This window comes from Lytechinus variegatus, chromosome 17 (genome assembly GCF_018143015.1).
Source record: "Lytechinus variegatus isolate NC3 chromosome 17, Lvar_3.0, whole genome shotgun sequence".
NCBI classification, from domain to species: Eukaryota; Metazoa; Echinodermata; class Echinoidea; order Temnopleuroida; family Toxopneustidae; genus Lytechinus; species Lytechinus variegatus.
Window position 1 is genome coordinate 8444215 of NC_054756.1, and position 144179 is coordinate 8588393.

Sequence of the window (144179 nt, forward strand, 5' to 3'; positions counted from 1 at the left end):
ACGTCTGTGTGTAACACTAAATGATAGTAATCCAATTATCCAAAGTTCTAGTATATATAAATTAGGTTAATTTTCAACCCCTTTTTTGTGTGGGACCCATGGCCAATTCCTTGAAAAAAATGATCGACCTATTCAGAACATTTTATCTTTTAGAAATAATGTTTAATGATAGACCATGTTCTGAAAGATTTATACTTACATGTAGTTTACATTAAAAGATAAAAATATTTAGACCAAAATATGTTGAAAGCAACTTAAGTAATTACTAAACAGTCCCTATCACATCAATTTATCAGTTTTTGTCTCACCTGCGAAGCAAAGTGAGACTATAGGCGCCGCTTTTCCGACGGCGACGGCGGCGGCGGCGGCGTCAACATCAAATCTTAACCTGAGGTTAAGTTTTTGAAATGACATCATAACTTAGAAAGTATATGGACCTAGTTAATAAAACTTGGCCATAAGGTTAATCAAGTATTACTGAACATCCTATTAGAGTTTCATGTCACATGACCAAGGTCAAAGGTCATTTAGGGTCAATGAACTTAGACCATGTTGGAGGATTCAACATCGAAATCTTAACCTGAGGTTAAGTTTTTGAAATGTCTTCATAACTTAGAAAATATATGGACCTAGTTCATGAAACTTGGACATAAGGTTAATCAAGTATCACTGAACATCCTGCCTGAGTTTCACATCACATGACCAAGGTCAAAGGTCATTTAGGGTCAATGAACTTTGGCCGAATTGGGGATATCTGTTGAATTCCCATCATAACTTTGAAAGTTTATGGATCTGATTTATGAAACTTAGACATAATAGTAATCAAGCATCACTGAAAATTTTGTGCAAGTTTCAGGTCTCATGATTAAGGTCAAAGGTCAATAAGGGTCAATGAACTTTGCCCGAATCGGGGGTATCTGTTGAATTACCATCATAACTTTGAAAGTTTATTGGTATAGTTCGTTAAACTTGGACATTAGAGTAATCAAGCATCACTGAACATCCTGTGCGCGTTTCCGGTCACATGACCAAGGTCAAAGGTCAATGAACTTTGGCCGAATTGGGTGTATCTGTTGAATTACCATCATAACTTTGAAAGTTTATGGATCTGATTCATGAAACTTGTACATAAGAGTAATCAAGTATCACTGAACATCCTGTTTGAGTTTCAGGTCACATGATCAAGGTCAAAGGTCATTTAGGGTCAATGAACTTTGGCCGAATCGGGGGTATCTGTTGAATTACCATCATAACTTTGAAAGTTTATTGGTCTAGTTCGTTAAACTTGGACATTAGAGTAATCAAGTATCACTGAACATCCTGTGCGCATTTCAGGTCACATGACCAAGGTCAAAGGTCAATGAACTTTGGCCGAATTTGGTGTATCTGTTGAATAACCATCATATCTCTGTAAGTTTATTGGTCTAGTTCATAAAAAGTGGACATAAGAGTAACCATGTATCACTGAACATCTTGTGCGAGTTTGAGTAGTATTCAAAGTCAGCACTGCTGCTATATTGAACTGCGTGATGCAGGTGAGACGGCCAGAGGCATTCCACTTGTTAAGATATTCAAACATATTTCCTTCAATTTAAACAAGAAATCACAATAGTTAAGATTTACATGCATCAATATCTGTTATTAAATACAATTTATAATACCCTGAAATTCACTAGCATTGAATTGCGAGAACCCATGACAATGAACGGGTGCTTCAAAAGCCAACTAATTGTCATCGACAGTGGATGAATGCAAGGGTCAGTTAAAGTTATGACTATGCAAATGAGCATCCGCCCTTACCTGGATTACTGTGAGGATTATCAAAATTAATTTCGATGTTAAAGGGCTCACAAACCAGCCGTCTATTGATAACAGCCCCACCTCCAGTCTTCAACTATTCATATCTGGGTAGGTTTATAACCCACAATGCACCATTCTGAGCAATGTCGTCTGGTAATATAGGACCGGTGGAATGACACGGTACATGATTGTGTTTATACCAAGGAGGAAAATGGGTACTTTTCCTCTCAAAGCACTTTACTTTCTCCATCCTTAGGCAATTTTATTCTCTTTTAAAGTTTATACCATCTGAAAAGGTATAAGACTAGCTATATACATATAACACACAGTTAAAGGAGAAGTTCACCCTGGAGGAAAGTTTGTTGTAAAAATAGCAGAAAAAAATAATTAAAAATATTGGTGAAGGTTTGAGGAAAATCCAGGAAAGATTTAATAAAGAAGTTGTGAGAATTTTAAGTTTTGGATTTGTGACATCATAAATGAGCAGCTGCCCCATAGGTTATGTCATATAAAATGCATAACTTTCATTTTTTTAACGGTTTGTGATGCCTTATTTTTGTTTTCATTTTAGGAACGGGTGTACAGTGATTTGTCTATAGATATACTGAATGTACATTAAAATATATTTTTAAATTTCAGAGAAAATGATATTTCATTGATTTTATTACCTTTCAATGTTTAGGAAAGCTGCTCACATATATGATGTCACAAATCAAATAATTGAAATTCTATTCCTAATAACTTTTTTTATTCTTTGATGGATTTTTCTCAAACCCTCAGCAATATTTTTCATTATTTTTCTCATTGCTATTTTTACAATAAACTTATTTATAGTGTTGAACTCCCCCTTTAAAGGGATAATCCATTTGACTTCTAACTATGGCATGAAAACATTTTGAGCATTGAAATTCTTCTCTCATATAAAAAAAATGTGAATAGCAATCCAAATGCCTTCACAATCATGAATAGAAAAAATGCAAATTAAACTTTCAGGCAGTCAGCTCGTATGTGTCCTGTGCATTAATTTGTGTGTGTAGTGGATTCAACTCAGCAGAATTTTATATTAAGGTGATAATCATTTGGTTATATTACAATAAAATACATTACCTCAAATACATGAGATTACAAACACCCTGTTCCCAAAATTTTGAGACAGAATAGTTTGCATTTCATTCTCACAACCAAAAACAAGTATTTTTAAACCCTTCATATAAAACAAATGCCTGAATAGGTAATGAAAAACATATTTGTAGCAATTTATGAATTCTCTGCCGCTTCCAAGAAAATTAGAATGGTTGTGTTGCCATGGTAATAAATGGTCATATTTGGTATTGATTTTCCTATCATACATACCCCTGCCTCCCTCCTCTTTCTGTCTTCTTTATTTCTCGCTAGTACCTTTGCCTCCCGTTGTATTTCATATCTTTGGGTGTGTTCAGTGTTGGTTTCCAAATTTAATCAGCAACATGAATCATGATTGAAAACTTGATTACAAGATGCTGATATAATGAGAAACAAAGGGCGAGTTCAACATCTTCCATTCCCGGTCGTAGAGGTTAACAACGTCTTCCAAATCATGATTTAGAGGAAGATTCTTATGACCTTCAGCACCGTGAAAGCGACATTGCACATGATTGAGTTTTGAAACGTCTTTAAATTTGCTCTTGCAGTGGAGGCCTACACAAGCAGGTACCAGACTTGACCGTTTTTGTGACAGGTCAAACTGCACACTATTAAAATCTGCGCTATAACGAAAGTGGGAAATTTAAAGACGATCAACAGATAATCAACTTCATATTTTCGACACTGGAAAGTGCACCGCTGGTCGTATTTGTGTTCCGTGTTTTGTAATTGAGTTTTCAATCATGATTCATGTTGCTGTTTAAATTGAAAATCAACATTGAACACACCCTTTGTGTATCCTTCTCTTTCACTATTTTATGCTCAAATTCACTCCACCTTTTTTTCCCCTCTATCAATACATGGACCTGACTGTCATGTAATTCTGTTTTGGAATGATAAAGGACAAGTCCACCCCAGCAAAGAGTTGACTTGAATAAAAAGAGAAAAATCCAACAAGTATAACACTGAAAATTTCATCAAAACCGGTTGTAAAATAAGAAAATTATGACATTTTGAAATTTCATTTAATTTCACGAAACAGTTATATGCACATCCTGTTCGGTATCCAAATGAGGGGACTGATGACATCACTCACTCACTATTTCTTTTGAATTTCATTATATGAAACATGATTTATTCCCATTTTCTCCTCATTGTCCTTGAAACAAAGTTTCATTCCTCCCTGAACACGTGGAATTACCATCGCCATAACATTTTATGGTTGAATTAAGTTAGTCTTTATTGTCAAATCTGTAAACATTGAAATATTCTATATTTCAAACAATAAAAAACAAAAGAAATAGTGAGTGAGGGACATCATCGACTCTCTCATTTGCATGTCATTGAGCTGTGCATATAACTGTGAAAATAAGCAAAACTTTAAAATGTCATAACTTTCTTATTTTACATCCGATTTTGATAAAATTTTCAGCATTATGTTTGTTTGATTTTTCTTTATTGATTCAAATAAAAATGTTTATAGGGTGAACTTGACCTTTAAGATTACAAGCAATGGATACTCATACAAGTAGCAAAATTGGTTCTTTTGTGATTGAGAACGATCGTCTCAAAATGGATTTACACGAATTAAAGCATTTACTTTTTTCCTTGCACTTGTATACCATACACCATTTAAGCATGCATATATATGGCCATGCGTTTTAAGTTGGGCCCGCAAATAAGTGGTATTGTTACATTTGCACGACAAGCACAGATATAATTAATGGTATAAAACTTGAAATACATGTGCTATCATATTAAAGGGAATCTTTATACCAATTACTTAAAAGAAAAAGAAATACTTGAGATTACTTCGTTTACCAGTAATTAGCCGTCCTTGCACTTGTATACCATACACCATTTGATTTAAGCATGCATATATATGGAAGTACATGTATATGATTTTATGTTCAATCTAACTACTTTATATTAAAGTACATTCTGATGTAACAAAATTTAGGATATATGCAGTACAGTGAGGACAGTTACATGCATAATATACATGTACAGGTATGAACACTGTTTTTTGTCTTTCTTTTCAAAAGCCATTTCCAAACGGAACATTCTGCACATTAAAGGGGAATGAAACCTTTGGAACAAAGAGGCTTGTGTAGAAACAGAAAAATCAAAGAATAAGAATAAAGAAAGTTTGAGAAAAATCAGACAAATAATAAGAAAGTTATGAGCATTTGAATATTGCAATCACTAATGCTATGGAGATCCTCCCATTGGCAATGCGACAAGGATGTGTGATGTCACTGATGAACAACTTTCCCTTTGGTGGACTATAAAATACCCTCAAAATGTCTTTTTTTACTTTTTCTTATGATGATACAAACTCTTTATCCAAGATGTATTCTTAAAAAAATATGTATTACATGCCCTCATGTAGAAAGAATACATGATCTATGGATAGATGTGATAAAAGAAGCAAATTCAAGTGAAATATATACTAAAGTAATGGGGAGAGTTGTTCACAAGTGACATCACACATCTTTGTTGCATTGCCAATTTGCCATCTCCATAGCATTAGTGATCGCAATATTCAAATGCTCATAACTTTCTCATTATTTGTCCGATTTTTCTCAAACTTTTGTTGATCTGTTTCTTTGATTTTTCTGTTTTCACACAAGCTATCTTGTTCCAAGGGTTTCAATCTCCTTTAAGTGTAATTCAACTGGATAGATAATAATGCATCCACGCATCCAACATAATGATTATCTGCTAATATAGTGCACGTTTTGTAGTTTACAATGTTTCATCATTAGTATTGGTACCCGGGCCATGTTTCATGGAGCTTAATGATTGATTTTGAGGCTGATTTTAAGGATTGATCAGACAGAATAATCAGTGCGATCGTTCATAGAAACCAGCTCACGATTGATTGCCATGCTTCTATATTACAGGGTCTATTCAGGTTTCACATGATTGTGAATTGGAATGAAGCACCGTGCAAGGCTGTAAGAAAGGATTGTACAGTTATTTTACGTCAAAACCTTTAAAGCTCCCCTCCCTAACCAGCCTAATTTTCTGCTCCTGCGTAATAAAGTTGGCTGTAATAACATCGGGAGACAATGACGATCCCATATTATCCGACCCCTGTCTTCCCTGCGCTTCCTCTCTCCGTCATAGAGCTGTAAGCGGTACTAGCCTGGGCAAGGGCGGAACGTATCGTAAGCTAATTAATGCTGACGGCCGTTTTCAAACGAACCCAAATTGAGGGGCGACTAGGCACATGTGATCACACCATCATTTTCATGCCTCAGAGGTGTTTCACCCAATACATTTACACCAAATCGTAGTCTTTCTGCTTCTCAATGCTCCAGCCCTGCTCGTCTGAACGTGGTGCCCCCCCTCTAGCCCTGACATTTCCGCGCACCAAGGCGAGGGGCGAGGCGTGCGGCTAACATTATCAAGGTTTTAAGGTTATTTACATTAGTGGAAAATGTCATGATAATAAGATGATACAACACTCTTGGCGGCGGGGCTCAAAATTAGCTTCCGCGACCATGCTGACTCTACCGGCCTTGCACCTAAATCTCTGGTGGGTGTTTATGAAGCTGTATGTATTAAAATTATGAATGACCTTCCGTACAACTGGTGATCCTTTCTTTGGCGCAAGATCAACACCAATGAAAATTTGATGTATACCATTTACCACCAGAAAGTATCACCAGTTGTTTGTAAAATTGCTCTTAACTTTAATACGCACAGCGTTTTGAAACACCCACCTCAGCAGATTTAACCTATCTTCCACCAAAAATTGATGGTCCTTCTGTTGAGCAATTCCAGGATGGGGAATGTGGGTTTAGATTGGAATTAAAATGAAACATAGAGACTGTCCAAGGAAGACAATACGCCAGACGGTGGCCTGTACTTATAGAGAAGAAGAAGACAATGAATGTGGTCTTTGTGAACAGGTGGTCTTTATAAGCAGTTTTATTTAATACAATGAAACCTATACATGAAGACCAGCCGAGGGAGACAAGAAAAGTGGTATTTGTGAACAGGTTCATGAGATACAGCGACAACTGTACATGTACATGAAGACCAGATGCAGGATTAGGGTTGTAATAGCGTTATATGTTAGATCGCTAGAGCGAATGTCATTAATTACCTAATTCACATAGGCCTATATAGGCCCAAAGAGAATAGTCTTTTTTTTGCAGGCTACTTTTCACAACCTACTGGCTAAATCTACTGTTGGAGAAGCTTTAATATTGCAGCTTAAGGGGCGAAACTGCCCGAGCCGCCCCCCCCCCCTTACGATAAAAGTTAGACCGGTTTTCTTTGTGATGATAGCATATAAATAAAAAAGAGCTAATTGTTTATTTATAATGTTTTTCTTCAAATTTGCCCATTTATCATCGAAGAGTGGTTCCCTCAGTTCCTGAATACAAATGTAATACCATACACATTTATCTGTACATAAAGAAAAAGCATACATTAACATACCTCAGTTAAAAAGAGTAGATTCGCAATCTAAGCATGATGTGAAAACACTATCTGATGGTTGTATTCATTAATATAGGGTTGTTGTTTGTTGTTACATAATGAAAGTCAATATCCTTTCCTCTGTGTCTCCAGTGCTCTCTCTTTCACTCTTGTCCTCTGCCATCTCTCTCCCTCACTCCTCTCTTCTGATCTTATATCCTTAATTAATATTACCTTTCTTTCCCTCTCTCCCTCTTCCTCTCTCATCCCTCTTTTGTTTCCTTCTCTCTCTCCCCTGTTTTTCCATCTTTAATTTGTCTATTGAATAGCTCCCCCTGTCCACCCCTCGCAATAAAATGCATTAGATAGGAAGTATTATATCACAGCAGGCCAGTCCTCATATAATTACTATTCCACGATGAGTGAATACATAGCAACCCTACTCGGTGCATGAATTAAAGACAAGGCTTTAATGAAGAGGCCATTTACCTGTGTATGCACTGATTGCAGGCTATAGAAAAGTTCTTCTTTTGGTCTGTGTTTGAAGGATCTAATTTTATTTTGGCTATGAACTTTTTCCTTCAAAGGAAAGATTGATCTATGATTACAATCTTCCTAATCATTGTGTGATGTTTTGATTTGATCAACGTTAGCACAAAAGAAATAATGTAGTATTAAAAAGTTAAAGGAAGCCTGGGTGTGGTATAGTATTACAGCAGAATCAATGAATTATGTAACCTTTTGGCCTGTAGCAAAAAAGATACAATCAGTTGAACAGTCAAGTGGGACCGACTTCAAGAAAACATTTTATACAATTGTTGATATCATGCATGGTGTAGGGCCCTGTTTCATGAAATGATGCGATCAATATTTACTGTGGATTGCAATCAATATTTACTGTGGATTGCAATCAATATTTACTGTGGATTGCAATCAATATTTGCTGTGGATTGCAATCAATATTTACTGTGGATTGCAATCAATATTTACTGTGGATTGCAATCAATATTTACTGTGGATTGCAATCAATATTGACTGTGGATTGCAATCAATATTGACTGTAGATTGTAATAATATTTATTGTAGATTGCGATCAATCTTTACTGTAGATTGCAATCAATATTTACTGTGGATTGCAATCAATATTTACTGACGATTGCAATCAATACTGACTGTAGATTGTAATAATATTTATTGTAGATTGCTATCAATCTTTGCTGTCGATTGGAAGTTCCTATGGATCGTTTGCCATAAATTTTACGTTCAATTCCGTGAATGATGTCAAGGTGTTGATCATATTAACACACTGGCGGCCAGAATATCAAAACTGCCCAGTGTGACGTACATTTTGTGATAATAGATACATGCTGATAATGGTTCAATTGCATGGGAAGAGATGATTGCTATCTCCTCCTGATCAGAGGATACTGAATTACCATATCCCCTCTACCCCAAGCCTGCTCTGTGTACAGCTAGTCTTAATTGCATCCATTCAGATCATTTGAAGCGGTGTCTTGTCAACCCACCGTTCAGAATACTGTCATCGAATGGAGTGTTGCAAGAAACTTGCAATCGATTTCGAATCAATTTTATATCCTGAAATCAATAAGTCTTGCAATTAATTGCAAATTTACTATTGATCACTGGTCCACTGTCTGCTTCTCATATCAACAAGAATGAATTTATTTGCTTTATTTAAAACCGATCTATTGCTTGTAAATTTGCAAGTTACTATTTGCAATTGATTGCAAATATTTTTTTTTCGCTACACATCCCTCAGACAGTGAACAGGTAATATGAGGATTGCCAGATTTCATTGCACCATCTATCTGGAAATAATCTTTCCCAAGTGGCAATATTGGTAATAATAGTTCAAGTTGACTCAGATCTTGTTCTCATTATACTTTCCAAAGCTAGTTTAGTGGGAACCGATTCAGGAAACCGGTTTGGAAGATCGCTTTGCTAGCACTCCTACCTGGTCATCTGAAAGTGGTTTTCGAAACCACTTCACGTAGAGTGATCTTGTTGCTTCGGGAATGCTCTGACTGGGGCGACATGTTTTGCATGAAATTTGAAAATGCAGCGTAGACATTCTACACGCAGTGTGTGAAGTAGTGCGTTCAAAGTGTGCGAAGATCGCTTCCTGAAGAACGGTTGCGTTCTCATGCTAAAACCAGTTTAACTAGGCCAAGCGATCTTGAAAACTACATGGCAAGGAAGTTTTCCGAACCGGTTTCGAAGACCGCTTCAAGTGTTCTCATTACACATTAAATTAGTTTTAGGATGGTAATGAGGATGTGGTCTTTGACTTGGTGGTATTTGGCACATGCTATCTAAACCAGGAATGGAAAAGGTGCTATAAACCATCTTTATAAAAGGATCATGGGATTGGATTGGAATATGAGACTGTAAAGGCAAAATTTCCAACAAAAAGACTTGGCTTAGATTTCCTTTTGTGTTGATTGAATTTAGCCTTATCCATTTTGTTTACAAATGCACAGTACTTAAACATCTAAAGATAACTCATTGTAACATTAACAGCTTTCCCTTTAATTGTAATCAATCTGATTTAATGTCACCTCCATAAGACTGGGGCAAATTCAATTTTTACTTGGTACTTGAAAGTTATATAGTTTCATCGAATGTTACAAATAGCAAACCATTGAAGATAATAAAAGCAACTGGTTGTGGTGAGTACAGTGGAAAATTCAGAAAATGGAGGCTGAATAGCAAGACTAGCTAGTATCCACCATCACAAGCAAGCACCATCTCTTTCTCCTTCCATGCATTCATGGCGTATATGGCTGTGTGTGTGTGTGTATCTTGCATGCATGATGCAGATTTCCCGGGCCACGCATTAGCAAATGAGATGCGGTTACAAGCAAGTCGACACACCACCACCGTTGGCTCTTGGGTCATTTCAACCTCCCAACCCACTTTCAACGCCATCCTGTTCTTGCTCTTGTGCGCCGTCCCCGTGCAATTACCCGCAGCCAGCTCTCGCAGGTAATATTATGCGGCAGTCGCCACCGTCGTCCCGCACTCATTCCATTTGCGTTGTTCAGGGCGATAGATGGAGCGTGTATAGCTCAGCTGCGACGGGCCTCCTATGATTAATGTTTTGACGACGAGTCTGAGGAAAAATATTTTTGGAGTATTAGGTTTATTAGATTTGCAGTGAGCTTTGTCGGGAATATCTTAGCCTGGAATTGGTGAGTTGTTTCGAGATGGATTTGTAGAGTGGGCATTTGTTGGGATGAAGAAATGAATGAAAGTCTGACGGTTTCATGCAAAGGATGTTCTCTTCAGGGATCGTGCTGTGGATGTATTTTTGTGTACATGTAGGATTTTGTGATACAGTTCCATCATCGGATTGAATTCTGGATGTGCGCCAGTGCAGTGTATATATTGGCTGATCAGCTGCTGTCTTGGAAAGCAGATTGAGGTATCCACTGCAAGTGGTCGTATAGGCCTACTTGTTGTGTTATGATCTTTTGCAACATTGGGTAGGGGATAGAGAGATTTGAAATGACTGAGAGATATTTATAGAGAGCGATGGAGGGAAGGAAAGAGAGATGGAGAGAGATAGACAGCTCTAGGAAAGGGAGATGATTGACAGAAAGAAAGAAAAAGAGTGATATGGATAGACTATATAGGAGATGCACTGATGAAAAAAGGAGAGATTTTAATGTCTTCTCTTTCACAATTTGTTTATGAATTTTGTAGTCCTGCCTACATTTAATACCTGTTGAATTAATATTTTGCATATTAAAATTTTAGTGTATTACATTTGTAATTTCAAAGCATACTAATTATATTTTGAATTGATGTATGTTGCATCTAGATAATAGTAGATAGACAGTTAAGCAATATTAATTTACATATGGCTAAATCTATTGAAGTAGTCATGAAAACTTTCAAGTGGAAAATGATGACAATTGTTCTTTTATGTCTCTTGAAACACAGTATTGCACCATTTTTTGTTGCTGGTAATCATATTGAAACACTCCAGCCATTTGCTTTGATGTACATGTACAAGGGAATAAAGTATGATGATTGGATACCAGTGTTTACTTTTGTGTGCAAGGGGTTACGACAGTACATGTACACTGTGCGTATTATATGCGTCATGGAAAATTTGCAATTATTTATTGATTTACCAGTGAAATACAGTAATAACATGATATTCTCTGTTTAGATTACACTTTAAAGCAGATATGAACCAATAGCGCCATCTCTAGTTCTCAACTACTCATACCTGGCCAGTGTCCTGACCCTTAATGCTAGTGTAGTCTAATGATATAGATCCACTTGAATGATCCATGCTAATTAAAATACATTTATATTGCAATGATTATGTTATCAATTGGAAAAAAATATATATTTTCCACTCAAAACATTTTAGTTTCTCTATACAAATTACAATTATAGGTCAGTTTATTCTTTGTAGTAATAGTAGATATCTGAAAACATATTTTAAAGGTAAATGCTAGTTTTGGTAACGATATCAAAATGAGTTCGTACAGAATCCAATGAAATGACCACTAAAGTGTCTGTTTGTATAAATAAAACGCATGTGGCAAAGGATTCTGGAAGAAATTGTGTAATTGCTGAGAAATCAGCAAATAAGCACGGGATTCGGGTAGTGCGTCGGGCCCGACGCCCTAAGCAATAATTATACATTGTCCCACGTGCGCTTATCTGTGTTGGGGACTTTCGGTGTGGACATTTTTCAGCGTAGATTTCAAGATTTCACAAAGTCCAGTTAATGTAACTGTACCAGATCTAGATCCTCGGTGATATACTGGCAATTGAGCCTTGTTTTACAGACTTTCTCATGAAATCAGTGTTAACTGCAACTACTGGAATTTCTCTTTAAGACTATATGTATGTATTTATAACACACAGTCAATGAGAAACCACACACAGTTCACTCCCCCTTTGAATTACATGAATTTCAAATTGATTCAGGTCAGAGTTTCATAAAGTTCTTAATAATTTGAATATTTCTTCATTTGAACCAATTTTTTTCCTAATTATATGCTGACCGTGTGTATGAGTTTCAAAACACTCCCTTTCCTTCCAATTGAAACGCACTTGGTGAAAACCAAATCAGAAAATGATATTAATAGTGATTTAGAGGGCACTTTAATGAATTCCTTCTCATTCCACTTTTCGTGACAGTGCAGGCAATTAGCCTTACTGAAGCTTAAATGGACTCAGCCTTGAAATGTATTTATGCCCTTTTACCGCTCAAGGTTCGTAAACTCGAGACTCGCTTCTCAATTTTAGATTGAATGTCTATCAAAGTAGGTTCATGATCAAAGAGCTTGTTAGGATCATGGTCAGTAAGTAATTCAAGGGTCATTCACACAAGTGAACATTGTATACTTCAAATACAGGCACACCTGACTGTGATTGCGATTATAGTATGTAGGATTATGACACTGGATCATGGCAAGGATTCGCATTGGTTAGATAGATAGATAAATGGTTTATTAATAAAAATCATCGTGGCTAAGACCGAATTGCGATGTATTCACAAGGTAATAAAGACACAAAAAATATTCAAACAATAACAAAGGAAATTTCAAAATAAATAATATGGATAAGGTATGGTATTGTTGTGGAATTTTGGAAAGGTAAGAGAGAGGTGGGAAGGAGGAGAGGTAGATAGAGAGAGGGGGGGGGGGGGTTGGATAGAGATAGAGAGAGAGACAGGGGGAGTGAAGGGAAGGAGTGGAGCAGAAAGTCAGAAGAAAAGAAGGTACAAACATTATGAAAGAGGTAAAAACATGAAGTGTACGTAAGAATTAGGATTATGAAATGGGTATTGATTTGATGCAAAGATGGGATAAAGTGGTCGGCATGTTTTGAAGGCTTGTACATGTGTAATAATTATATCACTTGCTTATGTAGCACTTATCACTTACCAGAAGCCTATGAGTAATACTAAGCATGTGTCCTGTGGTGACTTCATCTCACTGTGAATAGCTGAAATAGGCCAATTTTATATGCAAATGCAGGGAATTTACATGTGGAATGTATATAGACACAACATCAAAAGTAAGTTTCCCCTAAAGAGCCCCATCAAATATGCTAGTGTAAGAAATTATTCAAGTTGAAACCAGGCATGGATATACATAGGGTTGTTAAGAATCAGATTCTTGAAAATAAAAGATATTTTTGCATTAACGGCTGAATAAGCACAACACAAAGAGAAAATGACATATTTAATATAAAAAATGGCAAAATCTGTGGTTTATTGACTTGTTCTTTGTCAGACAGTATACAGTTTAATAATGTGTGTAGCCACCATGTTTGTCAATGAATTATTCTCCTCATGGTGTTCACAAGTCTTGTGGCTCTTTGCTGTTGAATGGCATATTTTTTGTTTATTTTTGGTCAGTGTGGACCCAATAAAACATATAAATACAAATACCATATTTGTAACACCACATGAATGGAATCCTGACCTTGGCAATGCTCTGAATACTGCATTCCACTTCATGTTTCATCACATTGAAAATGAACTGAAATGAATTTAAATCAATCTTGCAAATTTGAAAATTACTCATATTATCTCTAATATTTGAAAAACCACTTACTAAAACTAGCTATATAGTATATCCCTTGCTTGGTTTCAACTTGAATCATTTGAATGACTTGTTATACTGGATGATTGGATAGGGTTCTCTAGGGGGGAACTTACATTTGATATTGTATTCCAGTTTAGCTTTCCACAGAGATGGCGTTCAGTTGTGATGCTTTCAAGGGACTTGTCCCTGGCTTTAGCGAAGCACCTGTTAGGTGCTTTTGCGATTCAAGAAGAAATTCCTGCCCAGTTCCCATTTACCTCACCTGGGTTGAGTGCAGCTAGATAAATTTCTTGTAGAAGAAAATAATTCTATGGATTGGATAAGAATCCACGGCCCTCTGATAGAAAGTCGAAAGTCAGATCCATAACACTCTCAAAGCCCTATGAAACACTTTCCCTTATTCCGATGATTGGGAAAAAAAATCCTTGCAAGATTAGCATTAATCTACATGTACAAACGTATTCAGCGAGTTTTTGCAGCGCTGTGCAGAACAAATTCAAGAAATCAGTTAATGTGTTGAAAATGCCTGTCAAACGGAGGTCTTTGTCAAAAATTGGTGAACCAGAACATCAGTTCATCTGAAGTTTCAGAGCTGATGAAAATTTTTGAATATTTTGTTTTTCTGAAGTCCAGGACGAAACAGCCGTTTTGATTCACCAATTTTCGACAATGACTCGGTTGCACATTGTCATGGATGGTATTTCACAATCCTTTTTCTATGTTCCTGAAAGTATTCTGCGTCATGGTGCAAAGACTCCATATTATCCTTCATACCAATTTTTGTAATTTTAGCTTGGTTTGAATCTATTGTCTTTGGAAGACGACTTCATCGGGCCATTTTTTTTAAACAGATTTTTCCGCTAATCTAAATCTTACTAAGTGTGACAGATTCCCTGAGATGCTCTGGGAAATGTCCTGGGGGGGGGAGGGGCAGTCAAATATATTGCTGTACACACGTGACCCAAAAAACATGTTTAAAGGAGTGTTTTTTCAGTTTTGGACACCGTCCGCGTGTGGACTCGTTAAAGGGTATAAAAAACAATGATTTTCAAGAAAAAGGGTGGTTTTGAAAGACTGGTCAATGGTCAATGGCAGAGTCAAACATATTAAGGGTATGTTTTTTCCCCAAAGCTTTTTTTTCTAAGGCTAGCTAAACGTGTTGAGGGTGTGTTTTTTTTTCCTTAAGCCTTTCCCAGAGGTCATTTTTTGGTGACAAGTTGTTTAGGGGCCAAAATGTGAAAATAAAAGCCCGCCGAAAAACTTATTTGGCACACAGAGAAAATCTTGTTTAGGGGGTGTTTGGAAATCTCTGGTCATGCGTGTGCACAGCAATATATTTTATATATATTTGTATATATTCCCCCCCCCATTGATTGCATTGATTAATGTGTATGATCCATCTCAGGCCGTGTTTATGCTTCCACTTTTCAGGCCAGAATCAGTGTTTCCAAACGTGAGTAGTCCAAAACACGGTTGCGTCCATGCTTACTTTCATTTAAACGCTGTTTCAAAACGCCGATCGTAAATTCACAAAAAGGTGCGTTTGTAAACGTTGTTTGACCAGAATCAGGCTTTCTGGGGAAGTATAAACAGAACCATGATCGTAAACGTGTTTAAATGACGTCATTTGGTACATGCTTCCAGGGAGATGAAAATCCACGGGCAAATACAGTCGTATTGCCCCATGTTATCTCCACGTAATAACAACAATCAGAAAAAAAAACTTTCGAAAAAAGGCGCGCCCAATTGGACCTCTCTTCAGCTGGAGATCATGATTTGCTCTGAAAAGTTAAGCATAAACAGCACTCCCAGAACCACGTTTACAATTGGCGTTTTGAATCGACGTTTGAAATCGCTGATTCTGTCCTCGCAATGGAAGCATAAACACACCCATAGATATCAGGCCTTTGATCAATCGCCTACCATAATGTAACAGGGTTGGAGTTCATATCAACTGTTGTCATTTATTTCTGAGTGAGATTTAATGTAAACATTGGAGTCCATTTGTGGGATTGATCTATCTCATTTCAGAGTTGAGAGATGTCTTTTTGGATTTAATCGCATCGTATTTGGTATGGATCACTGCATGCACTTTGCTTGATTATGTATGAATTACTTACACTGTGAATGCTATGGTGTAGAGTACAACACCAATTAGAGGACTGCATTTAGGTGTTGGAAACACACTATGTCCAGAGATTGAATGAAATGCCAAAGGGTGTTGATATGACTAGCACTTTGCTTGATTATGTGAATGATTTACACTGAAATAAACTATGGTGTAGAACACACAATACCAGTCAGTGTTGTGAGAGGACTTACCTTTAGGTTTTAAAGACACACGACACCTGGAGATAGAATGAAACACCAAATAGTGTTCATATTACTAGCACTTTGCTTGATATTTACATTACACTGTAATAAACTATGGCATTGAACACAACACCAATCACTGTTGTGAGAGGATGTATATCTCCACACCTTTGGATTTTGAATATAACACCAAAATGGCACACAGAATGTGTTATAATGACAAAATGGTTCTCCATGGTTTAACGTAATACACTATAATTTTATGGATGGTGTAATATGCTTGGTACGGACTTCTTTCAAAATATATAGTTCACGTAGCTTCATTTTACCATTGTTTTTTGCAGTGTACATGTAGGCTCTGTACTATGAGGTTTTTTTTTTCTGCTGCAATGACTCTCCACCCACAATGTAAAAACGCTGTTTAAAGGTCAAGTCCACCTCAGAAAAATGTTGATTTTAATCAATAGAGAAAAATCAGACAAGCACAATGCTGAAAATTTCATCAAAATTGGATACTAAGAAAGTTATGACATTTCAAAGTTTCGCTTATTTTCAACAAAATAGATATATGAACGAGCCAGTTACATCCAAATGAGAGAGTCGATGATGTCACTCACTATTTCTTTTTTTTTTATTGTTTGAATTATACAATATTTCAATTTTTACGAATTTGACGATTAGGACCTCCTTGCCAGAAGCACAAAATGTTAAAATAATGGAATTCCACGTGTTCAGGGAGGAATGAAACTTCATTTCACATGACAATGACGAGAAATAAAAATATTTCATATTTCATATAATAAAATACAAAAAAAATAGTGAGTGAGTGATGTCATCAACTCTCTCATTTGGATATAACTGGCTCGTTCATATAACTATTTTGTTGAAAATAAGCCAAACTTTAAAATGCCATAACTTTCTTATTTTACATCCGATTTTGATGAAATTTTCAGTGTTATGCTTGTTGAATTTTTCTCTTTTTATTCAAATCAAGTTTTTGTTGGGGTGGAATTGTCCTTTAAAATTTTAAGCATGTTGTAGCCCATCACTCTAACAACTAAGTATTGTTTAAACTTTTTAAACAACTGTTTAAAATTTTTAAACAAGTTGTTTTGATAAAAAGTACAAATAATTACGAAAAAAGTTGAAACAACTTGTTAGAGTGCTGTTTTTTCTGTGCATTGCCTCCCCCATACAGTAAAATGATGATTCATGCAAAAATTTTCTGTTTTTTATTTTTAGTTTAAGTGTTTAACCAATATTTCATAGGGTATATGTACATGCATGTACTTATGCTGGTTGATATTTTGATATTATCAAAATTTTGCGACATTGAAAAAATATTGAATATTTGATAATTGTTTTGTGATTGTGTGTATGTCAAGGTAAATACAATTTGACCAAAATAATGTCAGTTATGAAAAGGTAATTACTATTGACCAAAATGCTGGTCTGTATTGCTTTCAACCAACTCAAAACTCCATGGCCCGAATTCACAAAGATGGTTTATAAAACCCTCGGTTGAACCCCATGGTTCATGCAGATTTCCTGTATAAATTACGATTATTTACTGCGTGCTGATGCCTGCTTTTGTTGCAGTGTGCCAAATTGACACCTGTGTCATGGTTTAGTACGTTATTTTATTCTTGAGTTCACTGTTTTGAATTAATGAGTCCACTCTTCAACGATGGACTCATGAATAAAATAGCGTATCTAACCATGGTAACAGGTGTCAAGTTGGCGCACTGTGACAAAAGGGCACATCAGCATGGGACATTTTTTATACATGCGCCCGATACGCAGTAAATTAAGCATAATTTATACAGAAAATTTGCATAAACCATGGGTTTTCAAAACCACCTTTGTGAATTTGAGCCATTAAGCTGGTACCCAAAATGCCCGCTTTTTATGGACAAGCACCAATGAAAGCCTTACGTTCATTTCCGTCTTCTCACAGAATTACAGTTCGTAATAATGAATTTTCATGCTCTGTGATATGCTGCGTTATCGACGATATTTTGCTGGTGATAATCGACTAAACATTGAAATCAAATATGGACCAGCACAAGGACATACTATTGGACGTTGTTTTGACGTCATATGGCGCTTGACCTTTATTCTAAAAGCTTTTTTAGAAAGACTTTCATTTGTGCTGGTACCTATGCTGATTTTATAGCATTGTTGAGGGTATGAACGAAGGGGATTTGAGTAAATAAAGGGCCTTTTCACATGTTAATCTTGAATCATTGTAATGATGATTGCTATTGTAGTCGTGACTGTGATTAGGATTTGTGATTCTAATAATGTGCTAGTTTGGTTTCAAACTTTAAAGGGAAAGTTCACCCTGAAGGAAACTTTGTTGTAAAAATAGCAGAAAAATAGTAAAAAATATTAGTGAAGGTTTGAGGAAAATCCGTGAAAGAGTAAGAAAGTAATAGAGTTCAATGTTTTGGATTTGTGACGTCATAAACGAGCAGCTGCCCCATGAGTAATGTAATATGAAATGCATGAATTTCAAATTTTGTATGGTTCCTGATGACTTAATTCTGTTTTCTATTCATTTCTATTCTGTTGATATACCTGTACAAAAGGTACAGTGAAAACCATTTTCAATTTTCTGAGAAAATGACATTTCATTGATTTTTTACCATCCGATATGTAGGAATGCTGCTCGCATATGATGTCACAAATCAAATAATTGAAATTCTAATAACTTTTTGATTACTTGATGAATTTTCCTCACCCCTTCGCCAATATTTTTTATTATTTTTTCTGCTTTTTTTACAATAAACTTTTTGTCAGGGTGAACTCCCCCTTTAAACACGATGACCAGCTGAGGTATGAGCCAATTCATAAAATACTGACGATTTGGTCAACCCCTTTTGTCACATGATATCTTCAAAATAAAATCTAATTATAAACAATCTGTATTGTTTATTCAGATGACGATATGACAAATGCACACCACGAATGAATACAAAAGAAATAGAAGACGTCATGCTGAATCAATACTGCACACTGTATCCTGTCTTTGGCAGTAATCTGAATTTTTATGGATTTTATTTTAAGAATAGATCAATTTTATGAGATTGAATTTGTCACCTGGTCTAGCAAGTGTTTCACAGGTGTCATACAGCTGGCATTGTCCCTGAGCGCTTCCATGCTTTTGGCTCTGACAAATTCAATCGCAGAGGTGTCATCTACATTTTTCTTCAATGAAAGCTACTATAGCAACTTTTTGAAGTAATCGAGTGGATGTTTAGTAGTTTCCATAGTTATAATCAAGGAGTTTCTTGTTGTATATTATTATCCTGGGGAGGGGTAGGGGGATAAATAGATTCACCCCCCCATCCGGAAAGATAAAATAGCTTTTGTTTTAAGGTCAATTCCACCCCAGAAAAATGTTGATTTAAATAAATAGAGAAAAATCTAATTTGCCTAACGCTGAAAATTTCATCAAAATCTGATGTAAAAAAAGAGAATTTCAGAATGTTGGTGAGTTGATTTGATCTAAAGAGTTTTATTTGTCTAGTTCAAACATGCCAGCCTCAAATCAATCTGGTACTGTCTGCAAACTAAATTATCATTTTTTGATGATTTCATTTTATAGGTCAAGTCCACCTCAGAAAAATATTGATTTGAATCAATGGAGAAAAATCAGACAAGCACAGTGCTGAAAATTTCATCAAAATTGGATGTAAAATAAGAAAGTTATGACATTTCAAAGTTTCGCTTATTTTCAACTAAAGAGTTATACATGTATGAACAAGCCAGTTACATCCAGATGACGATGACGATGAGTCGATGACGTCACTTACTATTTCTCTTGTTTTTTATTGATTGAATTATACAATATTTCAATTTTTATGTGCCTGAAGCACAAAATGTTAAAATAATGGAATTCCACATGTTCAGGGAGGAATAACTTCATTTCACATGACAATGACAAGAAAATCAAATTATTTCATATTTCATATAATAAAATACAAAAGAAATAGTGAGTGAGTGATGTCATCAGTTCCCTATTTGCATACCGACTGAGATGTGCATATCACTGTTTTATGAAATGAAGCAAAACTTTAAAATGTCATAACTTTATTATTTTACATCCGATTTTGATGAAATTTTTAGTGTTATCACTTATGCTTGTTGAATTTCTCTCTTTTTATTCAAATCAAGTTTTTGTTGGGGTGGATTTGTCCTTTAAAGATACATACCTGTTGTGGTGATGATCTCAAAATAAGTTCAAACAGAATCTTATAAAAGTACCACCCATGTGTTTGTATGAATACATAACAAATATGTGCCAAATGGCTCTGGAAGAAAATGCGTAATTGCTGAGAAATTAGCAAAATAATACGGAATTCCATCAAGTGTGGAGTATTTTTCAAAGCAATATGAATACTCTGTTCCACATATGGTTTTCTGTGTTAGTGATCATCAGACTTATTGGTTTTGGGCTAAGAAAGCCTAAGATTTCATGATTTTACAAAGATAAGTTTACATTATGCACCAGATCTCGATGTATGATAATATTTTGAAAAGTAACCTTGACTAAAACTACTTTCTTATGAAATAATTGTTTGCTGCAACTACTACCTTTGAACTCTTTTACCATAATAATTCTAAGATGTATTGTATCCAACATTGTCCAATCACTTTCAAGCCCTTTCATCCCTCATGCAATCTCATTTTGTATTGCTTTATTGTATCATTACCTCAGAAGATTTGTGTGAACACAACTATTGATTGGGAAATTGGTTAATGCATGGATGAAAGTCTAGGGGATTGCGCACATGTTGAAATTGTCAGACTAGTTAGTATGGCAATAGGTTGCATTCAAGGGAAAATTCAATATGGTGTACTGATACTACTATAATTCAATAGTATCAATTTTGCAGATGTGTAATGTCAATCTATGTGAAAGACCATCTGTTCGATTAGAATGTGAAAAATACTTACTGACCTGTCATCAATCAAAATTATCTAGATGACCTATCAAATGTATAAAGATTCATGAACTGTGCAACAATTAAAGCAAAATGTGGAATATATATTTATAAATATATACATGTATATCAGAAGAATTGATTGAATTGGTTAAGTATGCAGCACAAGAAATGTGTAGTTGTTTCCTTTCAAGTAACTTTTTTATTTGTTTATTGATTTCTAAAGGGGATAAATGATAAATCTTGTATATATGTGGTAAACCTCAGATCAGTAATGCGGAAATTGATTTTTTTTAATTATAAAAATGACCACAGAGTACAGAGTTTATTGCATTTCTTTTTCCAAAGTGATTTTATCTTGCCTGCCATGACCAAAACAAGTATTTGGTCGTTCTACTGTGAGAATTTTGCGTGCCCAATTTGGACAGGTAGTTTTGGTCTTAACTTCAAAACACTTGCCAGACTCTAACTTTTACTTGCCCAGAGCAATCGGGCAAGTGCTTATGTAGCACCCTGATTCAAATGTGTCATGCTCTTCATAAAAGTAGAATATTATTATTTGAAAGGGATTCAATTTAAGGGGGGGTCGAACCCCTGTAACCATCCTATTGCGTACGCCACTGGACGTGTAAGCATACACTGTATATATATGCACAACATTTGTTATACCCATTTTCAGCCGATATCCTCTTAATAGATTTCTGTGATCCCATTGCTTTAGCTTTATAGGGAAAGTGATTATTTTCCCTCTATATACAGTGTTAACTAATATGCTTATAACCCTTTAAAGTACAGTCATTATTGTTGCAGCAGCTATTAAGCCACTGATAAGCTTAAAAATCTCAAGTGATTCGAGTCTGATTTTAAAGGTTTGCAATGGTGATTAGAGTATTAGCAGCTAGACAATATTTTTATAAATCCTGAATAAAGTTAGATAATCTGTATACATGTAAATAAAAGAATCTCTTGAAATAACTGATTTAGCTTTTAAGAATAAAGCACTACACTTTTATTTCTTTCTGATAACAATTTGAAATTTAATTTGGTTTGCCCTTCCAATGAAGTGTACTGTAAGTGCTACAATTGAGTGTCAAGGTGACTTTTGAGGTGACTTACATAAAGGTCTTGAAGATCTTGTCCTAGAAATCAAATGGCTTTGATATACTGGCATGAAGTTTATTAGGTCTATTAAGAGTTCAACAATCTAATGAAATTTGATTTAATTGGTATTGATTAGTTGATACATATTGGATTAGATAGGTTCTCAAATGCACTTTATCCATAACTGTACTTCAGGTAACGATTTTTCTTTTCAACCAACTTGCCATTTATCTAACTGCATTTAGATAAAAGTATGGCAATGCACTTAATAAGAATATTCATAAAGTTGGTGTACAGATAGGGGAGCTTGGGTGTCCATGGACCCCAAAATTTTTTATCAACTTAGAAAAAAGGAGAAAGAAAGAAAAGAAAAGGGTGAAATAAGATATTTTCAGAGTGCTATGTCAAAATCAGACAGGAAATTAGATTTTTGTATTAAGGTCAAAATATCTTTTTGAAAGATATATTTAAGAATGGTTTTATTTTGATATCATTTTATTGTTTATTATAATAAATCCAGTTTCATGACAACCACAAGTTGACCATTTGGCATTATGAAATTAGCAAAATGAATATTGATCTAAAAATGACTGAATTGTACCTGAAATTAATCTTATGTGTATAAAAGTTGTGTGTGACACTTGTCTGTATCATGATGACACCCTCTTTACTTTCTCATTTCCAGCATTCATTCACCATTAGTTTATTATTCGTAATACTGTAGCATAACAAGTTGTATAACTTAGTTAATCTTAGAGGGCGGTATTTTTGTTATGTGAAAAGTTTGAGAAATATGTCAGTTCGCTAGGAGCTGCAATGAGGTGCTGTTGTGAATAGTTAGCTTCGATCACAGTCACACTTTTACCATATTTATATAGCACCATCTATCTAGAAAGAATCTATTCTGAGGCGCTTTGTTATTATTACTCCAGATTTAGCTCGAGCTGCCTTTCAGCTCTCAGTGCATTACAAGGAATTAATCCTGCTGGGTACCCATTCACCTCACCTGGGTTGAGTGCAGCACAATGTGGGTAAATTTCTTGCTGAAGGAAAACATATGACTGGGATTCGAACCCACGTCCCTCTGATTGTAAGACATTTGTGGTAACCACTAGAACACGGCGCCCCCACCGTACAAAAGATCTCTCCATTTGTTAGTGCTATTGCATGATTGTATATTTTAGAGAGATATGAGAGGAATAGAGGTGTATCACGTAGAATAGACTTTTGCAAGAGAATCTGCCCAAAAAGAGGTACAGTACATATTAAAGTGAAGAGAAGCGTGGACTGGGTGCTGACGACTGCAAGATGAAAGAACGCTACTCCTGCATTAAGCCACAATAGTTTTGCCTTTTTCTTGCTATGGACTAGCTGAACTGAAGAAATTGAATTCATTTGTTTCTAAGTGTTGTCTAAACTAGACTTGGCATTTAACATGGAGTTACCATACAGTAGCTCCATGCATTTAAAAAGAAAGTGGACTTTGCAAGTTAAAAGAACGTTGACTCTAATATTTTTAGTGTTATTCGTTTGTTTTGTATTGTTGAGTAGGCCTATGTATAATTTTTATGAAAAAAAAATTAAAAAAATCCTGTTGCCATTTTCCAGAGTCTAGAAACTGCCCTTGCTTCTGAGTGTACAGAAAGATGATAACCAATAATAATACTGTTGCATTATTGTACTATACTCCATGGAAAAATTACACGTGAAAGGCTCAAAAGAGCCCTGGGTGATGTTTCACAAAGATTTAAAGGGGAATGAAACCTTTGGAACAAGTAGGCTTGTGTCGAAACAGAAAAATCAAAGAGTAAGAACAAAGAAAGTTTAAGAAAAATCGGACAAATAAGAGAAAGTTACGAGCATTTGAATATCGCAATCTCTAATGCTATGGAGATCCTCCCATTGGCAACGTGACAAGGATGTGTGATGTAACACATGAACAACTTTCCCTTTGATGGACTATGAAATACCCTGAAAATGTGTCTTCTTGCTTTTTCGTATGGTGATACAAACTCTTTATCCATGATGTATTCTTTAAAAATCTGTATTACATGCCCTCCTATAGAAAGAATACATGTTCTACTGATAGATGTAATAAAAGAGGCAATTGATGTGAAATATATACTAAAGTAATGGGGAGAGTTGTTCAAGAGTGACATCACACATCTTTGTAGCATTGCCAATGTGAGGATCTCCATAGCATTAGTGATTGCAATATTCAAAAGCTTATAACTTTCTCATTACTTGTCCGATTTTTCTCAAATTTTCGTTGATCTGTTTCTTTGATTTTTCTGTTTTCACACAATCTATCTTGGTCCAAAGGTTTCATTCTCCTTTAAGTATGACTTAAAGTCGCACTTAAATACCAAGTTGCGTACGGTATGAAAGGCTTGACCGCATTGGTCAGATTGTGTCATGAGGACGCGTATGAATGCGTATCTATCAATAAGATAATGCAGTGCATATCATGTACGTCTTAAGTTATACTTAAATCTTTGTGAAACACCCCCCTGGAAAATTAATAGATTGCTGGAAAATCCCCATTCATTGCAGTGTTAAAGGGGAAGTTCACCCTGACAAAAAGTTTATTGTAAAAATAGCAGAAAAAAATAATAAAAAATATTGCCGAAGGTTTGAAAAAAATTCATCAAATAATTAAAAAGTTATTAGAATTTCAATTATTTGATTTGTGACGTCATATGCGAGCAGCATTCCTACATAGCGAATGGTAAAAAATCAATGAAATGTCATTTTCTCAGAAAATTGAAAATGGTTTTCACTGTAACTTTTGTATATCAATAGACAAATCATTTCACACCCGATCATGAAAAGAAAGTAAAATTAAGTCATCAGGAACCGTACAAAATTTGAGATTCATACATTTTACATTACATAACACATGGGGCAGCTGCTTGTTTATGACGTCACAAATCCAAGATTTGGAACTCTTATAACTTCCTTACTCTTTAACGGATTTTCCTCAAACCTTCACCACTATTTTTTACTATTTTTTCTGCTATTTTTACAACAAAGTTTTCTTCAGGGTGAACTTCCCCTTTAAAGCTTATCCAACGCTGCAGGCTTACACATTAGATTGTAGAAAGTAGCCCCCAGAAATAAAAAAAGAAGATTTTTTGCCTGCTTATACACTCTACCTCTGCCATAATCCATGTATCACATCAATAAAACATCACTAGATATCAATTATTAAAAGTAGAGCAGATATCTATGATATTATTGCCATCAACGGGGTCGTTTCTCCTTGAAAGGATTCGCAGATGAAGTACCCTGTCACTCTTTGGTGTGATTTATGGACATGTAGTCAACAAGGCAAGAGCAATATAAACCCTCCTTGAAATATGAATGTGATGAAGGAGTTTAGTGGCTGACGTGACCCATTATGTGTGGGACTGACACCAGGGAATGAGTAGCTGACGCACATGCAAGTATGTGGGACTGACGCCTTCTGTGGCTGAAATTCTTACGATCAGGTGGATCCTGGGGGGGCACAAGGGATGTCCTCCTCCCCCATTTGAACGTAATCCTTCATATAAATTAAGCTATTTGTAAGAGAATCATCATCTGTGCCCCTTTATTTTTCTCAAAGTTGCATGTTCTTTATAAATACCCTCTCTCTTTCAAAGTCCTGAATCTGCCACAATCACTTTACAAAACAAAACATGTCAGATGCAGTCATTTGGATTTCAGTTGTGAAATTCTGAACCCTTATAGACAACTGCTGTTAATTAGGCTACATTGTATTTAATTTAATTCAAATCAGTTTAAAAAGTTGTGGTATTTTCCACCTTCTCTGATGTCAAGGAAGGGGAAAAGGGTAAATTTGGATATATATATATATATATATATATATATATATGTATGTATGTAAAAGCAAATGGCTTTAAAATGAAATAGTGTGGTTAATGAAATTGATTGATTGATCCTAAGTTCACTTTTGGTTAAATTGTATCAAGAAATGAGGGACAAAAAATGATACATATTCATCCATTGGGTAGGTTATCTACACCATATTGTCATAGATCTAGATCTGGTACATTGAAATGAACTCATCAAAGTTGTGAAATCATGAAATCTTAGCTGAAAACCGTTAATTCTGAAGATGACTAACACAAAAACACATATTTGGGACAGTTTATCTTTATCAATATTACTTGGAAAAATACTTGACATTTTATGGAATTCTGTGCTTATTTTGGTCATGTCTCAGCAATTTCACAATGCAAAACACTGAAAATTTCGTCAATATCGGATGTAAAAGAAGAAAGTGACATTTTAAAGTTATACTTAATTTCGCAAAACAGTTATGGGCACATCCTTGTCAGTATGCAAATGAGGAAACTGAAGACATAGTTCACTAACTATATCTTTTGTATTTTATGAAATGAAATATTCTCATTTTCTCTTCATTGCTAAGTGAAAAACAATTAATTCCTCCCTAAACATGTGGAATTAGCATTTATATAGTTCAGTCAAGTTGGTCCTTATTGTCAAATATGTTAGAAATGAAATATTGTATGATTCAAACAATAAGAAAACAAGAAAAAGTGAGTGAGGGACATCATCGACTGTCTCATTTGCATGTCACAGAGTTGTTCATATCACTGTTTTGTGAAAAATAAGTTACCTTTAAAATGTCATAACTTTCTTATTTTACATCTGATTTTAATATTTTCAGCAGTATGCTAGTTTGATTTTTCTCTATTTATTCAAATCAACACTTTTCTGGAGTGGACTTGACCTTTAAATGGTACAGTCCAACCAAGGAAAATGATAAAGCTAGATTACATTATTTTGAAAGGCATACCATCGGTTTGTTTGGAGTCAGTTTTTTGGTGTGACCTTAATAGGATTTGTTCCAAGCCAGTCAATCCTGCTAATTTCAGATCACTTTGTTTTGTCCACCAAGCGAGGGCAGCACATGGCCAGATAAGTGTGAAAAGCATGTACATTTTTACACTCTATAAAGGCCTTTCACCTCCGGGCATCCCTGTATGGTCACAGGTGCATCTTGGTGGGAGCAATCAAGGCTTGAAATCCCCAATCATAAATAACTTCCATTAATCATTTGCTAGTTCCGACAATGCATTCAATCAAGTTTCTTCTAGGGGAAGTTCACCTGAATGTAAAGTTGGTTTTAAGAAAAACAGAAGAAGAAATTGTGCCTCAGTGGAAACACCCCTGGACTTTGAACCACAGGGTCTGGGGTTCAGATCCCACTGCAGTCTGTGGCACTTTGTCATTTGGCTAGGCGTTTATTTAAATTTGCAAACATGTTTCCCATTTCAAGCACACCTACCAAGCATTTTGACCGAGATGTGTTCAATTTTTTTTCTCTCCATTTTTATGATTTCAGCTAGTATTGATTAACGTCATTCAAATATTGGAGAATCCTTTTTTACGTTTTTTCTCCTTGCAGGATTTTCTTGGAATAATATTTGCTTGGACTCAGAAGGAACTTTCAACAGTGGGTACGGTACTCCCTGCATCATCCATTTGGTGAGTTTACATTAAAACATGGCTTAAATTTAAAGGGCAAGTCTGGCCCAGCAAAAAGCTTATTTGAACAGAAAGTGAAAATCAAGCAAGTATATTGCTGAAAATTTAATTAAAATTCATAGTCTTTAGAATATTTATATGCACATCCTGGTCAATATGCAAATTAGAGAAGAGATGTTACACTGTATCCACTCACCTCCATTTGCTCAGGGCCATCTAACTTTATAATTCTTAAAGGGGAAGTTCACCCTGACAAAAAGTTTATTGTAAAAATAGCAGAAAAAAAAAAAAATATTGCCGAAGGTTCGAGAAAAATTCATCAAATAATTAAAAAGTTATTAGAATTTCAATTATTTGATTTGTGACGTCATATGCGAGCAGCATTCATACATAGCGAATGGTAAAAAATCAAAGAAATTTCATTTTCTCAGAAAATTGAAAATGGTTTTCACTGTACCTTTTATATATCAATAGACAAATCATTTCACACCCGATCATGAATAGAAAACAAAATTAAGTCATCAGGAACCATAATAAAATTGAAATTCATGCATTTTATATTACATAACACATGGGGCAGCTGCTCGTTTATGACGTCACAAATCCAAAACTTTGAACTCTAATAACTTTCTTACTTTCCAACGGATTTTCCTCAAACCTTTACCAATATTTTTTACTAATTTTTCTGCTATTTTTACAACAAAGTTTTTTTCAGGGTGAACTTCCCCTCTAAGACCATAATTCCATAGGCAACTTTCAAGCTATAGTGTATGAATCTCAGATTTTGGGGTCACATACCCTAATCTGAATGCCCTCCTCCCCCTGTTATTTTGGTGTATGTCTATAAACATTTTAGATTTGATATGCCAGAAAGGTCCCCCAGAAATCACCTTTTTTTAGGAAAACGCTGGTCGTTATTTTCCTGACCATACACATTGTTAATTGGTATGCACCTGCTTTAGGGACAGTGATTTTCCATTTCTAAAAATTGCCTTTTCCGTTTCAGAAAATCTCAAATTCCGTTTCAGCATGTCTGAAAACGGAAATTCCGTGTCCCCATAGACTTTGTGTACAAGGAAAATTGACAATTCCGTTTACATAGAAAACAAATACGGAACGAGTAGCGATGTCAAAATGCTAGCGCTGCTCAAATTTGCATCTACCAATGTACGAACATCGCTTAAAAATCCATATTAATCGAAGAGATTCGAGCTCATAATATATTTAGGGAAACATAATCAACATGAATATATTCTCACCTTTCATATTATTAGCATTATTTTATTGTTAAATGGGATTTTATCGCTGATTTGGGGACTTTTCGGACATCGTTTTGAGCAGTCGACAACTTCCGAATATCCCCCATTTTGGATTTGATAATCACTATGATCATTATATTATGACCAAACCTATGCGGACGTAAGTGTAAACTAATTTGGATACGATCGAGTGATGGAGAGGCTCGAGTGTAGTTACGATGTGTTGATTGTCATGATTGTTGTTGCAAAGTGAGATCGTGTTTTTTCAGTTGATATTCGTATTTTGTTGAGGATTTGGGATTAATTTCTGTTGCTTTTTTGTGCATTTTGAGAAAAAACATGATTTACTTCAATAACTCCATACATCTACTTGATTTGCTAGTTCAGCCTTCTGGACTGCCATACCCGAATAGAACTCCCAAGGATTTAAAAAGCGCGCGCGCGCCCTCTCCCGTTCAGGCTTACTACCCATGAACACCGCGCAATTAGCGTCCATCTTCCTCTTTTGCTTTCGGCAAGCCTACGGATCAGACGTGCTCAGATAAGTCTCCCAAATTTCAAATCTTTTTTGATCTTTGGTATACTCTTTTTGCTTATCTTTTGTGCATTCTCCCTTTTAATTTCAATCTTCCCATTTGTGTGTTAGATTGTGTTCAGGATTTACACCCGGCGCGACTTTTTAGCGTGTTTTTTTGTGACACTTATTTTGTTTTCCTAACGTTTGGACTCTTCACGCTGAAACACGTTCCTCGGCGGTGGGTCCTCGTACCCCCCCCCCTCGTCGCGCCGCTTCGCTAGCGCGTTCGCGAGGCACCGGGTTTAATCTGCCTACGTGGCAGCAAACCTTCTCCTGCCACGGTTATTGTTCTTCACGTTCAAAGTGTGGTAGTTTTTAGTGCCGTTCTCTTGAATTATTTTCTAGACAACCTCTACACTTGTTGCAGTGGGTGTTCTTGTTATTTCTTTTACAGGTTGGGATCTACAACTCTGTTTTTTTCCTTTCTTTCCGGAATTGATTATTAAGATTTTCGATTGATTATTGATTGATTAATTCTTCAATTCCCTTTTCCTTCTGTTCTGATTAAAATTCTTGATTGATATTTTATTCACAGGTGGATCTTAACTCAATTCCTTTTCCTTTCTGTTCGGAATAATTTTCTTGATTGATATTTTATTCACAGACGGATCTTAAAACTCAATTCTTTTTCCTTCCTGTTCTGAATAAATTTCTTGATTGATTTTTTATTCACAGCCGGATCCTTAAGCTCATTTCTTGTTCCTTTCTTCTCTGAATAAATTTTCTTGATTAAGATTTTATTCACAGACGGAACTTAAAACCCCCTCCTTTTCCTACAGGGAGTTTTTAATTCGACTTAAGCGAATTTATCTGGGTTGATTGGCTATTCAACCCCCCCCCCAAAAAAAAAAAATTTTTTTTGCAGGTGGGGTCTTCTTCTTGTTAGAAATTTTTTTTTTTTTCTGACCTTTCCCGGAATTGTTTCTTCATTCAATTCCCTCTCCCCTCCTAGTCTTATATTTTTTTATTTCGACAGGCGGGCTCTACGATTCTTCTTTGAGATTTTTTTTTTCTGTGTCGTTCCTCCTCTTGGAATCGTTACTAGAGACGTTCCCCCTTCCTCCTGTTCTGTATTCTTTACCTTTTCACAGGAGGTCACGTTTTTTCTCTTGGAAATTATCGTAAAAGTTCTCAATCCCTTTTATCCGATTTCTATATAGGTGTCCTAAGAACCTTACAAGATATCTAAACTATTCTTAGGTTCTTCTTCCTCCCTACCCTTCCCCTTTTGAATTGTTCTGTTTACCCAAACAAACTTCTTATAGGAGGAGAGAAAGACCACTCCGGTCTCCCAAGCGAGATCTTGGTATATAAAAAAAAAAAAAAAATTCTTGTTCTTTTCTTTTTTCAGGGTAGAGAGAGGCACCGATGAACGGGACTAACACAGCCCCAGAGGACCCGGTGTCCCCCACGGGGATCGTCCCGATTGCAAGTGTCCAGAAATCGACCGCCTCCACCGGCGGCGGTGAGTATGAGGGTGCGTCGTTCAGCATTCCGAATTTGCGGTCGGATGCTAAGAGTAGGAAGGCCGAGACCGTGGCACCACAGTCTCGGCCTCGACAAAGAAAAAAGTGGTAGCCAAGGCTTCCAAGCCTAAACTAGGTCCTGCCGCCGCAGCACCCATAGGGCTATGCGACCCACCGGCTACCGGGTCACCAGAAGTCCGGGGGGAGAGTGCGGTTCTCTCCCCCCGGCACAGGTCAGGATCTCTGCCGTATAAGTCGTCCTCCGTTGACAGCATCGGGAGAGATCGCCCAGCCCCTGACCGCGAGAGGCGTCACACATCAGACTGTGACCACAATCTGACCCCGTCAGATTCGGGTGATTTTTCGTTGTTGGCGGCCGCCCTGCCAGGGGCGGCAAATCGTAAGAGATCACCCGCGCCTCTTGTGCCTTCTGCTCCGGCCACGCCGGCGGAGCCCGCAAAAAAGAAGAAGAAGAAGAGGTCGAAGGAGAGGTCGGCCAGCCCTGCTGCCAGGGGCATTCCTCCTTCAGACCCTTGTGTCGGTGGTCAGATGTCACAGCTATTCATGCTGCTGCATTCTGCCTTCGAGCGGTGCGGGTTCGTCCCACCCTCGACCTCTACCTCTACTCACCCCGCTGGTGCCCCCGAGCATCAAGCGAGACAAGTGAGAGATAACCACCAGACACCCGGGGAATCCTCGAGCGATTCGGTTGAATCTCTCGAGTCCACCCCGACGCATACGGGACGCCCTTGCCTCCCTGAGAGCCGACCGAGAGGCCGTACGGCCCCCGCGGCTCTCGGGGCTCCTCCAGGGGAGGAAACTTGTCATGACATCCTCCCGGATCTGAACGAGCGAGACTCCCCTTACGAGGAGTCTCTCGAAGGCGAGGATAACCCTCCCACGGCCGACTCTCCAGTATGCGCCCAGGCGCTGCTGGAGAAGTATCTGCCTCACATCTACCCTCCAAGCGGGGGTCTTGATGAAGAAGGGGAGTCCTTATTTTTTGCCCCGCCGCTTCAGGCGTCGAAAGGCATTAGATTAACCAAGGACTTCAAGTCGGCCTTTGAGAATGCTGCCGCTCTAGCCAGCTCCCCACTGGTTAAGAACAAAGGACAGAAGTCTTATGGAAGACAGTTTACCTTTGTCCAGGAGGACCAAGAAGCATTTTTTATGCCCAAATCATTCTCACCAGAACTCGATCGTATCGGGGCGAGATTGGGGACCCGTTTTTCCGCCAACCAGCACAACTCGTCGGAAAAACAGGAGGTAGCATATGAGCGTCAAACCCGCTCGGCCCTTCGCCTGACGGCGTACCTCGGGGCCCTAATGGCTCTCAGAGCTCAATCGGCTGATTTGGGAGTGTCGGAGGGTGACGCGGTCGCCTTAGATGAAGCGTTACTTTCTCTGATTGGCGACTTATGGATGCAATTATCCTTTTCTGCGTCCCTCGTAACCAATGCCCGGCGGGAGAGGGCGCTTAGCAAACTCGGCATCCCGCCCAAGGAAATCGCTAACTTCCTCCCAGGCATCCCCCAAAGCAACAAGTTCCTCTTCGGGGGCGCAGCGGCCTCCCTCCTCAAGGAGGAGGTCGACGGTCGCAAGCAGGCGTCAGAGCTTATTAAGGAGCTCAGACCCAAGCGCCCGGCGGCTCCCACGACGAGGAAGCCTCCAGCTCCGAGGGCGCAAACCCACCCCCGCTCTGCTGCTGCCCGGAGACGCCGGGCTCCAGCACCGCCGCCTCGTAACTTTCAAGTCTCTCGAGACCAGCGAGAAGTCAGAGGCAGGGGCAGGGGAAGAGGGGGGCGACCCAATTCGAAGGCGCCGCCCAAACCGAAGCAGTCGGTTTGACATGCTGCCCCGAGCGCTGGGCAAGGTAGGCGGGCGTCTCCGCCATTTTCTCCCGGCTTGGGAGGAAATCACGGAAGACGCATATATCTTATCCGTCGTGCGAGACGGCTTCTTTATAGAAACAGAAGCCTTCCCGCACGGCGCGATTCGCATCGCCTCACCGCCTTCCTCCACCCTCCACCATCAGTACATTGCGGCCGAAATCGCCGCACTGGTGGAGAAGGACGCGATAGAGAGGGTGACAGACAACCCCAATCTTTGTCTATCCCCGATCTTCGTCATTCCCAAGCGCTCGGGCAAATTGAGAATGATTCTCAACATGAAGAGAATCAATACATTCATTCCGACCGAACATTTCCGGATGGAAACGTTAGCCACGATCCTCCCCTCACTGGAGGCGGCGGACCTGGCAGTGTCCCTGGATTTACGCGACGCGTACTTCCACATTCCCATCCACCCAGCTTCACGAGACCTGCTGGGTTTTCAATTCGACGGCGTGACTTACCGATTCCGGGCCCTCCCGTTCGGGCTACGACCGGCGCCCCGAGTGTTTACACGCATAGTCACCACCGTGGCAGCCTATTTGAGAAACCAAGGCCTGTGACTCTTCGTCTATCTAGACGACTGGCTTCTTGTCGCAGACTCAGAGGTAAAGTTACAAGCTCACCTCTCCTTGCTACTACGGGTGACTCAGAACCTCGGGTTCATAATCAACTGGGAGAAATCGGAGCTCACTCCTTCCCGCGTTCCCACGTATTTGGGCGCGAGGATAGATATACCAAATCAGCTCGCTCGACCCAGCCCAGAGAGGGTGCGGTCGATCACGTCTCTCGCCCGCTCCCTAAGGGGGCGCAGTCACGTGAAAGCCCGTGTCTGGCTTCAGTTACTAGGCTATATGGCCAGCTTAGTAGACATAATGCAAGATTGTCGTCTCTATATGAGGCCCTTCCAAAGACATCTTCTCCGCTACTACAGCCCCGGAGTAGACTCACTGCATTCTCGGATTCCCTTGCCACTGACTATCCGTCGCAGTTTAGCGCCCTGGACTCGCCCAGCATTCGTGGCTCAGGGCAAGCCACTACAGACTCCCCTCCCGTCAGCCTCAGTGACCACCGACGCCTCGCTCTCCGGTTGGGGAGGCCACTGCGAGGGGGAGATGGTGTCCGGAGATTGGGCTTATCCAGGCGCCCTCCCTCACATCAATGTGTTGGAGATGCAAGCGGTGTCCAACGCACTTCGCCACTTTCAGCACAAGCTAATCGGGCGGACAGTGCTGGTCCGCACGGACAACAGGTCTGTGGCAGCCTACATAAACAGGCAAGGGGGCACACGGTCGAATTCTCTTGACGCGTTGGCTGCGGGTCTCTGGAAGTGGTGTCGTGCAACAAAGATTGTCCCGATTGCCTCGTACATACCGGGCAGGGACAACCTCATAGCCGACTTCCTCTCTCGGGGGCGCTGCCTCCCCTCCGAGTGGGCACTAAACCCAGAGATCTTCAGGTCGATTCTCCACCGCTGGGGACCGCTGGACATCGACCTGTTCGCAACAGCGCTGAATCGGAAGCTCCCAGTCTTCTGCTCTCGAGTAAACGAGATGGAAGCGTCACATCTCGATGCTTTCTCAATGAACTGGGGACATCAGAGGTGCTATGCCTTCCCGCCTTTCTCCCTGATCCCGCAGGTCCTCCGGAAGGTGAAGGCGGACAGGGCGTGGGTACTTCTCATAGCACCCAACTGGCCGGGAAGGGCGTGGTTCCCCCAACTACTGGAATTATTAGTGGGGGATCCTCTCACTCTACCTCCGACAAGTCAGTTAGTTTCCCAGCCCCTCTCGGGAATCAGGCATCCGCGGCCGGAGTCACTACACTTGACTGCGTGGCCGCTCTCGGGGAGGATGCCCGGGCCCTAGGCCTGTCGGATTGGGCAGCCAAGTTTGTCTCGGAAAGCAGGCGTGCTTCCACGTTGGGCTTATACAACTCCAGACTTGGCATCTTTTCAGAGTGGTGCAATCAACGCTCACTCGATCCTCGCTCTGCTTCGATTGCGTCGATCGCAGATTTTCTGGTTGACCTTTTTGATAAAGGCAAAGCGATCGCAACTATCAGGGGCTATCGGTCCGCGATTGCAGCGACGCACCGCGGTTTCGCGGATGGCTCTTCTGTATCTAACTCGTCAGTCATTACGGATTTATTAAAATCCTTTTTCGTGAAGCGGCCACCAGTCAAATATTTAGCCCCGTCGTGGAGTTTGTCTGCAGTTCTTAAGGCCCTTGCAAAACCGCCCTTTGAGCCCCTAGCGGAGGCTTCTCTCCATAACTTAGCTATCAAAACAGCGTTTTTAATGGCTATCGCTTCGGGCCAAAGGCGAAGTTCTCTCCATGCCCTGTGTGTTTCCCCGGGACACATTCGCTGGGAGAGACGGGGTGTTAGGTTAATTCCGACCCCCTCGTTCATCGCAAAGAATCAAACCATGTCGTCTGGTTCAGTTGAAATCTTCCTGGCCCCTCTGTCTAGTTTTTCATCTATTTCAGAGGATAGATTGTGGTGTCCCGTGAGGGCGTTGAAGTGGTACTTGGATCGCACCAAATCGTCTAGGAGTTCAGATCAATTATTTGTAATTTCACGTGAACCCTTCTCAGCAGCATCCCGCGACACCATCTCTAGATGGATTGTTGAGGCCATCAACTCAGCGGGCACGGGTGCCTTGTTGTCGGATACAACCAGGCCTAAGGCCCATGACACTAGGGGCATTAGTTCGTCATGGGCCCTTTTCCAGGGCATTCCCCTCGAGGACATTTTGAGAGCCGCCTTTTGGCGCTCATCTAACTCCTTCACTTCGTTCTACTTGAAGGACATTCCGTCCAGTGAGGCGAGATTTGCTGCTTCGGCGCTTAAAGCAGCTGCGGCTTTTTCCCCCTCTCCCTAATTTTCGTGGTTCCTTTGGTGTTTAAATTTTTAGGCTTACATTTGAAAACATGCCTCCCTACGGTTTGAGTCCATGCTGGTCTAGCAAATCAAGTAGATGTATGGAGTTATTGAAGTAAATTATGAAAATACTTACCTGATTTTCTTATTTACGAGATAACTCATACATCTACTTGATACCCTCCCACCGACCCTCCGCCTTGCGTAGCAACATGTTTCAACGTATGGGCTTGCAAAAGTTGAGGAAGATGGACGCTAATTGCGCGGTGTTCATGGGTAGTAAGCCTGAACGGGAGAGGGCGCGCGCGCGCTTTTTAAATCCTTGGGAGTTCTATTCGGGTATGGCAGTCCAGAAGGCTGAACTAGCAAATCAAGTAGATGTATGAGTTATCTCGTAAATAAGAAAATCAGGTAAGTATTTTCATATTTTCCTTGATTTTCCGTTTGAAAAGCCACTTTCCGTTTCAAACAGCCGATTCCGAGAATTCAGTCCGTTTTCCGCGATTGCGGAAAATCACTGTCCCTACTGCTTTGCTCTTTTCTGTTTGGTCGAATTGCTATTTATCCTATTTTTGTCTCACCTGCATAGCAGAGTGAGACTATATAGGCGCCGCTTTTCCGACGGCGGCGGCGGCGTCAACATCAAATCTTAACCTGAGGTTAAGTTTTTAAAATGACATCATAACTTAGAAAGTATATGGACCTAGTTCATGAAACTTGGCCATAAGGTTAATCAAGTATTACTGAACATCCTATTAGAGTTTCATGTCACATTACCAACGTCAAAGGTCATTTAGGGTCAATGAACTTAGACCATGTCGGAGGAATCAACATCAAAATCTTAACCTGAGGTTAAGTTTTTGAAATGTCATCATAACTTAGAAAATATATGGACCTAGTTCATGAAACGTGGACATAAGGTTAATCAAGTATCACTGAACATTTTGCATGAGTTTCACGTCACATGACCAAGGTCAAAGGTCATTTAGGGTCAATGAACTTTGGCCGAATTGGGGGTATCTGTTGAATTCCCATCATAACTTTGAATATTTATGGATCTGATTCATGAAACTTGGACATAATAGTAATCAAGCATCACTGAACATTTTGTGCAAGTTTCAGGTCTCATGATTAAGGTCAAAGGTCATTTAGGGTCAATGAACTTTGGGCAAATCGGGGGTATCTGTTGAATTACCATCATAACTTTGAAAGTTTATTGGTCTAGTTCGTTAAACTTGGACATTAGAGTAATCAAGTATCACTGAACATCCTGTGCGCATTTCTGGTCACATGACCAAGGTCAAAGGTCAATGAAATTTGGCCGAATTGGGTGTATCTGTTGAATTACCATCATAACTTTAAAATTTTATGGATCTGATTCACGAAACTTGTACATAAGAGTAATCAAGTATCACTGAACATCCTGCGCGAGTTTCAGGTCACATGATCAAGGTCAAAGGTCATGTAAGGTCAATGAACTTTGGCCATGTTGGGGTTTTGTGTTGAATAACCATCATATCTCTGTAAGTTTATTGGTCTAGTTCATAAAAAGTGGACATAAGAGTAACCATGTATCACTGAACATCTTGTGCGGAGTTCGAGTAGTTTTCAAAGTCAGCACTGCTGCTATATTGAACCGCGTGATGGAGGTGAGACGGCCAGAGGCATTCCACTTGTTCATTTTTTGTCTCACCTGCATAGCAGAGTGAGACTATACACGTGCTTTTCCGACGGTGTCAACATCGAATCTTAACAGAGGGTTAAGTTTTTGAAATGACAGCATAACTTAGAATTTATAAGGACCTAGTTGGACATAAGGTTAATCAAGTATTACTGAATATCCTGCTTGAGTTTCAGGTCACATGACCAAGGTCAAAGGGCATTTAGGGTCAATGAACTTAGACCATGTTGGGGGAGTCAATATTGAAATCTTAACCTGAGGTAAAGTTTTTGAAATAACTGAAAAGTATATGAATCTAGTTCATGAAACGTGGCCATAAGGGTAATCAAATATTACTGAATATCCTGTCTACATGTAAGTCACATGACCTAGATTAAAGGTTATTTAGGGTCATAATGAACTTTGGCCAAGTTGGGGTATTGGTTGAATTACAGTCATAACTTTTAAAGTTTATGGATCTGATTCATAAAACTTGGACATAAGGGCAATCAAGTAACATTGTGCCTGAGTTTTGAGTCATATTACCAAGGTCAAAGGTCATTTAGGGTCAATGAACTTTGGCTAAGTTTTGGTATTTGTTGAATTACCATCATAACTCTAAAATTGTATTAGTCTAGTTCATACAACTTGGACATAAGAGTAATCAAGTATCACTGAACATCCTGTGCAAGTTTCAAGTCATGTGATCAAGTCAAAGGTCATTAAGGTCATTGAAGGATGAGGAGGAAGCAGTAACAAGATTCAGTAGTTTACAGTTTCACATTTCAGCAATTTTCTTTTTGTCCAGTAGTTATACTTTCAGCTGATGTTTGCTTTGATATTTAATTTCAAATAATATTTTATCTACCCTGCATTGGACAGTTTTGCATTTAAAAAAAAAGCAATCAGCAATGATGAAAATTATGCATTGTGCTGCAAGATAAATATTGCCTTTTTGTGACAAATAGACATTTAACATTTATAAATGAAATAGCTATGAAAACATAGCTCTGCTGTGAAGAGAAGAAAAGACACCCACAGGCTTGAATAAAGTCGGCTCTGCAGCCTGCGTGTGATGAAGTGACAGTTATCAAATTGTTTTCATTAGCAGTGCAGAGGTTGTTTAGATTGGCAACTTCACACCACCCAAATCACAAAAAAAATGATAAATGGAAGGATTTAATGAAATCATCATGTTACTCTTACCAACTTACTAATCAGAATCTGCAAGTAACATTGTAGTGAATTGGGGCTCTTCCAGGGATCTTGTTTTGATTTTTACAGCGCTGTTTTTGAGCATTTTGAACCCCTACGTATTTTTCCCTGATGAACGTGAATTACAAGTAATAAGAATCACATGACAATCAATTTAACATTTCGACATTGAGAGGTCGTTTTTGCATCGCATTCGAATTCAGTATAAAAAAATGAAAAATATCAAATTTCAATTGAAATTATCATGTTCTGACTTAGCAAGATAAAATGAATATCAGGCCCCCCCAAAAAAAAATGTATTTAAACTTATTTTGGGGTTCTAGTTAAAAAGAATCACAAGACATTAATCATTACAACATTTATAGAATCACAGGATAATTTTTGCATTGCACTCTAATTCAATATTGAAAAATAAAAAAATATCACAATGCTATTTATTGAGATTTATATCCACCTGTCAGCTATATTATGTAAATGACAAAAAAAAACATTACACACCACAAGTTTAGATATAAAGCATAAATCAAACAATCAAGCACTTATTACAAGAAGTTGTTTAGGACGTATAGACAGGTTGAAATTTTCAGTCGTCAGTCAGCAACAAGTCCCACATTCCCATACAATTTACAAAGGATCCACAATCTCCTTAATACCTAAAACATTTTATTTAAAAACTTTATCCACACTGAAGATACATGAAAAAAATTGGTGTGGAAGTTCTTTTATCTTCAAAATTGCCTACTTATTTGAAGGTATTTTCTTTCAGAAGAATATTTGCTTACACACTGGCAAAATATTTGGTTATCAGGGTGCTACATAAGCACTTGCCCGATTGCCTGGGGCTAGTAAAAGTTAAGAGTCGGGCAAGTATATGAAGTAACGACCAAAACTGTTTACCTGAATTGGGCAAGCAATATTCTCTGAGTAGAATGACCAAAATTAGGGTCAATGCGATATATATCGACCCTAAATTTGGTCAGGGCGGACAAGATAAAATCACTTTGGAAAAAGAAATGCAACAACAAGTCAGTTCATGTCGAAAGAGAAAAAAGGTCAATGGTTTATAATACCGCAAAACTTTCTTTTGAAGAGGTAAACTTATTTTTTCAAGGATTTTTTTGGGCAAGTGAAAAAGATTTTCGGGCAAGTATATTCCAACTATTTAAAGATTTACTTGCCTGACAGGGCAAGTGCTTCTAAAAAGTTATGTAGCATCCTGGGTAATTTGATTTGATTGGATGGGTGTGAGAGCATGTGTTGACTGCGTAATGGGCAACGTTGTAACATATTCTAACGTCTGGAGGGAGAAGATGCTACGAGAGACACACGCAGTCTGACATTTCATAGCCTTCTCATGTTTCTAGCATAGCCCGATACACCAGGAATCATGTTACCACTGTTATGACAAGCTGACAGGACAATTTTGATTTCATCGGAGCAGTTTGGATTTATGAAGTGTTCTTTTTTTCCCTTTATTCTCATCCTCTACTCCCTTTTTTTTTCTCTGTTATTTCTTTCTTTTTCATGATTTTTTTTCTTGTCCTCCTCCCATTCCCCCTTTTGTTTTTGTTTTTTGTTCCCAATTCTTTTTCTGTCCTTTTGTTTTGTAACATGTGCACGTGTAACTCTGATCTTCTCCTCCACTGCCTTTTTCTTCTCTTGGACTCCTTCTTGTCCTACCTGTAGTGCCGTTACGGTGGACTGAGTCCTGGACCCCGTCTTACAAAGAGCTATGATTGATCCAATGAATTGTAACTCTATGGAAATCCATCAGTGTCATTATTTTTTCAACAGAAAATATTCACAATGTCCTTTGTAAATAAAGTGAAGTATAGTGAATTTGCAAGAAAACAATGAATGCATGAATATGCATCATAGTGAATAGAAAATATTTTGAACAAACATGCATATTAGATGCTGACGTTGCTGGCCGTCCATAGTTGCGATTGATCGGATAAATCGCAAGTCTTTAGAAGACAGGAACCTGGTTGTAATTATAGCTCTCGCGTCATTAGTTTGGGCTATATCCACGGTTCCATGCCTTTTTTCATGCCCAATACATGAAATGGGTATAAGTCCTTTATCCACTCTGTCAACCATTCGTTATGTAATCAAGAAAGATTTTGAGAATAGAATAAAAAGGTAAACTTATACCGAGTAAAAAGCTGCTTACGAAATCACTGTTAACTGCAGTATATGAACCATAACTGTTTTGTGAAATTAAGAGAAACTTAAAAATGTCATAGCTTTCTTATTTTACATCCAATTTTGATGAAATTTTCAGTGTTTTGCTTGTTGGATTTTTGCCTTTTTGTCTCGGGGACCTGCATGTTATGCTGCAGTTGGAGGTCACATGGTTAGGTCAAAGGTCATTTTGAGGTGAACGTTAAAGTTTACATGCAAGACTCTCTTATGACACCTAACTCCGCAACCGCAAGTTACTTTTCAACAAAACTTGGATGGTAGATGTACTTAGGCGACCTGCATGTTATGCTGCAGTCGGAGGTCACGTGGTAAGTTCAAAGGTCATTTCAGGTCAACATTTAAGTTTACGTGCAAGACTCTCTTATGACACCTAACTCCACAACCGTTAGTCGCTTTTCAACCAAACTTGGATGGTAGATGGACTTGGGGGACCTGCATGTTATGCTGCAGTCTGAGGTCATATGGTAAAGGTCAAAGGTCATTTTGAGGTTCACGTTAAAGTTTACATGCAAGACTATCTTATGACACCCAACTCCGCAACCATAAGTCACTTTTCAACCAAACTTGGATGGTAGATGGACTTGGGGGACCTGCATGTTATGCTGTAGTTGGAGGTCACATGGTTAGGTCAAAGGTCATTTTGAGGTGAATGTTAAAGTTTACATGCAAGACTCTCTTATGACACCTAACTCTGCAACCGTAAGTTACTTTTCAACAAAACTTGGATGGTAGATGTACTTAGGCGACCTGCATGTTATGCTGCAGTCGGAGGTCACATGGTAAGGTCAAAGGTCATTTTCAGGTCAACATTAAAGTTTACGTGCAAGGCTCTTATGACAAGTGTTATTCCATCCCAGTCATTTCACAATGAAGTTTCGATATAATTCTCTTGCGTGCCCTCGCAAATCACGATATTTGTGGTTATTTTCATAAGTGGGCGAGACACAAAATTGCTTTTGCCTTGTTATTCAAATCACCTTTTTTTTGGGGGGGGGGGTGGACTTGTCCTTTAAGAATTGAATATTAAATATTAAACTCTTTTGTTAAAGATTTTAAACATTTGTTTAAACTGTTCAACTACTGTAAGGTTCATATAGTAAACAACTTAACAGTGTTTTTATAGTGTAAATATGAAAAAAAAATCGAAATTTCATATTCCTAATTGAAGTTTTTCAAAGGAGTTGCATCCTTTCTTCACTCAAAAATAACCTTTCAGATTCCTCACCCTGTTCTCGTGGACCCTAGTGAGAAGGGCCTATGCTGGAACTTTCACAAAGAATTGGATTAACGATGGTTATTATTGGACCTGCATACATTATCGTGTGGGGAGAGAGAGATGGACAGACAAGGAAACAACCAGACAATCATTCATCTGCCTGGGAATGCCAAGCATGCGTGAAATGCATATGGTCGTAATTGCCAGGCGGTGATTACTGGACGGGTACCTCGTGGAATGCACCCGAGGAAGAGTCAATGGGCAGACACTCCACAGGGACGTCATTTCACGGGGGACATCGTCACTCCGTGGGGACGTGGATTTAATTTTAGGGGTGATGTGACGGTCAAGCAAAAGTTATCTATCGGGGAAGGGGCAGAGGAATAAACCATATATACCTGTCGTGCATTTCTTCAATTGTATGCAGAGCTTTGCACTCGTTAACTGTACATGACTTTATATAGTGTATTAAATGTATCTTTTGGTCGTGGTAATGTCTGACCTGAATCATTATGTTTATTTCGAAAGAAAATGTCCACAAAAGGCTAAGGTTATGAAGCAGGTTTAAGAAACATAAATTTTACCAGAAAGTTTGCTGAATTTTCATATTTCACATCATTACAATGTCATGAAATGCCCTGTATTTGCCATATTGTTTCTGTGAAATTGGTTGATTAGTTGGAAACTATCAAGAAAATGAAGAATATTCCCTTTTTTATGCTGAAAGATCATTTTTAGTTGATGTCACTCTCGGTTTTTATACCTATTAAAGTCTACATCTGGGATCAAATACATACAATATCAATTTTAGCTTGTATCTCTAAATAATTTTTTATTGCGTCGATAAACTGAAGGATCATTTTCAGTTGATTTTACACTCGGTTTACCTATAAGTCTCAGTGCATCTGGGATCACAATATGTACATGTACAATATCAAGCTGAGCTTAATTTTTCATAATTTTTTTATTGCTGCGATACATTAATTAACTCAAGCTTAGCCATAAATCATGACAGAATACAGAATCCAATCTAACAGAATTGACCCACCGCCATCTGTACAGATTTTGCAGATTTTTGTAGGTTGAAATCTTGAAAGTATTTTATTTGAAGGCCTATACGTACATGTACATGTGCATGGAAAGGTGTACAGCATCAAGTATCAAAATTCAAATTTTTTCAAAGGACTGCCTCGAGTAATTTGTAAAATCAAAATCACCATAAAAATAAAAACATCTTTATACATGTGTACCCCATCAAGTTCAATCGAGTTCACATCTTGATCTTGATAGTTCACAACTACATCGTGTACAAAAAATATATTCCTTGCAGGCAATTTTATTTTTTATTTATTTCATTTTATTATTTTTTTTATTTTATTTATTTATTTATTTATTTATTTATCAATTATTTATTCATTCATTCATTCATTATTTTTATTAATGTATTCTATTTTATTTATTTATTTTTTTTTTGGGGGGGGGGAATTCTTTTTGTAGCTGTCTGCCTAAATCTGCAGCTTGGGTAAGCTTTAATATTGCAATGACTGGATATTTCAGGACTCTGTTTTTATTTAGTTTCCAGGGCCCTTTTGAGCATTTTGGGGGCCCCCTTTTAATTTTTTCCCGTTTCCTTCTTAAATTGGAGACGGTTTGAATCTGTGAAAATGATGAAGATAAACGAGATTCAAAAAAATCATTCTGTATGAATGAAATTATAAAATAACATAGTTTTTAAACCTAATTCAGTACTGGCATACATGTAGTAGGAGATAATTGGTACCTCCATGTAGAAACGATCTGTAGACCTACATGTATAGATGAATCTAGAAAATTTTGTGCATCACTGATCCATGAAGTAAATAGTACTTATTATTGACCAGGTATAATCCCTTATTATTTCCTCCCTGACCCTGGTTAATTAATGTGTTCCACCGCCAGCCATACACCACTGCACAAACACAGATATCAGGACATGTGTGCCATTAGCTTCATGTATACTCGCAAACCATACACACATCTTTGGCTCCTGTGTGTTATACACAGAATTATGCACAGATTTTGTTCATTGACATTGCCATGTACATGTAAACACACAGGTTAATGTCTTATGGTACACTACACGTGCATTCAAGCAAATAGCACTCTTCGTGTTTTTGTGCATGTATGTACAGTAACAGAAGAAAAGGAAAAGTATACGCTCTCTGGACCTGCCAGTCCTCTTGCATTGCAGCTCTGCTCCAAAATAAAAGTGTTTACATATTTTTTTTCACCTCGTGTGTTTGTCAACAACAGGATACAGATCTAGCTCTGCTTTTGCGCTAGCGATTGCTTTTGTATGTCATCCAAACCTTGGTTTAATCTGGATTCTAAAACGACTGGAAAAATAGAATCAGATCAATATTTGAGCTTGATTATCATTCCACAGTGCAGAGAGTAAGGGATCTTCTGACACTCAGGTTAGGTTACTCTGAATTCTGAATATATTATAGAAAATATTAAATTGATTTGAATGTTCTGGTTCCTGTGTTGCAGTCTAGAGTGTTCAACATTGAATGTAATCCGTATGTGCACCCGCCGGCCTTTGAATATAAACGTGGGACTGACTGTACAGTAAAGTACAGTCTGATTGTAGCCAGGATTCAGGTTGGTACTACAAAAACCTCATATAGATCTAGACTTTAATACTGGGTACATACATATTCTTGCTGTCCACAGAAGGGACTTATTCAATATTTTGTTCATTCTTATTGTGGTAATGCCTGTTTTTTTAAAATAATTTTATTGAAAAATTAGTATGCTCATCACATCGATAAGTCTTTTTCTTTTTATGAAAATAAGTTAAAGATAAATTCCAGTATTGGTAACGATCTCAAAATGACTTTTTACAGAATCTAATAATAATTACCACCCAAGTGTCTGTTTGTATGAATAAAAAATATGTGCCAAAGGATTCTGGAAGAAGTTGTGTAATTGCTGAGAAATAAGCAAAATAAGCGCGGATTCGGTCACTTCCGTCGGGTCTTTATTCCAGCAATAATAATTCACTGGCCCACTTGTGCCTATCTGTGTGATCTTCAATGTGAACATTATTCAGCGTAGATTTCAAGATTTCACAAAGTTCAGTTTATGTAACTTTGGCCGTGTTTATGCTTTCACTTTTCAGGCCAGAATCAGCGTTTCCAAACGTCGTTAGTCCAAAACACGGTTGCGTCCATGCTTACTTTCATTTAAACGCTGTTTCAAAACGCCGATCGTAAACTCACAAAAAGGTGCGTTTGTAAACGTCATTTGACCAGAATCAGGCTTTCTGGGGAAGCATAAACAGAACCGTTTAAACGTGTTTAAATGACGTCATTTGGTACATGCTTCCGGTGAGATAAAAATCTGCGGGCAATACAGTCGTATTGCTCCATGCTTATCTCCACATAATAACAACAATCGGAAAAAAAAACTTTCGAAAAAAAGACGCTCCCAATTTGACCTCGCTTTACGATGCGAAGCCAGCTGGAGATCATGATTTGCTCTGAAAAGTTAAGCATAAACAGCACTACCAGAACCACGTTTACGATCGGCGTTTTGATTCACATTTGAAATCGCTGATTCTGTCCTTGCAATGTAAGCATAAACACACCCTTTACCAGATCTAGATCCTCGATGATATACTGACAATTAAGCCTGGTTTTGCAGACTTTCTCATGAAATCAGTGTTTACTGCAACTACTGGCATTTCTCTTTAAAAGCTGGTAAAATGGCAAATGACCTGGCCTGCAGCCTACACATATAGGCAATGTACTTTTTTCTACAAATCAGACGCATCCGAGAATGAATCAACAATGGTACACCAGGCTTCGCTATTTGACATGAGAGTTGGTAAATCATATAACAAATTTTTTGTATCCCTACATATGCAATCAACAAAATTTAAAAGTCGCCATGTTCTGTTTTTTGTCTCACCTGCATAGAAACCTGCATAGCAGTGTGAGACTAAAGGCGCTGCTTTTCTGGCGGTGGCGGCGTCAACACCAAATCTTAACCGAAGGTTAAGTTTTTGAAATGACAGCATAACTTAGAAAGTATATAGACCTATTTCATGAAACTTGGCCATAAGGTTAATCAAGTATTACTAAACTTCCTGTCCGAGTTTCATGTCACATGACCAAGGTCAAAGGTCATTTAGGGTCAATGAACTTTGGCCGAATTGGAGGTATCTGTTGAATTACCATCATTTACTTTGAAAGTTTATGGATCTGATTCATGAAACTTGGACATAATAGTAATCAAGTATCACTGAACATCCTGTGCAAGTTTCAGGTCACACGATAAAGGTCAATGAACTTTAGCCAAATCGGGGGTACATCTGTTGAATTGCCATCATAGCTTTGAAAGTTTATGGATCTGATTCATGAAACTTTGACATATAAGTAATCAAGTATCGCTGAACGTCATGTCTGAGTTTCAGGTCACATGATCAAAGTCAAAGGTCATGTAAGGTCAATGATTTTTGGCCATGTTGGGGGTATTTGTTGAATTACCATCATATCTCTGTATTGGTCTAGTTCATAAAACGTGGACATAAGAGTAACCAAGTATCACTGAACACCTTGTGCGAGTAATAGTAGTTTTCAAAGTCAGCACTGTTGCTATATTGAATCGCGTGATGCAGGTGAGACTGCCAGAGGCATTCCACCTGTATGAGGGAGGCCGTCCGACTGTCTGTCCGTGAACTTTTCCTTGTAAATGTAATAATTTCATTTTCAGTTTAACTTAACATAGGCTCATGTAATTTGATGTGTATAATACTAGCATGGATCCCAGGAAGCCTTTTGATTTTGAAGTCAAATGGTCAAAGGTCAAATTCGAAACCGCAGCATTGTCATTCTACACCTGTTGGTGGAGTAGCGCGGTCAAAATGTACGAAGATCGCTTCCCGAAGAACGGTTGTGTCCTCACGCTAAAACCAGTTTAACGAGGCAAAGCGATCTTGAAAACTACATCGCGAGGTGGCTTTCCAAACTGGTTTAGAAGATAGCTTCCAAGACCCCGTCGACCGTTCTCACTACACGTTAAACTAGTTTCCACTAAACTAGTTTCCAGTAAACTAGTTTCAGGAGCATAGTGAGAACAGCCTCTATGATACTAGCATGGATCCCAGGAAATTATATTGATTTTGATGTCAGAAGGTCAAAGGTGAAGTACCCACCTTCCACTTTTCTCGCTTGACCAAGGCAATAACCCAATTTTCCACTTTACAGGCGGGCGTATTATGCGCTCGCCTTAGCAACACTCTTGTTACAAAAAACAGATAAAGTGCATTTTTTCTTCACGAAATAGCAAGGTTGGTTGGTGTTGGAGTTGAGTTGGCGCTCTTCAATCTGGTAGATTATCTGCGCCATAGTAGGAACACTTGTCTTAAAAAATGTTTTACACGGAAGTCTGCTATAGCGTGTGCAATGTCAATCTGGCTGAGCGCACCTTTTTTGCTCTGCAGTGTGTACATACTGTGCAAAAAAGTTGAACGTCCTGTGACGCTTTTTTTTACCTTCATCGCATTGCTTGAAATATTGAATACACCTATTTTGTAATCACTTTTAACATGCACACAAGGAACGATCATCGACCATGGGCCAGCCCTTTCCTTGAAAGCCCATCTGCAGTACAGTGATTTGCATCTTGTGTGAGAAAAGGGAGAGATGATCTGTCTTGTTTTATTCTGTAATTTGCTTGTCAATTCAAAGGGGACATAATTAGATGCTACAATAGAAATTAATGATATATCTTGTATAAAAAAATTATAGCTGCATTTGCCATCATTATAACAAATACATGTAGGTATAATATTGATAATAAGAATGGTACATTGTAAATTGCGAGGAAATTCTGCAAGTTTTCACTATTTCCCAAATGTCAAATTGACAATGACTTTGGTACATGTATGTTGCAATGAATATTTTTTTCCTAATAATAGCTTACTTCCTTCCTTTTTGTGTCATGCAGGTGGTTTAGAAATTTGTAAAACGGAAAAGGCAACTCATCTTTTATTGCTCTAGTCTAGATGAAATTGATATATCTGGCACAGTGTCACTTACATGTATAAAAAATTTGTGAGCTTTTCAAAGGAAGAATCCTCATTGTGAAATAATCGCAAAATGAGAAATAAAAATAGATTGCTGGAGTGCTGTTGAATTTAAATTTTGTAATATAAACACCAGCGTTCTCGCTAGACCCATTTTACTGATAGTTGCTATTTAACAGCATTACACAGCATTTTATGCTGAGTTTGCGGTCTTAAAAAAGCCAAAAGTAAAGGAACATCAATGTAATAACAATCTAAAATTTGCAAAATAAGAAAAAAAATTTAAATACGCAAGTATTTATGCCATATAAGAATATTCAAAAATGCAAATTAAACAAGATTAAAGATGGAAATAAATGCAAAAGCAATTCCTCTTTTCATTTGAAACAAGTGGGGTATACGGAAGCAGTGTTTTTCATGATGAGCAATGGTCTTAAAAAATATTCTTTGGCGGTTCAGCCCGACCAGTCGACCACTGCCGTCCACTTTACCTACAGTACATGTATAACTGGGAATCACCAAAGTGCCCCCCCCCCATCCCCTACTTTAAAAATCATTCTGTTGCTGTTGATAAGAAAGGGCAAGCATGGAACGCAACTGTGAACCCATGGGAACTTGGAACTTGGCTCTATACACAATTGTATGAGCACCTATTGAAATTATTTTGATAATGATACATGTATTACTGATAATATTTCCCAGACCATCAACCATGCGGGTTTCAGTTTAATGAGATTAGTTTCAGTCTGTACATGATGGTACTTTTTATGATAAGCCTGTGTACATTCATTCAACTACATGTTCATGTCGGACCAGTAGATACCAAGTTTTTCCATTTTTTACTGGTCCGAACCTAAAATTTACTGGTCCCCAGAGATAAAGAAAAACATTTTTGAAAAGACTGAGCTTATTTTACTGTCTATTATTGCTTTTATTACTATTGCCCTCCCCCCAAAGGAAACACACACCAACCAACAGTACACACACACTCACACAACATAATTCATGAGAGCCATTTCTCAGTTTTTGAGAGCCATTTTTATAATTTGCACATGAGGAGAAAGAATAATTTGTATCATCAGGTGGTTTCAGACCGCCTCGAGGTTTGTCAGTTCCAGGTATTCCCTGATCGGGAAATTTACCCCGATTAGAAAATACCAGGTATTTTAGTAATGTGAAAGCAAACTACGCGTAATTTCCCCGAAAGAAAATACCCGCTAAATAGTAGGTACTTGGCGAAATTACGAGAACTTTCGCGGGGATTTTTCCAAGGTCGCAGGTATTTTGGCGATGTGAAAGCAATGTACGGGAACGTTTTATCCCAGTGTGTCGTTGGGCGCGGCGGCGTGGGTGGCTGCTGGGCTAGTGATTTTGAATTTCGCGCCCTGCCTGTTTATCGTAACTTCAGGAACTTATCCCGGAGGGTATGGTTCAGGGCGGTGTGAATGCAGGAATAAATTAATGGGTATTTTTAGCCTAAAAAAGTTCTCGTAATTTAACGGGGATTCTTGTGATCGAGGCGGTTTGAAACTGCCTAGTTTGATATATTTTATCGAACCTGTAAATCTTGCTATTTCTGAAAAGTTACCAGCCTGACAGCAATTTTTACTGGTCTGAGACTGTCGGAATGGTAGCAGTGCCATGCGGTGAATTATGTGTGATGTTTTGATCACTTGATACATTTTTGCATCTATAGGCCCTATAACGGAAACTACAGGCTTGCAATACGTCTTTGAGTCTAAATACATCCTAGCACTTTTTTAATTGCCTACTTACTTTAGAGTATGCAGCCTATCGATTTGACTTGATACATCAGGAATCTTGATGTATACCCTGTAGCTTGTACAGTATGTATCTTGTGCTAACACATGAATATCACAGACCTTCAGGAGAATATCATGATAGATTTACATGTACCTACGTACTTAGGCCTATAGCTACATGTATGTCAATGAATACCGTTATGTAGCTGTATCATAATATGCATGAAGGATTTGAGCATCATTAATATAGAAACATCAAATTTGTTGTTTTTTTTGTCATGTATACATTTATGTATATAATTTCCGGTTGCTTGTTTTCACATTTTAGGAATTTTACATTCAAAATCTTACACTAGCTTGTTATATCAGCCTTTGAGGTGGCCTCATCAGGTCAAAAATCCTATTAACAAGCCTGCCTGTTTCGATATGTGTATAGCCACATCAGTTCTTTCACCAGTAGTGATCAAATTTTGTTACCGTCTACGGCTAAATCAGAAATATCAGCCTAAATTTGAAGAATTAGTAGATTGCATCATGGTTAATTTATAGTGGCCATGTTTATGCTTCCACTTTAAAGCCAGAATCAGCGATTTGATACGTGATTAGTCCAAAACACGGTTGGTTCCATGCTTACATGTACATGTAAACACCCTTAATAGCTACATGTACATGTAATCCTCAGGGAATAATTTTGCTTTACAAATTTGAATAGCATTTTTGGTTATAATAGAAAAGCTCTCATCAACTATTATAATGTACAGTCCTATGTAAAATATACTTCATGTATACAAAAGACTTTTGTATGCATAACTCAGTCTTTCAAAAAAATGTGGAGCAAATTGCGATGTGATACCAGGAAAAATTATTCCGTGTATACAAACCAAAATTTGCATCTGTGCTGCAGTGCACTGTACAATAAATGTAGGTATACATTTAGACAGTGATCTACAGTGTAAGTTAATTTAAAGGTCAAGTTCACCTCAGAAAAATGTTGATTTGAATCAATAGATAAAAATCAGACAAGCATAATGCTGAAAATTTCATCAAAATCGGATGTAAAATAGGAAAGTTATGACATTTCAAAGTTTCGCTTATTTTTAACAAAATAGAGTATATGAACGAGCCAGTTACATCCAAATGAGAGAGTCGATGTCACTCACTCAATATTTCTTTTGTTTTTCATTGTTTGAATTATACAATATTTCAATTTTTACAAATTTGACGATGAGGACCTACTTGCCTGAAGCACAAAATGTTAGAATAATGGAATTCCACATGTTCAGGGAGGAATGAAACTTCATTTCACATGACAATGACGAGAAAATAAAAATATTTCATATAGTGAAATACAAAAGAAATATTGAGTGAGTGATGTCATCAGTTCCTCATTTGCATACCAACCGAGATGTGCATATAACTGTTTTGTGAAATGAAGCGAAACTTTAAAATGCCATAACTTTATTATTTTACATCCTATTTTGATGAAATTTTCAGTGTTATGCTTGTTGAATTTTTCTCTTTTTATTCAAATCAAGTTTTTGTTGGGGTGGACTTGTCCTTTAAGTTAACCATTTTCATTTTTCTGATGAACTGTATTTTTAGGTCTTGTGGTTTTTGTAATGTTATATATGGTTTTCTATCTACCAGAATCTTGCTATATACATGTAATTGTTTTGTTAGGAATTTTGTGAAGATGGTATTTCTAGTTTTGTTGGAAAAATGTTTAGTTATCGCATTTCCTACATGTACATGTACTTTGGAATTATCTGGCTCTTGTAGTTTGTAAACACAGTGTATGACTAGTGCCCCATCTTACAAAGAGGTAAAGGACAAGTCCACCCCAACAAAAACCTTAGGGTCCTGTCTTACAACTTTAAAGGACAAGTCTACCCCAACAAAAACTTAATTTGGATAAAAAGAGGAAAAATCCAACAAATATACACTGAAAATTTCATCAAAATTGGATTTAGAATAAGAAAGTTGTGACATTTTAAAGTTTCGCTTAATTTCACAAAACAATCTTATACACACGCTGGTCGGTTTGTAAATGAGGAGACCGATGACGTCATCCACTCACCTTTTCTCTTGTATTATATTAAATGAAATATGAAATTTTCTTATTTTTTCCTCATTGTCAAGTGAAACAGCAATTAATTTGTCCCTGAACATGTGGAATTAACATCTAGTTCAGTTAAGTTATCCTTATTATCAAATCTGTAGAAAAAAGGGACATCATCGACCGTCTCATTTGCATGTCACTGGGTTGTGCATATCACTGTTTTGTGAAAAATAAGTGAAACTTTAAAATGTCATAACTGTCTTATTTTACATCCAATTTTCATGAAATTTTCAGCATTGTGCTAGTTTGATAATTTTCTCTATTTATTAAAATCAACATTTTTCTGGGATGGACTTGACTTGTTTTTGAGTTGTGATTGACATACATGTAAGTGAGTCACCAACTGAAACTTTTAATATAGAAATACATCATTGTCATAATTTTTCTTGAAGGAAATTTACTCAAGAAGCACACTGAATTGTCAAGAAAAATACATCATGATCTAAAAATATTTTTAACAAACGTTCATTTTAGATATTTATAGCTTTGCTGGCTTTCCATATTTGTGGTTGAACGGTTCAATCACAATTCTTTGTAAGACGGATCCTGGTTCGCGTTTACAAAAATGCAGTCTTCCTGTTTCCTACATGTAGATCATCCTTTTGATCAAGTTAATATGAAACGATCAAACTTTTTCTCTGTAAAGATATTCAACGAAACAATCATGATGTCATGAATGAGTTTGATTATTTTCAATAAGAAATTAAGAGTCTTAAGAGATAAAGAGGGGTGCGAGATAAGCAGTATTGAAAATTTAAATTAATTTTGAACAGCTTTATACAGTGTACATGTATATTCCTTTTTGAATATCAAGAAATTTAGGTTATACTGGATTAAAAAGTGTCTTTAAAAAAAGTAATGAATTTTTAACATAATTTGGCTTACTTTTATAATTTTTCATGTGTATTTTCTGCTTACAGACCATAAATAATACAAGCTTTCTGGGAAGAAAACATCAAATATTGGAAGGATTCTAGAAATTTGGCCACCCATTGAGCCAGCCAACCTGCACCATCTGCATCAAGCGAGGGCAGTAGATATAGGAGGTAGATTGCACAGAAGAGGGGGAGAGACGGACAGGCGGAGGGGGACGCGATTCGTGGAGTGACAGAGCGGCAAACTAGCGGAAGATGGGTAAACAGAATAGTAAATTGAGGCCAGAGATGCTGACAGATTTAAGGGAAAACACAGAATTCAACGAACACGAGCTACAAGAATGGTATAAAGGATTTCTAAAAGGTAAGCAGCATCATGGGTGAATTGTCATTTGCTCTCACTCAAATTTGGCAACATATCTAATTGACACTTTTAGGCCTTGTGCTTTCAAAGATAAGTAACACAAATTAGTGACTTCAAATGTTTAAAGCAAAACCAAAATGAAAGACATTTCTCAGGATTGTTATCCATTCACCTCACCCGGGTTGAGTGCAGTAGAATGTGGGTACTTGTCTTGCTAAAGGAAAACTTGCCAGGGCTGGGATTAGAACCCACGTCCCTCTGATTAAAACAAGTCATAACCACTAGACCACAACACCCCCCCCCCCATCATACCTACTCTTTTTCTTTCTCTCATACACCCCCCCATTGACTTCTCACACTGTCTCTCTATCTCTTTCTATCTCTTTCTTCATCTATTTCTCATACCCCTTTCATAAACCCAATTATGCGGCTAATAGCAGCATAATTTGGCCGTAAAAATTGGAGGAGGACAAGAGTTATCCGCATTACTTTGATACTGCTATTATCCGCATAATAGCAGCATCGGGACAAGATTTTGAGTTTATGAACGCATTTCCAAATAATGCAGATAATTGCCATGGTGCGGTCACAAGGTCACCCTTTTCCAACACAACCGCATAGGAGGGGGCGTGTCCAGTTGTCATGACGATTATCCGCCTTTTTCAGGACGGGCGCTCGTAAAATAATGCGGCTTATTTTCAGAGTTTGTGAACGCAATTTTTATTGAATTATCCGCATTACTCTTAGGCGGCTAATTGGAGGATGGGTTTATGAAAAGGGTATTAAACTTGCTCTCTATTTCTTTCTCTACCTCACTTCATTAATTCCATATCTCTGTGTTTTTTTTTCATCTTTTGCTCTCCACCCAGAGCTTCATTTCTCCCCCATTCCAACCTTCTCCTTTTTTCCATCTCTGCTATTAGTATTAGGTGGTTTCAGACCGCCATGAAGTTTGTCAGTTCCAGGTATTTTCTGATCGGGAAATTTACCCCGATCAGAAAATACCAGGTGATCTTGGCAATGTGAAAGTAAATTACACGTGATCTCCCTGAAAGAAAATACACACTAAATAGTAGGTACTTGGCGAAATTACGAGGATTTTCCAAGGTCGCAGGTATTTTGGCAATGTGAAAGCAATTTACGGGAACTTTTAGCCCAGCATGTAGTTGGGTGCGGTCAGCGTGGGTGGCCGCTGAGCTAGTGATTTAGAATCTCGCGCCTTGATTGCTTCTCAGACCATACTGCGCATGCTCCTAACTTCAGGAACTTATCGCAAAGGGTATGTTTCGGGGCGGTGTGAATGCAGGAATAATCAATGGTTATTTTTTAGCATAAAAATGTTCTTGTAATTTAACAGGGATTCTTATGATCGAGGCGGTTTGAAACCACCTATTGAGTGCACCCTACTAGAGATGGAATGAATATGATACTGGAGGCAAGGCCACCCGTGATTGATGCTTAAATAGATGAAGGGTGCGCAGAATACTGCACAAGGCAAAATTTAAATACATTCTGCTGCACATCTCATATTATTACAATTAGCATAACCTTTTCCTTGTCATTCCTTTTTAGTCCATACATGTACGTAATAATGTACATGTGGTTTATATTCATTTGGTCTTCAAACAGTTTATCTACATGTACATCACATGGGTTAAACCTGCTGGCCGTATTCTGAAGTCAGGTTTAACTTGAGACCATGGTCTAATTCTGTGCTAAAATTATGGGAAGCCAAAAGCTCAACAATTCTGCTTATTTCTTATATTTACTGTCTTGTTTCCCGTTGCTTTCGTAATGAAATTAATATTTCAGTTATCATTCTGAAACAGTTATATACATGATTCGAGTGTCATTTGAGTCAATAAATTGAACATGTACTAATAAAGATTTGTGTTCCAATCGGATTTCCATATTTAAACCACAACTTTAAGCCAGGGTTTAATTTAAACTGAGTTCAGAATACGGGCCATTGGGTCTACTTCTACATGTATCATTTGGTCTTCTTGCCATTTGGTCTACGACCCACATATTCAAATGCCCAGTTATTTTTGGTTGAATTTCCACTTTTTGAAATTTTGGAATTTACTTAATACTTATGAAAATTTGGCTCATAACATTTTATCTATCCAAATACATGTACATGTAGATTGTATGGTGTTAGAGCAAGGGGATTTTTTTCCTATTGAGGGAAAGTCCACCTAAAAAATACCCAAAACCCCACACATGTACATGTTAATACATGTAATCATAGTCAGAGTCTCCCACATCCAGTGTTAAAGATCTATTATTAGCTTAATAATAGGAATATTTGCTTTCAATAGTACATCTCAATATAGGATCCCACATTGTTACGTTGTCAGACGCTGACGCCATCTACACAAATATCTCAGTGTGTAATTTCCTCTATTCTACATTGTACTCTGTATCGTCTATGATTATTTTATTTTTTTATTTTCCCTTAATCCGCTTTCTTTCTCTTTCTCTCTGTATTCCTTTCTTTAACTATGGAACTTAATTTTTTTTTAATTTTCTAGTCCACTAATATTTCATTTTTCCCTCTTCTTTCTCTTTTTTTTCCCTAGACCTACATCGTCTTATTTTTCTTTTCCTTCTCCCCCATCCCCTTCCTCTCCGGTTTTTTCTGCTCCTTCTTCTCTCTCTCTCTCATCACTTCTCGTTTTCTTCCTTTTTTTTCTAATCCTTGTCATCCTTCCTCTCCTGTTTTCCCTTCTCAATCTCCTTATTCACTGTACTGGCTCCTTTTCATTTTCTTCTTTCTCCTCCTCCTTTCTCCTCCTCCTTTTCCATCATCTTCACTTCCCCCTCTCTTTCTCCTTTTTCTCCTTCTCCTTCCTCTTTTCTTCTCTTCTTCTTCCTTGTTTCTAATCCTTGTCACCCTTCCTCTCCTGTTTTCCCTTCTCAATCTCCTTATTCACTGTGCTGGCTCCTTTTCATTTTCTTCTTTCTCCTCCTTTTCCATCATCTTCACTTCCTTCTCTCTTTCTCCTTTTTCTCCTTCTCCTTCGTCTTTTCTTCTCTTCTTCCTTGTTTCTAATCCTTGTCACCCTTCCTCTCCTGTTTTCCCTTCTCAATCTCCTTATTCACCGTGCTGGCTCCTTTTCATTTTCTTCTTTCTCCTCCTCCTTTCTCCTCCTCCTTTTCCATCATCTTCACTTCCCCCTCTCTTTCTCCTTTTTCTCCTTTTCCTTCCTCTTTTCTTCTCTTCTTCTTCCTTGTTTCTAATCCTTGTCACCCTTCCTCTCCTGTTTCCCTTCTCAATCTCCTTATTCACTGTGCTGGCTCCTTTTCATTTTCTTCTTTCTCGTCCTTCTCATTTTCCATCATCTTCACTTCCCCTTCTCTCTCTCTCCCCTTCCTCCTCCTCTCCTCATCTTCTTCATTGCTTTATTTTCATTCACTTTCTTTCCTCCTATTTTTCTCAGACTTCTCATTTTGTAGTCTTAATCTACTTCTTACAGTACAGTGCAGGGCATCACTTTTTATTATCCCACCATACCGAAATGTGCAATACTCTCTTAATGGTTTTCTATGAGGTCTGGTATGCCTATGGGCAATAGTATTGAATTTTTCTTTTGCGAGCCCTGGCCCTTGGAAAAACCATTTTCTTACTCTTCCGTGCTTTCATTTCTACTTTTCATATTTAATTTTACAATTTCAAATTGTATTTTTGTATTTACCTTGTACAATTTGTGTATGTTTATTATGGCCAAATAAATGATAATAATAATAATTATCAATTGTCATTATGCAGTGTATTTTTCCCATGATTATGTTTCTTTCATTTTATCCATGTAGTTTCCCTCCTTTATCATGATATGAATAGTATTGGTTTGTATACATGTATAATGTAGCTGTTAAATAACTTAGCATATTTCTCCATTGCATAAATCCTTTGCTTGACCAATAGTAACATTAATACATTTCAGACCAAAAAGGCAGAATGCTGCATGATAGCCACAAATCCATTCAAAAGTCTGTTTTCACAATTTTCATTTTCTTCCTGTAATAATATTTGATTTCGTCACTCTGACTTAGGGCCTATGTATAGAGTAGAATCCAATTAAACTCATGCAGTGGGCAGTACAGCCCTGCAGTGAAAACTAATATAATAGCATTACCGTCCGTCCCGTGAGGCAAGATGTTTGTAATAATAATGACAAGACATATCTGCGACCTTCTTTTATTGTTTTGATTAATAGATAATAAATTGAGTTGGCATCTCGGAGAGGGTTGCGTGACAGAGAATACTTGATCTATATAAACATGTTGTAATTGGTTTGTACATGACAGTAATTACAGGGGCCTCGTTTCTTCAATATTGCGTACCTTGGATTGATGGTGTCACACACGTAAAACATTCCCCATAGACTCGTGTGTTAAAATGGCACTTTTGGAAAATTCATGAAAACCGAAGGTGAAATTATTTATTTATTTATTTATTGAAATATATTTATTCAGGAAAAACACAAGATCAGTATAAAAACACTGTTTTTCATCAAGGTCCTGAAAAGGTTAAAAAGGTTACATCAAAATTCTAAGCTGATATAAGAATACGACCAGCTGCATATAATAAGCTAAAAAAAAAGAAAAGAATGACTATGGCAGTTCGTATTACGCAGTTTTATTGAGAATCAGTATTTACAAGTTAAAATGAGAAAGAGAAAAGGAACCAGGAACCTTTTGCAAACCTCGTAATCCATTTAAAGAGTAAGCCTACACACTACGCACCCATCCATCCATCCACCCTATCACCCAAAACACATTCACCCACAATTAGTCACAATCAATCGCAATCAGTCAACCCCACCCAGATTGATTCATAAACTCTCAAACAATCACAGTAGACAGATCACCCTGCAACAACACATGAATAGAAACAGTCCACACACGACTCATTCACTGATTGTAAAAAGGAAACAAAGCTTGCAATGTCCAGGTCCCCTCTCAATATAAATGATTGCACAAAAGGTTTAAAAGAGACTAAAAATAAATGCAGCTGGACGTTTACATTGGTAAAAATACATAAGGCAACACTGAGTTAAAAAAACTTTCTTATACAAATGCTTAAAAGATAGTACAGATGTTGAAGTTTTTGTGGCGTATGGCAAAGTGTTCCAAAGTTTACCTCCCGCATACATAAAACCATGTTTGAAACATTCTAGATTAGGTTTTGGCAAGATTACATTAAAAGAATCGGCAGATCTTGTATTAAAACCATGTCTATCAAAGGTCATTTCGATATTATTGCACATTCTAGTGGGAGCAAATCCATGAATACATTTATACATCAGTAATGCTAAGAAATAATCCCTTCTTTGTTCGAAAGTTTGCCATTTCAATGACTTAATTAGATCTAGACCATTAGAATTTTCATAATCAAAATTTTTTGATACGATCCTTGCAGCTCTTTTTTGTAACCGTGTGAGTATCTGTTTATTTTTTGCTGAGCAATTACCCCATACTGAGCATGAATAGTCAAAGTTGGGTTGAATAATTGTTTTATATATTAGATTCAAAGCATTCAAATCCAAATAAAAGCTCATTTTTCGCAGAGCAAAAAGTTTTTTGGCAAGTAACTTGGCAAGATTTTGAACATGAAAATTCCAATTTAACTTATTATCGATCGTTACTCCAAGATATCGAATATTATTCACCTGTTCTATTTTCTTGTTATCTATGAATATATTAATATGAAAAGAAGATCTTGGACTTAACGACATTACTTTGGTCTTATCGATATTTATACATAATTTATTATTGTGGTACCAAGAGGTAAGTGAGATTAAATCATTTTGTAGTGTATCTATGGCTTTTTCAACACTATTGTGAGAGAAGTATATAACTACATCGTCAGCAAAAATATTACATGAACAATATTTCAAACAATCTGTGATATCATTAATAAATAATAAAAATAAAATGGGGCCAAGGACACTACCTTGGGGCACACCTGTAATTACATCCCCTGGTTCAGAGAACTGATCATGACAATAAACGATTTGCGTTCGTTGGGATAAATAACTTTGAAACCATTTTATTTCTGACCCATTAATCCCATAACATTTCAGTTTTTTTAACAATAATTCATGGTTAATAGAATCAAAGCATTTTGAAATATCAAGAAAACATGCTGTGACAACTTCATTATTATTAAAAGATTCCAACCAGTCATCAACTACTTTATGTAGGCAAGTAGTTGTTGAGTGGTTGGGTAAAAAGGCAAACTGATCAATATTTATCAAGTTATTTTTACGAAGATAGTATAATAATTGATTTTGTATTTCTTTCTCAAAGAGTTTTGAAATATGGCAGGCAACAGAAATCGGTCGATAATTAGACGGATCACTTTTGTCTCCCTTGCCTTTGTATACAGGGGTTGTTTTAGTACGTTTCCAATCAAGCGGAACAGTGCCTTCTTCCAAACTTTCGTTAAATAAATAACAAAGAGAAATTGCGATGTAAGGAGCCGCTATACATAATAGTTTCGAATCGATATTAAGTATATCATTATTACTTTCAGTGCCGAGATTTAAAAGGCATTTTGAAATTTTGTTTTCATCAATATTTTCAAATTTAAATTCATAAATACAGTCAGGATGCTTCCATAAAAATTGACCAGTTTGATTATCAACCAAATTCCTACCAATGTTAATGAAAAAATTGTTAAGAAAATCTGCGTCAATGTTAGACGGAATAGTATCCCGTCGTTTACCTCTGCCTGTAATTCTATTTAGCTCACGCCAGATCTTTTTAGAGTTGTGCTTATGTTCACTGACAATTTGACTAAAGTAATCCTTCTTACGTTTACGGATTAGTTTCGTAATATGATTTCGAATCTTTTGGAAATCTTTCTTCAAATTGGGATTTGACTTACTCTTATCCTTTAAATAATCTCTTTTATACATGAGTTTAACAATATCACTAGAAATCCATGGGCAACACCCTTTTTTAACCCTCCTTTGTTTTATGGGGGCATATTTATTACAAATAGACAGAAATTTAAATTTCCAAAAGCACCACGCCTTTTCAATGTCATTAAATTTTTGTAAAGTATGTATAGAGGAAAATTCAGTCTGTAGGTCAGTTACAAAAGCAGACTGATCAAAATTTTTAAAGTCACGGTACGTAACTGTTTTATGTTTCGCCTTTATTTCATCTTTAATACTAATACAGGTATAGACAAGATAGTGGTCACTAATAGCTATTTTTGCAACCTTACATACCGAATGTTTATCAGGACAACTAGTCAATATATGATCTAGGCATTTTTCTGAGTTTTCTGTTACCCTAGTAAATTGTGTAACAATTTGTTTTAATGAAAATAAGTTTTCTAACATAAAAATAGGGTTACAGCTTAAGTCATTATTAGTATTATAATCATAATTCAAGTCACCTAGTATAATAAGTTCTTTGTTTTCAGTCGTAACTTTTTCAAGCGTTTCGGTAAGATAGTCTAAGTATTTTTTTTCAGAATTTGGTGGTCTGTAGACACAACCTATAATAATTCTATCATTTCTGTTAAGTGAAAGTTCGATCCAAATAGCTTCAAGAAAATCTGTTAAAAGATCATTCCTTTGAGTAAAAGATATATTGTGATGGATATAAAAACAGACGCCACCTCCACGTCGAGAGCCGGGTCTGTCCTTCCTGACCAATACATAATCATCAATTAGAACATTGGAATCATCAATTAAATCATGGAGCCAACTTTCGGAAATACAAAATATATCGAAAGGAACATTATTAAGCAAAAAACGGATTTCATCTATTTTATCAATCAAACTACGAACGTTGAGATGGCCTATTTTTAGACCATGTTGCTCTGATAGACAGATTGCACATTTTTTAAACTCATTAGAATAGGTAGGAGGTGGAACAGACGTGACGTTTTTGGCACGCTCTTCTTGGCCGTGATCCTAGTAATAATAGTAAGGACATGCCTTTTCCTTGTGACCTAGTTGGTAACAAAGGTTACATTGTAGTTGAATACCATGCCGACAGTTGGACGAGCGATGATTGGGTTCGCCACAGTTAGTGCATCCAGTTGCATATGAAAAAGGTAATGTTGATGAGCGGGCTACTGAAGCATAAGATCGCGGAATGTTGTTGGATCGTTGAGACTGTAATGGGTGTTGAGTTGATGGCATCCTTCGGTAACCCGGGTAAATGGGCGGCTGAAAAGTTGGAGGAGGCACAGGGGGTAGAACTTGAGGGGGTTGTGTTTGCGATTGAGGGAATTGGATTCCGGGAGGAAAGTAATACTGCGGAGGGTATTGGACAGAAGGGGGGAGTCTGGTGGATGGTTGGGAGGGGGTAGGAGGTTGACGAGGCCGAGGAAAAGAAGGCGTTGGCTGTGAAGTTCGAGACGAAGGTGTCTGCTGGGCTATCCTTTCCGTTCCTGGCGGGGGTGGTTGCTGACGAAGTGGGGGGTATTCTTGTCGAGATGGTGGTTGAGTTGGTGGTTGCGAAGTAGAAGTAGATGCAGATTCTGCCGGAGTTGTAGAATTAGCATGACGACTTGTATAGGGTCGAATGTTTACTACCATTGGATAGGATATATATCCGACATTCCATATCTGACCAGAGAAGGGTATCGTAGCCAGTTCATTTTAAAAATAAATCGCCATTTATGAAGATAAGTATTAAAAGATGGGATCAGATTTATCAACTCGAACAATAAAATAGCCCTAAAATAGCCTGTCAAAAAATAGTACCAAAGTCATTGATATATCTTTCCAATTTGGGGCAAGGAAGTTCAGTAGTTACCATTTCTAGAATCAGTGTTAGATTTTCAAATATGTTCATACACTTTTGTCAATCAGCAATATCAAATTGAACAAAATTTGAATAGGTTGGGTCAAACAAATATCTTTAAAGGTCAAGTCCACCTCAGAAAAATGTTGATTTGAATCAATAGAAAAAAATCAGACAAACACAATGCTGAAAATTTCATCAAAATCGGATGTAAAGTAAGAAAGTTATGACATTTCAAAGTTTCGCTTATTTTCAACAAAATAGTTATACGAACGAGCCAGTTACATCCAAATGAGAGAGTCGATGATGTCACTCACTCACTATTTCTTTTGTTTTTTATTGTTTGAATTATACAATATTTCAATTTTTACGAATTTGACAATTAGGACCTCCTTGCCCGAAGCACAAAATGTTCAAATAATGGAATTTCACGTGTTTAGGGAGGGAATGAAACTTACATGACAATGACAAGAAAATCATAATATTTCATATTTCATATAATAAAATACAAAAGAAATAGTGAGTGAGTGATGTCATCAACTCTCTCATTTGGATGTAACAGGCTCGTTCATATAACTATTTTGTTGAAAATAAGCGAAACTTTAAAATGCCATAACTTTCTTATTTTACATCCGATTTTGATGAAATTTTCAGTGTTGTGTGTTACGATACTGCAACAAATAACAATCAGAAATTGATGTATAAAGTTTAATTTCCTCTTTTTTTATTACAGGAAATAATTATACATAAATAAAACAAATAATGATCTTACATAAATCTCTTCAAGTGTCCGATGTAAAATCCCGAAGTGATGATATTATATCCAAGTAATAATCCAAATGATAAAATCCCAGTTGACTGGCGAAAATTCACAATGATGGCGATGATGAAACTGATGTTGAAGTCCGATGAATAATAAGAGTCACTGCAACGAGTTGAAATGTCCGTGAAGACGATGTTGATGATGATTAACAGTCAATTTCAGCAATCCATGGGTTGAAGCGTGTTCATTGAACAGGTTGATGATGTTGATGATCTCGATGAGAACTGATAATTTCTCAAAATAACTGCAAACAGTTCATTGATGCATAAACTGCTCTGATCTGATCTGGTGAAGTGATCTCATATGATGTGATGTGATCTCCTGCTCTCATATGATGTGATGGTGTGATCTAATATGATGTGGTGTGATGATCATCTTGAAAAATCTGCAGCTTTTATACTAATTACAAGTGTTCTAGATCATTCTCAAATTTCGACTAATCTACAAGCTTCTAGAATTGTCTTCCAAAAGAACTTTCTCCTTTCAGGAGCAGTCAAAATCCAGAACACTCTTGAATGACCTCATTGAAATCAACAGTGTAAACAAAATACCTAAGCCTATTCATTTCCACTACCAATACAATTCTATTGTTTGGCTTTTCCTTATTCAACAATAAAACTCCTTGGCCTTTAAATAGGCAAGGCCTGCATAATAAAAAGACATCCTGGAATGTTCTTTACAATTCTTGGCTATCCTTAAAGGGAAATAACTAATAGATAAATGTAATTGCTTTTAAAATTCTTTTACAATTATTCATATATGTAACACCTCCCCCACCGGGGAAAAGAAAGCTTTACCGTAGTAAAGGTTTCTTTATGATTATTTTTTTCTTTTAACTGTTCAAAGTCATCTTGATAAATCATTTACAGTTATCGTGTACAAAGATATAGTACTTAACGAACATGTTAAAATAAATGAACATCAAAGATGTTTTCTTCAAATGACACACTTGGTCAAAATCATGAATAATTTCACTTTTTATACTCTTGATAGAGCATCAGCAATTACATTATTCTTTCCCTTTATGTGTACAATTTTCAAAGGGAATGGTTGGAGCATTAGGCTCCATCTGTACAGTCTTTGATTCTTTGTTTTGAATTTCTCCAAAAACACAAGAGGATTGTGGTCTGTATAGACTGTAATCTCTCCATTGGTTAGATACACCTCAAACTGCTGAAGGGCTAGTACGAGACTCAGGGCCTCTTTTTCAATAGTTGAGTATTTCTTTTGAAACCGATTGAGTTTCTTAGAGAAGAAGTAGCACACTGGTTTTTCGATGCCTTCTTCATCTTCTTGGAGCAATACTGCTCCTACTCCAACATCACATGCATCAATAGCTACTTTGAACGGCTTTGTGAAGTTTGGAGCTGCCAAAACAGGCTCATTCACCAAAATGGCCTTTAATTTCTCAAACGATCTTTGACATTCGTCAGACCAAACATACTTCACTTTTGCCTTCAGCAGGTTTGTCAGAGGACTAACCACTGTACTCAAATTTCCTGTAGAAGCCACTCATACCTAAGAATCTGAGCAATTCTTTCTTAGTTGTGGGAATTGGGAAGTCTAAGATAGCTTGTATCTTGGCTTCTCTTGGTAGCACTTGCCCTTGACCAACCACATGACCAAGATATGTGACTTTTGCCTTGGCAAATTCACTCTTCATCAGATTCACTACTAGATTGGCTTTGTCCAGCCTGTCAAACAGTGCTCGCAAATGATTCAGATGATCATTCCAAGTATCACTGTATACTAGGATGTCGTCTATGTATACGACACAATTGTCAAGTCCGGCAATCACTTGATTTGTCAACCTTTGGAAGGTTGCTGGTGCATTTTTCATTCCAAAAGGCATGACTTTGCATTGAAATAAGCCTTCAGGTGTAACAAAGGCTGATATCTCTTTGGCTCGGTCAGTCAGTGGCACTTGCCAATATCCTTTAAGCAAGTCTATCTTTGTGATATAGGCAGAATTTCCAACCCTATCAATACAATCTTCTAACCTAGGAATTGGATACGAGTCAGTCTTAGTTACTGCATTTACCTTTCGGTAATCAATGCAAAATCTCTGAGAGCCGTCTGGCTTTGGAACCATTACAATGGGAGAACTCCAACTACTCTGACTCGGTTCGATTATGTCATTATCTAACATAAACTGTATTTCCTTATTCACCATTTCCAACTTGCTTGGATTGAGCCTATAAGGATTCTGTTTGATAGGTCTTACATCACCTACGTCTACATCATGTACAGTTAAAGGTGTACGACCTGGTTTGTCTTTACATACATTCTCATATTCTCTTAACAGGCCAGATATATCATTTCTCTGATCTTCAGGCAGGTGTTTTAATGCCTCATCCATATTTCCTAACATCTCTGAGTTAGACAACTTTACACCACATGGTTCGTTCTTAGATACATCTGTATAAGACAATTCATTATCTGTCTTTCCATAGCATTCTTCTTCATGTACATCTACATGTTTTTCTTCTTCTTTGACCTGTGTTGTACCTATTGGCTGACTAGCCTCTCGCTCAAAGTATTCTTTTAACATGTTTACATGACAAACTCTTTGAGACTTTCTTCGATCAGGGGTACTGATCACATAGTTGACATCATTCAATTTCTTTTTGACTATGTAGGGACCACTAAACCTAGCTTTCAAGGGCTCACCTTGCAAAGGCAACAACACTAATACTTTGTCTCCAGGCTTGAAACTTCGCTCTTTTGCATTTTTGTCAGCTTGAGCTTTCATTTTTCCCTGCGACTCTTTCAAGTGTTCCTTAGCCACATCACAAGCTTTTGAGAGCCTTTCTCTAAACTTTGACACATAGTCTAGAAGGTTTACATCATCATCCTGAACCATAAACCTCTCTTTGATAAGCTTTAGAGGACCCCTAACCTCATGACCATAGACCAATTCAAATGGACTGAAACCTGTGGACTCATTCGGGGAATCCCTGGTTGCAAACAGTAGGAATGAGATCCCTTTATCCCAGTCATCGGGATAGTCTTCACAATAAGCCCTAATCATGGTCTTCAAAGTCTGATGATAGCGTTCTAACGCTCCTTGGGACTGTGGGTGATAAGCAGAGGACTTGATCTGCTTTATTCCCAACTCCTTCATAACTTGCTGAAATATTCCTGACATGAAATTTGACCCTTGATCAGATTGAATTTCCTTCGGCAGACCGTACCTAGTGAAAAACTGCACTAACGCCTGCACCACTGTCTTTGCAGTGATACTCCTCAAAGGTATCGCCTCTGGAAACCGTGTAGACAAGTCCATAATCGTCAGGAGAAATCTGTGACCCGACCTCGTTCTGGGTAAGGGTCCGACACAATCAACAAGAACCCTAGTAAAAGGTTCATCAAATGCAGGAATGGGTATCAATGGAGCAGGCTTGATAGAAGGCTGTGCCTTACCAATAATCTGACATGTGTGACATGTCTTACAGAAATGCACAACATCTTTGTGCATCTTAGGCCAATAGAAATGCCTCATAATTCTATCTTCTGTCTTCCGAATACCGACATGACCTGCCATAGGTAACTCATGAGCCATTTTCAGAATATCTGTGCGGTAACAAGGAGGAACTACAACCTGGTGAATTATACACCAATCTTCATCAGCTGGTCTCCGGGGAGGTCTCCATTTCCTCATCAAAATGTCATCTTTGACATAAAAGCACTCAGGAACCTTATCAGCCTCAGCCTCAGAACATGCTTTCTGTGACAAGCTTTTTAATTCTGGGTCTGCCTGTTGTGCCTGTACTAGGGAGGATTTACTAAACAAACTATCATTGTTAGCAACAGAGCCTTCAACACTATCCCCATTCAAATCCTTGAAAAAGGTTTCAGCTAACCAGACATCAGTACTCTCCTCTACATCAGCAGATTCCGCATCATCCTTTTCAGCTCTACGAGTCTGAGACCTAGTAACAACACAATCCGGGGAAATCCCTGGAAAATCTTCCTGCAACAATTCAGTTTCAGCTACCTCAACGGGCTTTTCCAAAACCACTGGAGATGCAACAACTTTATCTCCAGCCAAGTCGTTACCTAACAAGAAATCAACACCTTTCATGGGTAATTCTGGAACGACACCAACAGTCACAGGACCACTAACTAGGTCACACTTTAAGTCGACCTTATGCAAAGGAACCGACATGAAATTTGGGCCAATACCTTGAACTAAGACGTTGGCATTCTCTGAACTCTCCGGAGGAAGAGCCGAATCACCTGGCACCATCAGGGACTGTGCAGCCCCTGTATCCCTAAGGATCACCACTGACCTACCAGCAGCACCAGTCGAACAAGGGGATACTTCACCATCATGCAAAAAAACTTCTAAAAGTTTCATCAACCTGTTTGACTTTATCAGCAAATACCAGAGAAACACTCTCAACATCTTGATTGGGCTCTGATGGAACAAACTCCATCGAGGGAACACTTGTTTGCTTGACAAAACCCATGTCTTTCTTAGTTTTGGTTGGCATTCCAACCAATTTCCAACATGATTCTTTCAAATGTCCCGATTTATGACAATGAGTACAAATTTTGGAACTACGACTCTCAGACCTTTTGGTTGATTCTGTGCCCCCACTAGCCTGATTCTTGTAAGTGTCTTTGCCCTTGCTTGCATATTTTCCCTCACTAGGTTTATTGTGGGATTCAAATGACCCTTTACCTTTCTTTTTCCAATAATTCTTGAAAGGAGGCCTATCTCCACTACCCTTATGTGTGACCTCAAATTCATCAGCTACTATGGCTGCTTTACTGACTTCAGTAACTCTATGGTCATCTAAGTGAGATTTAATGCCAAAAGGAAGACTCTTTTTGAATTCTTCTAGGAGGACAACTTCCCTAAGGTGAACAAAATCTTTGTCAACTTTCAGTGATCTGTACCACTTATCGAACATCATTTCTTGTTCCCTAGCAAATTCAACATACGTCTGGCCTGTTTGTCTTTGCATGTTCCTAAATTTATGTCTGTACGCTTCTGGTACCAACTCATATGCATTGAGAATTGTTTCTTTCACTGTAGCATAGTCACATGATTGCGTTTCAGAGAGCGAAGAATAGACTTTTGCAGCCTTTCCAACAAAAACACTTTGGAGGAGAAGAGTCCAGTATTCCTCGGGCCAATTCAGTCTCTTGGCCACTTTTTCAAATGACACAAAATATGTATCAACTCCCTCTTCATCAAATTTTGGCACAAGGCGAATATTTTTCGCCACATCAAAGCCTTGGGGAGATTTATCTTTAACAGAGTTAGTATTAGTATTTGCATGAGCTAACTCCATTTCTTTCAACTTTAACTGGTACTCCAATCTCATTTTCTCCATTTCAATGTTTTCTCTGATTCTTTCCTTTTCAATGTTTATTTTCTCCTTTTCAAGGTTGATTTTCTCCTTTTCCAATTCAATATTTGCTAGTTGGATCTGAGCATCATCTGAAATATTGATAGAAGTTTCAGATTCCTCTGTAAGCTTCATGTGACTAGCTAACAAGTCAATTATCTCTGCCTTCTTTAAACCTGGGGCTAGAGATACACCCAAATGATCACAAACTGTTATCAAATCATCTTTCTTCAGTGACTTCAAATGATCATATGACAATTCTGTCATTGCAAGAAATTCTTCAACATCAAATGTAGCCATAGTGAATATACACAAATACAAGCAAGTAATAACACAGTACAGTATATTCTAGAACTTTCCAAAAATTTCCAAAATGTTTTCAATTCAAATTGGCTTTTGTTTCAAATTGACTTTCGTCTCAAATTGGCTTTCGTTTCCTGAAAAACTGGTTTTAATTTCAAATTGGCTTATACAAATTTGGTTTTTGTTTCAAATTGCCTTGGCTTGTACAAATTTGGTTTTCGTTTCCCGGACAAGCCCCCAAAATTATTTGTTACGATACTGCAACAAATAACAATCAGAAATTGATGTATAAAGTTTAATTTCCTCTTTTTTTATTACAGGAAATAATTATACATAAATAAAACAAATAATGATCTTACATAAATCTCTTGAAGTGTCCGATGTAAAATCCCGAAGTGATGATATTATATCCAAGTAATAATCCAAATGATAAAATCCCAGTTGACTGGCGAAAATTCACAATGATGGCGATGATGAAACTGATGTTGAAGTCCGATGAATAATAAGAGTCACTGCAACGAGTTGAAATGTCCGTGAAGACGATGTTGATGATGATTAACAGTCAATTTCAGCAATCCATGGGTTGAAGCGTGTTCATTGAACAGGTTGATGATGTTGATGATCTCGATGAGAACTGATAATTTCTCAAAATAACTGCAAACAGTTCATTGATGCATAAACTGCTCTGATCTGATCTGGTGAAGTGATCTCATATGATGTGATGTGATCTCCTGCTCTCATATGATGTGATGATCAAGTGATCTAATATGATGTGGTGTGATGATCATCTTGAAAAATCTGCAGCTTTTATACTAATTACAAGTGTTCTAGATCATTCTCAAATTTCGACTAATCTACAAGCTTCTAGAATTGTCTTCCAAAAGAACTTTCTCCTTTCAGGAGCAGTCAAAATCCAGAACACTCTTGAATGACCTCATTGAAATCAACAGTGTAAACAAAATACCTAAGCCTATTCATTTCCACTACCAATACAATTCTATTGTTTGGCTTTTCCTTATTCAACAATAAAACTCCTTGGCCTTTAAATAGGCAAGGCCTGCATAATAAAAAGACATCCTGGAATGTTCTTTACAATTCTTGGCTATCCTTAAAGGGAAATAACTAATAGATAAATGTAATTGCTTTTAAAATTCTTTTACAATTATTCATATATGTAACCTGTGCTTGTTGAATTTTTCTCTTTTTATTCAAATCAAGTTTTTGTTGGGGTGGACTTGTCCTTTAAAACTAAAGCCTTCCTGTTGTAATTAGGCTCATGGAACCTGATGTAGATTTGGACACTATCTCTCCATCATCTAATAACTACATGTACATGCATCTCTTTCCCTCATTCTCTTTTGTTTTCTCTCTCTCTCTCCTGCTTTTCTCTCTCTCTCTCTCTCTCATAGGATTAAAAAATTAAAATAACGAGATATACTGGTTATGCTTTTTTTATGATTACTTTTGCTTTTAGTGTGTAATTGTCACTATTATTGTTTTTTCTGTCACAGTACACAAGTGCAGACTGAGTGGATGTTGCAAAATTATTTTTGTTGTCAATTATTTAAGTCAAGTTCTTGCAAAAAAAAAATGTTTTTTTGGTGGCATGATTTAATTTGGATTTGAGAATGTTAGTTTGGGCATGTATGATCATGAATGAAACAAGATAAATAACAATTCCTGATCTTTGAATTGTTTTTGGTCATCAGATTGTCCCAGTGGAACCCTAAGCGTTGAGGAATTCAAGAAGATTTACGGCAACTTTTTCCCCTACGGCGATGCCTCGAAGTTCGCCGAGCACGTATTCCGCACATTCGACTCAAACAACGACGGAACGATCGACTTCCGCGAGTTCATATGTGCCCTGAGTGTGACGTCACGAGGGAAGCTGGAAGAGAAACTCAAATGGGCCTTCAGTATGTATGACTTAGACGGCAACGGATATATATCAAGACAGGAAATGCTAGAAATTGTTAGGGTAAGAATTAAAGTGGTAATGATATATGATCATAATGATGATATAGTAATACTCAGAGCTTGTTTTGTACATATCACAGACCTTTATTTTTGAGGAGCGCAATTGCGCGGGCGCTCCTACCGCGCTCCTAAAAAAAGATAAGTAGAGCAAAAATCACGCTCCTAAAAAAAGAAAAAAAAATTGCTAAAATTTCACATTTTACATCTTTAAATCCATGAAATGGCCATTTATTTTCCATAATTCCTGGAAATTAGTTTGATTTAGTTGAAAACTATCAGAAAAATGAAGAATATTCACCTTTTCCCCCACTCTGCTTTGAATTTGAACTCATGATTTGATTTTCATGGCAACACCATTGAAGTCTACATGTGGGACTACAATATTTACCGAGAGTAAGTTCAAATTAGAGTCGGGAAGGAGGGGAATGTTCAGACTTTCCCCTTTATTTCACATATTTTACATTATCTCAGCCTGACCTTGATATATGTGATGTGAATTATATTTTCCCATGACATATATCGTGCTCAGAAGGAGGCAAGATGCTATTTGAAAGATAATGAGAAAAATCTGAAAATTTGTGTACAAAACAAATCAAGTGTTGTCCACAAAATAAGCCATTTTTAAGCGTTTGCAAATTTGAGGATCCCCATAGAAAATACAAGACTTTTTTAAAGTCCATAACTTGCTTATTCTATAACCGATTTTGATGAAAATTAAAAAAGAATGTTCCTCTCATTTTTCTCTTTCCAATAAGATTGCTTCTCTTCTTGGGTTTTGGTTTCCTTAATTTAGATGGTACAAAATTTTGCATAGTGGATGGATATTATTTTCTAACCCAAGGCTTTGTGAAAAACACTGGCATTGCCTGGAACCTATTTGGGGTTCAACCAAGAAGACAAACAAGATGAAAGAAAAAAAGAAGAAAGAGAAGGATAAAAAATGGAGAGGAACTTGGAGATTAAGAAGGAAAAAAAATTAAGAGAAGAAAATGAAGATGTTAAAGTTAATTGCCTAGGTTACTGCTACAATCAGGCTATTAATACCATATGATACAGTGCTCAGTGAACTATACAACATGTAGTAGATATGCACAAATTTTGTTTATAGATATTGACATGGCTTGCATGTTCATGGAATTGGTGTGTTTCATTAATCATGCTCCAGTAAGGTTTCTTATAGGCTTGTTTGTTGACTTTTTTTTCCAAAACGTACAAATGACTTTAGCCATGAATGAAAATTGAAAACCTACAAAAAATCCCATTTACCTGAATAATGAACCCTTGATGCGCGGAAGATAACAATTAATCTGATTTGTCAACTCGTATCTCAGGAATAACGTAAAGGCGTGACGCCACAACATGGGCGCAGTTTTTGTGCAGGTATTTTTAAACACATAAATTGCAAAATGTTCATGATTTTTTGACATTGTGGTTATGAAATGGAAATAGAATGGATGGTTTAATTTATCACTCTTGTTTTTCTATCCCCCCCCCCTTGGTCTCTCTCTCTCTGCTCCTATTTCTACGTCTTGTATCCTTTTAAACACTTCTAACATCCAGGCAATTTACAAGATGGTCGGCACAGTGATGAAGATGCCAGAGGACGAGTCGACGCCGGAGAAGAGAACGGACAAGATCTTCCGACAGATGGACGAAAACCTAGACGGCAAACTCTCCCTGGGTGAATTCATCAAGGGCGCGAAACAGGACCCCTCAATAGTACGGCTGCTCCAATGTGACCCAAGCGGGAGCGCGGTCACAAAGTGAGGCCGTGCCCCTATCCCCCCTTCTGTAAATAAACAAAGTATGGTAGCTGAGAGGAGAAGATATTAAAATTTAAAAAAATGAGGTACGAATTCTGCGAGAAAGAATTGGGAATGGAATGTTTGGTTTGACTGTGAAGGGAGCCCTCTGTTGACTAACTCATGATTTAAGATATGGTGTATTAGCCAGTTGGAGGGTTAACATGTAGGGAACAGGATGGTTTGAACTAACAGATTGGTGGTTATGTGGGGAAGATAGAGTTGAGAGAGGAAGGCCATTTTCTTTCATACGATTCCTTCTCATCAAGTTGTGAAAGCCTTTTTATCGTAATATTCCATCAAGTAATATCATCTGAGAATGTCTGCTCTACTCGTAAGAAATCAAGTGATCAGGGGTACGTTTCACAGGGGAACTTTGCCAGTCTGATAACTTCCATAACAACCCTGATTTTTGATTGGCTGATGCATCCTGTTGCCATGGTAATTACCATAATGGCAAGGTTACTGTTATGATACCCCTCTATATTGAACAGGTCACAGAATTTTCACAAAATATTGCCTGGTAATTCTCAACCCAATGTGGTCTTTACCAACTGCAAAATCTAATTGAAAAACACATGTTACTACTAAAGTTAATTAGTGGTTCGAAAGCAAGTAATGTACACCCTTTGATATGTATACACTGTATCATTGTATTGAGATCCCTCCTATCCTAATTACAAATTAAGATCAAGTATAAAATATATGCCTAAACAGTAGATATTCTGTCATCATATGTATTTATCAATATGGTAGAATGGTGTCTTCAAATTACAAACTATAAAACAATTATCAAATCATGTCTATTAGAGAGGTTTCAACTAAAATAAGTAGCGATATGTCACTTTTTGTATCATAAACTCAGAATTTCCAATTGGAAGTTTTTTTAAGTACCTACTTGTATTTAGAGATCTTTGTGGGGTTTTATTTTTCCAAATGTATGTTTTTAATCCTTGCAGTCTAGGTTTTGAAAATTTCTAAATAGTGGCTGATTATTCAAACTTTTTATTGATATTATGACTAATGAGAACCAGTGAATGGTTTGTTGTGTTTGTCTTTTTTACCTGGAGTTTTGCCACATACTGTAATAGATAAGGCAGCACAGATGTAAATATAGCTTGTATAAAAAAAAAGGTGTCAGCTTACATTCTATAATGAATACTTTTTCTAAATGTGCATTACCATCTCTAATAATAGAATGTTGTAAAGTGAAACTTTATGGGGTTTGTTTTTTTCTTCATTGTTTAACATTTTGAGAGATATTCCAAGCAATCAGCTTGTGTCAGTCAATTATCACTTTCATTGTCATCGTCATAGAAATAGTTATCATCCCCACTATCATTACCATCATCATCATCATCGTCATCATCATCGTTGTCATCGTCGTGGTGAGGTTGTCATGGTCTAGTGGTTCAGACCCTTGTCTTTCAATCAGAGGGGTCGTAAGTTGGAATCATCGCAATGACAAGTTTTCCTTCTGCAAGAATTTTACCCACATTGTGCTGCACCCAACCCGGGTGAGATCACTGGATTCTCTGTTAGGAATAGCAACTTGAGCTGAAGCCACTGTAATAATGATAGCAGACCTTGGAATAGGTTATATCTTGATAAAGCCTATCATCATCATCATCCTCTTCATCTTCACTATCTTCATCATCATCGTCATCACTACCATCATTGTCATTACATTTCATCATCTTCATGTAGATAATTTTATTTTCCATCTAATAAAACACATTTTTGTTTTTTTAATGCATGGACCTGACAAGAAAATAGCCAGCCTTATATGAGACTAGCCTCTAGTACATGCTGTTAAACACCTGCATCTACTTTCTTCCTGAAAAGTGACTTACTCTGGTTTTTAATTTTTTTTTCATCTCTGTCCTTTTGAGTTTTTTTTAATTCATCATGGTAATGCAACATAACTTTTGAAGCTCAAGTGATATAAAAAAGCAGTGTTTTAGAAAGCGACCAAATTCATAGATAACCCATCTCCATTTTCTGTAGGTATTCACAAGTCGACCAAATCAATTTTTATTGCAAACTTCCATGGCATGTTTGACCTGGTCTTGTTAATATGTTTGTATGTTCAAGTGAACGCAGTGATGGATCGAAAAACCCTTTGACGGCAAAGGGTGTGCCTTTCGAGTAGATCTACACAAGGAATTTATTTTTCAAATGGCTACTTTAAACAGTTATCCACACATTTCACAAATCATTCCATGTTCAGCTTTTGTCAAAGCTTTATTTCTCACCCACCAACAAGAGCCAGATGAATATTCAAAGATTAGTATGTCATTTTGAAAGTTGCGTGGGAGACTATGCCCCATAGGTTTATTTTCAAGTCTGCTAATGACGATTCGTCCAATTACCAACTCATCTACTATCATTTGGTCTACCATCTGTTGGTCCAACATCCACATGGTCCAATTGCCAATTCTTCCACTCACCATTTCGTCTAATAACCAGTTGGTCCAATAGCCATGTAGTCTGTATACCATTTGGTCTTATTGGACTAGGCTTTAATAGTGCAAATTGAATGAAAAAATGATTATTAGACCAACTGGTTATGAGAAAAAATGGTGATTAGACGAAGTGATGATGGGACCAAATGGTAATAGACAAAATGTTGATGGACGGAATGGCATTAGACTAAATGAAAGTAGACCATGTGGTGAGTGGACGAGTTGGAAGTAGACGAGTTGGCAATTTACCGTCCCATTATGCACAAAGGAGGTATAATAACCCCCTCCCACCCACCCCAGTAAGGTTTTCAAAGCCAGTTGGTAAACTTTGCCCAAGATTCAGAAACATCACCAAGCCTGCCGGTAATTCAATCTTAATTACAATACTGGTGGGTGTTTCATAAAGCTGTTTGTAAGTTAAGAGCGACTTTAAGAGCAACTGTTGATCCTTTCTTATAGTAAGTGGTATATTCATTGGCGATGGCTTAGCGCGAAAGAAAGGATCACCAGTCGTTCTTAAAGTCACTCTTAACTTACGAATAGCTTTATGAAACGGCACACAGGTGGTCAGACAGCAAAGCAATGGCCCAAGATTTCTATGAAAGCCAAGTGGCATGTTATTCATCAAAGTATGTAGGATTTTGTGATAATTGTACCGCTGCAATGTTTTTCAGCAGGAATGGTCTTCTTGTCTTGCCTGCTGCTGCGCTGGGCACAGTGAGAACAGTCTGACAAAACCTTAATTTTTTGTTGCCTTTATGGATCATCAGTTCTATCTATTTCATACAAAATTCTGGTATTGTTGATTATACACTCGGACGTAAATAAATTGTGTACCTTTCAGTAAACTGCTGGTAAAATTATCCCCATATATTAGGTCATTTACAAGGTTCGTTTATACTAGGTCATTTCCATCCTTCAAAAATAAATAGTCTCAGTGGCAGTGTTCAAGTTGAATGGCTACTGTCCCTAATATACTCTTTGATAATCCAAACTGTGCATTTGAGAAGATAACCGTACACAAATGTAACTTACAATATATGATCCGCCATTGACACATTCCAAGCATTCAAGGTTGATGCCATTAATGGTCGTTTAAACATAATATGTTTCCTTTTTCATGTAAACTTTTATGATGCGAAACAAAGTAGTAATAACTGCACTCGGAACAATAGCAAAGAAGATAGAAATGCTTGCATGTCAAGACGTCTATATTAACAAACTAGGCCCTATTGACAACCAACAAAAATTCACTTGTGCACAACTGTGGTTTGAACTTAAAGGCCCATATTATCAAAAGAGGTTTCAGTTGTACCATGGTACAAAGCAATCGACTCGGCAGTTTCGTGTACAAAATTATGCTTATTCTATCTCGCACACGAAGAAAAATCCAAAATTAAATGTGCGCTTTTTGCAAAGGGTGCTAGATTGAGTAAATTCTTGATGGAATGAATATGATAAATCTGCATAAACCAGGGTTATTGTGCCATGGTCCAGTTGAACCCTCTTTTTAGAATATGGGTCAAAGTGAGTATTTGTTGGGTGTAATAAAAAGTGTTAATTTTACTCATCCATGCATTGTATACATGTATAGCAATTAATGCTGTCAATTTCCTTCTTTGCATCAAATCAAGAGCCCCCCTCCCATTTTTTAACATCTTTAGATAGATTTTTAATATCAACGGGCCAAGTGCATCGCTCAGGCTAGATATTACTATGTTATGATTTTGTGTCTTGTTGGAATTTCTATTTTATATCTTTGTGTGAAATCTAGAGAAATGTGCAATTTTGTCGGTATTTCTCCCCCAAAATATACTGGGAGACGTACTGGAATATTTGGGGCCTTTTTGCATAAAGCATAACAACTGGTCATGTGACTGATTTTTACGAGTGATTGCATTGATTATTGTGTATATAATCAATCGTAAATATCACACCCGCAATCAATTGCTAAGTTTTGTGTAATGAGGTCCCTGCTGTTTGTTCTCGAGGGATGTATTGTCTAGTCTCCACTTCAGGCATTTATGCTGCATTTTTCTTCTCTCGCATTTTTTAAATTCATTTTTTTTTTAAATAACATTATCTATGAAAAATATGAGTGCCCCAAAATGGTTAAAGATACATTAGATTGAGGTCTTGAACTGCAGTGATATGAAGAAAAAAGCATTTTGTTTGAAAAATTGCAATAGACCAATCTTCTTGTTGGAAAAGGTAGACTATTAAAGCTACATTCTTGCTTTTGTAGGGTAAGATTGACCAATATTGCCATTCCCTTTCAATGATATACTTTTTGTATTATTCGTTTGACCCTTCAAATATATAAGAGAAGTTTTTATCTTACAATTGCACAAACATGAACAGAGCAAGATGAAAATTTGTACAATGTAAATATCTTGTGTGTATATTTTTTTCAATAGCTATCTTATTAATTGTCAAATTATATAGAAACATTTAAGCAATTCGAGCTGTCATTAGAAGAAAGCATTGACTTTTGCTAAATAAATTACGGAGAATATTACAATTGTCACTTGACATTGGTTTGGCAAGAGAAAAAGGTATGGAGCATGCATAGGATTTTTTTTAATACATGTTGGGTTTTTTTTGTGATGAATATTTTTTAAATGGATTCTGTTTGATCTTTCTCAAGTAAGTTTATATCCGTCTTGGGGATATCTTTCTACAGCTTTAACGTTGTTCAGTGTTTTCTTAAGTGCCAAGTTTGGCTTGTAATTTCCAATTTTTTCTTGACCTGTCAGTTATTAAAAAAAAATCCAGAATTCTTTTCATACTTTTAAATGGGGCTGAAGGGAGATTGATTTACATTATGGTAGATACATGTATTTAACCTTATGATTTTAAATGCTATTTTATATTGTATTCAACATAGTAACTCATGCATTAATGTGGTTTCCTTTGCCATTTAAATGCTGATGTTAACATACTCCAATTATTAAAATATGATTATATTGATTGGCATCACTTGCTGATTAAAGCCATGAGATCTTTTTTAATTTACAATTAAATGTTTACCTTCAAGTACACTTTCTTGTGAAAAGGGAGCACAGGGCCCTGTCTTACAAAGAGTTACAATTGATCCTATCAATCGCAACTGTATGGAAATCCATCTATGCTGTCACTTTTTCTACAGGAAATTTGCTCAATTTCCTTGGTAAAGAAAAAAGAATCGCACTGAATCTTAAAGAGAATGATGAATGTATGAATATACATGTACATCATATCTAGAATATAGTTTTCGCAAACATGCATTTTAGATGTTGACGTTGCTGGGCCCCGTCTTACAAAGAGTTACGATTGATCCAATCTATAATAACTCTATGGAAAAACATCAGTGTCATAAATTTCTCTACAAGAAATTTGCAAAATGTCCTTTGTATACAAAGGAGATCACACCAAATTGTCAAGATATTAATGAGTTTATGGATATACATTCATATCAAGATTTAAAAAAAAATAAACATGCATTTTATATGTTGACTTTGCTGGCTTTCCATAGTTGCGATTGATTGGATGAATTATGGCTTTCCATAGTTGAGATTCATCAGATAACTATTAGATGTTCTCGCTTTTGTTTTGTATTGTTGCTTAATACTGAATGAGAACTGTACATTAACTGGGGAAAAAATCATGAAAGTATTGCTGAGGCGTATTTTGTAAGGATGAGTTTAAACTTGAACGAATGATTAAAGTTGTCTGCTGGCCTGGCATCTTTTTTTTTCTTGGAATGACCCAATGGGAGATTTCATGTTTTGTGTTGGGCTTAAAAGTGTTTATGATGAGTTGATTGTTACACCAACACTGCAACAAAATTTGAATGAACTTGAATCCAGTGCTGGGCCTCACTGGGTGTTGAGATACGTGTTTTGAATCGTTATGGTGTCAAATAAAGTTCAATCCAGTGTTGGAATTTGGGAATGCAGTCTACATTGAGCTTTTGACACCAACACTAACACCAAACTTGAAATCACCCATTGATTGAAAGAATGTTGGTAGTTGTATTAAACCTCTGCTCATTAATCTACAGTGAAATTAAAGCACAAAAAATGTAATATGTTATATCTGTAGTTACTGGTGAATGGGATGTACCACTGCTTGGTCTTATCATGCATTGTATACTATCAATGGTACCAGTTGGTGTAATTGCTAATTACCAGTTGGTCTAATTTTTAAAATACCAGTTGGACTAATTGCTATTTACCAATTGGTCTAATTGCTAATCACCAGTTGGTCTAATTTCTAAATACCAGTTGGTTTAATCGCTATTTACCAGTTGGTCTAATTTCTAAATACCAGTTGGTCTAATTGATATTACCAGTTGGACTAATTGCTATTCACCAGTTGGTCTAATTGCTAGTTACCAGTTAGACTTATTGCTAATCACCAGTTGGTCTAAATGCTGATAACCAGTTGGTCTAATTGCTTATTACCAGTTGTTCTAACTTCTATTTACATCTACCAGTTGGTCTAATTGCTTTTTACCAGTGGTCTAGTTTCAATTTATTACTTGGTCTTATTAGCACTTACCACTTGGGTCTATATACATGTATTCGCCATTTACCAATTGGTCTAGTTGCCAATTACCACTTGGTCTAATTGTTATTAACCAATTGGTGTAGTTGCCAATTACCACTTGGTCTACTTGTTATTTACCAATTGGTCTAGTTGCCAATTACCACTTGGTCTAATTGTTATTTACCAGTTGGTGTAGTTGCCAATTACCACTTGGTCTACTTGTTATTTACCAATTGGTGTAGTTGCCAATTACCACTTGGTCTAATTGTTATTTACCAATTGGTCTAGTTGCCAATTACCACTTGGTCTACTTGTTATTTACCAATTGGTGTAGTTGCCAATTACCACTTGGTCTACTTGTTATTTACCAATTGGTGTAGTTGCCAATTACCACTTGGTCTAATTGTTATTTACCAATTGGTCTAGTTGCCATTAACCACTTGGTTTAGTTGCCATTTACCATTTAGTCTTATTGCCAAGGTCTGTCATGAAAAGGGGATAATAGTGTTATATAGATTATATTGAGAACCAATGAGTCAAGTAAAGTAGTCATAGCAGACCTTTCTTATAAAAGATTAGAAAAATGCATTTAATCTTAGCTTGTATCTAAAGCAATTGGGAGTAGTGTAATCTTGTACTTGCAATTTGAAAAAAAAAAAAAAAACGGAAACCAACTTTCAATTTTGATGAGAAATTTACCAGCTACAATTACATCAGTTGTACGTATAGCTTAGTATTTTAATGATAACTGTTAAAATCATTTTTTTTTGTGTGTGTATCATTGAATCAAAATGATATAGGATCACAATATTTACAAGTAATTGGTAGAAGATCAGCAGTACTTAAATAGGAGAATGACTGGTGTCCCTAGCCAGCCTGTTTGAGGAAAAAAACTGTGCAACATAGTTTATCAATTTTGTGCAAGGTGGGGCACATTCTAGCGAGACTTGGCACCCCAATCAACATTTAAGAATAGGTATATGTATTTGGGAAGGGTCCAGGAGGTCGAGTGTTACATACATTTGTCCTCATCTTCCGCTTGGCCAGATCTGCAATGAGAGCCAAGATAATTCACTCTAGAAAACACCAAAGTCATTTTAACCCTATATAAGTCAACAATGCACATTTAGGGCATGTTTTAAAACCGAAAGCAAGGTTTATAAGATACGGCTAAGCAGAAAATAATTTTGATGTGGGCAAACGTAATCATCGGCCTAAAAAAAAACACCTGTTTTTACAAACTTATTTAGAATGGTGTTGATGCATAGTTCTCTGCAAACCTAAATCATGGTATAAGTGGTATTTAGTTGTACTTTCAAGTTATATGACCTTCCTGGTCATATGATTTGGTATTTTTCTCATCAAATTTAGGTTTCCTTTTTTTTTCATTTAAATTCAAGTCCAAAATTTTATTGGCTCTTCTAGTGTTTATGCCTGGTGTATCATACATTAATGCTAAAAGTAATGCTCTTCTAGTACATGTATCTGCTTATATAAAGATTGTCTTTTCACTAATTAAATATAAATATATATATATATTTCTACCTTTGAGCTTTATGCATTGCGGGCAACGGCCTTGTGCGGGTACATGCTCTGAGGTCTGGTGCATCATGTTTACATGTAGAAGGTCGTTAATAGCAACAGTGAATTTTGCTGGGTGTGCTCATATTTTGGGGGAAGGGGGCGGGTGTTGATATGGTTTTCTTCTCTTTCTTTTGTATATTGTATATTGCCTGTCTTGTATAAAATTTGAAGAATATTAAGATTAATTGTGTTCTCATCTGTAATCTACTTCTCTCTTTTCTTTGTGAGTGGTTCATCTTTCCCTCTTTCATGTCATGAGAACTATTTATGTTAATTGAATATGAATACAAATTAAAAAAATATGAATATTCATAATGGATATGTGTTTGCTATTGTTCCTTTGTGTTTGCATAGGGTTGTTTAAGCATTATGAAGTGTAGTTTTTTTTAATTTTATTGATGATGTTGATGATAGTGGTGATGATAACAGTTATAAAGGTTATGATGATAGTGGTGGTGATGGTGATAATGATGGTGGGGATGTTTATGGTGATGATTATGGCGGGGATGGTCGTGGTGGTGGTGATGATGGTGATGGTTATGATGATGATGATGGTGATAATGATAATGAAATGTTAATGATGATGGACAGTGGTGATGATGATGGTGATGATGATGATGAGGATGGTTATGGTGATGATTATGAGGAGGAGGATGATGATGATGATGGTAAACTTAGAAGGAAGACTGGTTTACACTCCCTTCTTACAACACTTAATTCTAAATGACACCTGGGGCCCGTTGCATAAAACTTTTTACCTGAGAAAACTCGGGTGGTTTTTACCGGAGTTTTTGCCCTGTGCTAAAGTCAATGGCGGAAATCAGACTAACCTTAGTTTTCACCAGAGTTTTCTCGGGTAAAAAGTTTTATGCAACGGGCCCCTGGTGTACTATAAACCACTGCCGTGATTGTCCGTACCACCGTCACGTGCAGACCTTCAAACATCATCCGATAATGATGATGAAATGTGGCAGTGGGGTGATTGTAGTGATGAATGATGTTGGTAATGATTATGGTTATGGTGGTGGTGGTGGTTGAGATCATTGAATGGTGGCAATGATTAATGAATGAAAATCGACATCTCTATGAATGAAACACGACAAAAAATGAGTTCACTTCATAATGAGTTGTTGGTTAATTTATTTTCATTTCCGAATAGATAAAAAGAAATAGGCCTACAATAAAAGAACACTAAAAAATTGATGTTGATGAGGTTGATGATGATGATGGTGGTGGTGGTTATGGGGATGATGATTGTTAGAAGGCGGTGCTGATGATGATGTCATTCAAAATAAATATGATATTACAAGAGAAGGGCTCCCCCATGAATGTAATTAACAAAAGATGGCGCTATACCACAAAGATGAACTTCAGCGATTGCAAGTTTTTGATGACCGATTATTAAGACTAGTAAATTGACCTGTAATTAATTCCCAATTTATACTCTCTCAATTCGCATGGTTTCGTTAATGATAACTGATAGTTATTCATTAACCACCCAAGCATCTCTAATTATGAGATTTGTTATTCAACATAAAGTTTTATGAAAAAATACTTTATATGATGAGAGTGAGAGATATCGGATGAGGACAGGAGGGGAGAATATTGATAAAGAGGACAATAAAACAAGGCCATTGTCCAGCAGCATTACAATCACCACAGCAAAAACAGCGATAATTATCATCATCAGCATCATCATCGCCATCTTCATAAGTTCATTATCACTATCATCAAAATGGTCTCATTATCATCATCATCACCATCATCATCATCAACATCAACATCATCATCAACATCATCACCGTCATCATCATCATCATCTTCATTATCACTTTATTTAAAATGGTCATCATCCCCATCATCACATCATCATCATCATTATCATCACCACCACCACCATCTTCATCCTCCTCTTCCCCCTCATCATCATCCCAATCTTCTTCTTCATCATCATCATCATAATCATCAACATCATCATCAGCAGCATCATCATCATCATTGTATTCGCCATCATTATCATCATCATCATCAACATCATCACCTAAATGGTCACATTCACCATCACCCCCATCGGAAAGCTTTATTACGAAACACGTTGTTCGGTTCATAAAACAAAAAGAAACCATCGTCTTCGATTTACACAAGAATATATCATTTTATTTCTATATCTCTCGATTCTCATACACAAAAAAATACAATCGTATTGATCACTCTCAATCTACAAGCCATCGCTATTCCAAAATGAACAACCCGAGTTATACACATAACATTTACATGTATACGAAACTTAAATAATTGACGAAAAAAATGAAAATTAGAAATCATTTCGATATTTTTTTTGTAATGTGGAATAAGAATTTCATTCACTCAGCATTAAATATATCAATTTTGAAAAAAAATATCGGATCTATGATCAAAGATATGCACATGTATCTTTCACATCTAGCAAATAATTAATATTAAAAGGGCCATGATGATGCAACTGATTATTTCGATATTGTTTTGGTCGTATTTTCTCTCGCATTATCAAAATGCTATTTCCAAGCGAATTAACAATCTTTTGTAATCATTAATTTTCGCATCTGAAAAGATGAAACAATGATATTTCTTAAATCGAAAATGAAAAAAAAAATATTGGAATAATCATGTAGTACTGATCATAATGGGAAATGTTATCGATTTGAATTAAAAACAAGTCATGCGATTACAGAACATAACACCTTCAGCAAAGAAAATATTAAGTATTAAGCACTGCCAGAGAGCAAAACGTAAATGAAAATATCAAAATTATTGATATAACAAAATTGGTCAAATCTTGGAAAGAAAAAATAATAAATGTAATACACAGTTAACGCGCAACACAATTTAGCACCATAATCATATGACAATATTTCATAAATATAGCAGTTATGCAGTTGTAAGTTCGAAATGTGAACAAAATAAGTTTCAAATTTTCTCCAAACCAGGAAAAAAGAAGTTCCCTATTAATGAAAAAAAAATTAAGTGATACTGCTATACATTATACATATTTTTCTTCCATTCGAATATAATTTTCTAATCTATTAAATCACATATTTTGATTAAAATTGTAATTTATTCTAAAGATAATTTCAACCAGTAAATTATGGCCCTTCAATGCAAGACATATGATGAACTAATTTCTGAGCCAGACACTGTTTTAGTTTCATTTAAGCAGATGTATACACTTATTTTCAATATTCTTAAAAATATTTAGTGTATGTCATTCTACTGTTCTATATAATATTTACTTGGCGGAATTTCGGTTCAAAGTCTCCCATGATTTCGTTTAAATTGACCACTACAACGAAAATATACCTAACGTGCTGGAATGTTAATATTAACCTTCTTTTTAACTTACTAATACTCAATTTTAAAATTATACAACAACAAAAACAATAATCGCAATAAAACACGAAGGAGGCGTAATTATATTTTAAAAAATGAACGTCTAAATCTAGCAATTGCACATATTTTAATGATATTTCCTTGAGATGAACATATAACGATATAAATGTACGTGGTTAACCGAAATAAAATATTATGAAATAAACGTCAAAATAAACGCATAAACGGTTTAACCTGTACAACGTCTTTTGAAAGTCCTAGCAGTATTACCATAACGTTCAATGGAGTTCAATCGATACTGGAGTCTTATTCTACCCCACCCTCCCCCCTAAAAATTCTCCCTTTTGCCTGATAATCTGCTGTGCAAACCCTTGAATCGAGTTACGGGTCTGAATTGCAGCCTACCCATGCCTACAGCAAGTTCTGTACGTGCTAGTCTTTGCGTGGAGACACACTTGTTGATCAACGTTTCAATCAGGGTCTGTGCCTGTAGACTATTCGCCTGACGCCAAAAACCTTCTGGATTTATCTTAAACCCCTAACCTAACCGATCTGACATATTCCTTATCTGTCGCCCTCTCCTTGTGTATCTAAATCCGTGTAAAGTCCATTTAAACAGTGACAGAACCTTGATAAAATATTCCTTTGTACATTGTCTCAACTCGTCCATTTCTGGTTAAATCCGCAAAATAAATACTTGGGTGTCAGATGATGATGCAAAATCGTCGACAATATATATGACATATACTGCAAAAGGAACCTGAGACACTCGGTTCACGGCAATTCAGTAAAGGATAAACCAACATGGCAACTATCTTGTTAAAGTATTATCACAATGACAAGGAGACGGGTGAATGCACTTTACATTCAAAATTGCAACACGATTGAATTCCCAATTTTCTTCGAAGAGGAAAACTCAAGTCGGAAATTCGAAATTCTGCAAAGCTAATGAAAAATTATATTGCCAACATTAATTTTGTTTTAGAATCTGAGGATTTGCCGTTCTTGGGGGGGGGGTCGTCTTCTAAAATTAAGAAGATAATAGCTTGAGATAAAATATGCAAATATTCCATCTGACTTACCAATGGTACAGAACACCCATCCTTAATTTTAATGTAACAATAATGATAAAACGAGCCATTTATCCGTGAATGAAACAACGTCTAATGGACTAGTTTTCATGATGAAAAACATGACAACATGAAACCCTTATCGACCTATAACCCTGCTTTTGGCGGAGATACCACATCAATGGAATGTAAAATAAGGTAGCGAAGAAAGTTAAGTCTGGACAAATGTGTTGGTTTTTCCCCATAACCTTGCTTAAGAATTAAAAGACGTTACCCATTTCAAAATCTGTAGTGGTCGCTCCATCATTTTGAATGACGAAAATGACTGAACTTTTGTTTTGATAGACTTATGCCCCGCCCCGACTTTTTTTTTGCAGTCTTTCAAACGAATTAAGAACTATTTGCTTTGGCTTTGAAATTATCTGGATGAAGTAAAGGGCAGGGATAAAATTCGAGTTTGTTATATTTTTGAATGAATGGTATTCAATCCATATAGATCTGTCACTGGGAAATGACACGGATCAAGAAAAGTGTATTTAATACTATCATGACGGACCTGCCGACCATTCTGGGGAACGTGCCCAGAGGGTCGAATAAAGGTCTCGGCGAAAGTGTGACTTTAATCTCTTGAAACGGCTTGAATGAAGCATTTACTATCTTATGAACGCAAGATGTTAACATTATCCAAACTGGATGGAACGTATATGAAAGCGAGAAGTTAATGATCCAAACGATTTATGAAACGCAGCATTTGGCATAATTTATGCAGCTTCGACATATACACACAGTCCTTCAAATAATTCTTTTCCGGAACACTTGCTGCACAGCTTTCCATGAATTGTTGCACCATGATCATGGTGGTGTCACACTGGCAAAAGCGACCCCATTCCAATCAACACTGTTACGTTAATTTCAATAGCATACCATTGGTCGATTAGGAGTCCCTTTTGCTAGTGTGACTGACTGCGAGTCCGCGACTTAGGCAACATCTGATTGGAGCACTAGGTTGAGACAGGTACCATAATTAGCCCCCTTTTCTTTCCTTTTCAGTTTTAAGTCCTATGCAAACAGGTTTTAAAGGTTGATTATTCTACCCATTCATTATTTCAAAACCCTCATGCAACCCAATCACGCATACAGGATTTATCTTTTTGAAATATGCAGCGAATCGCTTTTCCATTTCAATTTCGAATACTTTGTACTTGATCAAAGTATGATATCTTCAACGAATGGTAGAAGAATAATGCATTGTGTAGCCGTTATAATGCAAGTCCTAAACCAATAGGCTCACCTGCATCCGAAAATAACTATAATTGGTAACAATACCAATGGAATCGCTCTTTCGTTAAACAATCCAGAATTCACTTTCGATGTTGGATCGTGAGGTATTTTTTGTGGAAGGTTCAATATTCTACCTTACCTTAGAATAAAAAAAAACAGCAGCCGATACGGCGCTGATGACCATTGCATAATTGCTCCGCCACAACGAGAAGCAATCCTTTCAATGGTTAAGATGATTTCTACCACAGCTTGGATCAGAAAATCATCACTGATCAGCATGGTAGCACTGCGAGTATATTCATAGTTATTGCATCGTTAACAATTACAACAAAAATCTAACAACCATATCGCCATGTTATTTGATATAATGGAAATAAAATATAGAGGCACTTGGGAGTTAGATTCGAATATACCACTTCTCACAGGTGTGTGTCCGATGGAAGTGGTGCTTTCGTCATACGGTGCTGACTTTGGTTTCGACGACGACAAACTCATTGTCAGGGGCCGCCGCTATAACGGGGGGTTCTAACATATAATTTACGTAGATATTGCATTGGTCAATGTCTTTCTTTTCGACCTCTACCTCTCGTTCTGTTTCTCTTAAGTGATTTCGCGGGATGATGTTCCCGAGAAATGATAGGATTACTGGTAAGAAGACGAGGCCGTGGAGAGCCCCGAATGACATAGCTAGGAAAAGAGTTTTAAAGAATGTCCTGAAGAGGTATGTGGGAGCTGTTGCCAAGGGACTCAAAGCGATCATCGACGATAACGCTCCTTGGGCGATGGGCATGCCAACAGCGAAGAGAGCGGCGATGGCGCGTTTGTTGGGATCCTCATCTGGAGCTGACACGAATGAATACGTGATGTGAGCAGAGAAGTCGACACTGAATCCGATGCAAAGGATGATGTTGATGACGGAAACCGTGTCGAGGTTGACGCCCCAGAGCGACATGTACCCGATGACGGCGGCGTCGATGCTAATGGCGCAGAGGGTGACGAAGATGGCACAGATCGGGTGCGGGATCATGATCAAAGACACAATCATCATGCACGCCATCGCGATACCCAATGTCTGGAACAAGTTTGGCATCGTCCCGACGTACTGGTCATAGACCACGAACATCGGATGGAACGTGACGATGTCAAAGGGAGATTCAGTGGCGATGTCCCGGACCTCTAACATCATGTCACGCTTTTGCATTGCGCTGTGCATGTTGCGAGAGGTTACCAAGAAACGGGAAGCTTTGATGTCGACCGCGGTAATATTGTCCGCGGCGTACTCGAACGCGATGTCGAGTTCAAATTCCTTGAAGCGATAATCCTTCAAGAACTTGTGTTGGAGTATTGTAAGGAATGTTTCCTTATCAAGCTCGCTGGTTTGGAAGATAGCTTGAAGGTACTGTGCATAAACGCGCAACCAGGAAACGGTTACCTCGCTACCTTGAAAAAGATCCGTCGCTTCAATCTCAGCGAGCGTTTCGTTCAGCGAGTCCTGTGCGGACTTATTCCAGTAGTCAACCTGTTCTGTAACCGCTACGCTCACGACAGGGCCATACTCGCTGAAGTAGTCTTCAAATTCCTTGTAGAATCTCCACGTAGGTGAGCCATCTCTGGCCAAGTTCCGAAGCTTCAATCCTTCAGTAATGTTCATGCAGCCATAGATAGCGCCGCAAAGGTAAGCAATGAACATCCCCATCGCAATGACTTTCATCCATCTCTTCATCAGGAACGGAGCGTAGTAGTCTCTGAAGAGAACCATGATCGGGTGGATGATGTGGCCTTCGGGCTTCCTGCACTTGGAGTCCGGCTGCGGCACACCACCAGCGCAGAAGATCATATACAGCTTGTTGGGCGACTCTTCCTTCGAGAGGACCTTCTTGCAGGTGTAGCAATGAAGATTCTTTGCCTCCCGCTCGCCGGTAAACGCCATGCAGGAGCCGAAGAAGGTTATCTGATAGAAGTAGGCGAAGAACATGGCCACCCCGGCGTAGATGCAGAATGCGCGGATGGCCGGCAAGGAGATGGAAGCGCCGATGATGAAGGCAAGGATTGTTGTGAGGTTGGTGATGGTAATGGAGACGGCTGCTTCGGAATAGGTCTGGCCCATCCGCTCGTGAACCGGAAGGTAGATGCTCAGCTGGCGCCAACCTGCGATCATGATGAACATGTTGTCAACGCCGACACCTGAGGGAATGAGAATAAAACAAATAAGTTCTGAAACATAAGACGTACGAAAGGGGGATGGTTTAGTTTCATAATTTCATCTTAGACGTCAGGGGTTTCACTTGAAAGAACAAATACCTAAAGGAATTGAATTTTCTCATTCTTCACATAATCATCATGTTCATAATTTGTCTGTTATATATTTTTTTCCTCTTCCGTATATCCATCCTTCACTTGCTCCACTCTCCTTTCTTTATTCTACTCATCCATGATACTAGCACCTTAAGATGGGTGTAAACTGATTAGCATAGTCTTCTATGAACACCGATGATGACGAGTGTTGAAGTTTTGACACCGCTGAGATGAACATCTCCCATCCATTTTAAATCAACTCACCGATGATGAGGAAGGGCATGAGCGAGACGATCTCATTGAACTCGATCCTGCAATAGCTCAGGAACCCGATGGAGGAGACGATGGCCAGCGACGCCGAGATGACCCCGATCAACCCCAACCACGGTTTCGACTGCACCCAGTCTCTCATGATGCACGAACCGACGGCGAAGAGGACGAGCATGCAGAACGTGGCGATGAAGAGGGGTATGACACGCTTGCTCGCTTCGCCGACCTCGTCCGCCAGTCCGAAGCTGGTCTCGTACGAGATGACGATGTGCTCGGCGGATTCGGCGAATTTGTCCACCTAATCAAAAATATAACGAAACCAAAAGAATTACAATAATATTTGCCCAATTTATCAGATCAATAACTGATGATTACTTTTTCTTCAAAATATGAAATAATCTGAAGCAATTTACATCAAATAATTTAGGTTCTCCACTAATGAGCCGCTTTGGTTCAAGCAAAATATCCAATATTGCGCATCGAAATATAAAGGACATTTTTTATCTGTTGCATTTTGAAAGAATTAGCAATATAATATTAATAATCTTAACATTTGCTAAGTCTTTTCAGACTTTCGTGGACATCTTTTCTCCTTCAATCCAATGCCAATTAAATTATCGTTGATATTGGTCTTTGCCGATATTTCAGTTAGGACGGGCAAGATATTTTCAGTGATTTCATGGCACATCCTTAAAAGGCCTATTAATATAGCCCATAACTGATTAATAATCGGCTTGTGTGATATTCACCTCCTGGATGAACTGTTCCTCCCACTCATACGCCAGCTCCTCCGCATCATGTGTTTCTCGAGTGATGGTATAAATGAGCAGCATCGCCCTCGCTTTCTTGATTACATCGGTGCCGGGGTACAGATCCACCCCTCCCAGCTGATTCCCCACGAACACCCGGCCCTCGTGGGGCGGGGGCAGTGGGACGAAGGGGGAAAGTCAAATTCATATAGTCCATCGTCTCCACGTGATCACGTAACAATGACATGATCAGGTTGTCATGGCAAACATGCAGCCACGTTTGGCAGAGGTGGGCATAGCTGTAATCTGTGAAGTTGTTGGTGAATGTGAAGGTTCTGATGAGTTCGTCCAAGCGGGCGATCTCCCGGAAGGCCGCTGTCGAGAGGACGTTGCCATCCTTCTTCTCCCTGATAATGATGCTACCACGAGTCTATACGAAAAAAGAATATAATAACAAATACACATACACTGTTAAAAAAAAATCGATTTTACAGAAAAACAGAAGATTTTGCAGAAAGCAATAACATAATCATTCTGTAAATTCATAAAACAGGGATTTTTTCAGCAATTTAACAGAACAGGTCTGTTTATAAAAAGGGAAAGGTGTTTTATTCAAGGAAATTTTTAAGGTTCCATACACCAAATACCAATTTCCTGTAAGATTACGCAATCTGGTAAGATTACAGGTATTCTCGAGACTCTGTGCTGCAGGAACTTCTTTTATTTTAAAACAGTGTATAGGGTATTCGCATAGCACACCTTGTAGGTGCTCAAGGCGCCCTTATGATACCCCGGCTAAGCTCGGCAACAGATTCCGGTGCTCACAACTTTTTAAGGAATTACTTCATGCCGGTACCCATTAACCTCACCTGGGATGTGGGTAAATTTCTCGCTGAACGAAAGCGCGCCATGGCTGGGAATCGAACCCACGTCCCTCAGATTGAAAGACGAGAGTAATGACCACTAGACCACAATACCCTACAAAAAAAATTTGAATTTAAAACACAGAAGCAACCATATCCCACATTTATATACTTTCATTTCATTTCAAATAAACATTCATTTTACAAAATTTCTTCATTTTTGTTAACAAGAATCCAAATGAAATCAATTACCATAAAGAATGCAAATCTATACATGTGTACAGAAGAAGGCGTAGCACATGGTTGTTTCGGGATACGCCTGTGGACATATAAATGTATACTAGTGGCAACGCTTTGAAAATAACTTTACAATACATGTATTAGTACAGAAGGGAAGTCGTATATAAACCCTCAAGGTAATTTCCTCTAGCAATGGGCCAGCAAGATTCTATATTACGTTTAACTTTAAAGGGGAATGAAACCTTTGGAACAAATAGGCTTGTGTAGAAACAGAAAAATCAAAGAATAAGAATAATGAAAGTTTGAGAAAAATCGGACAAATAGTGAGAAAGTTATGAGCATTTGAATATTGCAATCACTAATGCTATGGAGATCCTCACATTGGCAATGCGACAAGGATGTGTGATGTCACTGATGAACAACTTTCCCTTTGGTGGACTATAAAATACCCTCAAAATGTCTCTTTTTGCTTTTTCTTATGATGATACAAACTCTTTATCCATGATGTATTCTTAAAAAAATATGTATTACATGCCCTCATGTAGACAGAACACAAGATTTATGGATAGATGTGATATAAGAGGCAATTTTAGTGAAATTATACTTAAGTAATGGGGAGAGTTGTTCACAAGTGACATCACACATCTTTGTCGCATTGCCAATTTGCTATCTCCATAGCATTAGTGATTGCAATATTCAAATGCTCATAACTTTCTCATTATTTGTCCGATTTTTCTCAAACTTTCGTTGATCTGTTTCTTTGATTTTTCTGTTTTCACACAAGCTATCTTGTTCCAATGGTTTCATTCTCCTTTAAACCACAAATTGATAATCCTATTGAAGACCAATCTGTTCATATCGATCGGTAAATGAAACACCACTCACAGTTACGTCCATTACTATGCTTTATAAAGGACGAAGCATGGATAATTTAACACATGGTGGAAAATGAGTATTCAATGAATTCATGCGATGAACTGGATATCATCAACTGTAAAACGATTAAATATAATCTCCGATTTGTAATTCAGTTTACACTTAAGCAAATAAAGGCACTTTGCAACTACTGTGTAATATGATTTAGCTGACGAGTCTGTTAAAATGTAATATAGTACCAGGCAGAATACCATTCCTTTCTGACATTGTTATCGAGAAACATAAGTTCAACTTGAAAATGAAATACAATCATGTTAAACAATACCCTTTTAGAAATACATGTACCTAATTCAACAATTTTAACTTTTGCACAAATGGCGGAAATATTATTTTGGTTTCCACTGAAGTATCTTTCTTGTTCACAATACATGCAGATCTGATCGGCGTTCGCATTGGGTGGGATACAGGATATTTATACTTGCTAATATTAAACAATTCAAAATCATTTGGTGTTTTTTTAATTTATTTATTCTATCAATTTTCAGTAAAAAAAATACATATAAAGTAACATAATATTTCAAAGACAGAGAGGAAAGTAAGACAAGCGAAAGAGTTATCTAGAGCTGTAACTTTTCCCCTCGAAAACGCACACAATTCTAGCAATAACCATGCGGCATATATATTTTCATTTCAATCAAAAAGAATAGACATGACAAATGAAATGGATTATATCCCCGAGCAGAAAGATGTACCAACTTTGTATAAGTGGTGACATTGTTGTTGTTGTCATGGTTGTTGTAGTAGTTATCATGTTCATGCCGTTTTCGATCAGTTAGGCGATGAATCCAAACCGTTATCTCCATCTGTCTCAGAGATACTTTTCAGTGTTTTACGAGTTATATAACATCATGATTTTAGGCTCGGAAGCGCTTTTAGCCCATCTATTTAAAATGTTCTTTTTAATACAAAATAGTACAAAAAGTAAAATACTTTATATTAAAAAAGGATATACTACAATGGTTCTTACCTGGCGATCGATCAGCTCTCTATTTGGCAAAAACTCTGTCTCATTGTCCCCAGATTGGAAGTAGGTCTTGAAGACTTCACCGTCTGCTTTACCAGGGCTTCCAGTCGGCGTGAAGAGGTAGACGACGTCGTCTTGGATGACCAGGAGAGTTAACCCGTGAATGCACACGATGGCGACCGCCAGCGGCATCAGGAGGAAGAAGATGCGATGTCGGGAAACGAGCTTGCCGAGCTTGTAGAACGCCGATGTCATCGCGTGGTCGATGCATCGGTATTTTGGTTGGTCGTTTTCTTTCTCGCCGTACATGGTGATTGATATATCCGTTTATTTCCTCGACATAAACATTAAACTGATTATTTTCATCAGTACCGTGCAGAACCTGAAGTTGGAGACAGGTCAGCAAGTCGTTGGGGGTAAAGCTCCCGCGGCGTCCAACGTTCCGTCGATCTTCGAGTCTCGTTTCAGACTAATTTTTGGAGTCTCGGCAGCCGCTGGTGGCGCGTAAACTCTTCAGCAAACAGTTCAAGTCGACTTGTAACGAAACAAAAGGAGTCGCAGTGGGATTGGTCATTGATGACGTAACAGAGTAAGACTGGCCAATCAGAGAACATGTGTTATTTCAGCAAGGAGATAGCAGACGACAAGATAGATACGGATTCAAGACGAGAGGCTTGTCTTTGTATATATGATATCTGTAAAGATAAAAGAAAGATTCCATAAAAGCACAGGCTTACTTTACAAGTGATGATAGTGGCATATTATGATTGAGGCATGACAGTGCAATGAGGGTACAAATGCATTAATAATCAATTTATTCAATTGTTCGGGCCTTTTTGTATGCTACTCAAAGCTTCCCTGTATAAAATTGAAAAAGATAAGAAGAAAATAAAATAATAAGATGGAGAATAAACAGGAGAAGAGGAAGAATAAGAAGAAGAATGAGAAAAAAGGAGGGGGAGGAGGCAGAGAAGAAGACGACGAAGATGATGACGATGAAGAAACAATAGTGAAGAAAATAAGAAAAGAAGCAGAAAAACAAGCAAGAAGAACAAAAAGATGACAAAACGGGCAAGAAAAATAAGACGGGTGAGGAGGAATAATGACAAACTGCGGAAATAAAACAAAATGAAATGACAAAGAAGAAAGAAACAAGAAATTAAGAATCGTAAAAATTAGTTATCAATTCTCAATAACTGACAGACGTAGAGCGGTGACGTAGTATGTCATGTAATAAACAGGTGAACATAGGTACTTGAAACCAAGGATTAGATATCAATATCCCAGGTAAATAATTCACGATTAATTGCAAGTTTGTAAAAGAATTATTCTCTTAAATCGATCAAGGACCATGCGATCTAAACGCATGATGAGAAAATGGTTCATAAGTACATACTGTTTTGCTCACATGCACTTTGTCCCAACTCGTACAAACTTTGTCTTTCTTGTTAGATTTCGCTTTCAAGCGAAAGAATCGCCATTATTTCAGAAGTCACTGGCTCCTCACCCCCCCCCCCCCTCACGCTAACACACCATCTTTCGTTTTTTAGTTATTTTTCCCTGAAATTTTATCAGACTGCCAATTGCCCCTCTCAACTTAACAAACAATATATCCTTACTTTACATTTATTCATTATGATATCCATATTTCAAAAAAAAACATTATGTAAACAAATACATGAATAAAAGAACTCAAAACGAGTTAAATCCCATGGGGAAAATTGATTATTTTAAATATGAATGTTTAAAATTTTATTAAATACTATTACTAACAGGTATAGGTATAGTTGATGGCAATGACTGTCATATCATTATTAGAACAGCGCGTCATTGTACTCTGATCATGGCTATTTATAAACCAACGGAAATGGAGAGACTAAGGGTTAAATATTAATTTATTTCTATAGCTTTGAGGGTATGTTACACCTGACGTTTTAGCCAGCGTATATGCCGACATACGTATAGGCTATTGCACGCGGTTAACGTAAACCAATTTCTTTATATCAATCGTTAACAAAAGACAATTCTTGATATTAAAGAAAAGAAAATTTAATTTCACAAATAAAAGAATGTTTTACAAAAAGAAAACACAAAAGAAAATGAAGAGAAATGAACGAAAGAAAAGAAAATAACATAGAATAAAAAAATAAAAAAGGAAGAGAAACGAAAAAAAATGAAAGAAGCTATTAATATTTTTTTAATATTTGGCAAAATAATCAACTCTATTTCATTTGCCAAGGAAAGAAGAAAAAAGGAGAAGAAACCGAAGAAGAAGAAGAAGGAGAAGAAGAAGAAAAAGAAGAAGAATTATGATGATGAAGAAGAAAATGAAGAAATTCGCCGGCAAAAACTTTAAAACTTAACACAAAGATTAGCAATCATCATAGATTATTATTTTTATCATTGATTCCCTTGACTACAATGTACAATCAATCATAAAAACAAATCGTACAATTTTTGCTTACCTTTGCGTATACGGGTCCCTATAGTATGACTGCCCCCTGAAGCACCTGCGTTAATATAAATTCTTTATTATCTTCTCAAATATTAATATCTAATGATCTTCGTACCAGCCTGTGCACGGTAGGAAATATTCAGCAGACGAGGGAATAAAGGGAAAAAACTGAAATTTCCTTCAATTTTTCGTGGACAGGCAACATGGAATGTGGTTCATCTTATTTCAAGAGTTAAAATACTATAAAAATTTCGGTAAAAAAAGCTCGGTATAATATAAATGACATACGCCATCTTTCTTTGTTTCTACCAATTTCCATAAAATGATTGAGGAAACAATTTCATCTTGACAGATGATGTTCTGGGGGACGGAAACTTTCAAAAATAGCTTTGTGCGACAGCGACGTCAATTGTAACAGGATATCAAAATAATTGTAGAATACAAAAAGACATGTGATGAAAAAAAACAAGAGTGTCAGGAACCAAAGATAGCAAAACTTTTACTTTAAATAGTTAAAAAAATATGATAAAAAAATGTAAAAAATATGTTAAAAAGTGTCAGTAACTCAGTATAGCATAACTGTGTCTTTCAATAGTTGTAAAAAAAACACACGTTACACAAAGATTTTAAGAAATACGTCAAAAGTGTCAGGAATTCAGGATAGCTTATCGAATCTTTATTAATAGATGTATATAAAAAGAAATGTTACAAAAAGATGACAGTTACGTGATTTTGATTTTATCATTCAAGTATGAAATATGATCATTCATTTATAATCATTTCGAAACGTTGTCGAATTTTGCATTCAAGATTTGACTTGAAAATGGCCTAAAATCAGCCGTTTGATGCGAAATATTTTTTTTTATTTGAGTATCCTTAAATTGTATTTGATTCAAAGACCTCCAGGAAATGAGGCTTATATACCTAAAGGGGCTAAGTCTTTAGCAGAAGACCACATAAGTTGGAAATGTTCTGTTGCTACCCAATGCTCCGGGCCAATGCTCCACTATAGAAACAGGAGGAAAGTCTAAAGAAGTACTCGATTAACCTTCAATTTCTATTTGATTTCATATTACTTTGATTTATGTTTTAATGGAATGAAAAAAAAAGAATTGAAGATTCATTTTCATTTTAGCAAACAAAATGTTTTTATGAAGCAGCCCTCTGGATGGGGAGCGGCAAAGTGTGAACTAACCACTCTATAAACGAATAAAGTTAATGAAAATTTAAAAAAAGGCAACCATCCTTCTCCCTTTTTTGAGATGTCTCGTCCCGGTATACCTTCTTGTCAATCTATGGATTTTAGCTACCATGGTATACTAATCCTTTAATTAAATAAAACCAATATTCGATTAAACAGACATCTAAAACAATGCGCGGTCATATTGAACTGTCATGCAAAATTGCAAGCTCATCTTCTTTCTGGTCACTTCAGATTCAACATGGATCTGGCTTGGCGTTTCATGCAACATGTTAACACTCAATCCAAGTATTTTTTTTGTTTTGAAATAGTATTTATTAAAACATTCAGTTCAAAATCATACATACAATAGTATATTAACAAAACACTGTTCACAAAGTCAAATAAATAATTATTCATAATACAAAAAAAATTGTACACACAAAAAAATACAGAATATAACATTCGAGTCATCAAGAACAAAGTAAATACTTAAGTCTGTAGAAAGAAGAAAAAATAGATATAACAAAAGAATTTATAGCGACGCAATTGAACTGAATGAGTAAACGAAGAGTCAAGGACGACTAAAAAACGATACTTCATAAGTCTTCTATCTTAAATTTTGAAGAAGAAAAGAATCACATCTTCACATTCACCGTGAGGTTTGATTATTATGTAGAAACACTTTAACAAACTTCTCCACCATTATATTTTTACAAAAAAATATATTTTCAGCTACATACACACTTACAATGATTATTATATTCAATTAAACTTTTTATCTTTTGATTCCATCTAGTATGTATTAAAAACAAGTGGAATGCCTCTGGCCGTCTCACCTGCATCACGCAGTTCAATATATCAGCAGTGCTGACTTTGAAAAATACTCTAACTCGCACAAGATGTTCAGTGATACATGGTTACTATTATGTCCACTTTTTATGAACTAGACCAATAAACTTACAGAGATATGATGGTTATTCAACAGATACACCCAATTCGGCCAAAGTTCATTGACCTTACATGACCTTTGACCTTGATCATGTGACCTGAAACTCGCACAGGATGTTCAGTGATACTTGATTACTCTTATGTCCAAGTTTCATGAATCAGATCCATAAGCTTTCAAAGTTATGATGGTAATTCAACAGATACACCCAATTCGGCCAAAGTTCATTGACCTTTGACCTTGGTCATGTGACCTGAAATGCGCACAGGATGTTTAGTGATACTTGATTTCTCTAATGTCCAAGTTTCATGAATCAGATCCATAAACTTTCAAAGTTATGATGGTAATTCAACAGATACACCCAATTCGGCCAAAGTTCATTGACCTTTGACCTTGGTCATGTGACCTGAAATGCGCACAGGATGTTTAGTGATACTTGATTTCTCTAATGTCCAAGTTTCATGAATCAGATCCATAAACTTTCAAAGTTATGATGGTAATTCAACAAATACCCCCAATTTGGCCAAAGTTCATTGACCCTAAATGACCTTTGACCTGATTCATGAGACCTGAAACTTGGAGAAAATGTTCAGTTATGCTTGATTACTATTATGTCCAAGTTTCATGAATCAGATCCATAAACTTTCAAAGTTATGATGGGAATTCAACAGATACCCCCATTCGGCCAAAGTTCATTGACCCTAAATGACCTTTGACCTTGGTCATGTGACATAAAACTCATGCAGGATGTTCAGTGATACTTAATTAACCTTATGTCCAAGTTTCATGAACTAGGTCCATATACTTACCAAGTTATGACGTCATTTCAAAAACTTAACCTCGGGTTAGGATTTTGATGTTGATTCCTCCAACATGGTCTAAGTTCATTGACCCTAAATGACCTTTGACCTTGGTCATGTGACATGAAACTCTAATAGGATGTTCAGTAATACTTGATCAACCTTATGGCCAAGTTTCATGAACTAGGTCCATATACTTTCTAAGTTATGATGTCATTTCAAAAACTTAACCACAGGTTAAGATTTGATGTTGACGCCGCCGCCGCCGTCGGAAAAGCGGCGCTTATAGTCTCACTCTGCTATGCAGGTGAGACAAAAAATGAAAATGACATGTGTGATACCTGGGCCCTGTCTCACAAAGAGTTGCGATTGGTCCGATCAATCACAACGATGGAGAGCCAGCAAAGACAACATGTAAAATGCATGTTTGTTCAAATTTCTCTTATGCATATTCATAAATTCACCCCTTTCTTGACAATTTGGTGTGTTCTCCTTTGTATAAAAAGGACATTTTACAAATTTCCTATGGATAGAACTTGCTAGAAATCATGCAGACGCTTAAAAGACAAGACACAAGTGCAGTGAACTTGATAATCTTTTGTCTAGCCTAGTACACGGGTTAATGGTAGATCTATTCCTCATTGACACAATTATAGAAATTATTATCGAGATAGAGGTGCTATTCACAGGACATTGCTCTTGTGTATATCAATCGATAATCGGAATATGGTAAATATTTGAAGAGATAAAATAGAAATAATGTCAACATTCGGTTTTGTTATTGCGAATTTATACGATAAGAATGATATAGATAATTATAATCCATGAGCATAATTATTTCGGCAACCAACCCGCTAAATGACCTACAATTATCATGATTATGACATTTTGATATTTTAGTGGATTTCTTGATGATAGTACCGGAAAAGGAAGCTTTATTAAATACAGTGAAACTAACTCATATATTTTACTCTCTGGCACATAATCATGAGTTTTAAAAGCATTTAATTATCAATATTACAATCCTCTTCTACTTCTTCTTCCTCCTCCTCCTCCTCCTCCTTCTTCTTCTTCTCTCTCCTCCTCCTCCTTCTTCGTATTATTGTTTTCATTATTATTTTTTTTATAATGATTAACATCATCACTCTCATTTCCATAATCTTGATCATCATAACAAAACCTAAAACATACATGCTGTGTGACATATACCCAATTAAATTATATCACTCAATAACTAAAGACAATACATCGTACACTGTAAAAGCTGTGGTGTTAAAAATGACACCAGTTGGTGCTAATAGAGGACACTACACTGAGGTGTTAAAATTAAACCCTACAGATTTAACACAGCACCAAACAGTGTAAATGTAACAACCAAATGTGTTGTAATAACACCTATAGGTGTTAAACTAACACTGTCAAAATAACACCGATGTAGAATAGCTGGTGTGGTCCTCTGTGTACACCGGTTAACACCACAATTTTTGCTGTGTATAAATGTAGATAAAGTTAGAGAATAATAATTTAACATCTTCAGACAATCCCATTCTATACCCCTTCCATGTAAACACAAAATTTGATAAAATTTAAAAAATATTAATAATATTTACCTCCTAGGGTAAAGGAACTGGAATAACACCATATGTTATTATCAGCATAGTTAAAAAATGGTTATCGGTTGGACTTTAACCATCCTAGAAACAGAAGGGCTGTTTTGACGAACTTTCATTTATCAAAAATAAAATAACCACGTGACAAGATGAGGTACCTGGTTCGAGATGATATAAGTGCCCTGTCACACAAACGGGTTACAAACAATCGCAACATGGCAATAGCCAATCACAACGATGACTGTCTTTCGCAAATTTTTCAAGAATAAAATACCTAAAATACAATTTTGTATGTAAACCCAACGTTGTGTCACGATGTACACTTCATTTTGGTTTTCCTAGAAGACAGAATAGTTTAAATTTTATTTTTCTCACAATTATGATTTTGAGTACAGTGTCTTGAAATGCGAATGGGTTTAGATTTAGAATGTTAGAAAATAGTATTCTATTGAAAGTTGCAATTCATGCCCAATGTTTCTACTCATTATACCAAGTTGAACAATGGCACGAGTGTATATGACTTCATCAAACGACAGTCAAGGATCGATGCTATCATAATAAAACAAATGATGCACACCACTCGAGTCTCATGAGCAAAAAAAATCATACCCTCAATTTTTAACTGTCCAAAACTCATTAGCCTCGTCTTGTGTATTTTACCAAGGACCATCAAGCAAATAATAATAATATACTAATGCCCTTGGAGTCTCCTTGGTAATGTGTATATTGACCAAGACTATTTATTATAAGTCACATGAGATGCAGGAATAATTTAAAATTTCCACATTTTGTTTGCTTAACGAAAAGGGGTTTGAACGAGAACTTGAGAAGAAATGAATTAAAAAACAAAAACAACTCCTATATATTCTAAAGTATTCCATTCCATGGAGCAAATGCAATTTCAAGTATTGTCGATTGCCATGAAACAATAAGACATCATTTCAGACGTATAACGGTGATATACCATTGTGACATCACGCCATCATATTGAATTGCCTCGCTTACAGACTGGATCTATATTTCCATGTTTTGTCTTTGAAATAAAAGACAAGATTTAAATTTTCTACAAATATATATCTAAAAAAAACTTTCCAAATCAGTTAGAATAACCAAGTGTCACTTCAAACTTTAGATTTTTTTGTCAATCTAACAATAATATCCTATTTATTTTTCAGTATATAAATATATTTTATTCTACTTTCTTAACTGCCAAGAAGACTAAAGTATTTTCGAACTGGCCACTCTGATCTCGTTACATTTTATCCTAAGGATTATTGAAATACGCAATTATGGTAAAGGGTTACACTTCAAAATTCCGAAGGTTCTTTATTCCGAAGGTTCGTAATTCTGAAACATGTAAATTGCCTACACCTCGATGTTCGTTAATCCGAAAACGTAAAAGGGTTCGTTAATCCGAACATTTGTGGCGTTATTCGATAAGTTCGATAGGTTCGATAATCCGAAAACGAAATAAGGTTCTATGTTCCGAAGGTTCGTTAATCCGAAAACGAAATAAGGATAGTTTTTCCAAATGTTCGTTAGTCCGAAAACGAAATAAGGTTAGTTAATCATTTAGTTTTCGGACTAACGAACCTTCCGAATTACGAACCTCATATCCTTTTCGGATTAACGAACCTACGGAATTACGAACCTCACTTCGTTTTCGGACTAACGAACCTTCGGAATAACGAAGCTTCGGAATTACGAATGTATGCGATGGTAAAGCGGTAAAAAAAATCCGAAAAAATACTGACATGAAATATAAATCAATTAATTTTTTCGGTTATTTAAAAAGAAATAACATAAAAAAGTGTAACTTCTTAGGAGAAGACTATTCGGGGGCAGGCAAACTTTTCATCCATGTTCAAAGTCCACAAAGTTAAGTGAAAACAGGACATTATTTTCCTCGCAAGAGCATGGTGGTTAGAGATTAACTCATTAACTGATAGTGTAATTAAAAAACAAACAACCAAGCAACTCGAATCGGGCAATGGGTTAACGGAGGAAGTTTGGTCATATCGGACACTGGCATCAGAATATTATCTCGGAGAAAAGGGTCAAAAGTTTACTCGATTTAATAAGAGCTTTTGAAGTTGAGTTCGTCGAACTTTACCAGTATCACATAGACCGTGGATGGTGACACGACATTCTCTCGCGACATTTGCTCCTGTATAGAATAATATAGTGATGTCTCCAAGCCTAGGCTAGAATTATATGCCTAAATTAACTCTACTTGACGTTTCTCAGTACATAAAACTGACATGAATCGATATCATGCTGGCATGGGTCGTTTGAAATTGCTAAGGCTTGTTGATAACTTTCAGCTAATTGATTTAAGGACCCTTCACATCAGAATTTCAGTTTCATATACTGGGACTGATCACGGCAATCATGCACAATCGGCTAATTTCAAAGTGGATTTAATTCACCACTCGCCATGCTCATTAACACTTGATATTTTTTTAAGGCTTTCATTTTTATTTATTTTTCAACTTTTCAATAACCTTGTCGTATATCCATTTGCGCCACTTGATGGGTATATTATAGGCCTTTATTTTTTTTTCTTTTTATATATAGGCCTAATACTATGAATTTTAATTGTCTAAAATAATCTTAAAAGTTGTTTTCTCTTAAACTAAAAATTATATCTACATTAATCAATTCTTGAACACTCACCAGCATGTTTACAACTATGGATATTTAAATTTTAGACCTTCCATTAATTGCTTTCTTTTGGTTTTAATATATTCATCGCTTTCAACAACTCGGCCAATATCATCTATTACACACATCAATGAATCACTGCCACTTTTATTCAGTTTTCTGATATTGACAATGAGCTAATTGGAAAGAGGTCAACTATATATATATAATATGAAATATTGAAAAGTTCGTTGGTTAGTCAATTGGAATTAAAAATAAACTTTTTACCGGGTATATAAATGTATATGCTGGTCCTTTGCTGTCGTCAGCACATGGATTACGCTGATCGCCTGGTGTTCAGCAATAGCGCCCGCTCTCAATCAGATGCCATACATTATAAGACGGCGAAAACTTGGACCCCATCCATGAAAAGAAAACTGAATGTATATATAATCTATATTCATTGACTGGTAGGGGTTCTTAAAGAGACCTGGCGTGGGTCCCAATCTTCCTTGATCAATGTCTCACCACTAAAAAAAAAGCAATAAATAATTCAAGAGTCTAGATGAGAAGAAGTTGAAAAAGGTGAACAAATATTTGGCCGGCGTCTGGCTGTCAAAGCATGGACCTACATGTATTAAGATTGCGGTTTCCTCCTCCAGCTTCGGACCGGTATTTTGTTTTGGGGGAATACCTCTTGGATTGATTATTATACGAACATGGAATACCTCTTGAAGCACATCCGATGGTGGGGAAGTTAAAAAGTTGAAAAGTCTGTATCAAAGTTCTTGCGTTTGAAGTTTAAGACAACAAAACTAGGATCTTGAAAGTGCTGAAGAATCGTTCGGGGCACATTGTTCAGCTATTTTGATAGAGTATCAAGCGGTAAAAGTATTATCCGAGGTGTACAATCAAGGCATATAATTGAGCTCTATGATTTGTAAAAAAATGTCTTATACAAGTTATGTCATTATTCAATAAAAATTGAATCCCGGAATTGAATATTGTTCAGATCATATTCTAACAATAGTAATATTATTGTCCGAGATTTCTATATTGTTGTATACCCCCATCTCTCCCTCGATCTCGAAAGAGTCCTCGCAACACAAATTTCTACAATAACGGATTCTATGTGATGGCTTTTCTATGTAGAACGGAACGATAAAACTAGCATAACATGCGTGTAGCCATAACATATTTTTGTTGAAAAGCATTTAGAAGTCATTATCAGAATTAGATCTAAATGTACTTAGATTTCTGTGCTGTATTAGAAGCGTTTCATCCGGTCTGGTACAATTTCAAACTTAATTAAAGTTCTCAATTCGCATATTTCCATAATTGCCAAAAATAGATCCAACGTCATACAGGAATTGAACACCGTCGCAATTAATACAAAATCTTGATACAATCGAAGCGACCTTAATTTATTTACATTGCATATCATGGGTGACGATAGCAAATAAGAAGTGCAACGGTTTTATACAAAAAAGGGAAAAATATTGGGTGTATGGAAATTCGTGCAAGGCGTGGACGTGGTATTTGTTTGTATACATTTTTGCTTGTTGATCGATGATCACGAATATAATCGTAATGACTATAATTTAAGGAGAGAAGAAGGGGAGGATTAAGAAGGAGGAAAAGAAATAAGAAAAATGAAGAAGGTGAAAAAAATGAAGAAAAAACGAATGAGCAGCCCCTATAAACCTACACTGGCCATGCATGAGCTCCCCCCTGTCCCCCCCCCCCCGCACCCTCATATATAGGTAAACTTTGATTAAATTCATAATGCAATATCTGCCCTCGGTCTTTTGCTTAAATTCATTGTGTTGAGCTTTACAAATGCACATTATACAGACATAGAAATATGAGAGATCATCACTTTTGTCACAATAGACCGACACCATTGTTATCGAAAGGAGATCAAGGTGACCTTCACAAGAAAACACCATCGTCACTGCATTAATAATGCTCGGCCAGAAAAGTTTGTTGAACCACAAAAGTTCGTTCGGATCGGTAATTGCTGGCGAGCAGAAATTGACTAGTCTATGAAATAAACCCCTGTACGGCTTTATCAATGTAATATTCTGCTCAGGCTATGGATACGGCTGAATATTATGGACTTAACTTGTAAACAGCATTCTAAAAATAATACACAGACAGATTCTGAAATATCTATACTAAATAACAGACTGAAAATATCTTTGATACTCTATTAGGGGCTTTGTAAATCAGCCTAAATTTGATGAACAAGCGAGCAAAGGATAACGCATACGATACAATATTTATGTCGGAGAGAGAACAATTGAATTACAGCCTGCACTTAACTGATTACAGGTCAGTAGAAAAAGAAAAAAAAGTTCAAGAGAAAACAAAATAAGGACAATAAGGCTTGCAATATTCGTCTCAGACATATTTTGGATTGTTAGGTTTATAACAAGCTTGTTTATGTAATGCACAGTTTTATTACTTGTCAGAATTTATACTCCAAAGTATGATATTGGATGCTGGGAATTCGCTAAAAATCCCAATGATAGATTGTGAAATTTGATGTTTAAGGCGGAAGTACATTCGAATAGACAGAGAAAATACAAGCACGACACTGATAATTCTATCTAAATCTGATGTAAAATAACAAAGTCGTGACATTTTGAATTTTTATTTGTTTTTAAACGAAATATTATGCATCATAATGTGCAAGTTAGACTATTGGCGATGTCACACATTCATTTAGTTCGTATCTCATTGAGAACTTAATTTTTTGCAGATTTTGAGTAACGAAGACTCATTGATATGTTGCAACAATGATAATTCAACATGAATAAACAAAAATTGATTCCCATCATAATGACGATAAAAATGACATATTTCATACAATGAAAGAAAAAGAAGAATTACCAGCTTTCTCACCACTAGCGTACCTACGGGGGGGGGACAGGAAGGGCAATCTGCCCCCCCCCCCTGACGAGCCACAACCCATGCAAAGGACGTATCCCTGTCCCCCCCCTGACGAGCTTGAAGACCTTTATTGCCCCCCTTACGAGCTTTGAAGACCTCTTTTTTTGCTTGTCAAATTTTTTGGCGGACGTCCCCCCCCCCTGTGGAAAATCCTAGGTACGCCACTGTTTCTCACTTAAAGAATGGAATGTGTATGTACACTGTAAAAAAGTTTTACAGTGCTTGTATAGTACAAGAAAATCAGCACTCGTCGTGCAGTCACTATACAAGCACTTCATATTTTAAGGTGTACCCATAAACTTCAACAATAGTTAGAAATTGTACAACTTACATCCTATTTCGATGAAATATTTAGCATTATTCTTTTTTTTAAATCTTTTATTCAAATCAACATTTTGTGGGGATAGATTTGTCTTCAAAATGAAGTGATGTGTATATTAATATCAATCCCGAGACACCGGCGTACTTTCCTTCGGCAAGACTTTCATCCACATTTTGCTGCGCTCAACCCAGGTGAGGTGAAGATGAATGTGTACATGCCATAGAGGTATATTAGCTCGGAAAAAAGGCACATCATTTGGCTTGAAAATGATTATAATAATATCCCAGTAATAATACAATTTCTTCAAGTAATGTATCGTTTTGCACAATGTCTTATCATGTATACTGTATACAGACACACACTACTACAATCTTTAAAGGACAAGTCCACCCCAACAAAACGACTGACTTGAATAAAAAGTGAAAATAAAAAAAATGTGAAAAATAAAAAGTGAAAAATCCAGCATAGCACTGCAAATGTCATCAAAATCACATGTAAAATAAGAAAGTTTTGACATTTTAAAGCTTCGCTGAATTTCAAAAAAACAGTTATATTCACATCCTGCTCGGAATGCAAATTAATGAGGGGACTGATGCCACTATTCCACGTTTCTTTATATGAAAAATGAAATATTCAAATTTTTCCCCGTTGTCCTGTGAAACAAGGTTTTATTACTCCCTGAACATGTGTTATTACCAATGTTTTAACACTAATGGTTCACTCAAGTTGGTCATTATTGTCAAATCTGTAAAAATTGAAATATTGTATAATTCAAACAATAAAGAGCAAAAGAAAATAGTGGGTGAGGGACATCATCGACTCGCTCATTATTTTGCATGTCACTGAATACCGTTTTGTAAAAAAAAAAATCATCGAAACTTCAAACAAATCGTCATAACTTTCTTATTTTACATCCGATTTCGATGAAGATTTCAGCGTTATGTTTGCTTGATTTTTCTCTATTGATCCAAAATCAATTTTTTCCAGGGTGTACTTGACTTGACTTTTCTTGTTGTTGGATATAAATCTTATTCTTTATTAAAAAGTCCATCAAACTGTCATTTTTTAAAGATCAAAATACCAACATTTTCAACTCGTGCTTCGCGCTCGCGACTTGACTTTTAATCACCAGATCATTCAATGTGAAACAAGATTTGAGTCACCATCGAACACCATCTGTGGAACATCATTGTTACAGGATAGTCTATCATCAGATCGACGATTGGGAGGGGGGGGTAATAGCATGTTAATGTTTATTATGCCTAACAATCAATTTGTCAATATTTCACAGAATGGCTGAAAATTGATTTGAAATCAAAACCTTGATTCACACAGTCTTCATCTCATTGCGGATACCATAGACCAACAACAGTCAGAGAGTTGTATTATAATGTTTGGCGCGGTACACTGGCAAGCACCCAGGGCACTAACAGCAAACCTGGATGAATAAATTTCCACGTCAGAATTTTAGATATAGCTTGCTCGCAGAGGAGGCGCAAGGAGAGGTATATTATTGATATAAAGGTTCGAGTGTGCATGGTGGTTGGAACAATCTCATTTAGACATGACTTTGACGCTTTTGATGTAAATGAGCTAAAATAATGCAAGTATCAATAACGCACTATAAAGACCTTGATCTACCGTGTCCATGTCGCCTGCAAGGATAAACCTGTTAACCTCAACTGTACTCTCCTATTTTTTTAAAAACCAATCTGTTAGTTGATTTAAAAGAACCGACCAAAGGTTGGTTAAAGCAAGATTGTAGTAAGCGAAATGATTGATTTAACCAACATTTATTGACGAACGTTTTGTTATGAGGCAAAGAAATAAAATTCAATGGCTTTGGGCAAATCTAAAGTAATCCTTTACCAGGGGCGGCAAGCCCTCCCCCCAAAAAAAATCCCCGTAGGAAAATTTCAATAAAAACTTCAATACAAAAAGAGATACCCTGTTTCAAGTAAAACATTTTAAGTTAGAAAATCCCTTTTATGCTAGCGCTTCGCGCTCGCATAAATTATTGTTTAGTTATACGGTATTCATCCTGTTTACAAAAATGCGTAAACATAAAGCCTAGATACAAATCTTATCAACCAGAAATCACTTCCAAAAGTTTTCTCAACTTAATTACTAAAAACACACAGCTACTTCACGCAGATGATAATCTCATAGTGAAAATATCCGTCTGCACCAAAATTGCTCATTTTACCATTATAAGCGCCATTTTGGGGGCTTTGCCTCCCCTCAAATAAAAAAAAACATATACGTCCCACCGCCCACGCCTGTCCTTTACAATTTTAAATGCGAGTCACTTTGATACATTATTATACAACCTTTCACACTTTTCATCACGGCTAGACGACCTTCTTTTTTTAGCAGATTTTGTCTGAAGATAATCAACATGCATATCGTTCATCTATTTTTCATAATATTCATTTTGATATCTAATTAGTGTGGGTGTATGCTTCTGGTGATTAAGTCCTAAAGGCAGTGATTTCTTGAAATAAGCAATGTTCATTACTAATCATTCATTCCTCATTACATGAATCATGTGACTAGTACTTCGTGAAAAATGTATAAAATGATGTTGGCTATTACTTTCGTTAATTAGAAATCAAGCAATGCACTCGGATATGAGGTGAATTTGAAACTAAACGATATGAAGAAATTTATACGATTTGGTTGATTTCTGTACTAATTCGAATCGTAAAACGATTATAAATCAAGTAAGCACTTTGAGTGAAAACAGTACTTTCGTTAGTACCCTCACATTCTTTCACTCACTATTTCTATCAATTTTTTAAAAATTTTCCCACAATTCTGCTTGCATGTTTCTATGTGAAGGGAAAGTCCCGGAACGCACCCGATATACCCCATACGCTCAAAGCTACAGATAATCGACCTCTGTACTTCACCCACAAACGGGCTGGTTTCTGGGGTTTGGTCAAAAGTGAATTTCCCACTGGGATTTCATTTTACGCCATGGCCCCAAACACCCATCCTCTTAAGACCAAATCAGAGGCAAAATGGGTTAATCGTTCATGGCCGAGAGAGAAAAAGAATCATCGAAAAATCTAGGTCGTTAACTATTTCATCTTAAGTGTTCTCTGAGCCTTCGGAAGAGTCTATAAACTTGGGAACGGAAAAAAATCAATCGGATCACTGTTTATAAATCTAATATGACACTCATAAAGAGGTCTTGAGCGTGAATGATTTAAAAAAAATAATACCCCCTCATGTTTTATTAACATTATATACAGAGTAACAGGGGTCAAGCTATTGGTAATTATAAGTTCTCAAACATGCAAACGGAAAATGCGAAAAGTTAATACAAAAAATGTCATCTCAATTTCAAATAGGCCTACAATTTATATCTTTTTTGATTGATGTCCCGCAATGATAACACAATGACCTTGTGATATTAATGACACAAGAAATTTTAATTATCATAATGTACTAGTATAACGCTTTAATTATGCCTATCATTTCTCTACCATGTTTATTCACGTTTGCTTAATGTTTTCTTTGAAATAATGCCCATTCGAGGGGTACACGATAGGTTTTGTGCCTTAACTGACGATTATGAATAAATTATATATTACAAAAAAATTCTGAACACAAGCGAATGACGAATTATTGAAAGGCAATTCATGCATGATTTTTGGATGCAACAATATTCACCCTTATCCATCTTTCTCCCATTATCCAATACCACTTTTCCACCCCGGCCTCTCCCCCCCCCTCTCCCTCTCTCATTTTGGTATTCATAGTCACGCACGATTCGGAGCTAGCAGCTCTCACAAATTAAACGATCCTTGAATTGCAGTTACTCTTTAGCACCGAAGCCCATTTGAGCTCTACATAAAATCAATACAAATCACATGTCACGAAAACATGGCAATGTACGTCCATTTCTTCCAACATTCTTAGGCCCACCAGATCAACATGTCCACCTCCTCCGCCTAAACATATCATTCAGAGAAGAACAATAACCACACACTCAATAAATCGTAATTCCCTCACCAATCTCTTACCGCAGCAGAATATATATATCACATCAGCTTAAAGGGTAACGCGTTTGAAACCTCAAACACGCCAGGACGTCATACCTTGCGCAATCACGCAAAAAAAGTTGCACAATCCAACACTTTCCAGCCACTCTGCTACCATGGTTATCCCTTGAAATAATCAATCTTCAATCAATCCAATCCACAGTTTGCTTCTTTTCCCGACAAAATCCACCCATTCTACTTGACGAAGTTCACATCAGCAGTAGATCGTTTATGTTGACGTTTTACGTCGGTCCGTGCGATCGCACTCTGAGATCGGCGACTGCGCGATATCTAGAGATCGGTGTATTCCTGTCGCCTGCTCGCTGAATTCATTGCTTTTATTTTCTTTGCCGCTCACATGCAGCTCGCTCGCGCGGATGTAAATGTAAACAAATTGTACCTCAAGAGATCAGGCGATTGAAAGACTTGATCTCGTTTTGAAGTTTTATTGGCAACGATAAATATCAATGCGGAGCGTTGTTACGGTTTATTATGAAATACATTCACGTCATCGTTTCAAAAATATTCTTATATAAGACAAAACCAAACAGGAGAGCTAACTGCTATATGTGTTTAACATGTTTAAGGGTTCATAAATACCAAAATACGATGTTACAACGCATGATATTTATGACTAAAATACCTATCCATTAAAAACACAATTAGATGGCTTCCATTGAAAAAAGAAACCCAATTTCGAGGAAATTCAAACAAACTATTTCATAAATTAAAGTTACAGGAATGATTGTATTGTTCCACTTCCTTATGGGACCTGCACCGAACGATGTCTGCTTAGCGTCATTATTGTATTTTGGGGTGCAGTGGTCTTTAATAATTAATTAATGTTTACAGTATAGTGTTAAAGATACCTGCAGAAGTAAGTATTACCAATACATTAAAGGAAACGTGCACTTCCCTTCAAAATCTATATACAGGTCTATAATACAAGAAGTAGACTGAGTTGATCATTGCTATCGGAATAGTTTGTTGACCACACTATTCGCGGAAAGCATATTAATATTCATCACTAAAGTTTGTTCACCCGCACATGGAATGTGCATCATGCAGGAGAACTCGTTGGAGCTTTTTCTTTTTTTTTGATGAAGAAATATTTGTTCACCTTTCTAGGATCTGCTAAATTCAGGCACAAGTCTTCCTGATCTTAACAACAGCGAGTCGATCTGAATAGCGATAGACATTATTCTCAGAATGGGAGAATATTATTGTGTGGAAAAGGTCCCGGAAAGAGTGGGAGCAAGGCGTCTTGCCTGTAATAATTTTATCGGTTAAAGGGTGATGAGCAAAGAGAATGGGGGGGGGGGTTCCGACACAAGGTTTGTATTCGATTATGAGTAACCTCCCGACGTTAAACTTGAAACCGATTTTCGAATAGAAATGATTGAAAATCATGAATGGTCAATTTTCATTGCAATACTACACTGTAAAAACTGTGGTGTTAAAACTGACACCAATTGGTGTTAATAGAGGACCACACCCTGAGGTGTTAAAATAACACCCTAAAGATTGAACATAACACCAAAGAGTGTAAATGTAACATCCATAGGTGTTGTAATAACAACAATAGGTGTAAAACTAGTATCACCAATTAACACCGGTGTAAAATAACTGGTGTGGTCCTCTATGTACACCGGTTAACACCACAGTTTTCGCATACATTCGTAATTCCGAAGCTTCGTAATTCCGAAGGTTCGGTTATTCCGAAGGTTCGTATTTCCGAAGGTTCGTAATTACGAAGGTTCGTAATTCCGAAGGTTCGTCAATCCGAAAACGAAATAAGGTTCGTAATTCCGAAGGTTCGTTAATCCGAAAACGAAATAAGGTTCGTAATTCCGAAGGTTCGTTAATTCGAAAACAAAATAAGGTTCGTAATTCCGAAGGTTCGTCAATCCGAAAACGAAATAAGGTTCGTAATTCCGAAGGTTCGTTAATCCGAAAACGAAATAAGGTTCGTTAATCCGAAAATTAAATAAGGTTCGTATTTCCGAAAATGAAAATAATTCATTTTGGTAACAAAAACGATGTTGTCATTACAAGATTACACGATATTATGCAATGATAGTAATAACGATCGATGATACATGCGTGTGTTGGGGCCAAAGCATGTATTTCATTAAGAATGGCGCCCTGATCAAAGCATAGGCTAATTTCGATTTTATCTGAGCAATTGCTGCCTATAAGCAAATGGTTTAATTAAAGATGCAGGGGATCAAGTGTGTTGGAAGCGTGCGAGCAACCTCTAGATAATAGGATTTGTATTGGAGGGGATGTCATTTTTAATAACAGCTTCTGCTGGTAATAAAAATAATACTAATAATGATCCTTGAGAGATGTTGAAAGCGCGAATCGCAAGCTGAAACTAGTAAACATTTCATGTAACAAGACGTGAAGTGAGCTTTCGGAGCATATTTTTGTAATCGTGAGAACGATGTGTATATTTCTGAAGAATTAATGCGAGGGCGAGCTGTAATTTGTTTATATACTGACCTGGGGCCCGTTGCATGAAACTTTTTACCTGAGAAAACTCAGGTTGTTTTTACAGGAGTTTTTGCCCTGTGCTAAAGTCAATGGCGGAAATCAGACTAACCTTATTTTTCAGTTTTTACCAGAGTTTTCTCAGGTAAAAAGTTTTATGCAACAGGCTTCAGAAAGTAATCTTTTAAGGACTGCATTTAGTGACTCATGAATAGAATATATATCTCACGAACTAAATAATGAGAGCGCGAACCGCAAGCTTAAAATTTGTGATATTCCAACCTGAAAACTGGACATTTCATACTTCTTTTTTGTAACCAGGAATAGAATGAGTTGCTCAATAAAAAATAATTGATGCGAGCGAGAAACGTGAGCCAAATTTTTCCGATTTTCCAACCTGAAAACTGGACATTCTACGTGTTCTAAGCATTCTTGTAAAAAAAATAATAGCTGGGAGAATAGTTTTCAGAACTGAAGTGGCTTCCCTGGGTAAATGATATCTATATCAATATTATCATTCTAGGCCCACATGAAATTTCCAAAAGTTTGAGCACGTGATTCGCTCGCAACATCTCACAAGGATGCCCTTTTAACAGTAATTGACCAAAAAGGTGAAATGACATCTTCAGATTTGACTTTTTCCCCCAAACCGCTTACTCTCTACGCTCGCAGAAATGAAACGTAAATATATAACTTTAGTGATCACTTAAAAAATTGTGCTCAATTTAGTTACTACAAAACACACAACCTCTTTACACAGATGATAATCTAATGGTGAAAATATCCGTTTGCACCAAATTGCCCCTATTGGCCCCTTTTTTGCTTTGCCCCCCCCCCCAAAAAAAAAAATCCGTTCCGCCGCCATTGGTTAAAACACGCATCGTCTTCATGGCTAACTGCAAAAAGTTCTTAAAATGTCCCCTTTAGATCAGGTCAGAGCTTATATATTTAAAAATTCTGTTCGCGCTTCTTGCTAGCAGTTATTATCTAAATTTAGTTACATAGGCATCTCGCTTTGAAGATCACAAACATATTGCCCATCATATTAACAAAAATATATAGCTCGCGCTCGCATTATTTAAAAAGGGTTTATCATGTTATTACATATTTACTTTATTTTATAAGGATAAAGCTAATTATTGACTGTTAGGACTACCCTTTCATAGAAACAAAAAAAATCAACTTTAAACTGCCGATCAAGGAAAATATGGCTAAAACAAATTGCCCCCCCCCCCCTCTATTTGACGAAAGTTGGATCCGCCGGGAGGGAGGCAGGGGGCATCAAAAATGAAAAAAAAGGGGAATTAATATTTTCCAAAATGGGAAAGTTCCTTTTTCAAATATAAATATGCCGTTTTTCATGTTTTTTTCGAAATAAAATACTCTTTTTAAAGTATACAAGTTAAGTTTTCAGGCTGGAATATTGAAAAATTTCAGCTTGCGCTTCGCACTCTAAAGAGGTCACTAAAAGCTTTTTTTAACAGGTTCCTTTTCTGGTCAGTATGTTTAAGCTTGCGTTTTGCGCTCGTGTTAATTCTTTAGTTAGATGCACATCTTTTTAATGACAGCAGAAATCTGCTCGGATTTTTAAAAACTAATTTTCATTTTTTATTTAAATAACCTAAAGTTTTAGCTTGTGATTCACGCTCGCAACACATCGCAATAATGCCATTTTAAGAATAATTGACCACAAAAAAGTTATACAACTTCACCTTTGAATTTGTTTTACCAAGCCGCTCGCTCATTATATTCTCTCCCGAAAAATAAAGCCTAAATATACATTTTGCCATAATAAGAAGTCACTTCAAAAAAGTTTTTCTCTACTTAATCCCTATCAAACACACAATGACTTCAAGCAGATGATAATCTTAAGGTGAAAATATCACCAAAGTGCCCATTTTGACGTATGAGTTTCATTTTTTGGCTTTAACCCCAACGAAAATTCGTTCGGCCGCCCTAATTGCCTTCCCATCCTCATATGATAATTGAACGGCAACAGTGTCCCCCGCCCCCCTCCCCTTGCCTCTGCCTCTGCTTTCCCGGTTTTCATTTTTCGGATTAACGAACCTTATTTTGTTTTCGGATTAACGAACCTTATTTTGTTTTCGGATTAACGAACCTTATTTCGTTTTCGGATTAACGAACCTTATTTCGTTTTCGGATCAACGAACCTTCGGAATAACGAACCTTTTTCCGTTTTCGGATTAACGAACCTTCGGAACAACGAACCTTATTTCGTTTTCGGATTAACGAACCTTCGGAACAACGAACCTTATTTCGTTTTCGGATTAACGAACCTTCGGAACAACGAACCTTATTTCGTTTTCGGATTATCGAACCTTCGGAATAACGAATCGTCGGAATTACGCCACAAATGTTCGGATTAACGAACCCTTTTTCGTTTTCGGATTAACGAACATCGAGGTATAGGCAATTTACGTGTTTCGGAATTACGAACCTTCGGAATAAAGAACCTTCGGAATTACGAAGCTTCGGAATTACGAAGTGTAACCCACAGTTTTTGCTGTGTAGTCTGATTGGTGGATGGACTATAGGCCTTTATGTAAATCGGTTATACATGTACGTTTCACTTCTTAAAATGTTCAGTTTTTCCCCGTTTGGTTTTGTTCCCACTTATACAGTTGCATGATTGTCCCCGTTTTTTGCTTTACCCTCGGGATCTCTGATTTGAAGATGAACAAAAACTTGTTTTGAATGAATAAGAAAGCTTCGGGAACCGACTAAAATGTATGAAAATGAATGAAGATGAATCAAAATGTAGATTGTTCGGGAGTGCCCCAAAGCGACCATGGCAACGGTAATCTTCACACTGAATTCCTGTTATATACGAATTCAATCCATTACGGATCAGCTGCGTGTGTTTAATCTACTTTAGGCATCTCGGAGCCAGAGATTTTTTTAACCTTCTTTGTGAAAGATAACATCATGAAGGGTAACTTTGAAATATACCTAAAAGGCTTCCTTGTATATATGAACCGAACTGATTCTGTTATACAAAGTTGTTCTTGGAAGTGGTGGAGGCGTTTTTGTTTCTTTTTAATGTTTTTTGGGGGGTTGTTTTTGTTTCTTCAAGTTTTGTTAAAAGTATTTTTTAACTTTGTGAGCAGCCGATTTAAAAAATTCTCAAACCAAGATGAAACATGTGTACAAGTGCATGTATTAGAACTAATAAACCCTGAAAACAACCACTATTGAGAATAAAAAGCTAAAACTACAAGGCAAACCCCGATTTTGTAAATGGGCGTCTTATAGACACCTAAATAGTACACACAAGTGTATGGGGTGAAATTAAGATGGTGTTTCCGGTCACTTTATATTCCAATTTTTGAAGCACTAAATAATCATTTTCGAACGCAATTTTTTCTGGGCTTCATTTTTGTAACATATCACAGACACAGGTGACAAGTGTGACCTTCTACCTCAGATTTTTTTTTAAAGTCAAACAGATGTTAACAAATCACTTTAATCTACTTTATGCATCTCTGAGCCGTGCAGAGGATTTTTTTTACCTTTCTTTGTGAAAGATAACATCATGAAGGGTAACTTTAAAATATACCTAAAAGGCTTTCTTGCATGAACCGAACTGATTCTATTATACAAAGTTGTTCTTTTAAGTGGTGGAGGTGTTTTTGTTTCTTTTTAATGTTTCGGGGGTTTGTTTTTGTTTCTTCAATTTTTGTTGAAATCGAGCCAAATTAAAGCTCTACCTCCCTTCCAAATCAACAAAAAATATACCTCCAAAATATATAACATGATTAATATTAATGACAAATTAATCAGTAAGGGCTGTATCTTAAGTTCATGTTTTGTTATAATATACGCACCTCTCAAAAAAAAACCTGCAAACCGTAATATCGCACATATTAAATAGGTGCATGCATGTTGCAAGATGATTATTTTAAAAGCTTGATTTGTTTATGTAATTTTGATTGGAGGCATAGTCGAACCCCATCTACTGAATGTTGGTGTGTAGAAAAGTGACCCGAATGTGGTTTTACTGTCGGCTGTGGGAAAGACGGACTGAAACTCAAAGCTATGATAAGATCAATTAATCTACCTACAAAATCAATAACCTATTGTAATATGCAGCCGAGTCCAATGCCGTTCATCACGTACACGACACTGTATCATGACTGTGTATGGTCAAAGTCACCCGACTGACCTCTTTCCCCTAATGCATGTGACCTGGTTTAATAGTGCCTTTTATACACAATGGGCAATAGAAATTCGGTCTACATTTCGCCCGGATTTTTTTTAAACGAACTGATAATGATGATGACCTCCAAACCCCTCCATCACATTGCTAAACATTAGGCTCATTCCTGAACATTACCTTCGTTGGCTTCCCGCAAGAAGGGACTTAAACGTACATTTTCGAGAAAACGCAAATTATGTTTTGACCTTATCTTTGTGCTGTTAGCAGCTGCAGTTTATAGGGACCTATTATTTTCTGTCCTAATTCTCAAATTTTCTGACAAAGCAAGATTTTTTCGTAATTGATATTTTGTGATTTTATTTCAAAAACTCTAAACGCTTTCTAATCTTAAGAATAAATTTCGTACGCGAGAAGAAAAATACGCAGTCCACCGATCAATGCGCAATCCAGTTACCGGAAAAGGCAGCTAGCGCGAATCGGCCTATGCGCGTACGAATTGTCTTCTTTTCGGGAACGGAATGCACAACCCAGTTACCAGAAAAACGACACAACTATGTGCATAAAGCACGTTGGAATACCTTTACTTATTACGTCATAATGACGTCACATTTAGGTTCCAGAATGGTATCAGAAGAAAGTTCATGACATGTTTTTTTCCATTTCAGCAATAAAAAGAACACGATTTAAAAAAAAGAAAATGTCGATAAGTCCCTTCTTGCGGGAAACCGATGCCTTGCTGCATGCCGTGCATTTGCCATCTTTTTAATCAACGTAATTAGGCAACCATATTTTTTTTTTATATCAAAATAACCATCTCAGCTCATCGAAGAAAGTGGAAAATAGGATGGACATAAACTGCATAATGTGCATTTCTCGTGACCTGAATTGAGTAATGACGTCAAGATTTGTTAGATTATCATTATATGATTGTGTTTTTCAAAAAAAATCTCATTAGCGTTGCTACGGCAACTGAATAAAATGGTCGAAGCGATAATTTATCTGTTGCGAGAATCTGTATTGATCGAAAAATATGATTAAGGTCAGAAAAATGGGGAAAGGAGACATACATGATTAAGGTCAGAAAAAAAATGAAAAGGAGACATTTTGTAAACACCTTCTTACAGATATCCAGAATTTGGTCACGGTATACTGACAGTTTTTGTATTATTTGCAACGGAGGGGACAATGATTATGATAATGTGTGCTTGATGATGTCAAAATCTGAATTTGTTCTTTCGTACTCATCTCTGTTATATCATCTTCTGTTTTTTTTTATTAATTACTAAAACTTACTTTATCAGCCATCAAATCGTGCGGTAATAATGCATGAGTGATTACTATGGCTTGAGCATTATCAGCTGTTTTATTTGCTCTGTGTTTTAAATAATGAATATCTATCAGGTCCCCATGTAACCCACCTGGGTTGAGTGCAGCACAATACCGACAAATTTCTTGCCAAGGGACAATTTCGAAATACGATTACACTGCATTTTTCGTTGCTTTCCATGTTCTCCTCGAATGTCAACTTGGTATCTTACTGCACGTCGCAGTACCCGATTCATATTATAGGGACAGTATATGCCGTGCTTCTTCTAATAATAATTATTTCCGGTATCAGTTTTAATTGCAGTTAAGCTGCTGGTATTAAAACAAGATTCCGTTATTGTAAAGACAATTTTTTTACGGGTAAATATAGTCTCTATGCAAACTGCAAATTCTAGTTCTCTGTTATCTACAGTGTCATCTATTCATGCATTATCTCTAAATCATGGCCTAGTGCAAGATTTTCTCTTACAATGAGGGGGCGGTAAAAATATGTAAAATTAACAAGAAAATAGCGAAAGCGAGCAAAGCGATCGAGATGATCACAAGAGCTATTATTATTATCGTCTGGCCTATTTGGCCATAAAAAACATGCAAACATTGTACAATGTAATTACAAACATACAATTTGAAATTTAATAATCAAATATGGATAAGTAGAAATGAAAGAAAAGAAAAAAAGAGTAAGAAAATGGTTTTTCTACGGGCAAGTGCTCGCGAAAGTAAAACTCAGTACTATTGCCCAGAGGCATGCAAGCCCTCAAAGTGCCATGTTCTTTACCTACTATTGCTACTATAAAAATTGAATTACTTGGATTCCAATAATTGAGGGCACATTTTTGGTGGAATTTTGTGAAATCAAACGAAGTTTAAAAAAACAGGTTTATGCAAATTTATGGGCGATGGGAAACAGGAGAAATGCCTCTCTGCCCCTAACCCCATCCTCGATGCTCACGACTATGATCTCAATAATCTTTGCATCGGAGTACGTCTACATCTACATCCGATGGGACATGGTATCAGACGGATGTCAGGACCCATTAAAACCATGTTTGGAAGTCACAAACCTTGGCATGCAGGAAGTCAATGGTCAAGTTTGTCCAGTTTGATCGGTTGAAAGGATGAACTCAGCCTGTAGTGGTCAATGTTAGGTTATTAACCAAGGAGCTTCAATAATTGGGTTAGCGGACAAGTATAATGAGGAAGAAAGAGTGATCATTGGACTTGCTAGAGTAGGTATCTTATATCGTGTTTTCTCTTTGAAAGCCTGATCTGTTTGCAGTGACCATCACAAACATTGTCCAAATATTATCACTTACAGTGACCATCACTAACAATATCCAAATATTATCACTTAAACCAATCCAATTTATGTACTTTCAAACTGACCCGAACCATAATAAACATGAATAAGGGTACGCGCGCAAAAAAATTATTGTATGCATCGTAAAAGAAGAAAGGTTGCAACTTCTCCGGCAACTTCTATTCTAAACGAACATTTCTGGGATGCAAACAATAACAAAACAGGCGCATTTTTTACTTCTTTTTTCACTTAACGTTAGATTACACCCAATAATTGTTGCCGGTATTTAATTTAGGGCGCAAACAAGATCCTTCATTTCTTATAACATGTACACCGAACAGAAATATACAAAGTTTATTTAGCAAACATTTTTTTAGAGTGCAGGACATTGTGCGGAATAGTAAGATCCGATAAGTACTCATTCCTTGTCTCGTAACATGAGTGCAAACCTATATATAAATACAATGGTGCATGTACTCCTTTGCCAAGGCTTTTTAACTTCGCAAACAACATCATTTTGTTTATCTTGCATACATCATGAAGCCATGAAGTCCTCCATTCGCAAGGCCGATTTCTACTTGAGCAGATATCTCCAGCAGATTACACACTTCAGAAAAAAAATGAAAGAATCTCTGCATTCAACATGAATTTCAATGGCTTCTCGACCTTCTATTCTTATTCCACACAACTCTTCAAGAATCTTGTACCCTATTCTTTGAATGTGCATCATGTGTAGTCTGAAAGCGCAGACTCATATTGGACTCTTAAGCCAATTATTCCATGTCTAGAGTAAAGACTAGACGCTATCCTCTCTGTCTGTGTAAAGTAAAAGCAGCCACATTACATAGTGAATCTAGTCTCACTGCTTCAGACTCTTCATTATGCACTATGCAAATTGGGAAAACTAAAGGTCTGTGCTTGCAGACTACATCATGCAGATCCGACATGATTTCCGCGGTCATGTAGAGAATATTTCCAAATTCTACCCCCTTCCGGAACTGTTTTTTTTTTTTTTTTGGGGGGGGGTATATCGAATGCCTACTTGTATGGGTTTTCCCATATCCTGTTTGCTAACCCATGATGTAAATATTTCATTCTATTTGTCTGAATAAATTCAAAATCAAAATCAAATGCCTCATTCTGTGTTCACGACATTTTGTGATGCAACGTCACGCAGTGTTGGCAAAGCAGATATAGATCGTTGAATACATCACAAATCAGACCATATTCATGTAGGGCTATATCCTGTTTAGTCTACTACTATATACAGTAGAAGACCAGTGTAATGAGAAAGACTCACCGTAATATCTTCTTTTTTTAGATCGTAAAGAAGTAAAAAGATCGATTCACGGCAAATTCTGCCCTCAAGACTATTATGATCTGCAATGTTTAAATGAGAGATGAGGAGGTCTTTCGAATACTTGCTGTATAATTCTGGGCTCACATCTTCATAGGAATAAAGACTATACCTTCCGATATTTCATTTGCCTTATGTAATCTATTGGTATTGCGTTTGAATTCGAAAGAAAATAATGCGAGCGAGCAAAGAAGCGAGAGTAAGTGCAACCAACTTTACAAAATATCCTCTAGATTAGTAAATCCTTCGTCTAATGCACTATTAAAATAATTTAAACAACGCTGATTATTTTTTCATCGCACATGCAGTAGTTGGTTAAACATTTAAAACAAGTGTATAAAATCTTAAACAACACAATTTAAATTCAAATATTTAATTATCAATAATTTAAGCTTGGTTGTTAAAGATTTTAAACTAGTCTTGTTTAAACATGGACCTATAGTAAACAGTGTTGTTTAAATCATTTTTTTTACAGTGTAATTACGTTATATTGTACAATAGGCCTACTGTGTTATATTTTCCGATGCAAATTCAAAATATTTCGATGTAAAAAGTTTTCGATAACTTTTTGGGAACTTTTTTCTGGAACTTTGGTCTGAGGTACCATGTTATTCCGATTAAGTTCCTCCATGGTCATACCATACCATGGACCCCTTGATCATAATTTATTTACCCAACGCGTATCGCTCCACAAGACAATAGTTGGGAGACACATTACCACAGCTACGTCTACCATTTTTATTTGTTTGTCACGTTTTTAGTATATCATATGGTCTCGGGTCGGCTGGGGTTAACTGAATCTTGAGTGGTACTTGCTTTGACTTTTTGCCCTTCCACCTTCTAACCCTCTCAACCAGACGATACTGCTGAGTTTGAACATAACATGATGTCAGAAAGATCACACCAATATACCTCCATGATCACCCACCACGGCAATATATAGGCCTATACAGAATAGAGTTAGAATTTCACTTGCGCTTACCTATCCTATTTCGCTCTCTACGCTGGGAGGGAGTTCTCGCATGCACGACGGATTCAAGAGCATAGAAAATCGTTTGCCAAATGCTCTTCATGACAAAGCACAACCAAGGAATCTTTGTCGAATACTTGGTGAATCAAAACAGCATTCCGCCCAGGACTCTGGATAAACAATTGGCATTTTTTCATCAGCTCCGAAACCCCGGTCCGAAACTTAGGAGGGTAAAGGAAAGCGCTGATCCGGTTCCCCCATTTTCGACAAAGACCTAAGTCCCATGAATTCTTTGTCATTTTGACAGGCATTTTCAATACATTTACTGTGTTCTCGAATCCGTCCCCTTGCAGTCGCGAAAATCTCTGATGCCTTAAAAAAACCTTGATAAATTTCAGGGGCGGATCCAGAATTTTGGGGTAAAAATCGGTATATTTACACTACAAATTTTTATTATGGCTCTCAAGGGGTGGGAGCGCGGGCCGGCTGTGCCCCCACCCCCTTAATCCGCCAGTGATAATTTTCTATATGCATGTGAGTTTAACCATGGACCATGGTTTAACGAATTGGAGATCCTGATAGGTCCATGGTCAGACATCACCGACAATGGTAAGGTGGGGGGGGGGGTATAGGACATTGCAAAATGAGAAATGGATTTAGTCTGGTTTGTCAAATGAAATGCCATTTTCAATAAGTTCTGCTGACTTGATTTTGGGAGAAAGAGAGAGAAAAAAAACAAATTTCTATAGTGTCAGTGTGACAAAGAGTGTTGACAAAGAATCTGCACATAAAAGCATATAAAGTTTGACAATGGCTGGGGCCTACGAGGTCAGAGATTCGGGGCTAATTATATTTAACTTAAGTAACAATTCGCCATTGCATGTGCATGTGACGCCACATTTTGCCACATTCGGGGTGTTTAGCAGAACGGTATTTCATAATTCATATTACGTTGAAAAAGTAAATCGCTAAATCAGTCTTAAAAAAAAAAAAACGTCTTGAATATAATTTTGCAGTCATTCATTGAATTATCATTGTAAAGGCATACTTATTTTGTCAATATATTAACTTATCAATTATTCATGTACTCACTCATCTGTGAATTCGTTCTGATTTTGTATAAACAGTAGCTAACTAATTATAGTTGTCATAGTTTTAGACATGCATCCGATATTATATTCATCGAGTTTCTTTTCCTGCTTTCATTTCATTTATTCGATCATTGGTTAATTCATTCTTTCCTTTCTTTGTTCATTCCGTTACCAAAAATCTATTTGCAAGACTTCATACAAGTGGAGATATTTCCACTTTGAAGTCGTGATGAATGAATGAATGAATAAATGAAGGAAGGAAGGATGGAAGGAAGGAATAGAGGGATTGATGGATGGATGAAAGAATGAATTAATGGATGAATGAATGAATAAAAAGAAAGAATGAATCAACCAGGGATTTGGGAAGTAGACCCATGAATGAACGAATGAAACGAGCGAAGGAAAATAATAAAAATGATAAAATATGTCATAGGTATACATAAAACAACTGCAAATAAATAGCTGTGTTATGTACCAAATGAGATAATGAATCGCACATTATTTAGTAATTAAATCTTAAGAAAAAAAATTAATGAACGATATATAAGTGTTCTAGGATTCTTATCTTCAGTTTGCAGCCCAATCGGAACCATCACAACCATCAGTTCTGTCTACATAGTGCTTACCAGTTAATAATTAAATACAGACAAAAGACAAATCCTTGCTCAGACAATTGAATCGGCCCTGATGCAGTGTTTTTATGAAAGCCTAGAGATAAACAGATGTTGATGCGAAGTGTATCTCTCTCTCTCAGGTAGAACTGAGGACAGAAGGAAGACCCTCGATATAAGGGCATACGCGTGATGTAAGCTTGCTCAAAGGGGATCATAAAAGTCCTTGGTCGATTTCTTTATTTTCAAAATAGATAGTTGTTAACTATAGCATATACAGAGCATTATAAGATAGTGAAAGAGGGAGGGATAACTGGAGAAACAAGAAGGGGAAAGTAGCCCTACTAAGTCAAGATTGTGTCTGTGGTAATATTAGCCGTATATAGGTTGGCCTATAGATTATACCATAACCATATCCGGTACAGTTGCATCCAATTTTCCAGCATAATCCAAGGAGCTTTTCTATCTTAGGAACTTCCGAGACGCAAGAAGAACGAGGGAGACAAAGGAAGACGGGGATGACGACAGAAACTCCATGACCTCCTCTACCCCCACCTCAAGCGGGCCAGGGCCAGAGGTTCGTGATGTGAAAGCACGGAGGCCCCTTTTACTTCAATACTATTACTAGTAGTAATTATACCATAGAGCTATTAACTGTTAGCTCCATGGTTATACCATAGAAGAGTCCATCAATGGACTACATAATTGGACCAACTGGTTATATAGATGAAATGGTGAGTGGACGAAATGGCAATTACTAGTATAGACCATGTGGATATTGGACGAATTGATGATAGAACAAATGAAAGTAGACGAGTTGGTAATTAGACGAATTGGCATGCATTAGATAAATTGGAAATAAACCTTACTCAGTATACTACTACCAGTAAACAACCCCAGTGCACGTGGTCTATTTTCTTAAACAGCGACTTTCTTATAAGCCTTTGATAAGTATAGATCTATAGGTAGAAAGATAATCAGCTTGTGGTTAAGAGATAGAGTAATGGTAGAAAAGGTGAGGATGAATCCCAATGAATAGATGATAAGACACAGTGCGTTGAGAGACCATATAGTGTAAAAGGCAACAGGATGGGAAATAAAATATAATCAGTTACCAATATGACCTTGATAGAAAAAAATACAAAACAAATACGAACATCTCAGTTTAATTCATCTTTTCAGGTGACCAGCACAGATTACGTAATTACATTATATTCGTAATTTTGAATGATCCCGGTATTTATATTCGCAAATAAAAGCCCTTTTCCATATGATCCAGATCATGCTGACACGGCTATAGCCAGTAGGCCCAATGCTATTCCGGGTGCTATTCATGTTAAAAGAAAATAGTTACTGGATTTAAGAGTTGGTAGCATAGCTTAGCAAGAAGAAGGGAAACACTCACCGAATGATAATTCCAAGTATATATATATATACACCACCTCTCAATGTAATCCAACTAAATTAACAAAAAATGGCGCCTCGTCCAAATCCATAAAACTTATCCCACGAGTCGTCGTCTGCTTCAGACGATGATGAAACCATCTATCTTCCAACGTGGAGTAGCCCTCTGTCTGGTCCCTTATCTCGCCGGTGAACATCTGTGAATGAAACACAAATTGGGAGAACCAAACGGGTACGGATAGAACTGTGTTTATCCCTTTTTTGTGTCGGAGTAGAAGAAGGCCAACGAACTATTCAGAGGTGAGCGGGAGCAGCTCGCAGAGAATATCGATCGAAACAACAATTCGGTTTTGGCGCGCCGTCCAGTAAACAAAGACATCGTCGGCTCAAAAGGGAAGTGGTGTTCACACAATCATGTATGTACAGGCACGTACAGCAACATGTGAAATACCGGGGTGAAATGTTGTTGGGACTGCATGCCCTTGTCACCGATTTAGGGACAATGATATTATGTTTAGCATGAATGACAGAGCGTGTCGAAATGTTGTTGGCAAGATCACGGATGCTGTAATCAGGTAATTAATTCCCCGTTTTATCTAATTAAACAAAGTCAATATGACCTTGGATGCAGTTGTTTTAAACATACCTTGAAGTGCCACACTTTTTTGAGCCAATTTCTCTATACGAGGCCTAGTAATAATATTGATAGTAATAAAAATGATGCAGATAGGAGCAAAAATTATTAATGACTATTGATGGTAAATTTTGCCAGAGGACGGGTATTTTTTAAGTACTTAGTGAAAAAAGAGGAGCAAAGGAAAAGAAGATGAATCAAGTGAAAATAGAGACCTACAAGAGAAAACGTTTAACTCTGCAATACCCTATATGCATAAATTAGAAAAATATGACGTCACATGTAGATGTTATTCCCCCCCCCCTCTCTCTCTCTCCCAATATCATGATACCGCCCCAACGCATTGAAGAGATGAAAAAACATGTGACTTCAGCAAAATGAAATAACATTTCCCCTCTAGTTTGGGGGAAGTGACTTTACCAGATAGTGCTGAAAGCAACAGCCTCTTGCTTGAAACAGGGAATTATGGCATTGAGAAATCAGGATAGATAGGTCAATTTGGACATGACCCGAGTATGGTCATGACGATATAAAGCAGGGTGCGCACATGCAGCAAAAAAACCTACGGTGTCGTTGGCCACGCCACCCTTACGGAGTTAAATTTGGTGTTAATTCAACACCGTGTTATAACATCACCTATGAATGTTACGTTTACACTCTTTGGTGTCTACAGTGGTCTAGGGTGTAATTCTTACACCTCAGTGCGTGTTCCTCTGAGGACATCAACTGGTAATATACGAGGTTTAACGGGGGTAAATTGCCATTTCGTCCACTCACTACATAGTCTACTTTCAATTAGTCTAATGTCATTCCGTCCATCAACATTTCGTCTAACAACCATTTAGTCCAATAACCATTTGATCCAATCATCACTTCGTCTAATCACCAGTTCGTCTGTGACCATTTCGTCTCACAACCAGTTGGTATAATATTCTTATTTTAGTTTCATTCATTTTGCCCAATTAACACCTATTCTAATTAGACCAAATTGTATATGGAATAAATGGGCATTGGACAAACTGGTTATTAGACGAAATGGTGAGTGGACGAAATGGCAATCAGACCATGTGAATATTGAACGAACTGATGGCAGACCATAGACGAGTTGGCAATTGGACGAATTTGCATTGGACCAAATGAAAATTAAGAAGTTTAACAACCCGATTTTTTAAACTTATAGCAGTTTGTGGGATGATGATTCTTAAACCAAGTCTTGAATATGTTTTGTTTCTGTGTTTTTTTTCCACAGAACGATATATATATTATGCAAAAGGAGGAAGGAAAGTAAAAATAAGAAATAATGCATCATTCGACGCCCCGATTTTGAATTGACAAAAATTGCATTATTCTTAAAATCTCTTACATTTTTCCTTTTCTATATGTTTCAGTCAGAAAACTTGTTTTGGGTTTAATCGAGTTCATGTTTTTGTTATGTTAGACAAGACTGTTGTACCTAGCTCGGTCATTATGTCCCTGACCAGATAAATCTCAATAAAAGTTTGTTGACAGGTCGCTTCTCCTCAATACCATAGTTCCTCCAAGGGCAAACAACTGCACCATAAATTTCAAGTTCAACGATCAGTTCAGATTTATGATTAATCCTGATAATTGAAAGGGCCTTTTGTCCCTCAATTCTAGTTTCGTTGAGGAGGGAGGAGACAAAAAGGGGTTGATACCCCTTTTAAGCCAATAAATTTAGGGGTGTCCACCTGAAATTTTGGGATGGACACATGTAAAAAATGTGACAAGCGCCCCAAAATTTTTTGACAAGCAAAAAAAAAAAAAAAAAAAAGGTCATCAACCTAAATTTTAGGGGGGGACAACACACGTTTCAGGGGGGGCCACGTGAATTTAGGGGGGACGCAGGAAAAAAATTGACAAGCAAAAAAAAAAGAAAAAAAAAGGTTATAACAAAAAATTTAGGGGGGGACCGTCCCCCCCACCTAAAATTTAGGGGGGGGACACGTCCCCCTCCGTCCCCCCCCCCCGCTTCCGCCGCCTATGATCGAAACCTAATTAATCTCCATTATGGTTTATAATTATTAAAGTAGGGGGGCACCAAGCGTAAACATTTATGCAATTCAAATAATCTTATTCCATAAAAACGTTATTCTTTGGCCTATTTTGCAACTTTTTTGCGTTCTTGCGCCCCTTAAAGTGCCATCGGAGCACACGCCCCGTACTCCAATATACCACTGCAAACGAGACTTTCTATACCTCTCCATTTTCCCCTTTGTATTCTTCTTGTTCACTTTCTTTGTGTTCTTGATCTTCTTATCCTAGTATTTTCTTGCTTGAAGTTGTTGTTAATGTTGTTGTTATTGCTGTTGTTGTTGTTCTTCTTCTGCTTCTTCTTTTTCTTCTTCTCCTCCTCCTCCTTATTCTTTCTTTCCCCTTAAGTCCCCTTCTATTATGATCGAAAATTTTGAAAACAATATAGGACTCACTAAAATACACGCGTTCCAAGTTGAACGATTAAATACCCATTCTCGAACAGCGCACCTCTCGAGGGGGTGACCCCCCAACAATAAAGTTATCATGTTTAATATGAAAAGATAAGAAGAGAGAGAAGAAAAGAAATGGCAGGGAATGGGCGACTGGGACGTGTAACTATATTTTTCCTTATCTACCCGTTGGTAATCACCCCCCACCCATCAAAGTACACTAAATTTGCCCCTAAACTTATTTTTGATGAGCCCTGACCTTGATCGCGCAGTCAGACTCTAGTCCTGGAACTTTGCCCTCGCTTCCCGCTGGCCTTAGAAGGGTCGAAACCAAAAGTTTGCCTATTCTATGCAAATTTGAAACCTTCCGGTTTGTATAGCCAGTGGTGTGTTTGGGCAAAAAAGGGGGGAAGTTTAATCAAAGGACACTTTATTGAAAATTGCAAGAGAGCGGAGTGAACGAACAAACAAATTGGCATTTCTTGGTAGCTAAATTAAGCAGGCCCTAAAGAAATAAATTCAGGCTGATATTCAAAGTCGAGTCTACATGTATATCAATAGCGTTGGAAAAAATGTAATATGTTGATTTGACAGAAGGGGGGGGGGGATCACCCCAGTCAGTAAAACATACCAATGTGGATAGAGAAAACACTGTAACCATGGAGACACAAACACAGATGTATCTTCATGGTATAGTTTGCACATAAATCGTCTTTCCCGTTGGGAAGAACGGTATCACACAGTGTGTTAACGGTGTGTTCACATAGTTGTCTATTTGAAAACATTATTCACACTGTTAAAAGGCTCAAATTTAACAGTGTGAAGATATTTTCACACTGTGGACATCTCGACAGTGTGACTGTTCACATTGTCGACTATGTGAATGTGTGATTGACACTGTTGAAATGCTCAAATCTAACAGTGTGAAGGGGATTTCACATTGTGGTCCGCACTGTGAACACACTGTCGCACACAGTGTGGAACATTGCGTTCTTTCACTGTAAAAATGAAGTGCTAATTTAGCACTTCCTGTGCTTGTATAGTGACTGCACTACCAGTGCTGACTTTCTAGTTCAGAAAATCAGCACTCGAAGTGTAGTCACGCACTGTAAGTGTTAAATTAGCACTTCATTTTTTTTTACAGTGTTCCATGTAGGAAATAAAGGCTTTGAAAACTGGATTCCCCAAAAGTTATGAATAAATGAACGGCTAACTGAATAATTTGAATGATTGATTTCTAAATTGAATATCTAAATATTCGGTATAGAGGTCTACAGAAATGGAGGTTGTATAAAAATTACCAACACTATATGTAAAATGGAAATTGTACGATATCTGTTGGGTTAAACATAGTAACTGGTATAGAGCAAGCAGGGAATTTTTTCCTTTTAACCTTGCATAATTTTTACAATTTATTATCATGCATCAAACAGGCATTTCCGTTTTCACTTTAAATAGACTTTCTTTTTAGAGTAAAGTGTGGGTTCAGATGCACTATCGAAATTGATTTTATTATGTCGCCATGTTATGGACTGTTTAATTTGTAAACACCGAATCATCATTGGGTCACCGATCTCGCATGTTTACCCCCCAAAAAAAGTTTGAAAGAAATATAGTTCGGTAACTAGAGCAGGACTAATTTTCTTTTCTAGTTGGTTAAGGAGTTTGTTTCAAATGAACAACTATCTACTTAAAGGTCAAGTCCACCTCAGAAAAATGTTGATTTGAATCAATAAAGAAAAATCAGACAAGCACAATGCTGAAGATTTCATCAAAATCGGATGTAAAATAAGAAAGTTATGACATTTCAAAGTTTCGCTTATTTTTAACAAAATAGTTATATGAACGAGCCAGTTACATCCAAATGAGAGAGTCGATGACGTCACTCACTCACTATTTCTTTTGTTTTTTATTGTTTGAATTATACAATATTTCAAATAATGGAATTCCACGTGTTCAGGGAGGAATGAAACTTCATTTGACATGACAATGACGAGAAAATCAAAATATTTCATTTTTCAAACAATAAAAAACAAAAGAAATAATGAGTGAATGACATCATCGACTCTCGCATTTGGATGTAGCTGGCTCGTTCATATAACTGTTTTTGTGAAATGAAGCGAAACTTTGAAATGTCATAACTTTCAGATTTTACATCCGATTTTGATGAAATTTTCAGTGTTATGCTTGTTGAATTTTCTCTTTATATTCAAATCAAGTTTTTGTTGGGGTGGACTTGTCCTTTAAATCAGTTACCATTACCCAAAGTCTAACCCAACAAAGTGCTGATTTTAATAAAATGAGTTAATTCAAACAAGCTCAAAGTGGAAAACGTTATGAAAATCAGATGTGAAATAAGAAAGTTGGTACATATTAAAGTTTCCATTGACCATAGATTTTACCACAAGAGTATTATGTACATCCCGATTTGTATGAAAATGAAGGATATAATGACGTTCGTCGCTCACTATTCCTTTCGAATTTCATTATACGAAAGAATCAATACTAAACTTTTTTCCTGACTAAAATAATTTGAAACAAAGTTTCATTCCCCCTGAACTTGTGACAATGTCATAATTATCAGTGGCGGATCTCGCTTTTCGCTATTAAAAAAAGGTGGGGGGGGGTGGGTGACAGGTTCGTTTGACCCATTATCGATGCCGCTGGGACGTGATGCAACCTACCCCCTCCCCGCAGATCCAAACAGGGAAAGGGTGGTGGAGTTTGATCCCACACTCCTTAAAAAATATTTTCATGGAGTCCGAAGGGGGGGGGTAATCCCTAACCCCCTTGATCCACCAATGCCTATTGATTTAAGATGAATCTAGATGAAGATGAAGAGTCTCCTTATTTCCAAATCTGCAAGCATTGCAAATTTTTACAGTTCATATGATGAAATAAAAGACAAATAGCGAGTGTGTAACAGGTGACTATCACCTTTTTGTGCATATCATCATGTTTTATGAAAAAATAGCAAAATGCTAAAACCTGATAACTTTCAACCGATTCTGATGAAATTTCAGCGTTATGCTCGTCAGATGTTCCTTTTTAAAATCATCTACATTTTACTGGAGTGGACTTCCTTGATCGAAGAACCAGTCAATAAGTCAAAAGAAAGAATAATATATAATGAATCCATTGATGGATCAAACAAATAACATCTAACTCAATGAAATTAAGTACCAAACAATCAAACAATATCCAATCCATTCCATCGATCAATCAATCAATTAATCACCCAATCAATCAATCAATAGATCGATCAATCAAACAACCAATCAATCAATCAATCAATCAGTCATAATTATAGTCAATCACTTAATCATTCAATCCATACAGATCAACAAATCACTCAATCTGCCTGTCAATCAATATATATATACATCATCCAACCACTCACTCTGTCTCTCAATCGATAAATCAATTAATCACGCAACATATCAATCCATCGATAAACAAATAAAAAATATCATCAATCATTTCAAGAGAATCAAACATAAATCACTTTGTCATCTCCTTTCAAATTAAACAGAATCCTTTCTATCAATTTGTACTTCATAAAATGTCCTTGCTTTATATGCGAGAAAGTAAAATCCTATTCTTTTAAGCTCCTGCGCAATCGTAATTAATTGACGAATTAGTTTTCAAAAACAGTCCCGATTAATGCATCTTGTAATTCTAATTTATGAACCACGTCCGAGAACATCTGAAATATTCTTGGAAGATTGTAACTGTTTTTATAAAACAAATATCATCCTTTTGACAAGAAAGCACAACATTAAACAAAATCGCATATTTAGTGTTTGTTTTCATTTTTCATATTTTATTGCAGACAGGCCTTTACAATCACATCGTAAACAAATACAATACAGTACAATAACTGAATATAATTACGGACTTCTTTTTTCGTTATCTTGATTGCAACATACTTCTGTGTATCAGGTATTGATAATCATGTACACGCGAGAGAACATATAGATATCCATCAAAATAAACTTCAAACAATATGAAATAACGATAATAAATAGAACGAAAATGTAATACATTGCGGCTTAAAAGTAATCCTTAAAATGCATAATCGCCGGTGTTGATTTTACACCAACCCGGTATCTTAATAGGACAACCCCAGCGAAATAGTCTTGAAGCAGCACCAATTCGGCATTGGGCTGATTCAAAATTTATCTGGTGTTTTGTAAAATGGATACCAGGCTGGTGTTAAATTCACACCGTCGTCGTTTTGAAGTGTAGCAATCCTGCACTACACAATTTACACTTTAAACGAAACGGTGTTAACTCACCACCAGTCGGTGTTCTAAGAGCACCACACATTATGGTGTTATAAATACACCCTGGACTTTGAATACTACACTACATAGTGTTCAAATAAAGCACGTAATGTATTATGATAACATCATGAATTCAACACTGGTGTAAAGTGATTGGTGCATTTTTGCTGTTAAATTAAGTCTTGTCTTGACGCATTTCTTCTTCGTCTTCGCGTATATGTGAATTTTGCAAAGCAAATCTTCCTGTGTCTTTTTGTTTTCCTCTGTAAAATAGACTTCACTAAATTATGGTACCATCTAATTTAGATCTGCAATTCAGCACCAATCAATGATATTCTTTCCCTTAAAAATCTTTGCTTCTGTCAGGGAATGTGACATACAACAGCTTCTCAGAACAAGACGAGTCATTCCTAGCTGGGAACAAAACAGTGTCCCGGTTTGTCCACAGCGTATTCACAATGTATTCAGTGTATTCACCATGAGTTCACAGTGTGTTGACAGTGTGTCCCGTGTGTTCACACTTGCTCACGGTGTGTCCACAGTGAGTAACCAGTGTGTTCAATGCGTGTATACAGTGCGTTGACAATGTGTTAACTGTGTTCACAGTGGGATCACAGTGTGTTCAGAGTGTATTCACAGTGTATTCATAGCGTGTTTGCAGTGTGTCCACATAATCGACTGTGTGAATATGTGATTCACACTATTAAAGTGTTCAACTTCAACAGTGCGAAGATGGTTTCAGTGTGCTCAACATTTTGACCACACTGAGTAATAACGTTCTTTCCAGGATATGGTTTTAGTTGCTCAATCATGTAAATCTAATATTATTTGCAAATCAAAGCCTCAAATGTCAACAATAATCATCGAAAAGACAAGCCTGTACTGTCTCCGTGTATACTAATCAAAATTAATGATCAACAAAACTTACAAACATCGTCCTACAATCTTACATTTGATTTGGAATACCAGACGGTCATAATAAGTCAAATATGAATAAATAGCCAAACTACAATCGGTAGTCTGTTCACTTTGGAAAGGAAATAATGTGCATGAAATATTACAATATAAATTCTCTTATATACATTTATACACTTTTCCAGTCCTTGCACAATCTTAGAAAAAATATCCATTAAAAGACTCTACGCTTGGCAATAATATTCTATCTATGAACTGTTCCATTAGAAATCGGTAAAGGTCTATACTACTTGCAGTGTTGATATGAAGGCACGGTGCTTAAATCTACTTAGTGATGAGAGCAAAATAAGGTCTCCTCGTAAGACATTTTTTGCCTTTGTTAGAGACGAGTTGAAGTTGTAAGGAATGATAATGCTCAAATTCAATGTTATGACAACTTAATTTAATTTCCCGCCAAAATGATGAAATCTACTAAGCGCGAATCTTGAGATTCGCATTTACTACGGGGAAAGTCTACAACGCACCAATTCCCTTTTTTTTAAATGCAAGTCAAAACACAATGGAGATCCGAGAGGCTTTTGTCGGAAAGTTGGTGGACCAGAACAGCATCGGAATCTCATGACTCTGGACGACACCATATTTGCAATTATTTGTTCGGTGCAAATCTTCAGATGATCTGCTGTCCCAGTCCAACTTTCGACAAAAGCCTCTCAGCTCTCCATTGCGATTTTAATTCCATTTTCAAAGGAATCATCTATGCGTTATAGAGTTGTAAATGCGAAAACTCTCTCTGTCATCCAGGGAGTATATTTCATGACGAATTTCCCAGTGTTTTCGCAGACTTAACTGCTCAGAGTAGCCAATCAAATGCAGTGTTTTGCAGTAGCTTATAACATGTGCCTGTGAAAATCACCGTTTTACTCTTAACCCAAAGAGTTTCCGAGGAGAGTTTCTTTTCGAAAAAAATATTGTTGGATACACTATATAGGCCTATGCATTAGGACTTCTTAATTCTACAATTCGAATCCTATTTTCTCGATAAACAGGTTGAGAATATGTGGGTATTACTCTCTATTCAATAAATACTGAACTGCCTTTACAAGAGAAAAATAATAGTATTCTGAGAATCATAAAAAAACAATCATCTGTAACTTTGTTACCGTTACTTTGCACAAGATAACTATCAGTAAAATATATATATCTTTGTATAAAATCTAGACTATATTATATTCAGGATTTGCAATGTGTTCAACTGCCCAACAGCTATATGTAGTCAGAAACATATATTTCTCATATAAATATATTTATAACGTAAAGAAATAATGTCACATTGGTTTGCAATAAGTTGCATTGGTCGTCACTGAAACATCATTATAAAGTACGTTGACAAACTTGGAGTGAATATATATATATACATACATATATATATATTTATATATATTTGCCAGCAAACAATATAAACAAAAAGAAAAACAAAGGCGAGACAATTAATTTTCACAAACTGAAAACAATGCACATAAAGCTGTGACTTATATTAGCAAGGTGTCATTTTATAAATGAAAAATAAATCTCAACGAAGAGCCATACATATCACACGACGGCGAAACCCAACCTCGACGCTCGACCGACAGCTGTGTGTTCGATATAACACTAGCCCGGTCTGTAGTCGTGCGGCGGAATTAGATATAAGGGTAATCTAAAGTGATATTAAATCAAATGAAAAACACATATAATCATGCATTCAAATCTGCAAAGAGCTAAAAAAAAGGGGGGCAGGCGTTGCATAACAACCGCTTTGGTTCCACACAAACCAATAGACGTGGTCACACCAACAGACCAACTCCATAGCTATAAAGAGTATGTCATTCTGGAATAGCACAATAACTTTGACCAGTGCAGGGTAACTTTTGTTTGTGTAACTGTAACAAAAGTAATGCAATCCTAAAATAACCGTTTTTCACGAAAGAGAATCTATATGTATACGTTTGAAATAAAAGATGCAAAGACAGGAGTGAGAAAAAAATCACAATAAGTTGAACAACTTTCAAACCATGATCGACTCAGTTGTATAATCCAAGAAGAAAAACAAAGAAAACGAGCAATCATAATTCTGGGGAAATTTTGTTGCGTGCTACCTTGAGCTGTGATATAATATAAAATCACTTATTTCATTTGAAAATAGTCTGACATTGTAATCCATAAAGTGACTTAATGTAGACGTGTGTACCTACTATTGTCAACCGCCAGACCTATGTGTTTTCAGAATAGTTATACAAAGTGAACTTGATGGTCAAGAAAGTACGAAACAGAACTTCTTGGTGACTTACAGTCAGTATTGAGTTTAACGTGCTATTTTTTTCATAACGTGAAATTGATTTTTCTTAAAAGAATTACGGTGGCAGCAGTGGGATGAATATCGGTGGACATCCTCACATCATGACGCGTCATGGTGTGAATCAACTAGTCTAAAGGCACAAACCCTTAATGACCATTTCATAATTTACATGGGACTCGAGAAAAGTCTAAGGGTAGAACTGACTTAGAATCCCAATTCATCTAAAATCATTCTAGATATTTAACGGTTGAAAGAATCCCTGGAATCGTCTAATATTCAGTGAGCTGTACTATGTTTCAAAGAAACACAGGTTTTTGTTTTTTGCGCAGGGTCTGTGGCTGTAGACTATGAACCATCTGCATTTTTAATCACAATGTAGTTTGAGGAAAGGAATATCAAGAGTCTCCGACTAAAAAAAAAATCCACACAACCATAACATAAAACCATGCATGAATATAAAGAATAGAAACACTGACGTCACAGACACGAAAAATACATGATCTTGGGCTTAAAAAAATAGTTAGACACTCAATTATCTGAAGGGATGGTTGTTACAGGAATATCAAGCAAAGAAAGGGGAACAAAACATTGATCAATCGTTGCGATTTTACCATGTTCGTGTCTATACGCTGCACATGTCCAAGATAGAGGGATAAATAAAAAAGAAAATAGAAAAGATTAATGATATATCATCAGTCATTTACATTCATAATCAGATCTTTTGCAAGAAGCATGCTACGAAATTTATTCAACTAACTTTTAAGATATTTTCTTATGGAAGCTTCTCTATGAAAATGAGGTATTTCAGACCAATATGCTAATCTACATCATCTGCTTCATACTTCAACAACTGGATTTCATAAAGAACACTTTGATCCAACGGAGACAGGAATGCATAAATATGGACCTCCCAATGGAAATTCGCTTTGATTCTGAAACCAGTTCTTTATAGAAGTCTTGAAATATTTCATATTTCCAGAATAAGCCGCAACGGCATTTACTGTCAGTAAGTCAAGTCCCCTCTAAGGTTGCGAGCAACATTTTATCATACAACAGAAACCTTTAGGTCAACTACTAAGACTTCTTGCTCGCCTTCAAATACTACAGTATGGTAAGGTAATTTGGTATTGATTTCTCCCGTACCTTTGAGCGATTTGAAGTCCTGAATGTCTTTTTCGCTTGTTGGGAGTGGCGACTTTTCGAAGTACTTCTCCTTGTCGTCCTCCTCCTTTTTATGAGGCATACAATGCCCCATGTAGGATAGGATTACGGGAAGGAGCATGAGTCCATGGTAGGCTCCAAAAATCATGACAAGGAATAGCGTCTTGAAGAATATGCGAAAGACATAAACAGGTGCAGTCGACAGGACGGATATTGCGAGGATTGACGACAAAGCTCCTTGAAGGATGGGCATTCCAAGTGCCCGCAATGCTGATATGGCGCGATCATTTGGTTTGTCCTTTGGCGCGATGACAAAGGCGTATGTGATATGCGCCGAGAAGTCTACACTGAAACCGATGCAGAGAATAATGTTTAGCATGGAGATGGGGTCCAGAGGAACATCCCAAAGTGACATGTAACCTATGACCCCTGTATCTATGGAGATGACACAGAATGTTACCCATAATGCACAGACAGGATGAGGTATCATTATCAAGGCGACGAAAAACATGCACGCTAGAGCGATACCAAGAGTTTGAAGGGTGTTTGGCAATACCCCGATATATTGATCATAAACGACAAATGCTGGATTGAATATTGTGAGATTAAAGTTGCTTGCTTGGGCAATGTCTCTGACTTCAATCATCATGTCGCCCTCTCGAGTTGTATTCACCATATCCTTTGACATGACAAGGAACCGAGACACTTCGATGTCAGTGGCCATTCCGTTCGCATCCTTCTTAAAATTGATATCCAACGAGTACTGCTTAAACATTGGTTGCGTCAAGAACTGATTCTGCAGGAGGGTGACAAATGTGGTCTTGTCAACCTCTGTGGTGCCCAGGGATTGTTGGAGAAACATCAAGTACATGCGAAGCCATGATTCTGTGAGCTGCTTCCCGTAGATATACTCGCTGTCCTCAAATTGTCGCGTCAGGTCCTCGATCTTTTGCTGCGTCTGAGGGTTCCAGTATTCCAACTCATCCTGCATGATGACACTGATGACGGGACCGTACCTCTTGAAGTACTCATCTTCGTAGCTGTAGTAGATGAAAGCAGGAGAGCCATCTCTGGCAAGGCTGTTCAGCTGGAGACCTTGGGTGATGTGGAAGAGTCCGTAGATGGCACCAGCAATGTACGCCAAGTAAGACAGGACAATCAGGACCTTGAGAGGGCTCTTCATGATGAAGGGTCCGAACTGTTCCCCAAAGAACTTCATGATGCGGTGCTCCATGTCTGCAACCTTGGTCCGTGTCGTCTTGGAGATCCCTCCTGCACAGAAAATCTGGTAGAACTTGTTGGGTGCCTCCTCCTTAGGCAAAACCTGCAAAAAAAAGATATATATACATTTGAGATATTTTCTTATTCAACAAAGCAAAAATCGTTTCCTTTTTTTGATTTTTTCGGTTTTGATTAATTTAAAACCCTGTTTCACATTATTGCATCTCAATACCTGCCACTAATAACCTGTGTTATCTTGTCTCACTCTACAAAATACACATGCTTCTGATATCTTTAGGGGTGATTTATTAGCAACCAAAATAAATTTTAGGAATTAGGAACAGTGAACACAAATTTGATTTAATTGAACTCAAAATGTAAAACAAATTGGTTATAAAACGGAGAGCCTCTATCTCACCTTCTTGCAAGTGTAGCAGTGCATATTGTTGGCCTCCCTCTCACCAATGTAGGCCATGCAGGCACCAAAGAAAGATAGCTGGTAGAAGTAGACAAAGAGCATGGCAACACCAGCATAGATACAGAAGGTCCGGACACCAGGCAAGGAGGTGGTGGCACCGATGATGAAGGCCAACATGTCTGTGAGGTTGGTGATAGTGATGGAGACAGCAGCCTCGGAGAAGGTACGAGCCATGCGCTCCTCGGTCGGGACGTAGATGCTCAGCTGACGCCAGCCGGCGATCATGATGAACATGTTGTCAACACCAACACCTATAGATTGGTGCGGAAGAGAGAATGGTGCCAATATGACTGAATGACTAACATACATATAATCGTAAGAAAGCAGCTCTTTCCCATCGGCCATAGAGATCATGTGAACACTGATCACTATGATATATCATTTAATATTTTTACATTATTCTCACCATCAACTAATCTGTCCATAAAAACTATATAACAAGAATTTCTCTATTACATAACAAAGATTTACTAGTACCATTCTACGAAGGAAGAAATCATGACAGTTGATGAGGATGATGGATGTCTTGACCCAACAAAATTTTTTTCTAAGGTAAACTTGGGAAAAGGGATTAAAAAAATGCCTCACTAAAGGCCAACATTTCTTCATTTAAGATCAAGTGTCTGTTACTAAGTTAAGTGAGGTCATGCAGAAAATGACATCATCTTACCAAGGACAAGGAACGGCATGAGAGAGACGATCTCATTGAACTTGAGCTGGCAGTAGCTGAGAAGTCCAACAGCAGAGATGACTGCAAAAACCGCTGACAGGACCCCAAGGAACCCTAACCATGGTTTACTCAGAACCCAATCCCTCATGATGCAGGAGAGAACAGCAAACATGATCATCAACACAAAGGTGACGGCAAAGCGGGGAATGATGTGGATGCTTGCCTCGGTGATCTCATGGGAGAGTGAGCATGACGTGCTTCTTGCCAACTTGATGTGCTTCATCTCTGTGGAAGATTTCTCGATGAGTTTGTCAAAGACTTTCTCCCAATCCTCAGCAAGAAGATCCTGCTCCTTGCTGCCCGTTGAGAGAGTGTAGATCAGCAAGACATTCTTGGCACTCTTGACCATGTCAGTATCCTCATCAACCACCACACCCCCTAGGTTGGGGCCGATGAAGAGCGGGTACTGCGGAGTGTTGAAGTACGGGTAGGTCAAGTTGATGTGGTCAAACATGGCCACATTGTCACGGTAGATGGTCATGATGTTGTTGTCCAGGCACTGTCCAAGCCACTTCATGCACAGGGTGCTGTAGTTGTCCAGGGTTCCGTTGTCATGGAGAGAGATGGTTCGGATCTTCTCATCCAGCTTCACGATCTCCTCGAACATCTCCTTTTTCATGATGTTGTCTCCCTCTGCTGGTGTGATGATTAATCTTCCACGTCGGATGAAGAGATCAAGCTCCCGGTTCGGCAGAAACTCCACTCCTTCATCTCCCGTCATGAAAAGCTCCTTCGTTGTCGCTCGATCGTCACGGCTTTGGCTGTTCTCGGGTGTGAAGAGATACTCCACGTTGTCATCAATGATAAAGTGTGTAAATCCGGTCATCAGGAATGTCACCATCGCAAGCGGTATGAGTAAGAAGATGAGCTTATGTTTGTACACTTGGCGTCCAAGTTTGTAGAAGATGCGGCTGATGCAGCGATCCACACAGTCAAAGTTGGCCATGATGCTGAGTGGTTGGTAATCGTGTTGACTATCTCAAGGAAGTCTGACTTGAAATGATGATTTTTTTTGTGTGTGTTGGTGTCACCTTTCCCCTACAGAAGCTTTAGCGGAATGTAACATCGGGGTTTGGTCAGGTGCAGATAGATGAGGTAAATTATTCCACGGTCGTCAAGATCTGTGCCACGATTAAAGAAAAGCACAAAAATAATTTTCATTACAACATTTTCTGCGGCAGGGATGATTTAAACAATCAAATGCAACTCCCACTTTTGATACATTGCCAAATTGCTTAAACATATGTAATTTCATAAAATGTTCTTGTTTCTTAGCAGACATTGGGGCGTTTCTGAAATTTTGCACCCCCCACTGCCCCTACAACTAAGATGCATATCATTTTCTCATATATATAAACGACATATATAGGCCTATTACTATTCATATTTTACTTTCTCTGCTTTTTGAGAAGAGGGACAATAAATGGGCAACAGGAGTAGCTCATCTGTAGGATTCAAATCTAATTACGGAATAATAAATATACAAGTCAGTAAACTGAATTTCCTAACTACACTATCTGACCTTTATCCTGATCAATGTCAATTCATTCAAACCACAGTGTCCCCTTCACTTTCTAATTTCGTATAGACATGTCAAATTATTGTTTCAGACTTGACAAAGCCTGATAATCCACTACCTTCGTCTCCTTCAATAAAATATCTTTAAACCGACTTATGACTAAGCTTGCCAGGAGATCAAATTACAACAGGCATACAGAAATGACTAAAAATCAGCCCCTTTTCTCTCCTCCACTAATCATTCCCGTTTCCTACATGTAAGGCCAGCCAGCCATCTCATCATTATCCCCCAGCCACAACAAAACGGGTGAACAAACTTTCTCTCATGCATATTCAGTACTGCATCTGCCCCCTCTTTAATATTCATAAGGTAGGAGAAATCCTCATGAATATCTATGAAAAATTCCCGTTCGCTGGAAGCTGATTGGGCAGTGGACCTCGGCAACCAACGAACACTTTCTCTGATTGGAGTAGATGCGGGTCGACAAACTTTCTCAGCAATACCGTGAGCACACCAGTTTCAGTGTATGGTAAAATTGACCACGGCAGAGAATACTCAATTTACAAAATGTTCTCATCAACATTTTGTTCATTTTCATCATCCTTCTTTCTTCATTTCCTATAAATCTTTAACTTTTTCCTTAAAGTTCAATAATATTCCAATTTTGTCTGTAAAGGCTAATAACATGTACTGCAACTGCAAATTATGATGATTAATTATGTTCATTCGATTTACATTTACAATTTACAAGTATCTTCTTATTTGATATCTATACAACCAGCCATCTCATTTCGTTCACACTGTCAGTGTGGACACACTGAACACAGTGTGCTAAAAAATGTTCAGTGCTCACAATCACAATATGTTCACCATGTGTTAAGTGTGACGGTGCGTTCACATTGAGTTCAGTGTGATCGCGATATGTTCACATAGTGAACTATGTGAAGATGTGATTTACACTATTAATAAAGGTGTTTAACTTCAAGTATACATTATATAATTTAACACTGTATACAATATGCTTGGTGTATGTGCACACATTGTGGAAACACTACGGGATTGAAGACTTCATTATGATAATAATTTATGCATGAAGGGCGAGGGGTGATTATCATTCTATTATTTCACTGGTAGTATTGTGCATATTATGGAATATATTCCTGCAGACGATTCGTTCAATGCCATAACTTCATTTCCAGGTCGCCGAACATGTGGCGAATTTACGTAAACGGAAACGCTTGAGCAAGAAATCAATAATTGCTGAACGTGGAATTACTAGACAATGTGTTTTCCACTCTGTAATTATAATATTTTGATGAAAGTACGTATATCAGAGACCACAGCTGCTGTTCCCTGTTTAAATAAGTATATTTACTGTGGATATTTATTAGCCTGGTTGCGTCTTTCTCGAACACCATACACAGTAAAATCGCCTTACAAAACCTGACTTATATAAAAACTTATAAACTGTTAAAAAAAACACCGAAAGTGAGGTATCGAAGCGACCAAACTTGTAAATGGGGCGCTTTTGTGAAGTGAAATTTAAGGATTTCGTGTATATTTTTGGTGAATTTGCGGAAAATCTTAATTAAAATTGTAGGTTTTCAAAATTTCTGGGGGCAACTGCCCCTCTCCCACCCCCGCTATGTACAGGCATGGAGACGAAAGATTGAAATGTAAATATCAACGGAGCATATTAGCACAATTTTTGTTTTTCCATTATAATTTCATTTTCATGAGAGGCTAAAAAAGGGCGGAGGCCGGTCTTATTGAAAGGAAATGAGGCACAGAAACCTTCAAAATCCTGCGGCTTTAATTTATTTCGTTTTCACGAATTCTTTTATCCTAATGAACCCAATCATGCAATGCATGTGTCATGCCATTATTCATGCTATTACTGATTTCAATTGCAAATTCACCCATGGGGCACACCAAGGGGACAATGCTCTTCGAATGTTATTTCGAAAGAGTTTTTACCAAAGCCAAAGGTGACAGATCGTTTGACGTACCATCTTGATTCAGGCCTCCTAATCATCCCTTTCCTACCCACCTTAATAATATCGAGTGTTTTTCACCTTAATAGTCTCTTTGACAAGATATTACTTGGTAAGAATTGAATTCAAGGTGTTTTTCAGTCAACGAGTTCAATATCATCAGCTTTTTTTCTTCTTTATCTGGGCCTCGGAAATGAGTAACATCTGTCCCTCCCCCGCTCCGATCTTTCAGGAAAAACAGTTTCAGCTTAACAAAAGTTCAAAATCTGACCAAAATAAGCGCCACGAATTGAAAGATTGACTAAAACATGCAATATGGAAAACAAGTACAGATGTTCTCTCCCCCCCTGAAAAGAGAGTGAGGTCACTCTCTAAGAGTTCTTTATATTAAGCACAGTTACAACTATGTGCTTAATATAAAGAATTTATATATATATATATATAATATATATATATATATATATATATATATATAAAGTTGTATTACGGCGATAGGCGAATATCTAGCTGGGTTTATTTTTCTCTTCTTTTGCTATTAATTTTGCTCAAAATGATAAAGTATTCCGAAAACATGAAATAAAGTAACAGTAATAGTTTCATTTTGGAGCGATGTCAAAATAAGTTCCACTCGAAATGAATATTTTCTCAACTTTCGGAGGATCGCTCTTTTTGGCCTCTCCAAGCAAGGCCAAGTCTCTGTTATTCTGGTCCTGTTCACCTTCAAACTTTGTCATGGACGTACTTCAACATGATGGCCAAAGAAGTAAATCTCGGCTGTCGTTTTCATGACAGACATGCTCAAGAACTCCAACCAGGGGTCCGTTGCAGAAAGAGTTGCGTTTAAACGCAAGTCAACAAATCAATCGCAAATCCCAAATGCGCGCTGTTGATTGGTTGAAATACAAGTTTCGCATGATTTTCAGAGTTGTGATTGATTGCAACTCTTTCTGCAACGGGCCCCAGGTCATGTGGAAACTGAAACAAGCACGTTCTTGACCGTAGCACTTCTGTTGCAAGTTTCGGTCCTGTGAGAGAATGCAATCGAGTGGGGGGGGGGAGAGTGGGGGTAGCCTATCGGCACCCCCCCAAAAAAAAGGCAGTAAAAAGACTACCTCTTACCTCCGGTTAGGTCGGGTGCCCGCAGGAATACAGGGACGGATGGCATAAAAAAACGATATCTAATTGATCTCAAGTTCAACTCAGCAAACTATACATTACAGCCATACATTAACTTAAGCCAAGAGAGGAAGAGAGTACAATTAGCTGCAACTCTGGAAGTTGAAGACTAAAGATCCTCCAGGTAGGCCGACCAATGCAGAGTTCTCAACAGCCGTGCAGCTAGATTTTTCATTGGTAGCATACCTGTTAGCGGTCAATGTCTCGCCACTGAGTGACTGCGGTGATAAGAATCGGCGTGAACTGATATGGGACATAGATCTCGAACACCAAAGGTAGATCCATCCATTGCCAATGAAATGCCATTCTATGTATACTATACAAATGCTTCAAAGATCACTGCTAACTCAATGCTACTACAGTGAGAGTACACTAAAATGAATATGATAGGTCCGACGAGTTTACCTTGGGAGACTGTCAGGTGTTCTTTCATTGATGGGTGTTTACGTCATCACTCTGTTCATCAGGGTAGACACGTGGGAATGCAATAGGAGAAGGGCATGTGTGTATTGCAGAGTGCATGATCATGCATACACCACACG

The 144179-nt window shown here is 37.1% G+C and overlaps 3 protein-coding genes and 1 pseudogene across 5 annotated transcripts in view; 2 read left to right on the forward strand and 2 right to left on the reverse strand.

The window, feature by feature from the left end:
- Nucleotides 1–27755: 27755 nt before the first annotated feature.
- Nucleotides 27756–81337, forward strand: LOC121430553 (neurocalcin homolog). Of its 3 annotated transcripts, none has more exons than XM_041627864.1 (4): nucleotides 27756–27835; nucleotides 53081–53399; nucleotides 70370–70638; nucleotides 72198–81337. In XM_041627864.1, the coding sequence occupies exons 2-4, from the start codon at nucleotides 53291–53293 to the stop codon at nucleotides 72402–72404; spliced, it is 585 nt and encodes a 194-aa protein (XP_041483798.1). In that variant the 5' UTR covers nucleotides 27756–27835; nucleotides 53081–53290; the 3' UTR covers nucleotides 72405–81337. The 3 variants fall into 3 exon arrangements, with proteins under 3 accessions (XP_041483798.1, XP_041483797.1, XP_041483799.1); XM_041627863.1 differs by lacking the exon at nucleotides 27756–27835 and adding an exon at nucleotides 44384–44661; XM_041627865.1 differs by lacking the exon at nucleotides 27756–27835 and adding an exon at nucleotides 44754–44848.
- LOC121431212 lies at nucleotides 33881–34894 on the forward strand. Its single transcript, XM_041628722.1, has one exon. The coding sequence runs from the start codon at nucleotides 33881–33883 to the stop codon at nucleotides 34892–34894; it is 1014 nt and encodes a 337-aa protein (XP_041484656.1).
- Nucleotides 81338–83153: 1816 nt separating the features above from the next.
- On the reverse strand, nucleotides 83154–93773 carry LOC121430540 (annotated as a pseudogene).
- A 37860-nt stretch (nucleotides 93774–131633) lies between these two features.
- LOC121430628 (patched domain-containing protein 3-like) overlaps nucleotides 131634–144179 on the reverse strand; it is an 18812-nt gene continuing 6266 nt past the window's right edge. The window contains exons 2-5 of the mRNA XM_041627943.1: nucleotides 138889–140069; nucleotides 138159–138469; nucleotides 136502–137843; nucleotides 131634–135987 (exon numbers count right to left, since the gene is read on the reverse strand). Coding sequence (XP_041483877.1) covers nucleotides 135887–135987; nucleotides 136502–137843; nucleotides 138159–138469; nucleotides 138889–139894 — 2760 coding nt within the window. The 5' untranslated portion in view covers nucleotides 139895–140069 and the 3' untranslated portion in view covers nucleotides 131634–135886. The remainder of the gene's footprint in view (nucleotides 135988–136501; nucleotides 137844–138158; nucleotides 138470–138888; nucleotides 140070–144179) is intronic.

Coding starts and splice junctions, on each gene's coding strand:
- LOC121431212 (XM_041628722.1), top strand. CDS start 33,881: ATGGCCAGCTTAGTAGACATAATGCAAGATTGTCGTCTCTATATGAGG.
- LOC121430553 (XM_041627864.1), top strand. CDS start 53,291: ATGGGTAAACAGAATAGTAAATTGAGGCCAGAGATGCTGACAGATTTA. Junction 53,400..70,369: donor GTATAAAGGATTTCTAAAAG/GTAAGCAGCATC, acceptor TTTGGTCATCAG/ATTGTCCCAGTGGAACCCTA. Junction 70,639..72,197: donor AAATGCTAGAAATTGTTAGG/GTAAGAATTAAA, acceptor TCTAACATCCAG/GCAATTTACAAGATGGTCGG.